General features: G+C 44.7%; 3 protein-coding genes across 8 annotated transcripts; 1 reads left to right on the top strand and 2 right to left on the bottom strand.

Moving 5' to 3' along the window:
• Nucleotides 1–34,809: 34,809 nt before the first annotated feature.
• cript (cysteine-rich PDZ-binding protein) lies at nt 34,810–49,885 on the bottom strand. 3 transcript variants are annotated; one of them, XM_085980568.1, is made up of 5 exons: nt 49,782–49,884; nt 48,151–48,216; nt 47,999–48,053; nt 42,595–42,698; nt 34,810–35,673 (listed from the first exon to the last, which is right to left on the bottom strand). In XM_085980568.1, the coding sequence occupies exons 1-5, from the start codon at nt 49,795–49,797 to the stop codon at nt 35,609–35,611; spliced, it is 306 nt and encodes a 101-aa protein (XP_085836694.1). In that variant the 5' UTR covers nt 49,798–49,884; the 3' UTR covers nt 34,810–35,608. The 3 variants fall into 3 exon arrangements, with proteins under 3 accessions (XP_085836694.1, XP_085836688.1, XP_085836695.1); XM_085980562.1 differs by lacking the exon at nt 34,810–35,673 and adding an exon at nt 35,680–39,075 and having other exon boundaries at nt 49,782–49,885; XM_085980569.1 differs by lacking the exons at nt 34,810–35,673; nt 49,782–49,884 and adding exons at nt 35,680–39,075; nt 49,647–49,775.
• A 1,735-nt stretch (nt 49,886–51,620) lies between these two features.
• pigf (phosphatidylinositol glycan anchor biosynthesis, class F) lies at nt 51,621–112,026 on the top strand. Of its 2 annotated transcripts, XM_085980533.1 has the most exons (5): nt 51,628–52,127; nt 52,218–52,309; nt 55,627–55,743; nt 79,989–80,097; nt 111,629–112,026. In XM_085980533.1, exons 1-5 carry the CDS (start codon nt 51,897–51,899, stop codon nt 111,740–111,742), a joined length of 663 nt encoding a protein of 220 aa, XP_085836659.1. In that variant the 5' UTR covers nt 51,628–51,896; the 3' UTR covers nt 111,743–112,026. The 2 variants fall into 2 exon arrangements, with proteins under 2 accessions (XP_085836665.1, XP_085836659.1); XM_085980539.1 differs by lacking the exon at nt 79,989–80,097 and having other exon boundaries at nt 51,621–52,127.
• rhoq (ras homolog family member Q) lies at nt 111,079–140,885 on the bottom strand. Of its 3 annotated transcripts, XM_085980551.1 has the most exons (6): nt 140,183–140,885; nt 139,847–139,905; nt 133,789–133,953; nt 114,099–114,194; nt 113,015–113,173; nt 112,274–112,361 (listed from the first exon to the last, which is right to left on the bottom strand). In XM_085980551.1, the coding sequence occupies exons 1-5, from the start codon at nt 140,325–140,327 to the stop codon at nt 113,030–113,032; spliced, it is 609 nt and encodes a 202-aa protein (XP_085836677.1). In that variant the 5' UTR covers nt 140,328–140,885; the 3' UTR covers nt 112,274–112,361; nt 113,015–113,029. The 3 variants fall into 3 exon arrangements, with proteins under 3 accessions (XP_085836671.1, XP_085836680.1, XP_085836677.1); XM_085980545.1 differs by lacking the exon at nt 113,015–113,173 and having other exon boundaries at nt 111,079–112,361; nt 140,183–140,810; XM_085980554.1 differs by lacking the exons at nt 113,015–113,173; nt 114,099–114,194 and having other exon boundaries at nt 111,079–112,361; nt 140,183–140,843.
• Nucleotides 140,886–144,179: the final 3,294 nt, after the last annotated feature.

The raw sequence follows: 144,179 nt of genomic DNA, 5'->3' as shown, positions 1-144,179 counted from the left end.
GCCCGAGCGAGAGCCGCGCGAATGGGAGAGACAGAGCCCGAGAGAGAGCGAGCGAGAGCCGCGCGAGCGGGAGAGACAGAGCCCGAGCGAGAGCCGCGCGAACGGGAGAGACAGAGCCCGAGAGAGAGCGAGCGAGAGCCGCGCGAGCGGGAGAGACAGAGCCCGAGAGGGAGACTGAGCGAGGTTCCGGCCAGCGGCTTGCAGCAGCTGCCGTGAAGGACCAGGAGCTGGATCTGTCCGACGCCAACTGGTTGTCCCCAGCGCCGGTTGCCCCTGCCGAAAAGAAGAAGGGGGGGGGAACTAGGAACGCGATTGGCTTTTCTAGCGCGCGCTTCAGAATAAACTGAAGCCGGCGCACAGGCTACAAACCCCGTAAACCAGCGGTCGTCGCCCGAGGGCAAAGCTTACCCCTCCCACCAGAGGAAGAAGTCAGGAGCGGGAAACCGCCATTTTGCCAGTAGGGGGGAAGGAGACAAGTGCGGGAAACCGCCATTTTGCCAGTAGGCGGGGAAGAAGACAAGCGCGGGAAACCGCCATTTTTGGAAAAAAAAAGAAAAAGTTAAAAAGTTAAAGAGAAATCCTGTTGTTTCGCAGAAAGATAGTGGGAGATAGTGAAGATGCCTAAGTATGGTAAGATCAACAACTTCGATGCCGAGGTGGAAGATTGGGCCACGTACGTAGAACGTATCGAGATATATTGTGAGGCCAATAAAATAGAAGATGATGATAAAGCTATAACCTTGCTAAACTCGATGGGCGCGAAGACATACGGGTTATTGAAGCATCTTCTATCACCAGCTAAACCGGCGGATCAGACTTTCGATAATATTGTTGCTGTTCTGAAGGATCACTTGAACCCCACACCGCTGATGTTGGCGGAACGATTCAAATTTTATGCGAGAACGCAACGGAAAGAGGAAAGCAACGCGGAATACTTGGTCGAACTGCGTAGATTAGCGAAATACTGCCAGTTTGGAGGAAATCTGACAGAGGCATTGCGAGACAAGTTCGTGTGCGGGTTGTCGAAGGAAGGAACGCAAAAGCGACTGCTCGAAGAGAACGACCTTACACTTGAGAGGGCTGTTCTTATTGCAGCATCACACGAAGCCGCAGCGAAAGGAACTGCGGAAATGCAGCTAAAGGCAGCGGTACTCAGTGTGGATCAAATTACTTCGGGTACAACGAAATGTTATCGTTGTGGGAAGACAACACATGATCAGAACCAATGCTGGTTTAAAAACCAGGAATGTAGAAAATGTGGCAAACTGGGTCACATAGCTAAAGTATGCCGGTCAGGGAAGAAGACCAACAACCAAAGAAAACCATCACAGGAAAAGTACAACAAAGTACACAAGGTGGCTGAGAAGAGTTCAGATGAACCGAATTCGGATTCAGACCCAAACGGCCAGGAACTGGGTAGTCTGAGAATTCATAATGTGAGTAAGGAAGCTGACCTACAAACTATCTGGGTCATGCTAAAAATAGCCGGAGTCCAAGTAAAAATGGAGTTGGACACTGGATCAGCCCTATCAGTCATAAATCGAAGGGATTACAACCGGCTATTCTCACATATACCCTTGAGTGATACCAAGTTCGTATTGCAGACATACATGGGGCATAAAGTATACCCCATGGGAAAGATAAGAGTCAAGGTGAGAGACAGGGGCAAAGAACACCCAGGAATGGACTTATATGTACTACCTGAGGGAGGACCACCACTTCTAGGACGGGAGTGGATCAAGAAAATAGACATGGAATGGCACTACCTAAAAGCAATAACAAGTGAGGACTCGGTGCGGACAATCAGCTCAGACTCTGAAACGGATGACGATAAGTCCAGCCCAAGTATGAAAGACAAGGCTAAAATGGACTTGCTGACTAAGGTTGGAAAAACGAAGGCGTGCATAAAGGCTTATGCTCCAGAGGAGAACAAAGTTTCAGAACAGAACTCCACTGAACAACAACAACATAGTTTGACAGAGAATTCTGAGTCTGTTCAGTTTACAGACATATACATTACTGAGGAACACCGAGCTCGAACTCAAACTTATTTCAAATTACGACAGCAATTAGAGCAATTGAGTTGCCGTCTCGAACAAGAGATGAAAGCAATGAAAAAGTTCTATGACACCGAATGGGAGAATCTGGAAAGACAACAGAAGCAGCTGAGGGAGAAAAGGGAGCAGGAGCACACAAACCGTCTGCGAGAGGAGGCCAAACGAATCAAAGCTGATTCGGTTTCTGAAGGTGCGTGCTCTAATCTGGTGGAACAAGATGTGCAGCAACTGAAGGCGCTTGTTAGCAGGTTGCAGGCAGAAAAGGCTGATTTGGTCGACATGACTTCCGAGCTCCTACTGAAGTTGGGTGCAGCATCACCGGACGATTCATTTGTGGAAATTCGAATGGTGGAGGCTGCGGATGATGGCAAAGTAGAAACAGCAAAGGAGCCCCAGGGCAAGTTTATAAACAGCCCTGCAGCTAATGGGAAATGGATGATGGCAGAAGAGTTAACAGTCAGCCAACTTCTTCATATGCTGAGGGACAAGACCCTGAAATGGGAAAAACTTGAACACGAGCCTCAATCTTCAAAGAAAAGGGGTTCGGAACTCTCAAAGGTTATTGAAATAGCTGAGGTGGCAACACAGACTGAGAAGACTGCAGCAGAGCCGCTCTTGGATGCCGAAAGTACGCTGCCTCACGTCAATGCAGAACAACAGAATGCTGAAACAGCTACTTCAGTAGAGGGATTGAATGGTCCGATCAATCAATCTCCGAATGAAGTTGAAGTATTGAAATCACAAATGAGGTCATTAGTAAAAGACTTGCAGGAAGCCCAGAAAAAGCGGGATGAAGCTGAACGCATGATGAAGTCTCTTCAGGACAGATGTCGGGATTTAGAACAAAAGTCGGCTAACGTTCAGCTGGGCAAGGAGGAAATAGAAGACCCTCCCGCTGGCTTAGCTCAGGACAACACCGAATATTACCATGACCTGTTGAGCGACACCGAATATTACGAGGACCTGTTCTGCCCAGCTTGTGATGAAAACTCCCAAAGTGCAGAAACCTTGATGAATCACAAAAAGTCTAAGGAACATCGGGAGATGGTGGCGCTACTACGGGAGGAACTGTGCAGGCAGCTGGCAGCTGACAATGGAGCCCCGAGAGTCTCCAAGAAGCAGAAAAGGAAAAGACGAAGCAGAAGATGATGATCATCTGGACCATCATCATCACTATTAGATCACGCACGGGGTCCCTGCGAACGGAGCCAAATCAGTTTGGAAGTAGAAAACTTCCCAAGGTACTCAAGTTTTACAAGCCAACAATGCTGGTTCAGAAGGACGGAAGTTCAAGCTGTTAAGTCCAGTGAAGGACTATTGGATGAGTCACTCCAGCAACGTGAACCGACTACACCACAGGGAACTGCTGCACCACTGAGGCGTTGTCAGGACCGAGTCAAGAAGCACGGAAGGCGCATCCACCGAGATTGAATCTGTGAACTGTTTCCCGCAGAGACTAAATCTATGAACTGTTTCCCGCAGAGACTGAATCTGTGAACTGTTTCCGCAGAGATTACATCTGTGGACTGTTTTAACATAAAGTTGGATATATGTTAGGAGGTTATGTTTAATGGGGAATAAGTATGTTGTAAGCTAAAAAGGGAGGATTGTAGTGTATGTAACTGTTCTACCTTTAAGAGAACTATTGTATGTAACCGTCCACCTTTAAGAGAACTATTTTAGGTGTGGCACTACTTTATCCTGGCTGCTGTATACTGTAATACCGACGGTGACCACACCGGTATATAAGTGCTGTGGCAGAATTTATTGGGCAGATTCGCCCTGACCTTCGAATAGTAAAGTCCTGTTAAAGTTACTCTTGTAGTCTGTGTATTAATTCGTTATAATACCTACAGACTTTACAACGGGGAGCGGGCAGGAATTTGGACATGAGTCTAGGTTCGGATCGGTCATGGCCCTGTGGGTAGTGGAGCAGGCCCAGGGGCCGTGTAGCCTGATCCTGCTCCTATTTTGTGTGTCTAATTCTGTTAGATTCAGGAGATGGTTCTGTGATGGTGGATTGGCGGTTAGGATCAGATCAGCCATGATCTTATTGAATGGCGGAGCAGGCTCGAGGGGCCGATTGGCCTACTCCTGCTCCTATTTCTTATGTTCTTATGTTCTTATGAACTGACCACGGAGAGAATCCCTCGTCTTGTGGATGGTCTTTCGTTCACCATTGTTCTGAAGTTGAACGTGTCTGACTCAATGCACCATTGTACACCAAGAGCTCTCTCAATAGGAAGGACATCGTGGCTCAGGTCCAGATCTTTGACTTCAGTGGCTCTTTCCTTTTCTGGGATAGAAGCTAGAACTGCTCTGCTGTTGCTTATCCACTTAGTCAGATGGAATCCTCCATTCGAACACAGAGTTCTAAGGCCTCTTGACAGTGCAATGGCATCGTCTTCTGTTGACACGGACTTCAGACAGTCATCGACGTAAAAGTTTCTGAAGAATATCTCCACAGCCTCTGATGGTGCCTTGCCTTTGCCATCTTCTGCAGTCTTTCTGAGAGCATAGCTTGCACAGCTGGGAGATGATGTGGCTCTGAACAAGTGTACAGCCATTCTACTTTCCACCATAGCTTGACTAACGTCACCATCTGGCCACCAAAGGAAACGCAGAAGATCAGCATCTTCATCAGGGACTCTGACTTGGTAGAACATTGATTCTATATCTGACATCATGGCAACGAGCTCTTGTCTAAACCTCATCAAGACACCAATGAGGGTGTTGGTAAGATCAGGACCTTGAAGCAGCTGGTCGTTCAGTGAAGTTCATCTGAATGAAGCGGTGCAGTCAAACACTACACGGATCTTTTTCTTCTTTGGGTGATACCGTGATGAGGAATGTACCAGACCCTTCCATCTTCTCTGTTCAATTGTTCCTCGGGCACTTTTACAGCATAGCCTTTCGCTATGATGTTTCTCATGAAGCCTTTGTAGTCTTCGTGAAAGTCAGGGTTCTTGTACAGCTTTCTCTTTAGACTGATGGCGCGCTGCTCTGCTATGCAGCGATTGTTCAGCATCTTCGTGGTCTGTCTTCTCAGTGGCAAACAAATGTGATAGTGGCCATCAATGAACTGTGTAGACCTTGTCATCAAATCCATGAACTGATGGTCTTCTTGTGACATCTCTGTCTTTTCCTCACAGCTGCGTTCTGAGAAGTCTGCGTTGAACTGCTGTATCAACAACTCTTCAATGCTTGCGATAGAGATACGATTAACTGTGACATTTTGTCGTTGCTCCTTGTTCGACTTGTTGCCACCATCTCTCCTTACCGGTCCATTGACTACCCATCCAAGGGCTGTCCTGACGGCGTAGGGTCCGTCATCCTTGCTGTTTATCACCTGCCATGGCTCCATAGTTTTGTAGGCATTGGTTCCAATTAGTAGGCCAATTTCTGCTTCAATGTATGGGAGATGCACCTTTCCCAGGTAAGGCCGTCTCTCCACATCCTTCTGCAGGGCTAAGTTCCCTATTTTAACAGGAATCTCCCTCTGTGTGAAAACATTAGGCAGGTCTATGAAGTCCTTCTCTTCAAGTCCACACACTTCTAAGTCTGACAGGATATAACTTTGCATTGACTTCTCATGACCCATGGTGCGTAATAGGATTTCTGTTCTTCTGCTTCTAACGTTCAGCTGTCACATGAGTGTTTCTGTGCAGAACGTTGCTGAACTACCTGGATCCATGAAAGCGTAAGTCTCCACAAACTTCTCACTCCTCTTAGACTTGATCTTTACAGGTATGATGGCAAGAATACAATCACTGTCACCGGCCCCAGTGTATCCACAAGTCTCTTGTTCTAGCGACACCAGAGCACTTGAAACAACCTTCTCGTCGGTATTGTTTTCTTCACTCTTCTTAGAGACTTGTTCTTCTTTATGGATATGCAGCAGACTGGGATGTTTCCGAGTGCACTCTCTGCATGTTGTTCTTTGCTTACAGTTTCTACTCAGGTGCCCCTGAGAAAGACATCCAAAACATAGGCCATTGTACTTCAGAAATTCAATTCTGTCTTTATGTGACTGTGCTTTGATGTCACTGCAGAAATCCAATGTGTGATTCTTCTGGCAGGATAAACATGGCTTCTGAAAGGCATTAGCAGGCGTCACTGTGCTGCTCTTTTTGGGAGATGAGTTCTGAGACTTTTCTTCTCCAGCTTGAGTGACGATAGTTGCAAAGCTGCTTCGCTTGGAACCACCTTTCCTGAGAGTCTTTGATTCAGCAGGCTTGGCTTTCATTCTCCCATCAGTAGTTGGGCTGACATCCTGGATGTTTCCGAACAATGGGTCCATAGCAACTTTAGCCTGTTTGTCTATGAAATTCACTAAGTCTGCAAACCTGGCTCTACCTTTCTGTCTCTCCATTATCTTAAAGGCTGTTCCTCTCCATTGTTCTCTCATCCTGTAAGGAAGCTTAGAGATGATGATTCTCATAGTCGTAGGATTGTCCATCTCTTCCATGAATTCAACATCCTCCATGGTGTTGCGACAGCCTATGAGAAAAAGAACATATGTGTTCAATGCCTCCCCATTCTCCGATCTGATCTGTGGCCACTTGATAGCCTTTTCAATATATGCAGTGGCTATCTTCAGCTCGTTACCATAGTGCTCCTGAAGCAACTTCCTGGCTTCTATGTATCCCCGGTCCGGTCTCATGTGTTCACAGCTTCTGACCAGGTCTTGTGGTTTACCACTGGTGTACTGTCCCAGGTAGTACAACTTATCACTGCTGCTCTCTGTTTTGGAGTCAATGGCTTGTTCGAAGGATCTGATGAAGGGCTTATACTTGAGTGGGTCACCTTGGAACACTGGTATGTCTCTTTGAGGGAGTCGAAACAGATTCTGTTGTTTTACAAGCATCTCTGTAATTTCGTTCTGACGTTGCATCACTCGGTATAGGCTTCTCTCTGTGTCTTCAGGCCTCTGGTGGTAATTAGCAGGGTCTAGTCTAGACCGTCTGACATCTGGGGTAGCAACACGCGCTCCTGTTAGTGGAGAGGCCTTTCTTCCACGCTGTAATGCCAGGAAATGGTCTTCAGACTCTCTTTTAACTCTTGAAGGTGCCCTGGATCCAACTCTGTGTGACACCATTGACTGGCAGTAGTCGTTCATGCCATCCTGTGAGCCTTCATAATCTTCAAACACTCTCAACTTGGCATTTGAGACCGCAATAGCTGTTTTTAGCTCCAGCTGTTCTTTCTTAGCCTTCAATTGGGCCTGCAGTTGAGCCTGCAGTTGGGCCTGTTGGGCCTGCAGTTGGGCCTCCAGTTGGGCCTGCAGTTGGGCCTCTTCCCGTTTAAGAGCTTGCTTCTCCACTAAAGATGCTGCGCGCGCCATCAACGCTGCCCGTTCAACCTCTTCTCTCATGTGCTGCGACGAGCATGTGGCAGAAGCGACTGACCTGTGTCCAGTAACAGAGCTACCTTCTTTTTGATTTTTGCTCAGTCTGGCTGAAGTCTCTGAAATGCTATCATCTGGTCCGACTTCATCATCATCTTTATCTTTCTCTGCTGTATCAGCATCTTGACGAATCTTCAACATCCACTGTTCTGTGGCCTTGACATAGTCCTTAATGTTAGATGATTTAAGATCAAACCAGTTGTGCTGATCAGCGTTTCCCTCATCTTCAGACAAAAGTGCTAATACATCTTCATTGAGTACAGTAAATTCTTCATAAAACTTGGAGAAATCATAATGCATTAGGTCTTCAACTTTCTCAATATTAGCATTATCTTCCATGAGACAATCAATTATCTTCATTTTTCCAGTTATCTGAGCTAATTTAGCCCTCCTTGCACTTATGCTTCTATGTAACTTCCCTTCCATTGCCTTTGGGGTGAGCTTTACTTCCCTCTTTTGGCCAACAATCCTTTGTACAGCCGGGGGAAGTCCCTCACGGCTCCATGAGACCTCGGCCATTTTACCCGCAGCTCTTATCTAGCTTCTGAATAGAATGAACAAGGCAAGTAACAGTCACTGTACCTTCGCTTTCTTATATTGCCATCTGGCTCCGTGACCATTCCTGTATATACGTTCGCCGACGATTCCGTCCTTTCCTTCTTAGGGAGCTAGTTTTTGACTAATGTAGTGGTGCTCCATAGTTTTCAATATGCAGCCACTGAGCTTTGAGGCCTTTAGCAATGAGTAGACGCATGTCGAAATAAAACGTTCCAAAACTAAACTTTGTCTTTTAACTGTTTACTGAAATACATTTCAAACAGAATTTCAAAGTAAAACACGTTTAAACATGGTCAAAAACTGTATTGCTCCACAGCCATCAAAGCTTCTACCTTTCCGAGCCTCGTGGTGCTTGAACTGTAAAAATGGCTGGATATCATGTGACAAGCTTAAGGACTATACCATTGGAGCAAGAATAAAGGGGGTCTCTCAGACTATACTATAGGAACAAGAAAAGAGGGGGTTTCTCAATACAATAAGTCAGTCAGGTAAATTAACTATATTATACTAGAATATGCATCTGTGGTGTATGTGCCTTTAAGAGCAATTATGGTGTATGTGCCTTTAAGAGCCCCAGGTGTGCGTAATGCCGGTAATTGCCACTTGGGCTATATAAGCCTGTGTATTGTGTATATCCTTTAGAAACCCCCCCCCCCAGACTTGCTTAGTAAATACCTATGAACCAACTCCTGTCTTCAGTGTCTTTATCTACACACGGACACTACAGTGGCGAAGAAGTGGAAACGGACTTACCTGCAATTCGGCAGCACCTCAAGGACATCGATTCCTCCAGCATCCAGAAGACTCAAGGAAGTAAGAGAAACTGTGGTTTCACCAGCTGGCCAAGCTGGTGACAGGTACTGCGCTAATCCTTCCTGGGCGTCAGGCTGGAGCTCCAGCGGCGGGCTCTACAGCTGAGACAGGCAGCAAAATCAGAGGCAAGCAATAACGGACTGGGAGGGTGCACTCGAGAGACGGCCGGCGCGGCAAGCAGGTCAGCGTTTAGACCTCCGTCGGGAACGAGTCTCCAACAGTGAATAAACGGAAACCACAGTAAAACAGCGTTGTTATCGGTAGCAGCGGCGGGAAAGCGCGGGAAGCGCCATATCGTTGCTACAGAGAGAGAGAAGAAGAAAAAAGCGCGGGAAGCGCCATATCTTTTCTGAAATGCCTAAATCTGGTAATATTGAGGCTTTTGATGGCGAAATAGAAGATTGGACCACATACGTGGAAAGAGTAGAGGTTTATTGCACTGCAAATGGAATAACAGATGAAAAAAAGCTTCAGTACTTCTGAACTTAATGGGCGCGAAGACATACGGGCTGTTACGAAATTTAATCACTCCAGCCAAACCAAAGGACAAGACTTTTAAAGAAATTGTTGATACCCTGCAGGAGCATTTAAACCCAACACCGCTGCTGATAGCGGAACGATTCAAGTTCTTCAAGAGAAATCAACACAAGAATGAAAGTAACGCTGATTACCTAACCGAATTAAGAAAGCTATCAAAGTACTGCCAATTCGGAGCAGGACTATCGGATTATCTTCAAGACAAATTTGTTTGCGGTCTCTTAAGTGAAGGAACACAAAAAAGACTGCTTTCTGAAAAAGATTTAACATTGGACAAAGCTTTCAGTATGGCTGTATCATACGAAGCAGCAGCAAAAGGAGCTGCAGAGATACAACAAGAGACACAAGACTTCGGCACCCATAAAATGACACAGGAGTTCGGAAGATGTTATCGCTGCGGCAGATCCACCCATAACCAGAGGGACTGCTGGTTCAAGGGCAAAGCATGCAGGCAATGTGGTAAGATTGGACACATTGCACGGGTATGCCAATCTGGACAAAATAAATCCACTGACAGAAAACAAAAAATCAATAAAGAAAAGTACAGGAAGGTACAAATGATGACGGACAATAGCTCCGAAGACCAGAATAGCGATAGCGACTCCGGAAACAAGAGACTAAGCTGTCTCAAATTACATAATGTACTTGCCAAAGAGGATTACCAAACCATTTGGGTTACCCTCACAATAGCAGGGTCCCCAGTTAAAATGGAGCTAGATACAGGATCAGCTCTAACCGTAATAAATCGACGAGATTACGAGAGGCTATTTTCGCATATACCTCTAAAAGACACATCCATTATCTTAAAAACATATACGGGGCAGAAAGTCTACCCCAAAGGAAAAATAAGGGTGCCTGTGGTATACAACGGCAAAGAAATACAAAAGTTGTATTTATACATTCTACAAGATGGTGGTCCACCGTTGTTGGGACGTGAATGGATAAGGAAGATACGTTTAGACTGGCACTCCATTCAGGCACTGACGGTGACCAGTAAGGAAAAAAACAATGATGACATCATACCTGAACGATTAAAAGACATCTTGGCCAACGCCAAAGAAGTGTTTCAAGAGAAACTAGGAACCTTGAAAGGCATCACCGCCTCAATAAAAGTGGAAAATACAGCAATTCCAAAAATTTTTAAGGCAAGACCGGTGCCATACGCAATACGTCCGGCAGTCGAGGCAGAGCTGAAGAATTTGGAAAAGGCAGGCGTATTATCCAAAATAGATTGGAGCGAATGGGCAACACCCATCGTTCCAGTCATGAAAAAAACATTGAAAAATAACTCTGAGGAACAGAAAAAAATTCGCATCTGTGGGGACTTTAAGGTGACTGTAAACCCGGTCCTTCACACGGTACAGTATCCTCTTCCGAGGATAGAAGATATTTTCGCCTCACTATCCGGAGGGAAACGTTTCACCAAAATTGACTTGGCACAGGCATATCTACAGATGGAGGTTGAGGAGACCTCTAAAAAGTATCTCACAATAAACACACACAAAGGCTTGTACCAGTACAATCGACTGGTTTTAGGAATAGCATCAGCTCCAGCTATCTGGCAAAGAGCTATGGAGCAAGTCCTGCAAGGGATTCCGGGGACTCAATGCTACCTAGACGACATCCTTATAACAGGAGAAAACGACAACGAGCACCTTGCCAATTTGGAGCAGGTGCTCACTAGGCTGAAAGAACGAGGCCTACGAGCAAATCGCCCCAAGTGCGAATTTTTCCAAAATCAGATATCATATTGTGGCCACATAATTAATAAGGAAGGGTTGCATAAGTCACCTGAAAAAATTGAAGCAGTTATAAAAGCCCCAGCACCTGAAAATGTTTCACAATTAAGGTCATTCCTGGGATTAATAAATTACTATCATAAATTTTTACCGAACTTATCAACTATTCTACACCCTCTTAATGATCTTCTACAGACAGGAGTGATTTGGAAATGGAACGAAGACTGTAAACGTGCCTTCCATAAATGTAAAGACTTAATCACATCCGAGAAAATTTTGGCTCATTACAACCCATCACTACCAATCAGACTGGCGTGCGATGCATCCCCTTACGGCATAGGAGCGGTATTGTCCCATAGATTCCCTGATGGCTCGGAACGGCCGATAGCTTTTGCGTCACGCTCATTGAACTCAGCTAAGCGTAACTATGCCCAGATAGACAGGGAAGCACTCAGCCTGGTATGGGGAGTGAAGAAATTCAACCATTACCTACACGGACAAAAATTTACCTTGCTGACTGACCATCAACCCCTCATCTCCATATTCAACCCTAAAAAAGGTGTCCCCATTATGACGGCACAAAGACTACAGAGGTGGTCCCTTTTTCTAGAAACACACCAATACAACATTGAATACAAAGGGTCAAAACAGCATGGGAATGCTGACGGTTTATCACGCCTACCGTTGCCAACGATAGAAGAGGCACCTACAGTAGACCCAGTAGAGATATTCCACTCTACCATAGTGGAATGTCTACCGGTGACAAATTCTGCCATTGAAAGGGAGACAAGAAATGACCCTACTCTCTCACGGGTCTACGATTTAACAGTGAAGGGATGGCCAGCACATGGCGAACCACTGTTGCCAGCATTCTTGCAAAGAAGAGAACAGCTGTCAGTGTGCCGAGGAACCTTGATGTGTGGATCCAGAGTGGTGATTCCACCCAAACTCCAGGATAAAGTGCTAAAGGAGCTTCACGAGGGGCATCTGGGTGGAGTGAAAATGAAGAACCTAGCTAGGGCATTTGTATGGTGGCCAGGTATCGATGGAGACATCGAAGACATGACCAAGAGCTGCCTAGGATGCCAGAAGGTCCAAAATGCTCCGCCACAGGCCCCTCTACATCCATGGGAGTGGCCCTCATCTCCCTGGCAAAGGGTGCACATCGACTTTGCTGGTCCATTTATGGACTCAATGTTCTTAATCGCAGTTGATGCACACTGCAAGTGGCCGGAGGTAATAAAGATGTCCTCCACCACCATGGAAAAAACCATCACAGTATTAAGGACCATATTTGCCAGGAATGGGCTGCCGGAGCAGATATGTTCTGATAATGGACCGCAATTTGTGTCCGAAGAATTCAGAAAGTTCTTAAAGAACAATGGGGTAAAGCACTACACGTCCGCCCCATACCATCCCGCCACCAATGGATTGGCTGAAAGGTTTGTCCAGACCTTCAAGAAGGCCATCAAGGCCATGGGTAATGAAGACATAAAACTTCAGCACAAGGTGGATAACTTCTTATTTGCATATAGGAATGCAACGCATATGGTTACTAACCAAACTCCCGCCATGATGTTCTACAATAGAAACCTAAGATGCCGGCTGGATTTGGTCAAGCCCAACATCCGAAGGGACGCGGAGAACCGGCAGTTTCAGGGCATGAATGAAAGGCCAACTAGGGCCTTCCAGATAGGCCAACCGGTTTTGACCCGGGACTACCGTACCGAGAAATGGCAGCCTGGAACTATCTGCACACGATTAGGACCACTGATGTATACCGTGGACATCAGAGACAGCATAATAAGGCGCCATGCTGACCAAATCATCAAGTCATCCGAAAAGGGACAACCTACACCACCACTCTATACATCTAACGATGAAGTAGAGATACCCATATCTACCTCCGATCCGGTGATACTGGAGCCCGATGAACCCGACACTGGCCTTCAAGCCGACTCAGCCTTGCCAGAAGAACCTACTACACCACCAGAAACTACTACACCCCCGAGGCGTTATCCGGACCGAGTCAGGAAGCCTCCCGAGAGACTAACTTATAATTAATTAATACAGCAATGTATATTATTTTGCATATAACATGTAATTAATAATTACTTAAAATATGATGTACTAGTTAGCTAGAAGGGGAGGAATTGTGGTGTATGTGCCTTTAAGAGCAATTATGGTGTATGTGCCTTTAAGAGCCCCAGGTGTGCGTAATGCTGGTAATTGCCACTTGGGCTCCATAAGCCTGTGTATTGTGTATATCCTTTAGAAACCGCCCCCCCCAGACTTGCTTAGTAAATACCTATGAACCAACTCCTGTCTTCAGTGTCTTTATCTACACACGGACACTACAGCATCAATAATAAACAAATGTACATACATACTGTACCATAATATTTAACCAATATTTTAAGGTATTTTCTTTCTTCTTTACACTTTCTTAAACTTTCATGACTCTTACAGAGGGTCTGATAAGAAGGTGCGAGGCAAAAGTGTTTGATTGTGCAGGCTAAGCAAATCTGGCCAAGATGAGTGCGTGCCTTGCATCCCGGGCAGCAATGTGCTTGCATGCTGCTGCCGCTGGTTGATGCGCCTTTGCAAGCTGTTCATTGTCGCTCTCCTCCTCCTCATCTGAGGAGGCTATGTGATGAGCCACTTGTTCCTCAGGCATCTGCAAGCCACAATGCTGTGCCATGTTGTGAAGTGCACAGCAAACCATGACCATTCTGGAGACCCTGGCTGCTGAGTACTGCAGGGCTCCACCTGATCTATCAAGGCATCTGAAGCGCATCTTCAGCAAGCTGATGGTTTGCTCGATTATGGATCTGGTGGACATGTGGCTGGAGTTGTAGCGCTCCAAAGCTTCATTGGATGGGATCCTCAACGGCGTCATTAGCCATGTCTTCAGGGGATAGCTCTTGTCTCCAAGTAGCCATCCACAAAGTTGGTCTGGCGGACTGAAGTGCGGAGGCACACTAGACTGGTGCAGGATGAAGGAGTCATGGCAACTGCCAGGGTACTTGGCACAAGCATGCAAAATTTCCTTCTTGTGGTCACACACCAGCTGTACGTTGAGGGAGTGGAAGCCCTTGCGGTTGACAAAAATACCTGGATTGCGATGGGGTGCCTTAAGGGCCACATGTGTGCAGTCAACGGCGCCCTGCACCCTTGGAAAGCCTGCCAGATTGTCAAACCCAACCGCACGCGCAGTTACACTGGCTTGATCCTTGGAGAAATTGATGTGATTGTGCGCGATGGCAAAAAGGACATCGGTTACCTGCGTGATGCAAGTGTGTGCGGCTGCCTGGGAGACGCCGCTGATGTCTGCTGCTGATCCCTGGAATTAGCCTGAAGCTAAAAAGTTGAGTGCGGTGGTGACTTTGACGGCCACTGGTAAGGGGTGTCCACCTGCTCCTCTGGGCTCCAGGTCTTGCTGCAGCATTGCGCAGATGTCACCACTACCTTTCACGAAAGTCGGAGCCTCCTTTGGCACTGCTGCTCACTCATGTTGAGGTAGCTGATCCTCTGTCTGTAGACCCTGTTTTGGGGGTATCTCTTGCGCCGACGTGCTTCCATGCGCTGGCGCCTTCTGGCCTGTGCAGCTTCAGGTGGGTGTGCAACAGCTTGCAGCTCCTGCTGTTGCTCCTGCAGTTGGTGCTACTGTTGGTCAGGGTTCTGCTGCTGCCGCGGCTGGTCTTCATCCGAATCTGATATCCAGGAGGAAAGGAAATAAATAGTTCCCATTCTTCTGGTAAATACCTCAGTTGAGGAAGCGCTCAGTCAAGGTGGGGAGAGGGGTTTCCCAGGAGGTCATACTTGTAGTGTATGTACCCGTCTACCCTTAAGGAAATTATTGTATGTAACCGTTCACCTTTAAGGGAACTACTTTAAGTGTGGCACTACTTGTTTGGCTTCTGTATACTGTAATACCGACAGTGACCACACCAGTATATAAGTGTTGTGACAGGATAACTGGGGCAGATTCGCCCGGACCTTCGAATAGTAAAGACCTGTTTGTTTGTTACTTCTGAAGTCTGTGTATTTATTAACTGCACAACCCACAGGCTTTACAGCGGCGACGAGTCCGATCGTACCCTGCGGCAAGATTACCAAAGCAAGAAGAGCGTCGAAGAGAGGCAACCGCCCTCCTCGTGCTGCTGGAAGAAAACACAAGGCTGCAGCAGGAGAAAGGTGGAAGACTTTAGCAACAAAAGCTTCCGTCTGCAACAGGCACTGATTACCCTTCTACCACGGTACAGAGTGAGCCGATCAGCAGGAAACAAGGCGGCCGAAGAGACTGTGAGTAGGGGAAGGTGTAGAGAATAAGGGCAGAGCACTCGACCTCGGTCGAGGGGGAGCTGAGCCGGTCAAAGGTCGGGTCCAACGGCGTCGGGTGACAGCCGGACCACGATCGGCGGGAAAAATCCGGGCAGCGACCGCAGCCACGAAGCGCTGAGCCTGTGAGTAGGCGCGGGAAGAGAAACCCAGCCGCAGCCGGGGAGGGAAACACCGGTCTGCAAGAGGGCTGGGGAGGCGAACGGGAACCGTGCGGGTGAGAGCCGGGTGCGGAGAGAGAGACTGCGAGGAGCCAGTCCAGCGGCTGAGCTGTTCTCCACCAACGGGGTACTCAGAGCCAGCAAAACCGAACGTACGGGAGTGGGAGAGAGATACAGCCGAAAACGGGGTGAGAGACTGCGCGAGAGCCAGTCCAGCGGCTGAACTGTCCTCCGTTAACGGAGTGTACCCAGCGCCGGTAGAGCCGTGCGGGCGGGAGGAGAAGACAGAGCCGAGTAGGGGGAGCTGTGCGAGAGCCAGCCCAGCGGCTGAACCTGTCCGCTGCGGGGAAAGCGTACCCCTTCCATCAGGAAGAAACGCGGGAAGCCGCCATTAGGCGGAGGAGCCGACAGAAGCGGGAAACCGCCATTGAAGTGGGCGGGGAGAGAAAGGAAGAGCGGGAAACCGCCAAATTCGCGGGAAAAGCCGCCATCTTAGCAAAAAAAAAAAAAAACATAAGAATTTAAAGAAATATCTGTGTTGTACCCAAAGAAAGGAAGATGCCTAAGCGTGGGGACAGCAACGATTTTAACTCCGAAATAGAAGACTGGACCACGTACGTGGAACGTATTGAGATACATTGTAAGGCTAACAAAATAGCTAAGGAGGAAAAAGCTGTAACCTTACTTAACATGATGGGTGCGAAAACATTCGGGTTGTTGAAACATCTCTCTCCAGCTAAACCGGCGGATCAGACTTTCGAGGATATAGTAGCGGTGCTGAAGGATCACTTGAACCCCACACCATTGAAGCTGGCTGAACGATTCAGATTCTATGCGAGAACGCAGAAGAAAGACGAAAGCAACGCGGAATACTTGGTCGAACTGCGGAGGCTAGCGAAACACTGCCAGTTCGGAGGGAATCTGACAGAGGCACTGCGAGACAAGTTCGTATGTGGATTGTCCAAAGAAGGGACGCAAAAGCGACTACTGGAAGAGAACAACCTCACACTTGACAGGGCTGTCCTTATAGCCGCATCATACGAAGCCGCAGCAAAAGGAACGACGGTAATGCAGCGGAAGGCGGTGGCACTAGGGGTGGACCACATCACCTCGAGGACTACGAAATGCTATCGTTGTGGGAAGACAACACACGACCAGAAGCGTTGCTGGGGTAAAAACCAAGAATGCCGGAAATGTGGCAAGATCGGGCACATAGCTAAAGTGTGCCGGTCAGGAACGACGTACAACAATAACGAGTCCTCACAAAAATGGTACAGAAAGGTACAAGAGGCGACTAGGAAGAGTCTGAAGGAACAGAAGTCGGACTCACACTCCAAATGCAAAGGACTGGACAGTCTGAGAATCCACAACGTGAGCAATGAAGCTGACCGACAAACTATCTGGATAACGCTACAGATTGCAAAGGTCCAAGTAAAAATGGAAGTGGACACCGGATCGGCGTTGACGGTCATGAATAAGCATGACTATAAGAAATTTTTCAAGCATATTCCACTACGGGATACGGAACTAGTACTACAGACATACACGGGGCACAAAGTATTCCCCATCGGAATGATAGAAGTCAAGGTGAGATACAAGGATAAAGATCATCACCGGTTGGACCTGTATGTATTGCCTGAGGGAGGACCACCACTCCTGGGACGGGAGTGGATCCGAAAAATAAAATTGGACTGGCAGTCCCTAAACACCATGACGGTGGATTCCGAAAAAGAGGATGTCAAACCTGAACGGTTGTCCAGAATGTTGGACGAAGCTAAGGAGGTATTCCAGCAAGGACTGGGAACGCTGCGAGGTATTAAAGCAAAGGTTAAGATTGCAGAAAATGCAAGCCCAAAGTTTTTTAAGGCCAGATCAGTTCCTTACGCAATACGACCAGCGGTGGAGGCAGAACTGGAAGAACTTGAACGATCAGGGGTTCTGTCAAAAGTGGACTGGAGTGAGTGGGCCATGCCCATTGTTCCCGTCATGAAGTCCTCACCGAGTAATAAGCCTGGGGGACCGGGGAAGGTCCGTATCTGCGGAGATTTCAAGATTACTGTGAATCCGGTGCTTCACACGGTACAATACCCGCTTCCGCGGATTGAAGATATCTTTGCTTCGTTGGCTGGAGGGAAACATTTCACGAAAATAGATCTGGCTCAAGCATATCTACAGATGGAGGTCGAGGACGAGTCACGCCAGTACCTCACCATCAACACTCACAGAGGCTTGTATCGCTACAATAGACTGGTCTTAGGGGTAGCTTCGGCGCCAGCAATTTGGCAGAGGGCCATGGAACAGGTGTTACAAGGAATTCCAAGCACGCAGTGCTACTTAGATGACATTTTAATCACGGGAAAAGATGAGGAAGAACACCTCACGAATTTGAAACTGGTACTCACCAGGTTGAAGGAGTATGGCCTTCGGGTTAATCGCAAGAAGTGTGAGTTCTTCCAAAAACGGATCTCATACTGCGGTCATGTCATTGACCGAGAGGGACTGCATAAGTCACCCGAAAAGATAGAAGCGGTTGTGAAGGCCCCCGCCCCAGGAAACGTATCACAGTTAAGATCATTCTTGGGGTTGATTAATTACTATCACAAGTTTCTGCCAAATTTATCCACGGTACTGCATCCGCTGAATGACCTGTTGCAGAAAGAAACACCATGGAAGTGGAGTGAGGAATGCAAAAAGGCTTTTCGCAGAAGCAAGGAGTTGATTACCTCTGAAGAAGTGTTGGCTCATTTCAACCCAGCATTACCCCTTCGTCTAGCTTGCGATGCTTCCCCGTACGGAATTGGGGCAGTACTCTCGCATAGGCTACCAAATGGCTCGGAAAGGCCAGTGGCTTTCGCGTCCCGATCATTGACACCCGCGGAGCGAAATTACGCCCAAATAGATAGGGAGGCCCTCAGTCTTGTGTGGGGCGTGAAGAAATTCAACCATTACCTACAATGTAAAAAGTTCACATTGCTGACAGACCACCAGCCGTTGGTGTCCATATTCAACCCAAATAAGGCCGTTTCCACCATGACAGCACAAAGGTTACAAAGGTGGTCCGTGTTACTTGGGGCACACCAACACGAAATTGAGTACAAAAGGTCTAAGCAGCATGGAAATGCTGATGGGTTGTCACGCTTGCCATTGCCGATGGTAGAAGAAGCGAGTATAGTGGACCCAGTAGAGTTGTTCCACTCATCCATAGTGGAGTGTCTACCGATAACAAACTCAATGATTGAGAATGAGACAAGGAATGACCCGACTCTTTCACGAGTCTATGATGTAACGGTGGAGGGATGGCCAGCACAGAGCGAACCAACACTGCAAGCATTTGCACAGAGGAAAGAACAACTGTCAGTGTGTCGAGGAACCCTGATGTGTGGATCTAGAGTGGTGATTCCACCCAAACTCCAAAAGAAGGTGCTAAAGGAGCTGCACGAAGGACACCTGGGGGGAGTAAAGATGAAAAATCTAGCAAGAGCGTTTGTGTGGTGGCCAGGCATTGATAGAGACACAGAGGAGATCACGAAGAACTGCCTAGGATGTCAGAGGGTTCAGAATGCGCCACCACAGGCTCCTCTGCACCCATGGGAGTGGCCCTCATCTCCCTGGCAAAGAGTACACATCGACTTTGCTGGTCCATTTATGGACTCGATGTTCCTAATAGCGGTAGATGCCCACTCCAAGTGGCCAGAAGTAATTAAGATGACCACCACCACGACGGAAAAAACCATCACGGTGTTAAGGACTATGTTTGCTCGGAATGGCCTGCCAGAACAGATCTGTTCTGACAATGGACCGCAATTTGTATCTGAGGAATTTAAGAAATTCTTAAAGAGCAATGGGGTTAAACATTACACGTCAGCCCCATACCATCCCGCCTCCAATGGATTGGCTGAAAGGTTTGTCCAGACCTTCAAGAAGGCCGTAAAGGCCATGAGTAATGAAGACATAAGTTTACAGCATAAGGTGGATAGTTTTTTGTTGGCATACCGAAATGCAACCCATGCGGTCACGAATCAAACTCCCGCGATGATGTTTTGTAATAGACGCCTACGATGTCGGCTGGATTTACTCAAACCAAACGTCAGAAGGGACGTAGAGAACCGGCAATTCCAGAGCATGAACGAAAGGGCCACTAGATCCTTCCAGACCGGTCGACGAGTTTTGGCCCGGGACTATCGTACTGAGAAATGGCAGCCTGGAACGATTGGAAAAAGGCTAGGCCCGTTGATGTACACTGTGGACATTGGAGACAATATAATAAGGTGCCATGTTGACCAGATCATAGGGTCCGCCACAAATGGGCCCCCGACTTCACCACCTTACCCGGATAAGGTTGAGACTGAGTTACCCAGAACACCTACGTCCGATCTGGTAGTTCTGGAGTCAGAGGAACCTGACACTGTGCTTTGAGCCGATTCAACTTTACCAGAAACACCTACTAGCCCGCTTGGAATGACGACACCACTGCGGCGTTACCCGGACAGAATCCGGAAACCTCCCGAAAGACTGAATCTATGAACTGTCTTAAATAAATCTGTATATATATATGTGATAATGTATGTCCACTATGGACTCAGTATGTTGAAAGCTAAAAAGGGAGGATTGTAGTGTATGTACCCGTTTACCCTTAAGGAAATTATTGTATGTAACCGTTCACCTTTAAGGGAACTACTTTAAGTGTGGCACTACTTTTAAGTGTGGCACTACTTGTTTGGCTTCTGTATACTGTAATACCGACAGTGACCACACCAGTATATAAGTGTTGTGACAGGATAACTGGGGCAGATTCGCCCGGACCTTCGAATAGTAAAGACCTGTTTGTTTGTTACTTCTGAAGTCTGTGTATTTATTAACTGCACAACCCACAGACTTTACAATACTGGAGATGGGTGTCAGGCTCCAAACTTCCAGAACAATGTGTAGGCCTGCTAAAAGTTCCCCCAGACATGAGACTACAAAGTTCTGCCACCTGCAAATGATGATTGGTGAAAACTCCTTTATAATGGTGGAGCTGTAGCTGTTAGTAAGCAGTCCACTTGTGAACCCGCCAGGATTCACTGGCGTGTTCCAGAGGAAGCGTGCAGAACGTGGGAAAAGGGTTAAAATCAGAAGGGCTTCTCAAATTGGGATTATAGGGGCAATTAAGTGGCTGTTAAGGGCCCTAAGGGCATATCCCGCCTCTTGGAGGCAGGATGGAAACGGAGTCAGAAAACTCGCATGTGGGAAATGTAGTGTATGTACCTTTAAGAGGAACTATGTTTTTGAAGCCCCTGTGTACTGTAGTACCAGTAGTGACCACTCTGGTATATAAGCCTGTATAGCATCTTGTGTAGTTAGTTCACCTCCAGACTTTGTTCAGTAAACACTTGTTAAATCAACTCCTGCATTCCATGTCTCCATTAACACACGGATCTAACAGTGGCGACGAGTTAGAAACGAACTTACCTGCAATTCGGCAGCACCTCAAGGAGATCGATTCCTCAGACGAAGGTCGAAGTTAAAAAAAAACAAAAAAAAACCTGTGGTTTCACCAGCTAAATGGGCTGGTGGCAGGTAGTGCACTGATCCTTCCTGGGCTGCGGCGGGCTGGGGCTCGATCGGGTGGCTCTGCAGCGGGGCCAGGCAGCGAGTCAGAAAGCAGAAGCAAAGAGAGACAGAGGGTGGAACACTCAGGAGGCGGCCGGTGCTGCAAAGCAGGTCGGCGTTCGGACCGAGCAGAGGGAGGGGAAAGTCCCAGAGGGTCCACTCCATGACGGGAACGGTTCTCCAAGTAACGGAGAAACTGTTTAAAAGATATATATAAAAAAAAGAAGAAAAATAGAAATACCGCGAAAAGCTGCAGGTCGCAACGGGAACCGTGGAGAACAGCGTTGGCAGCAGCGGCAGCGGCGGGAAAGCGCGGGAGGCGCCATCTTGACTCAGCGGGGAAGAAGGAAAAGCGCGGGAGGCGCCATTTTCGATTTTCAGGATGCCGAAGACTGGCAATATTACTGCTTTCGATAGTGATATAGAGGATGGGACCACATATGTGGAAAGAGTGGAGGTATATTGCAAGGCGAATGAAGTAGCGGATGATAAAAAGGCATCGGTACTTCTAAATCTGATGGGCGCAAAGACATACGGGCTGTTACGAAACTTGATCACTCCAGCCAAACCGATGGACAAGAATTTTAAGGAGATTGTTGATACCTTACAGGAGCACTTAAACCCAACACCGCTGCTGATAGCGGAACGATTCAAATTCTTCAGGAGGAATCAGCACAAGAATGAAAGTAATGCTGATTACCTCACCGAATTACGAAAACTGTCAAAGCACTGCCAATTCGGGGCAAGACTGGCAGATTCTCTATGAGACAAATTCGTCTGCGGTCTCCTAAGCGAAGGAACACAGAAAAGACTACTTTCTGAGAAAGATTTGACACTGGACAAGGCTTTCAGTGTGGCTGTATCATACGAAGCAGCAGCAAGCGGAGCTGCAGAGATACAGCAAAAGCCACAGGACTTCGGCACCCATGAAATGACATGGGGTTTCGAGAGATGTTATCGCTGCAGCAGATCCACCCGTGACCAGAAGGACTGCTGCTGGTTCAAGGACAAATCATGCAGGCAATGCGGAAAGATGGGACACATTGCACGTGTATGCAGATTTGGAAAAAATCTGCTGACAGTAAAAAGGTCAATAAGGAAAAGTACAGAAAGGTACAAATGATGACGGACAGTAGCTCCGAAGACCAGAAGAGTGATAGCGACTCCGGAAACAAGAGACTAAGCTGTCTCAAATTACATAATGTAATTGCCAAAGAAGATTACCAGACCATTTCGGTTACCCTCACGATAGCAGGGTCCCCAGTCAAAATGGAGCTAGATACAGGATCAGCTCTGACCGTCATGAGTTGACGGGATTACGAGCGGCTATTTCCGCATATACCTTTGAAAGACACATCCATTATCTTGAAGACATATACGGGGCAGAAAGTATACCCCAGAGGGAAAATAAGGGTGCCTGTTGTATACAACGGCAAGGAAATACAGAAGTTGTATTTATACGTTCTGCAAGATGGTGGTCCACCGTTGTTGGGACGTGAATGGATCAGAAAGATACGTTTAGACTGGCACTCCATTCAGGCACTGACGGTGACCAGTAAGAAAAAAAATGATGATGACGTCATACCTGGACGATTAAAAGAAATCTTGGCTAACGCCAAAGACGTGTTTCAACAGGAACTAGGAACCCTGAAAGGCGCCACCGCCTCAATAAAAGTGGAAGATGCGGCAATTCCCAAGTTCTTTATGGCAAGGCCGGTGCCATACGCAATTCGTCCAGCAGTCGAGGCAGAGCTGGAGAATTTGGAAAAAGCAGGCGTGTTATCCAAGGTAGATTGGAGCGAGTGGGCAACACCCATCGTCCCGGTCATGAAGAAAACGTTGAATAATGATAAATCTGAAGAACAGAGAAAAATTCGCATCTGTGGGGACTTCAAGGTGACTGTAAACCCGGTTCGTCACACGGTACAGTATCCTCTTCCGAGGATAGAAGATATTTTCGCCTCACTATCCGGAGGGAAACGTTTCACCAAAATTGACTTAGCACAGGCATATCTACAGATGGAGGTTGAGGAGGCCTCTAAAAAGTATCTCACGATAAACACACACAAAGGCCTGTACCAGTACAATCGACTGGTTTTCGGAGTGGCATCAGCTCCGGCTATCTGGCAAAGAGCTATGGAGCAAGTCCTGCAAGGGATTCCGGGGACTCAATGCTACCTAGACGACCTCCTTCTAACAGGAGAAAATGACAACGAGCACCTTGCCAACTTGGAGCAGGTGCTCACGAGGCTGAGCGAACGGGGCCTACGAGCAAATCGCCCCAAGTGCGAATTTTTCCAGAAACAAATATCATATTGTGGCCATGTCATTAATGAAGAAGGGTTGCATAAGTCACCTGAAAAAATTGAAGCGGTCGTAAAAGCCCCCGCGCCTGAAAATGTCTCACAATTAAGGTTGTTCCTGGGATTAATAAATTACTATCATAAATTTTTACCGAACTTGTCAACGGTTCACAGAATCACAGAAACCCCACAATGCAGATAGAGGCCATTTCGGCCCATCTAGCCTGCACCGACACATATCCCACCCGATCCCCGTAACCCCTACACCAACACATATCCCACCCTATCCCCATAACCCCACATATTTAATCCCCCTAACACTAAGGGTCAATTTATCATAGCCAATCAACCTAACCCGCACATCTTTGGACGTTCTGCACCCTCTTAACGCACTGCTACAAACGGGAGTAGTTTGGAAATGGAGCGAAGACTGTAAACGTGCCTTCCATAAATGCAAAGGCTTGATCACGTCCAGGGAAGTGTTGGCTCATTACAACCCATCACTGCCAATCAGACTGGCATGCGATGCATCCCCTTACGGCGTGGGAGCAGTATTATCGCATAGATTCCCTGATGGCTCGGAGCGGCCGATAGCTTTTGCGTCACGCTCATTGAACTCAGCTGAGCGTAACTATGCCCAGATCGACAGGGAGGCACTCAGCCTGGTGTGGGGGGTGAAGAAATTCAACCATTACCTACACGGACAAAAATTTACCTTGTTGACTGACCATCAACCCCTCGTCTCCATCTTCAACCCTAAAAAGGGTGTTCCCATTATGACAGCGCAAAGGCTACAGAGGTGGTCCCTTTTCCTAGGGGCACACCAATATGACATAGAATACAAAGGAACAAAACAGCATGGGAATGCTGACGGGTTATCGTGCCTACCGTTGCCAACAGTAGAAGAGGCGCCTACCGTGGACCCAGTGGAGATGTTCCACTCGACCATAGTGGAATGTCTACCGGTGACAAATTCTACCATTGAAAAGGAAACGAGAAATGACCCGACTCTCTCATGAGTCTACGATTTAACGGTGAAGGGATGGCCAGCACATAGCGAACCACTGTTGCCAGCATTCTCGCAAAGAAGAGAACAGCTGTCAGTGTGCCGAGGAACCTTGATGTGTGGATCCAGAGTGGTGATTCCACCCAAACTCAAGGATAAAGTGCTAAAGGAGCTTCACGAGGGGCATCTGGGTGGAGTGAAAATGAAGAACTTAGCCAGAGCATTTGTGTGGTGGCCAGGTATCGATGGAGACATCGAAGAAATGACCAAGAGCTGTCTAGGATGCCAGAAGGTCCAAAACGCCCCACCACAAGCCCCTCTACATCCATGGGAGTGGCCCTCATCTCCATGGCAAAGGGTACATATCGACTTTGCTGGTCCATTTATGGACTCAATGTTCTTAATCGCGGTGGATGCACACTCCAAGTGGCCGGAGGTAATAAAGATGTCCTCCACCACCATGGAAAAAACCATCACAGTATTAAGGACCATATTCGCCAGGAATGGGCTGCCTGAACAGATCTGTTCTGATAATGGACCGCAATTTGTATCCGAAGAATTCAGGAAGTTCTTAAAAAACAATGAGGTTAAGCACTACACGTCCGCCCCATTCCATCCCGCCACCAATGGATTAGCTGAAAGGTTTGTCCAGACATTCAAGAAGGCCATAAAGGCCATGGGTAATGAAGACATAAATCTACAACATAAGGTAGATAACTTCTTGTTTGCGTACAGGAATGCAACACATGTGGTTACAAACCAAACCCCCGCCATGATGTTTTTCAATAGAAGACTAAGATGCCGCCTGGATTTGGTCAAGCCAAACGTCAGAAGGGACGTAGAGAACCGGCAATTTCAAAGCATGAATGAAAGGCCAACTAGAACCTTCCAGATAGGTCAACCAGTTTTGGCCCGGGACTACCGTACCGAGAAATGGCAGCCTGGAACTATTTGCACACGACTAGGACCGCTGATGTATACTGTGGACATTGGAGAAAGCATAATAAGGCGCCATGCTGACCAGATCATAGAGTCATCCGAAAAAGGACAACCTACACCACAACTCTATACGCCTAGTGACGAAGCAGAGATACCCATAGTATCTACCTCCGATCCGGTGATACTGGAACCAGATGAACCCGACACTGGCATTGAAGCTGAATCGACCTTGCCAAAAGAACCTACTACACCACCGAAACCTACTACACCACCGAGGCATTATCCGGACCGAGTCAGGAAGCCTCCAGAGAGACTGAATTTGTAATTGATTAACTTCAGCAAATGTGTAGATTATTGTTCTTGTAAAAATGTTATTTAATGATTACTTAAAATGTTATGTACTATTTATCTAAAAAGGGAGGAATTGTAGTGTATGTACCTTTAAGAGGAACTATGTTTTTGAAGCCCCTGTGTACTGTAGTACCAGTAGTGACCACTCGGGTATATAAGCCTGTATAGCGTCTTATGTAGTTAGTTCACCTCCAGACTTTGTTCAGTAAACACTTGTTAAATCAACTCCTGCATTCCGTGTCTCCATTAACACACGGATCTAACAGGAAAATTGCTCGGAGGCGGGATCGGGCCCGCCCGCCATTATTTGCAATTGTAATAACTCACACGCCTCCAAACTCGCCTCCTTGGGCCTGGCAAAATCGAGCCTTATAAAGTTGAGAGGGGAAGTGAAGATGAAAATAAGATTGGCAAAGAGAGAATATGAGAGAAGAATGGCGGTTAACATAAAAGGGAACCCAAAAACCTTCTATTGGCATGTAAACAGTAAGCAGGTGGGGCCTGTTAGAGACAAAGGAGGTGATATATGCTTAGAGGCTAGAATACTCAATGAGTACTTTGCATTGGTGTTAACTAAGGAGGTGGATGCTGACAAAATATCGGTAGAAGTGGAAAAGGTAGAAGCAATGGAAGGGGTGAAAATTGATAGACAGGATGTACTAGAAAGGCTGGGTATGCTTAGAGTGGATAAATCGCCTGGTCCAGATGGCTTGCATCCCAGATTGCTAAGGGAATTGGGGGAGGAGACAGCAGAAGGGCTTGCCATAATTTTCCAATCTTCCCTAGATGCGGGGGAGGTGCCTGAGGATTGGAAAGTGGCAAATGTGACACCATTGTTCAAGAAAGGGTGTAAGGACAATCCTAGTGACTACAGGCCGGTCAGTTTAACTTCAGTGGTGGGTAAAGTTTTAGAAACAATAATCAAGAAAAAAATTAATGAGCACTTGGAGAGGTTTAAGTTAATTAAGGAGAGCCAACACGGATTTGTAAAAGGCAGATCATGTTTGACTAATCTAATTGAATTTTTTGATGAAGTAACTGGGAGGATCGATGAAGGGAACGCAGTGGATGTTGTCTACCTGGATTTTAGGAAGGCATTTGAGAACGTACCACATAGAAGGCTGGTTAACACAATTGAGACTCATGGAATAGGAGGGTCAGTGTCAGCTTGGATAAGGAATTGGCTTAAGGACAGAAAACAGCAAGTTGTGGTAAATGGCTGTTTTTCAAACTGGAGGATGGTAGACAGTGGTGTTCCCCAAGGGTCAGTGCTGGGGCCACTGCTTTTTTTGATTTATATAAATGACATGGATATTGGAATACAAAGTAGAATTTCTAAATTCGCCAATGACACCAAATTTGGGGGTGTGGCAAACAGTGTGGATGATACCAATCAACTGCAACAGGACATAGAAAGGCTAGCAGAATGGGCAGATAAGTGGCAGATGGAATTTAATACAGAGAAGTGTGAGGTGATACATTTTGGCAGAAGGAACAGGGAGAGGCAATATACACTTAATGGACAGTTTTAAAGTGTGTGCAGGGATCGAGGGACCTGGGAGTTAATGTGCATAGGTCCCTGAAGGTGGCAGGACATATTGAGAGTGGTTAGCAAAGCATATGGAATCTTGGGTTTCATAGAGGTATTGAGTACAAAAGTAGAGAAGTTATGCTAAATCTTTATAAAACACTGGTTAGGCCACAACTGGAATATTGCGTCCAGTTCTGGTCATCACACTTTAGGAAGGACGTGAAGGCCCTCGAGAGGGTGCAGAGGAGGCTGGTGAGCAGGCCCGGGCGTTGGGCTGAAGATTGTCGGACAGGAGGAATGGTGGAAATGGAATGGCGGCGCGCACAGACGCAGCAGCTTTGCTTCTCCCAGGACGGTGCTATTTACGTTTAATGTTAAATGTTATTTGTACTGGACTCATGGGAGCTTGCAAGATCACATTTCGTTGTTCATGTACTTGTGCATTGTACAATGACAATGAAGTTGAATTATTATTATTATTATTATTATTAGGAGATTTTCCAGAATGGTTCCGGGGATGAGGGATCTTAGCTACAAGGACAGGTTGGAGAAGCTGGATATTTTTTCATTAGCACAAAGGAGGTTGAGGGGTGATTTGATAGAGGTGTACAAGATTATGACGGGTTTGGATAGGCTAGACGGGGAAAGGCTGTTCCCAGTAGTTGATGGTACAAGGACTAGGGGACACAGATTTAAGGTTTTGGGAAAGAGATACAGGGGGGACGTGAGGGAAACATTTTTTACGCAGCGAGTGGCGAGGACCTGGAACTCGCTGCCGACGGAAGTGGTAGAAGTGGAGACACTCAATCTTTTCAAGGGGAGACTGGATAGGCACTTGGGGGAAATAAACTTGCAGGGCTACGGGGATGGAGCAGGGGAATGGGGCTGACTGGATTGCTCTGCAGAGAGCAGGCATGGACTCGATGTGCCGAATGGCCTCCTTCTGTGCCCTTATAACTCTATGGGCAGGATTTTCATTGGGCCATGGAGGCGGAATTGGAGGCGTGTGGGGGGTTAAAATCACAAAATCAGGGGGCACGAACCCATCCCGCCCCCAACCCGCCTCCATGCCAGTTTCAAAGGAGGCAGGTACCCACCCCGCACTGGGACCCGCCTCACCGAGGCGGGAAGGGGGTTAGTGCCAATTAACTGCCTGTTTAGGAAGTAGTTAACAGGCAGTTTTTAGCCTAATCCCTATTTTCATTGGTGAAATGTGGAATTCCCGACGGCTCCAAACCACGCCAAGTTAGCGAAGCGGGCCGTCGGGTTGAAGGGCTTGGAGGGGTCGAGATGTCCGGTGTTCAGGCGAGTGGTGGGTGCATGAGTGCAGAGGTAAGTGTGTTTGGTTTGTTAAAGTGTTTAAAGAAGTTTTACTTACCTTTACAGCCTTCCTTCCTTCAGGTCTTGGGAGTCCCTCATCTCACTGGCACAGAAAGCAGAATGGCCGCGATCTGTTAAAAATTGCAACATTCAGCTTTCTGTTCCAGAGAGATCTCTAAATCATCCTGAGAGGAAGGAATTAACTTGGAGTACAGATTGTCAGTGTTTGACAGCTTCAAACAGCTGTCGAACGCTGATATTTCATCTGTCAAAAGGTCTTCACAGATGAAATATCAATTTGTGACGTCACCTGTTGCCGGGTGGCCCTTAATTGGCCTGCTGAGCCTGCTGGGCAGGCTCAACAAGGTCAATCAAGTCAAAATCGCGTGGGTTGGCTACAACTCGATGGAGGCGGGACTACAACCCCAAAAGTTGTAGTCCCGCCTCCTCAATGAAAATCCAGCCCCAGGACTCCAAGGGCCAGTACCACTTGACCGTGCTTCCACTTCCACTGGGTCTATCCTACCAGTGGGACAAAGCATACCAAGGGGTGGTAATGGAGGTCTCTAGAAGTTAGTTGATAGATATGACTATATCAGACCATTGCTTAACTAGTCTGTGAAACAGCTCCCCCAACTTGGGTACCAGCCCCCAGCTGTCAGTGAAGAGGACCTTGCAGGGTCAACTGGGCGGAGGTTGCTTTAGCTCCGCAACGTTCCTGCCCCTTCTTATTCCCATCTGATTTTCCGGTGGCAATTTTCATTCTATCCACCCATATATGAGTGCACATTATCAGATTCAAATGACAGAAACACACTATCTGATGCAGTTCCAGTCATTTTCACCATAGCAATGCTGGACACAAGGAATGCCTGTTGGTCCCTGGTATCTTTTGTTGCTATGGGTGGTGCAGGGACCGTTTCAAATTTAAATGGCCTTATGCTGAGCAAGTCGACTGCATAGGCTTAGGTGCCAAAATCCCCCACCCCAAAAATGTTGACAATTTCCGGCACCAGAGACCCTATGTTACGACAGGTCTTCTGGGTCTCCCACAAGCAATCTCCACCTCACTCCAGTTGGACTCCCCCGTGGAGATCCCCAATATTGTGCAAATGACTCCGAGGACAAAAAAAATCAGCCAGGCCCAGGGTGAGAGGGGTATTTTTGAGGTGGGCAAAAATCTCACCATCCTAAAGATGCATCCCAATTCTGCTAAAGTGGAAAATCTACACTTGTGTCTGCAGCGAATACTTGCTGCTTCCTATCCTGATAGTACTGATTCTACAATACCATGCGGTAATAAAGCACAAACTGCATGTAGCATGAAGTGTGTGCCAAGATGAATACAGCTGAAAGAGGATTAATCATTCAAATGGACAGACTGCCATCTTGTGGTCATTTTGAACATTATTTTCCACAAATTAGGTAGCTCCAGGAAAAAAAATTTTGCCATGGAGTTTTCCTGGTGTCTAGTCAGTTGAGTTAGGTGATCTCAGCCAGAGTGTGCTAAAAGTGGGTGTGCTAAAAGTGGCTTCGGTACCCTATATAGGAAAGGGGGGGAAAAGGAGCCAGCATGCTTCCTTAGGATCACTATCCAGTAAATTTCATGTTGGAAAGAGTACATTACATGTGCAAATGGTGGTGAAGGACAAGTTCTGGCTTAGTTGCGATGCTCTTCACATTTGAATAGCCTGACATTACTCAGTAGCTAGGCTCACACATGAACAATTGGGTGAGGTACTGCAAGACAGTTCTATGGAAACATACTTGTGACTTCAGGAGAGGGAGCAGAAATAGGTTTTTAATGCTCCATAAATAGAATAGTGCAACAGCAATCTGTAATGAGCAAATAAATGTAAGCCTTAGTGATACTAAATGTAAAACCATTTAATTGTACAATCTTGAAAATTAAAATAGCAAACCTATACCTATTTCTGTTTTGCTACTTAGCCTGACAATCTAAAAACAAACGAACAGATAAGTATTATAGGCCAAACGTTTAGCATTTCACTTTGTAAGATTGCAACAATTTCCTAATTTCTGATCATAGTGTTACTGTAATTATTGATCTAAACAAATAAAATAAGCGTATAAACATCACATTGGTGAGCTCTTAAATGCGATTTAAGATTCTGATCATTTTCTCCAGTCCCATTATCTGTTTCAGGACATGTTAATGATTTCACCATTTTCAGTTTCACATGCCCATTGTTGTCAAGAGGCTTGTCATTTGAGAACATTTATTTGACAGTGCCCCATGATTTAACACTCGATACTTGATAAATTTTAACTTTTTAAACTGAGAAACAAAGGCAAATGGCCACAATGCAGAGCACCACCAAAATTGAAAAGAGAAAATGAAGTCAATCAGGATGTAGTAATTAAGTGACACCGAGCTTAGGATTTAAAACCCTGAAAATTGCTGCAGGAAGACTGAGCCTGAAAATTGTAGAGGAGAAAGACTGAGTGAGGTAAGGAGCTCCACGGGCTTGAGGTACTGGGATAGAATGAGTTAAAATAGGAAATTATGCAATGAAACATGATTGCAATTTTATTTACATGAGGGTTCCTGAAAGTACATGGCCCTATTTATGGACAGTGCATGCAGCGAGGTGCAAAAGGTTTTCTCCGGTTGGCATTCAAGGGTAACCTTCCCAGAAAAGTCATCTGAAACTCCTGGCAGGAACACCCAGCGGACCAGGCTGCAACTGTGGAAGAAGATAGCAGATTTGAGGAAAGACCCCAGTCTGTCAAATTAGGTAACCACACCTCCCCCCCCTGCCCTGACCCTGAACACGGGGGCCCCACAAGGATGTGTGCTGAGCCCCCTCCTCTACTCCCTCTTCACCCACGACTGTGTGGCTGTTCATGGTTCCAACACCATCATCAAGTTTGCGGATGATACCACGGTAGTAGGCCAGATCACCAACAACGATGAGTCAGCCTACAGGGAGGAGGTCCAGCATCTCGTGAAGTGGTGCGCCAATAACAACCTGGCCCTTAACATCAAGAAAACCAAAGAAATCATTGTGGACTTCAGGAAGTCTAAAGGCGGAAGTCACACCCCCATCCACATCCATGGGGCTGTGGTGGAAAGGGTGGACAGCTTTAAGTTCCTCGGAGTCCACATCACGGAAGACCTCTCCTGGTCCCTCAATACCTCCTCTCTGGTGAAGAAGGCCCAGCAGCGCCTATATTTCCTAAGGAGGCCGAAGGGATGTAACCTGTCACCCCTGATCCTCTCTAACTTTTACCGCTGCACAATAGAGAGCATCCTGACGAACTGTATCACAGTATGGTATGGCAGCTGTAGCTACTATGACCGGAAAGCCCTGCAGCGGGTAGTCAAAACTGCCCAACGCATTACCGGTAGCCGGCTACCGACCGTAGAGCACATATACCAGAAACGCTGTTTACGGAGGTCACGGACCATCATCAAAGACCCTACCCACCCCAGCCACAGTCTGTTCGCCCTCCTGCCATCTGGGAGACGCTACAGATGCATTCGCACCCGAACGACCAGATTTAGGAACAGCTTCTTTCCCAGGGCTGTCATCCTACTGAACTCCACAAATAAACTCTAAAGCCTGCACATCTGCCAATGCACTTTATTATGGTTATGTTTATGTTAATGTATTACAAGCCAAATGAATGTTGAATGTTTAAATGTCTTAATCTAAATGTACACTCTCGGGAGCCGCAAGCCTACATTTCGTTGTACTGCATTTGTGCACTAACAATGACAATAAAGTTGATTATGATTATGAGGTAATGCTCCCCAGCAGATCCCTAGAAAGTATCTGCCCCAAATATGCATACCACAAAATATGTTCTCAAAACCGCTTGTGTTTTTCCTCCCATCAAAGCCGTCAGGTAGTCTTACTGCCCTCTAAACGCTTAGGATGCATGACTGAACGGTGCACTCATAAATGTAGGATGCAAGTTACATTTGAAACTATTGTTGCACTGAAATCCTACCAGTGCTTCACACATTTCCTGTCCGCATACAGTAGCTGCATGATACATGTTCAGTTACTAACACCCATGGATGCACTTTAGAAAGTGCAATGATTTTGAACAGCCATGTTATGTTATTTAATGTGAATGGAAATGGAACAATGCATCAGTCTAGTTTGATAAATCTGTGAGCCAATAATTGGCTGATACTGTAGATGATTCCTCAGCCACCCTGAAAGGAGGTAGAGGCCTAACAGATAAAGGAGCCTTGATTGCCACTGGTAGTGTCATCCCTATGATGGAGGTCTGTTACAGATGTCCTTGCAGTAGATGGCATTGCTGTACAACTGCTTCCATGCGAACCCAAAGCCTGTGGAGGCAGTTGACAGGTACGTGCACCAGTGTCAACAGCTACAGTTGGTAGAATAATAGCAGGTACAGGCAGTTTGGTTCTGGTGCCAGCTGATCTCCCGAGCATGCTTTCTTTGATAACAGAAAATGCTGGAAAAACTCGACAGGCCAGGCAACATCCGTGGAGAGAAATTAGAGTCAACGTTTCGGGTCAAAACCCTTTAATCAAGACTAAAGAGGCACAGGGAATGAAATAGATTAAGAGGCCGGGTTGGGAGAGAACAAAAAAGAGACATTAAGAGGTATTCAAAACGAGACGAGATGGTGATAGGACTAGTGGAGACAAAAGACAGCTCTAGATTAGGTGTGAAATGCGCTGGCAGAATGGGAGACAGCTGCCATGTGGGAGAGAGAAAAAAAAGGAAAGGGGGGGGGGGGGAGGAACCAAAACAAAGGTGTGGATAAAAAATAAAGTAAAAATATTTTTACTTTATTTTTTATCCACACCTTTGTTTTGGTTCCCCCCCTTTCCTTTTTTTCCCTCTCTCCCACATGGCAGCTGTCTCCCATTCTGCCAGCGCATTTCACACCTAATCTAGAGCTGTCTTTTGTCTCCACTAGTCCTATCACCATCTCGTCTCGTTTTGAATACCTCTTAATGTCTCTTTTTTGTTCTCTCCCAACCCGGCCTCTTAATCTATTTCATTCCCTGTGCCTCTTTAGTCTTGATTAAAGGGTTTTGACCCGAAACGTTGACTCTAATTTCTCTCCATGGATGTTGCCTGGCCTGCTGAGTTTTTCCAGCATTTTCTGTTGTTATTTCGGATTTCCAGCATCTGCAGTATTTTGCTATCATGCTTTCTTTGATAATCTTCAAGCATGAAAATATGTGCTTGGGCCTTAGAAAGCAAATACAGTATTTTCAGTTTAAAAAGTGTCAGTTTAAAAAAAAGGCTGTGTACCTTTAAAGGCTCTTGTTGCCACAATAATATTGCTACTGTTTAACACCCACTTTCAATAAGTAGACTTAATATTGGGCAGGAATTCTACCTGAAACACATATGAAGTTCTGGATTGCAAAGCCCTCATTAATATGGATTATGCATCCTCAATTAAGCCCTCGTACATTCTGTGAGACAACAAAGCTGAAAACAGGATGGTGCATGTTACAAGAAGGGGCCCAACCAGATTAGTAAGTCACAATTCTCTGTCACTACGCGCCCATTTTTCTGCAGGACAGTTTCCACAAATTGGAAACTGAATAATTGAAAGACAAATTTCCTTTGCTCACTGAAAGCCATGAAGGAGATCCACAAGAGGGCTTGAGGCTGTGCACAATCAGAAGGAAGATGGTGAATTTTGAGTAGTATCAGCACAGGACTGGTTTGGGTTTGTTGATGAATGAAGCAATGCATTGACATGGAGGAAGAACAGGAAAGGACAAAAGGGAACCAGAGATCACAGGAAAAAAAGTTAATAGACTGAGACAAGATAAAGGAATGTGAGGAAAAATAGACAGCAATGAACATAACTTTGTCGGAAGCCATATGATGGTAACTTATTTAGAAGAGCATAGTGCCAGACACTATTGTCAAAGGTTTTGGAAATGTTCAAAACAATGGCAGATGATTAACCCAAGTTTTTCTGAGCAGAGATGAAAAGGTACAGAACACAGGCAACATGGCCATCAGTGCAACAGCAATGCTTTAAACTATCCTGGTGATCTTGGATCATGCCAGACGTTGAAGATGATAATTTGAGTTAACAGCAGTTGATAGAGGAGGACACCTTCAATGAAAGAAGAACATTAATGACAATCAAAGCAAGTCTGAGTGACAATCTCTCATTGGATCCAATAGTTATTTTATTTTTTCCCCCAAACAGGTTATAACCAAAAATCTGTTACATAACATTTTAAGAAAAATTAAACAGATTACAAAAGCACTCAGGAATTCTGTAATTGAACTCAAAATACTAATTTCAGAAATGAAAAAAGCTCAAATTGCAGAACCCTTGATGAATATTCTCACTTCCCAATCTAGAACAGTGAAGCCAAGGTAGCAAACCAGCAATCGAGTATTCTACTAAGAAGTTCCCAAAGTTTAGTTTGTCACTGCTATCACACGGTAGCTAGTTTTACAATAAAAGCTGTCCATCACTTGTGTCTTTATAATTCCCCAGTAATTTTCTGTAGCACCTCCAGTTTCAGAGTGCTTGCTGCCACAGGAATAGTTTCATTTACTGCACACAGGCAATGGATGGAACTCATGTGCCATCGTGCACTCTGGACTTCGCTGCTCTCACATCTTGCCAGTATACAGCTCAGGTGATTGTGTTTCCACAACTTCAATTTGACATGTTGCCACCTGTCAAAGTCATACATAGTGACAACGCATTTTTTTTAATTTTTTTTTTTAACATATATATATATTTTTAAATTAAAATATACACACTAATAGATGCTACTAAGCAAATAAATTTAGTTCAGAAGTTTTGTTTACTTGCTATTTTTTTGCTTTAGAAATATGCATGTACTTTATCTCATTCAGGTACACGAGAGTTAGTTATTAACGTGCTCACGGCACACATTGGTCAGATGTTTCAATGACAGCCAATATACCCATAAGCATATCTTTAAAATGAAGTTATACAGATGTCTGCTTGTAGTTTTTAGTATCCAGGATTTTTTTGCCACACATTGCACAGATGCCTGTAACAAAAAAAAATCTGTTTAAGGTTCAAACATTTGATAATTCAGTTGACCAAAATAATAAAATTGCTCAAAAAGCAAAATACTGCAGATGCTGGAAATATGAAAAAACCAGAAAATGTTGGATGCACTCATCAGATCAGGCAGCATCTGTGGATAAAACAGACAAGTTGACATTTTGGAATGGACCCTGTGGTAAACCACTGTTATACCTGCCTGTGTGGGTGTTTGTATTCCACTGTGTACATGTCTGTACATGCCTCGGCTGACTCCTCCCACGAGTCCAGGTATAAAGGTGACGCTCCACAGTCCCTCTGTATTCTGGACTGGTCTACCACTCGAGGCACACCTTCATTCTCTTGTTAATAAAAGCCTGTTAGTTACTCGCTTAACCTCAGTCTTTTGAGTAATTGATAGCGCATCAGACCCTTCATCAGAACTGGAAGATTGTACAGATAAACAGTATTTAAATGAACAAAGCAAGGGATAGGGATAAAAACAGCCACACACACAAGAAAAGAAACAGAATAGGAACATGGGAACAGGAGGAGGCCATTTAGCCCCTCGAGCCAATTCCACCATTCAATTAGATCATGGCGGATCTGTACCTCAATTCCATTTACCCGCCTTTGCTCCATAGCCCTCAATACCCTCACCTAACAAAAATCTAGCTATCTCAGTTTTGAATTTTTCAATTGACCTAGTCTCAACAGCTTTTTGAGAGAGTTCCAGATTTCCAGCATCCTGTGTGTGAAGATGTCCTTCCTGACATCACCCCTGAATGGCCTAACTCTAATTTTAAGGTTATGTCCCTTTGTTCTGGACTCCCCCACCAGAGGAAATAGTTTTGCTCTATCTACCCTATTAAATTCTTTAATCATCGTAAACACCTCAATTAGATCACCCCTTAATCTTCTATACTCAAGGGAATACAAGCCAATGGTTCTCAAACTGGGGTCCGCGGACCTCTAGGGGTGTGTAGACAAAGTTCCTGCTAATTTGTTTTGGCCTGCGCGACTCCTTTAATGGGTTGTGCGGGCCACTCAAAATTCCGTGCATGCGCAGTTTTTCTATTTAAAAGCTGGCACACCGGCTGCGCGGGACCTTCAGGGATCTGCACGGCCGCGCAGCTCAAATGGAACATTGCCTGTAGAGACTTTACAGGGGTCCACAAAATAATTAGCTGGGAAAAGTCACTTCTATTCTACTTACAATTTTGAACATCCTATTTAGGATCTGGTTGACAGAAAAGCCATTTGGAATCAATGGCATAGAATTGGCTTCTGGAGTGTTCATGGTTAAGTGTTCGCGGTTGCTAAGTGATGTCAACCCCAGGCTCTGGCGCGGGATGCCTGGCGGGGATTGGCTGCGGCAGTCGGATAGAGGCAGCCGGCCAACAGACAGCAGAGGGAGGGGCACAGTGCGTCAGGCCGCTGCTCAGCTTCTTTTGGGACCCAATGGAGCGGCAGAAGGCGGCTCGCAGTTGCTGCAGCTCGGCTCCCGATGCTGCAACGTGGCCAAGCGGAGAACAAGAGTCCGCAGACTCGAACTGTGGGCACCAGGTGTCAGCCTCACTGAAGAAACAAAAGGTGAATTGGAGCCTAGTACAGTCGGTACACTCCCCGGTACAGCCAGTTCACGATCCCCTGCCCCTACAGATACTCTGAAGCGATACAAATGAGTTTAAATATATTTAAAACTTCCTGGTGCGGCGATGCCGGTGTTGGACTGGGGTGGACAAATGTAAGAAATCACACAACACCAGGTTATAGTCCAACAGCTTTATTTGAAATCACAAGCTTCCACGACAGAAGCTGGGGGTTCCCTGTACGATGGGTTTCAGGATGCCCTCAACGTATCCAGAGAGGTTCTCACACAGGGTTCCGTTGCCTGATACTACAGACTTCTTACAGAAACTCAGCACCCACGGACCAGTCGAACCAGGAACACTCCTCGCCATGATGGACATCTCGGCACTCTACACCAGTATCCCCCACGATGACGGCATCGTTGCGACAGCCTCAGTACTCAACACCAACAACAGCCAATCTCCAGACGCCATCCTACAACTCATCCGCTTCATCCTTGACCACAATGTCTTCACCTTCGACAACCAGTTCTTCACCCAAACACATGGAACAGCCATGGGGACAAAATTCGCACCCCAATACGCCAACATCTTCATGCACAAGTTCGAGCAAGACTTCTTCGCTGCACAGGACCTCCAACCAACGCTATACACCAGATACATCGATGACATTTTCTTCCTATGGACTCACGGCGAAGAATCACTGAAAAGACTACACGATAACATCAACAAGTTCCATCCCACCATCAAACTCACCATGGACTACTCCGCAGAATCGGTTTCATTCTTGGACACACAAATCTCCATCAAAGACGGACACCTCAGCACTTCACTCTACCGCAAGCCCACGGACAACCTCACGATGCTCCACTTCTCCAGCTTCCACCCTAACCACGTTAACGAAGCCATCCCCTATGGACAAGCCCTGCGAATACACAGGATCTGCTCAGACGAGGAGGAACGCGATGGACACCTACAGACGCTGAAAGACGCCCTTGTAAGAACGGGATATGACGCTCGACTCGTCGAGCGACAGTTCCGACGGGCGACAGCGAAAAATCGCATAGACCTCCTCAGAAGACAAACACGGGACACAACCAACAGAGTACCCTTCGTCGTCCAGTACTTCCCCGGAGCGGAGAAACTACGCCATGTTCTTCACAGCCTTCAACATGTCATCGATGACGATGAACACCTCGCTAAGGCCATCCCCACGCCTCCACTACTCGCCTTCAAACAGCCGCCTAACCTCAAACAGACCATCGTTCGCAGCAAATTACCCAGCTTTCAGGAGAACAGCGACCACGACACCACACAACCCTGCCACATCAACCTCTGCAAGACATGCCAGATCATCAACACAGATACCATCATCACACGTGAGGACACCACCCACCAGGTACATGGTACATACTCACGTGACTCAGCCAACGTTGTCTACCTCATACGTTGCAGGAAAGGATGCCCCGGAGCATGGTACATCAGCGAGACCATACAGACACTGCGATAATGGATGAACGGACACCGCGTAACAATGACCAGGCAGGAGTGGTCCCTCCCAGTCGGGGAACACTTCAGCAGTCAAGGACATTCAGCCTCCGATCTTCGGGTAAGCATTCCCCAAGGCGGCCTTCGAGACACACAACGCAAAAATCATTGAGCAGAAACTGATAGCCAAGTTCCGCACCCATGAGGACGGCCTGAACCGGGATCTTGGGTTCATGTCACGCTAGATGTAACCCCACCTGATGTAGGGTCATCCAGACTCGAGTCGTCGTTGGCTTGTTCTCTCCACACAGATGCGGCCGGACCTGCTGTGATTTCCAGCAAAAAAAATGTTTTTTGTCTGTTTTTTTGTTTTTCATACAGACCCCAGCATCTGCAACATTTGACCCCTTGTGTCCCCACCTCATTGTTCTTTGATGTAATGTTTTCCTGACTAACCTGTTTGGACACCATTTACACCTTTGATTGCTGTGATTATCGCTCTGCCGAGGTGTGATAAATGGCAGTTAGAAAGATTACCTGTAAACATCTGACATTATTCTCTGACTATATAAGCTGTGTTTTTATGCATCTCTCCACTTCACCCAACGAAGGAGCAGCGCTCCAAAAGCTTGTGATTTCAAATAAAGCTGTTGGACTATAACCTGGTGTTGTGTGATTTCTTACATTAAAACTTCCTGGTTAAAAACCAATGTACAATTAAAGCAAATCCACAGTGGGAAAAATTCAATTAAACCCAAATTACAGGTGGGAAAGTATCAGTTCACAATGCATTTTCTTACAATGCACCTTTCATGACTGAAGGCATGACAAGTACCTCCATTATCATAGAATGATACAACACATAAGGTGGCCATTCGGCCCATCGTGTCTGTACCGGCTCTTTGGTAGAGCTATCCAACTATTCCCACTCCCCCGCTCCTTCCACATAGCCCTGCAAATAAGTTTTCCCTTCAAGTATTTATCCAAGTCCCTATTGAAAGTTACTATTGAATCTGCTTCTACCACCCTTTCAGGCAGTGTATTCCAGATCACAACTCGCTGTGTAAAAAAAAAAAAAATTGTTTCTTTATATCGCCACTGGTTCTTTTGCCAATCAGTACCCAGAATTGGTAAAAGAAGCAATGAAGGTGCCGCTACCTTTCCCAACAACATACATCTGTGAAACATCATTTCCTGCTATGGGAGCAATGAAGACAAAGTACAGGCCCTTAAAAGCATTATTAAAACACTCTTTACAACAATGCAGCACTTTCATATTGTATTATATACAGTATTATAATTTAGATGGGGGGTCCATGATTACCAATCCATTTGAAAAGGAATCCTTCAACCAAAAAGATTGAGAACCACTGGTCTATGCAACCAGTCTCATAATTTAAGCCTTTTAGCCACAATATAATTCTGGTGAATCTGCACAGCACCCCCTCCAAGGCCAACATGTCCTTCCTGAGTTGCAGTGCCCAGAACTGAATGCAGTGCTCCAGATGCAGTCTTACCAGAGCTTTAAACAACGGTGGCATAATTTTAACCCTTTGTTTTCCTGCCACCTTGCGATAAAGGTTAACTTTCAATTAGCTTTTTAAGTTATGTTTTGTACCTATCCACGAGCTTTTAGTTATTTCTGTATTTGGACACATAATTCTCTCTGCTCCTCCACAGTTCCTAGCTTACCATTTAGAAAATACTCTGATCTATCTTTTTTTTTTGTCTTAAAATACTCCTGTGCAACGCCTTGGGGCGTTTTACTACGTTAAAAGGTGCTATATAAATGCAAGTTGTTGTTGTTAGGTCCAAAGTGGATGACCTCACACTTCCCCACACTGAACTCCATCTGCCAGTTTTGCACTCCTGGTATCGATCAGTCTCTTTGCAACTTTCTGCTCCCATCTGCACTACTAACTGTGCCCACCTAACTTAGTGGCAGAATGATCGGTAAAGGAGATGGTTAAACATTATAAGTCATATTAGCAGGAGACAATAGGCATAATGAAAGAAATTAAAAGAAATAAAGGGCATGTATGAGACAGTATATGTGAATAGCTAAAAAAGAGTAGGGGATAAGCAGGTAGAAAGGGAAGCAAGACAAACTAGTAAACCTACCCAACTCTCATTACGCCTCCTATTGTCTTATGGTTATCTAATTTCTGCCATTTATACAGCTCCTGTTCTTCACTTAAGCACTTTACAGGTCATTCTATTTCGAATGAGTTTTTTTGCTTCTTCCCCTTGTTCCTTTTGAAATGCTGCTCATTTTCCAGTTCTGATGAATGGTTCATATCGGACACATCAATTTGTCTCTTTTCTGCAGAGATTATGTGCTTGCTGAGTGTTTCCAGCATTTCCTGTTTCTGTTTTAATAAAATTGATGGGTAGAAATGCTGCACAAAAGCTCTCCACAGAAATTTGGAATTATCGATGGCTCAAAAGAGTAACAAGACAGGAATTCAATTCTGAAGAAGGGCCTGGCCTAAAACATTGACCCGTCTGTTCTCTCCAAGAACACTGACTGACCTACTGTGGGTTTCCAGCATTTTCTTGTTGGGTTTCATACCTGCAACATTTGCAGGTTTTTTTTTTTGCTTTTCAACCGTAATTTAACTGACTGGTTTAGATGACAAAACATATGATTTTTGAAGTTTTCCTTTTTATGTAGGAATGAACAAAAATTAATTAGCTGGAAAATATTGCTGCAAGAGATAGAAATGCTTTACTTAAAACAGCAGCAGACTATAAAAATGTCTACTACATACATTTGGAAGCAAAGAATTCTGATTAAACAGAAACTATTCTAAAATTACTGCAAATATCATTTTCAGCTACACTGACAGCACTCCACAAACATTTTCAACACAATCTCCTGAATGATAAATACCAGTTTAAATTGATGAGTTTTTCCCCGTAGACGAGTACAGGTAGACTACCCTTTATCCAAACTTCCGAAAACCGAAACCCTCTAAAAACCGAAGGTTTTTTCGTTCAGCGTAAGTCGTGCGCACGACATGACCAGAGTGGCGCACGACTTACGCTGAGCAGGGCAGAGGGTCACTGAGTTCCCTCCTGGGTAGGAGATTGCAGGCCGAGCCGGGCAGTGTGAAGGAGGTATACCGGGAGAGTGAACCCAACAATACAGCGGCCTGTCCGATATTCTTTTATCCCCCCCCGAACCCCCCCCACCCTTTCGGATAAGGGATAGTGTATCCTTTTTCCGCACTTCCGAAAAGCGAAATCCTCTGAAAACCGAAAATGTTTTCGTTCAGCGTAAGTCGTGCGCACGACCCCGACCGACCCCCACCCCCGACCCCCCCGCCGACCCCCACCCCCGACCCCCCCCTTTTCGGATAAGGGATAGTGTACCAGCCTTTATCCGCACTTCCGAAAACAGAAAACCTCTGAAAACCGAAAGTGTTTTCATTCAGCGTAAGTCGTGCGCACGACCCCGACCCCCGCCAACCCCCACCCCCGCCGACCCCCACCCCCGACCCCCCGCCGACCCCCACCCCCAACAAATTTCCCAGTCTTATAAAATACCTTCCGAAATCCGAAATTTTCCGGAAACCGAAACACGGCTGGTCCTGAGGTTTTCAGATAAAGGATAGTCTACCTGTATATTACATAGAAACATAGAAGATAGGAGCCGGAGTAGGCCATTTGGCCCCTCGAGCCTGCTCCGCCATTCAATGAGATCATGGCTGATCATCCAAATTCAGTATCCTGTCCCTGCCTTCTCTCCATATCCCTTGATCCCTTTAGCCTTAAGAAATATATCTAACTTGATATTGTTATCTCAAAATGATTAAAACAAAATCAAAATGGCCAACACGTACCTTTTTTGTATGCACAGCCCTGACAATAATTAGATCCAGCCTGGTGAACTGCACTTTTACAGATACGACATACTGAAAATCTGCTCTTTCCATAAGGATCAAACCTAAAGGGAAAAAATTATTTTGCGCGTTAAGTTTTCATTTAACTATTTCGGAATGCAAGACTGTAGAAAGGCAGATTTTAAGGGAACAAGGAGTGAGCTCAGGAAACTGGACTGGACAGTACTGTTTGAGGGAAAAGGCGTGGAAGTGGCTTAGAAGTTTAGAAATATTTTACGTAGTACAGAACTGCCACATCCCACTAGGGGAGAAGAATATCGGAGGGAAAGGATTGATGTGGGCAACAGTGGAAGCAACATGGGGAATAAGAGCAAAAATGAGTTTGTTCCTAAAATAAACAAACTATAGTGGAGCAAAACAAATACAAGAGCAGGTAAAGAAAGTTAAAAAATTAGTCAGAAGAGCCTAAATCAAAAGTAAGGTTAGGAAAGCAGAGGACATTAAATATTAAAAGAAAAGAAATGTCAAACATTTCTTTATTCACAGCAAGTGGGTAATAAAAAGCAAATAGTGGGTGGGGCCTGTGAGAGATCCCAAAGGTTGCATATCAAGGCACAGCAAACACAGTAAACTAATCTTTGTGTCTTCACAGAAGTTACGTTTCCAGAAGGAATGGAGAAAATACTGATGGAAATAGAAATGTCAAATAAGTCAGTCACTGATAGGCTAGTAAGTTAAGGGAAGAGAAGGCACCCGGCTTGGATGAAGTTCAAGGATATTTAAAGAATTGCCCAGTGAAATTAGTCACATCGTTCCCATTATCTTTAGGGAATTATTACAAATGAGTCATGTCCAAGGAATAAAAATAGATAAAATAACACCAATCTTTAAAAAAGGGGCATAGGGACAAACTGGGAAAGTACAGGCCAGAGGGCCTAATTGTGTCTACAGTGTCTACAGCCTGAGGAAGAGTGCGTTTGAAGACCAGGACTTCAAACCCAGCACTAAGCTCATGGTCTACAGAGCAGCAGTGATACCCGCCCTGCTGTATGCCTCAGAGACATGGACCATGTACAGCAGGCACCTCAAAGCACTGGAGAGGTACCACCAACGCTGCCTCCGCAAGATCCTGCAAATCCATTGGCAGGATAGGCGCACCAACATCAGTGTTCTCGCTCAGGCCAACATCCCCAACATTGAAGCTTTGACCACGCTCGATCAGCTCCGATGGACGGGTCACATTGTCCGCATGCCCGATATGAGACTCCCAAAACAAGCGCTCTACTCGGAGCTCCGACACGGCAAGACAGCCCCAGGTGGGCAGAGGAAATGCTTCAAGGACACCCTCAAAGCCTCCTTGAAAAAGTGCAACATCCCCACTGACACCTGGAAATCCCTGGTCCCAAGACCGCACAAAGTGGAGGAGAAGCATCCGGGAAGGCGCCGAACACCTCGAGTCTCTTCGCTGGGAGCAAGCGGAAGCCAAGCGCAAACAGCACACGTCAACCCAAGCACCCCACTCACCCGCCGCTTCAACCACCGTCTGCCCCACCGGTGACAGAGACTGTAGGTCCCGCATTGGACTCATCAGTCACCTGAGAACTCACTTTTAATGCGGAAGCAAGCCATCCTCGGTTCCGAGGGACTGCCTAAGAGAGAGATTAGAAGGCATCCCGAAAGATGGGATAATAAAACAGAGATAGATGCTGCATGGTAAGAGGGAGTCAGCATTAATTTGTGGGAGGAAGGTCTGGTCGAATAACCTTTTAGATCTTTGAGATTATGATTTTGTGGAAGAGAATTTCTGCGGATGCAATATACTGCCTTGAGGATTAATTACTTGTGTAGCAGAGTATTAAAAGCTTTACTGCAGTCAAAATATATCACATCCACAGAAATTCTCATCAACAAAATCGTAATTTCCTCAGAACTAAAAGATTTTTCGGCAAGACACAATTTCTCCCACAATTTAATGCGGACTTCCTCTTATTAATGCGGACTTCCTGGGATGCTGAGAAACTCCAGGATGATTTGGACAGGTTGGGTGATTGGGCAGAAGCATGGCTGATGCAATATAACGTGGATAAATGTGAGGTTATCCACTTTGGTGGCAAAAACAGGAAGGCAGATTATTATCTGAATGGCAATAGATTGGGAGAAGGGGAAGTGCAACGAGACCTGGGTGTCCTTGTGCACCAGTCGCTGAAGGTAAGCATGCAGGTGCAGCAGGCAGTTAAGAAGGCAAATGGTATGTTGGCCTTCCTAGCGAGAGGGTTTGAGTACAGGAACAAGGATGTCTTGCTGCAGTTGTACAGGGCCTTGGTGAGACCACACCTTGAGTATTCTGTGCAGTTTTGGTCGCCTTATCCGAGGATGTTCTTGCCATGGAAGGAATTCAGCGAAGATTCACCAGGCTGATACCTGGGATGGCAGGAATGACGTATGAGGAGAGATTGGGTCGATTGGGCTTGTACTCGCTGGAGTTTAGAAGAATGAGAGGGGATCTCATTGAAACTTATAAAATTCTGACAGGACTGGACAGACTAGATGCAGGAAGGATGTTCCCGATGGTCAGGGTGTCCAGAACCAGGGGTCACAGTCTAAGGATAATGGGTAGGCCATTTAGTACAGAAATGAGGAGGAATTTCTTCAACCTAAGAGTGGTGAACCTGTGGAGTTCTCTACCACAGAAGGCAGTAGAGGCCAATTCATTAAATATATTCAAGAAGGAGTTGGATATATTTCTTAAGACTAAAGGGATCAAGGGGTATGGGGATTAAGCAGGGACCGGGTACTGAATTTGGATGATCAGCCATGATCTCATTGAATGGCGGAGCAGCCTCGAGGGGCCGAATGGCCTACTCCTATCTTCTATGTTTCTATGTTTCTAACCATGCAGCACCTATCTGTTTTATTATCCCATCTTTTGGGATGCCTTCTAATACAAAATAGCAAAATACTGCGGGTGCTGGAAATCCAAAATAACAACAGAAAATGCCGGAAAATCTCAGCAGGTCAGGCAACATCCGTGGAGAGAAATTTGAGTTGACGTTTCGTGCCAATCTGTCCCTGACAAAAGGACTGCAGAGTCTTTTCTGGTCCTGTACTTTCCTATGTAAGAAATGAGCAGAAATTACCTCCAAATAAATATTGCAAAGACCAAAGCCATTGTCTGCAGTCCCCACCACAATCTCTGCTCACTAGCCACCGACTCCATCCCTCTCTCTGGCCACTGTCTTAGGCTGAACCAGACCGTTCGCAATCTTGGCCTCCTACTTAACCAAGAGATGAGCTTCCAACCCCATATCCTCGCCATCACCAAGACCGCCTACTTCCACCTCCGTAACATCACTCATATCTGCCCCTGCCTCAGCTCATCTGCTGCTGAAGCCCTTATCCATGCTTTGTGAACTGCATACTTGACTATTCCAATGCTCTCCTGGTCGGCCTCCCATGTTCCACCGTCCATAAACTTGAGCTTATCCAAAACTCTACTGCCAGTATCCTAACTCACGCTAAATCCTGTTCACCCATCACCCCTGTACTTGCTGACCTACATTGACTCCCGGTCCAGCAACACCTCGATTTAAAAATTCCCATTCTTGTTTTCAAATCCCTCCATGGCCTTGCCCCTCCCCATCTCTGTAACCTCCTCCTGCCCTACAACACTCCGACATCTCTGCGCTCCTCCAAGTCTGGCCTCTTGTGCATACCCGATTTTCATCACAGCTGCCTCGGCCCCGAGAGCTCTGGAATTCCTTCCCTAAACCTCAATACCTCTCTCTACTCCTTTAAGATGCTCCTTAAAACCTATCTCTTTGCCCAAGCTTTCGGTCACCTGTCCCGATATCTCCTTATGTGGGTTGGTATAATGCTCCAGTGAAGCACCTTGGGACGTTTTACTACTTTAAAGACACTATATAAATGCAGGTTGTTGTTGATGTTTTAAGACATTTTGTTTTGGGAAAACTGACCTTTTTAAAAAAAGAAAAGTGGCATACGAGTTTAAAAATATAGCTGGCTTATATTTTGTGCTGAAGGTTGAAACAACAACTTGCATTTATATAGCACCTTTAACTAAGAAAGCGTCCTAAGGTGGTTGACCGAAACGCAATCAGATAATAATTGACATTGAAATTAGGAGGGAAGACCAAAAGCTTGGTCAAAAAGATTTTAAACAGGGTCTTAAAGGAGGTAGAGAGACGGAAACGTTTAGGAAGGGAATTCTATACATTAGGGCCAAGACGGCTGATGGGACCGCCGTTAATGGTGGGGGGTGATGGATGTGCGAGGCCAAAGTTGCAGGAACGCAGAGCTCTCGAAGGTTTGCAGGGCTGGAGGATTTCAGCAGCAGATGGCTGAGGCAGGGGCGGAGACGGAGAATGTTAGAGGTGGAAGTAGACGGTCTTTGTGATGGAGTGGATGTGGTTTCAGAAGCTCAGCTTGGAGTCAGATAGGACGCCATGGTTGCAAAGTCTGATTCAGTGACCTGGGAGAGGGATGGAATCGGCGGCGAGGGAACCAAATTTGTCGCAGGGCGGTACGAAGACAATAACTTTGGTCCTTCCAATGTTTAACTGAAGAAAATTGCAGCTTATCTAGGATGTCAAATAAGCAGCTTGACAACACGGAGGCCGTGGAGTGGGTTGACAGAGGTTGTGGTGGGGTAGAGATGGGTGTCATCAGCGTACATGTGGAACTTGACACCATGTCTTTGGATAATGTTGTCAAGGGACAGCATATAGATGAGGAATAAGAGATGCGAAACACTGAAAAGTTTAGATGACATTAAAAATCACAAGAGTGAAACTCAAACAATTTAGTAATGTGAATTCCTCAAGTCGGCTGCTTTTCTTAGAGAACTTATTATTCACTGCTACATATACAAACTATGTAAATATTGAAAATCAACACTAGGTTAAAATTTAAAACCTTTTAGCAGTGTCACAAGGCACACCCTTCTGTGAATTATAGAATTATGATAGTGCAAATATGTTTCTCAAAATCATTCAAAAAAAGCATACAAACAAATGAATCCTATTTAAACACAGTACCAAGCATACAGATCAAATGGTCCCAGGTTCAATTCCTAGTCCAGGCGGTTAGTTAACCTGAGTCAAATCAGCAGCTGGAACACTGCGGTCAATCCACAATTCAGCCAGGGTTCCCACTCCCGATCTTTACCCAGCAATCCAGCTGAAAAAAATATATCTACATAATGAGGACTGATTGGCTGTGTTGCTATCCACAACCAAGTTGCTAGAAACACACATTGCCCAAGCTCATACATTAAAAATGACCACGTGAGCCGGGTACTGGAGTGTTGCCAGTACCTGCAGAAACCTGTGTGCACCGTCAACATTCAGGGACAAGTTTATCTTTGAAAACGTAGCTTTATACCAACCTTGCTTTTTTAGAAGTCAAAGCCTTGTTTTCATTGATCTTGCGACCACCACTTTCTGTATAAATAAAATTGCAACTTAAGTTAAAAAGACATGCTCCCAAAGAGTATAAAAATAATTTAAATCCAATGCAGCAACTGAATTTGGTTTGTACCCATTGTGTTTCTTGATCCATCTTTCCAAGTATCTGGAGTAATAACTCTTCCCAGCTTCTTTTCACCTATATAGCAATACATAAACAATAAATTAAATGGACCCACCAATAAAGGGGAAACATTGGGAATCTTATCCATATTCATTGACTGGGAGACACCGAGATGTCTCGAGGACATGAAAAGTTTTTTTTAAATACAAGTTCTTTCTTTATGATTAAAAGATAAGAGATGCCACAGACATCAACATTTCTCGAGGAAAGGAAGGCTGGAGATGGGGCAGTGTTTGGAAGTACAGAGGGATCAAGGGTGGGTTTTCTAAGGAGAGGGTGATGACGGCAGATTTGACGGTGAGGAGGACAGTACCCGAGGAGAGGGAACTGTTAACAAGATCAGCTGAAGGGAAGTAAGGTGGTCAGCAGTTTGGTGGGAATAGGGTCAAAGAAGCAAGAGGTGGATCTCACTGACAAGTTGAGCTTGGAGATGGCATGAGGGGAGCTAGGGGAGAAACTAAAGATGCGAGTTCAGGGCTAGAGCAGGGGGGAGACTTGGCTTGGTGGAAGGGAGGGATGCGGCAGAGACAGTTGCCACCAAATTGACACCAGTGCTCTGTGGGCCAGTGTGAGGAGTGGCTACGGACCAGTAACACAGGAGAGAACTAGAGCCACTGGCCGATGTAGTTAAAATCAGCCCCAGGACGTCGCTGCAGGAGTTCCTCAGGGCAGTGTCCTAGGCCCAACCATCGTCAGCTGCTTCATCAATGACCTTTCCTCCAACATAAGGTCACATATGGGGATGTTCGCTGACAACTGCAGTGTTCAGTGCCATTCACAACTCCTCAGATAATGAAGCAGTCCATGCCCGCATGCAACAGGATCTGGACGATGCTCAGGCTTGGGCTTATAAGTGGCAGGTAACATTTGTGTCACACAAGTGCCAGGCAATGACAAGCGAGAGTCCAACCACCTTCCCTTGACATTCAACGGCATTACCATCGCCGAATACCCCACCATTAACATCCTGGGGTCACCTTTGACCAGAAACTTAACTGGACCAGCCACATAAATACTGTGGCAACAAGAGCTGGTCAGAGGCTAGGTATTCTGCGGTGTCTCTCCTCCTGACTCCCCAAAGCCTTTCCACCATCTACAAGGCACAAGTAAGGAGGGTGATGGAATACTCTCCACTTGCCTGGATGAGTACAACTCCAAGGACAATCAAGATCCTGGAACTCCCTCCCTAACAGCACTGTGGGATTACCTTCACCACACGGACTGCAGCGGTTCAAGGCGGCGGCTCACCACCACCTACTCAAGGGCAATTAGATTTGGGCAATAAATGCTGGCCTTGCCAGCGACGCCCACATCCCAGGAAGGAATAAAAAAAAGTTGTCACCAAATCGACACCAGTGGCTACGGACTAGTAACACAGGAGAAAACTGGAGCCGCCGGTCGATGTAGTTAAAAATCACAGGCCGCAGGTTTAACGGGGCAGTCACCGGCGGCGATCGCTGCTGTAGCGCCGGGCCGCGCAGAGGGCAGGTCCGTGAGAAACACACAACCACACCGGAGCCTCCCACCCTCAATCCCCGGAGTCTGGTCCTGCCCGGGCCGCGCTCCCCGGGATCACTCACATTTCTCACAGACCATTCTGTCCGCCTCTCCGATAGCTCACTTCCGGCAACAATCTCCCGTATTTCCGCTGCGGAAGCGGCCTCCTCATTGGCTCAAAAGACAACCACAAAGAAAGGTTGCCACCTGGGTCTTAGTGCGAGCCCGTCGCAATACTCCTGAGGTTATTAATGGTTTTAAGCAGCCTGTTACTCATATACATACGTTTTGCTGAAAATGTATATAAAACATTTATATAAAAATATAAAAATTGCAGATTTTTCTTACAGGCTTGTCAAGTGTCACTGCTAGGAGCATACATGCTAACTATCAGCTTTTCGACCCATGTGTCAGCTTGCCACAGAAAGAAGTTTTCATACTGGGCTTGGAAGTTGTCAATGTGAACCAAGCAGTCAGAAAGCACAACTGGAAGCTGTCAGAACCGATTGGTTGGAAGGAGAACTGATGGTTGACAGACTATTTTTTGCCCCAATGTAGGTTGCATATAAACAAGAGCCAAAGTCTTTAAGTCGAGATAATGGTTTGAGAACCACAGTTGCAGGTGTTTTAATTTAGTGTTTGTCTTCAAAGAAATTGGATATAACAAATAAGCTGCTGAAATTCAGCTTATAAAAACTTTTAATATTCTTGAAGGGATCTTTCTGGGGCATGCCTGGATTTTTTTTTATTCAAGGCTAGTTGCAGCTTTTTTTGAGATAAGGAAAATGTTCTTTGATGTGAATGTTAACTGGTGATGTTGAGCATTCTTGTCCCTGCATTGGGAGAAATTGCCATGGTTTGGAAGTGAAGACACGGGGGGAGGGGGTACAGACTACCCAATGCTTCCGGGAATGAGAGAAATTGTGGATTGGCTCAAGGGATGGGGATCCTCTATTGGTACACCGCCAGCACGTTGCAACCACTCTGACACTGGATAATGCTAATTTACATTACTTTCAATGGGTGACATCTCCTTGACAATACTCACATCCAAACATGTAGGTGCCATTTACAACAACAACAACTTGTATTTATATAGCACCATTAACGTAGTAAAACGTCCCAAGGCACTTCACATGAGTATTATAAGACAAATAAATTGACACCGAGCCACATAAGGGCAGACACAGAAGTAGGTTTTAAAGAGTGTCTTAAAGGAGGAAAGAGAGGTAGAGAGGCGGAGAGGTTTAAGGAGGAAATTCCAGAGCTTAGGCAACAGAAGGCACAGCCACCAATGGCTGAACGATTATAATCAGGGATGCTCAAGAGGGCAGAATTGGAGGAGGGCAGATATCTTGGGGGGTTGTGGGGCTGGAAGAGATTACAGAGATAGGGAGGGGCGAGGCCATGGAGGGATTTGAAAACAAGGATGAGAATTTTGAAATCGAGGCGCTGCTCAACCGGGAGCCCATGTAGGTCAGCGAGCACAGGGGTGATGGGTGAACGGGACTTGGTGCGAGTTAGGACACGGGCAGCCGAGTTTTGGATGATCTTAAGTTTATGTAGGGTGGAATGTGTGTTGGAATAATCAAGTCTAGAGGTAACAAAGTGCTTTTTTTTCCTGCACTAATTTCAATTTACACTTATTTGCCTTTTTCAATTTTAAATTACCCTAATAGAGCAGTTTAGCTTGTTCACCCTCACTGGCTTGAATGCTGACTCAGTGTTTAATTGCCAGTACTACAGTGCTGCCACCCACACTCCTTCCCTAAGTACACCTGCCCAGTGGCTGGAAGCGCACGTCTAGCGTATCGTTCCGGACGTAAAATCACATTCCAAACGTACGTCAGAAAGTCCCGCCCTCTCTCCAAACGATTGGTCCAGAATCGCCCAATAGACAGGCAGCAGGCAGCGGTTCCCTTGGCTCTGATTGGCCAGATGATGTTGCCAATCACCGAGTGCTGAGCCTGGCGCTTCCGCTGGATTGAGGCAGGTTCCTCTTGTGCGGGTTAAGTGAGGCTGGCCTGTTACCTGGGAAAGAGAAATGAAGAATCCAGATGAACCAAAACTACAAAATAACATTTGATTAAAAAGCTAGTGTCGGAAGCGGTTATTTTTATTGGTCGTTGGCAGTCATTTTTGTTGCTGTAACATTTTGCACAGACGGGTTGGTAACAGATCAATAATAAGGGGCAAATATGAAGGATGTCGAGTTAAGAGGCATGTTCTCGGCGCACATTATTCTCATCCTCTCTGTCGTGTTTGCTACCTATGTTCCTCCTTTATTTTTGGATGACTTCTCTGTAATTGGAACCCACCTACTGTGGCTGTGTGTTTGCTCTGCCATTGTTGCTGCTGTTACCATTGTTTTGTATTCATTGCTGGAAACGAACCCTACCTCTAGCAAGAAGAATTCCTTCAGTAACAAGGTAAGATTGTGATGTATGTTTCTCACATTTTTGGATGCTCTGCGTTTTGTTTTAAAATGTTAAATGATCTGTATTTACTGTTTTTTTCAGGTCGCTAAGAGCTTCAGGTCCTGTTTGTTATTCTTTACTTCCTGCTTAATGTTCCATGGAGTTATAGTTTTATATGGAGCACCACTGCTAGTGTAAGTATACAATGAACTGGAATTCTATCAAGACTCTCATTCCCAAGGGTACTTCTAGCTTGCAACTGTGTAGGACCCCAATTTGCATATATAATAATAATCAACTTTATTGTCATTGTTAGTGCACAAGTGCAGTACAACTAAATGTAGGCTTGTGGCTCTCGAGAGTGTACATTTAGATTAAGACATTTAAACATTCAACATTCATTTGGCTTGTAATACATTAACATAAACATAATAAAGTGCATTGGCAGATGTGCAGGCCTTAGAGTTTATTTGTGGAGTTCAGTAGGATGACAGCCCTGGGAAAGAAGCTGTTCCTAAATCTGGTCATTCGGGTGCGAATGCATCTGTAGCGTGTAACACTTGTTGCAGGCAGGCGCCCTGGACGACTCAAAGTCACCTGAGTCAATATCATTTAAAAAATAGCAATGCTGGTTAACAAGACCAGAACAAATGGAAAATAAGCACTGGGTTCATTTCTAGAGGAATAGAATTTAAAATCAGAGAGGTTATGTTAAACTCATACAGAACCTTAGTTAGACTGTACTTTGAGTACTGTGTACAGTTCTGGTCTCCATATTACAAAAAGAATATCAAGGCACTGGAGAAGGTGCAAAAAAGATTTACAGTTCTAGATGATACCAGAACTCTGAGGTTATAGCTATCAGGAAAAATTGAACAGGCTGGGGCTCTTTTTCTCTAGAAAAGAGAAGGCTGAGGAGTGACCTAATAGAGGTCCTTAAAATTATGAAGGGGTTTGATAGGGCAGATGTAGAGAAGATGTTTTCACTTGTGAAGGAGTCTAAAACTAGGGGTCATAAATATAAGATAAGTCACTAATAAATCCAATAAGGAATTCAGGAGCAATCTCTTTACCCAAAGAGTGGTAAGAATGTGGAATTCGCTACCACAGGGAGTAGTTGAGGCGACTGGCATAGATGCATTTAAGGGGAAGCTAGAGACGAACATGAGGGAGAAAGGGATAGAAGGATATGCTGATAGGATTAGATGAAAAGAGGTGGGAGGAGTCTCGTGGACCAGTTGGGCCAAAATGGCCTGTTTCTGTGCTGTAGACTCTGCTACATTTAGTGTATGAGTTATAGTTGACAGTCGTATGTTCTATTATTTGGTTAAATAGATCTAGCTTCCAGGCTCCTTTAGACTTTCTGTGGGTTTGGTCAGATAAGGACAAGTACAGTGTACAGGGCAGATATTTCTATGTGTATCTTGGGGATTAAGAATGAGTCACTTCAAAGGGTTTGACTCTTGCAGAAGTTTGAGAAGTGTTACTCCTGGAGGAAGTGCTGATTTGGAGGTACCTGAACATATCCTGCTGTGTAAGGTGAAAATAATTGCTGAAAGGACTAGATTTCTCCATTATGAAGAAGCTGGCCATGTCTGGTGATGCCCTTTTCATGAGAGACTCCAAATCTACACCACTGGGGAGTTCTTTGATGTGCTAGTTTGAGGACTGACGGGTCCAGCAGAATTTTCAATTGTGCGCTTGCCTCTTTCTAGATCGATAATGTTGGTAGAATTATAGGGTTTTTTTGCTCCTCGTTTTCTACAGTTCAACAAAGTGTATGAAGGAAAGATTAGATTGTAGGGGGGATAGGCTGGCAGGTTTCAGCCTCTTCCCCAGCCATGGGTTCGATAGTGAGGCTGTACTCCCAAGCTATAATTCCATCTGCGCACTTAATGTTGGACTCAACAGGTGAGCTGGAAGAGGGAGTTCTATGATGAGAATGTTAGGTGTAGCAGAGAAGGAGTTAGACAGAGGTTTGTTAATGGAGAGATTGTAAGTCGTGGGAGAATTAGTCAAGGAATGAGTGGAATAGAAGTGTCGTACAGGTTTTTGATGCTGGATACAACTGCTGGTACTTCAGAGGAGCTGGAGGTGTTTGAGAAAGAATCAGTTCAACTTAGAAGGGTGGAAGATGTGTGTGAATGGAATAGGAAATCAACAGTAGTAGGAGATTCTGTAGTGTTATTTGTTAATCAGTTTCCCCATAAAGACTGAATTAATAGATTGTTGATTTATTTACCTGGGCCAAAATTTGTAGATACTGTGGTGTCATTCCGGGCTACCGGCTTAAGATGAGAAAGTGATCGAGAAAATGATTCTACAGACTAGAATGCCTGTAAGTTGGTCATTGAGAGGGGGAGGGACTTCAATTATCTAATTATTTGCTGACATATTAAAACTAAGGAATGCTGCATGTTCCTAGAGTTTAAATAGTCACGGTCATAGGTTATCTGGATCCAATGAAGTGAAACAAGCTGGGTATTTTAAATTAAGTTGTGGAGTATTTATAATCCAATGGTACGGTAGCATATTGGTTATGATATTGGACTAGTAATCCAGAGACCTGGACTAATGATCCGGAGACAGGAGTTCAAATCCCACCGGGGAATTTAAATTCAAATAATTAAATAAATCTGGAATTGAAAAGCTAGTATCATTAATGGTGACCATGAAACTACCAGATTGTCGTAAAAACCCATCTGGCCTACCTGTGACTCCAGACCCACAGCAGTGTGGTTGACTTAACTGCCCTCTGAAATGGCCTAGCAAACCACTCGGTTGTATTCAAGAAGGCAGCTCACCATCACCTTCTCAAGGCCAATTAGGGATGGGCAATAAATGCTGGCCTTGCCAGCGACATCCAGATCCCGTGAATTAATTTTTTTTTTAAAAAAGGTCAAATCAGATTTGAAGTGCTAATGAGGGTATGTGGGAAGGGCAATACCAATAAGATTGAAGCTTAAAGAGGAAATTCAGGAAATGTGTTAAAAGTTGACTGGAGTCCCAAAAAATGTGAAATCAGCAGTAGAAAGTGTCCAATACTTAAAAAAAAAAAAAAAAAAACCTGTCGGAGGCTACAGCCAACATTTTCTCAGTAAAGTTAAGAGGACTGGGGGGCTGATGATTCAGCAGGAACATAATAAGTGCAATAAGAAACAAAGTGTTCCAAATGCCTCGATGAAGAGGAAGCTCGGAGAGTTTTTTAAAAAAAAGCAGGTTTGAGAAATGAGCAAAAAGTGACAATTTGCAGAAAACTTTCCAAGTGTGGCGTTCCGCAAAGTATCTGATAATGTAGCTTGCCTGGGACACTCCACATTCCTGCATGACCGTTACAATGGCTCTTCCCAGTTTCAGTGAGTGGATTCAGGGAACGTACAGCCATGAATCTCAAAACTCAGGTGGTCTTCGGAATACTTTGCTGACCCCTGTTTTGTGTATGCAGTGAATGACGTATAGTCAGCACTTCACTATCAAGGTACCAATTGTAAACTAGCTTTGTATTTTACAGGTCCTTCAGGGAGACCTTTTTGTTTGCAGTTCTATTATCTACCTTTACAACACTTCGTTGTCTATGTATGCTGGGACCCAATGTACAGGCATGGATACGTGTCTTCAGTAAAAACGGGTAAGTAATGGAGAGTGTGTAGACTTTGTGTCGGTTCAGTCTTGCACTTATGCGGGAAAACCAAACCAAGCCGTGAAAGTTTGAATTCCATTGGTAACCCAATATATCCAATAGTCTGATTTATTATACAGGAAACTTTGGTTTATCCGGAGGTTAAAAGTCCGGAAAGCTCTATCTACCGGCAAAATTCAGGAGCCGTTTCCTATAAGTATTTTTACTTCTCGTTGCTTATTTTTCCCAGTCAGGCTCTGCAAGGTCTGTAGCTAAGCAACAGCTTCAGCTAGAGACGCTTTTAAGCTGCAGCCGACTGTTTTGAAGCTGTTGCTAAGCAACAGGGTTTGTTGATTCACACGGAGCTGAAAATCTCCGTATGTTTCAACATGTCCGGCAGTTTTGATCTAACGGCAACAGCTCGGTCCCATCGGTGCCGGATATCACAAAGTTTCCTGTATATAACAGAAAACGCTGGAAAAACTCAGTAGGCCAGGCAGCATCTGTGGAGAGAGAAACAGAGTTAACGTTTCAGCTCTGGGACCCCAGACCTGAAACGTTAACTCTATTTCTCTCTCCACGGATGCTGCCTGGCTTACTGAGTTTTTCCAGTGTTTTCTGTTGTTGTTTCAGCTTTCCAGCATCCGCAGTATTTTGCTATTGTATTGGAGTCTGATTTATTCTTTGCTTTGTAATCCTATGCAATCTAATCAGATTAATGTAAAATCATTGTGTTGCAGTCGCACATTTTGTATAAGTTTTTGCAAGCTGGGGTGCGATTTACGCAGTAATAAGTTTTACCAATCGGTCTAGTATTATAATTACAGCATCTGTATAATTTATCCTCCTTAATTGGAGGCGCATATTATTTATGTATCAGTCAGTGAGCATTAACAAACTATTTGGCTATTGGAACTGATCTAAATCTTGTCCACAACTGATGTCCATTTCCAGCGTACACTCAACAGTGGTTGCAGATAGGGACCTTAAGAGGAGGCCTCGAGTGATTTACCCCCCTCCCCGCCCCTTTCCTTAAATCAGGGGGGAGCCAAGGTCATTTTTTGTGCCCCTATTGCTGTCCCGGCTGAGGTCAGCTAAACACAGGCTAAAAATCATATGTGGAGTCTTGCTGGTCTGTATGGCTCGGCTACTTGATGGATAACTTGTTTCAGCATCCAGCAAATTAGATTTTTTTTTTACATTGGTGTCACTTTCTCTTTGTAGATGAACTTAATGTATCAATTCAATATAACCACAGAAATGTACAGCCTATAACAGAAGGATATGTTTAATTTCTGTATAATAGTGAATGTGCAGTTCTTTCAGCCAATTAAATCTATTAACTAAAAAATAACTTTCCAGAGAAATGTAGTATGCTCCCCAAGAAATTTGTAGAGTTTCTCCCTTTTGCCATCGGGCAGGTAACATAGAAACATAGAAAATAGGAGCAGGAGTAGGCCATTCGGCCCCTCGAGCCTGCTCCGCCATTCAATGCGATCATGGCTGATCATCCAAATTCAGTACCCGGTCCCTGCTTTCTCCCCATATCCCTTGATCCCTTTAGCCTTGAGAAATATATCCAACTGCTTCTTGAATATATTTAATGAATTGACCTCTACTGCCTTCTGTGGTAGAGAATTCCACAGGTTCACCACTCTCTGGGTGAAGAAATTCCTCCTCCATTCTGTCCTAAATGGTCTACCCCTTATCCTTAGACTGTGACCCCTGGTTCTGGACTCCGACCATCGGGAACATCCTTCCTGCATCTAGTCTGCCCAGTCCTGTCAGAATTTTATAAGTTTCAATGAGATCCCCTCTCATTCTTCTAAACTCCAGCGAGTACAAGCCCAATCGACCGAATCTCTCCTCATATGTCATTCCTGCCATCCCAGGTATCAGCCTGGTGAATCTTCACTGAACTCCTTCCATTGCAAGAACATCCTTCCTCAGATAAGGCGACCAAAACAGCACACAATACTCAAGGTGTGGTCTCGCCAAGGCCCTGTACAACTGCAGCAAGACATCCTTGTTCCTGTACTCAAACCCTCGCTACGAAGGCCAACATATCCATTTGCCTTCTTAACCGCCTGCTGCACCTGCATGCTTACCTTCAGCGACTGGTGCACAAGGACACCCAGGTCTCATTGCACTTCCCCTTCTCCCAATCTATTGCCATTCAGATAATCTGCCTTCCTGTTTTTGCTACCAAAGTGGATAACCTCACATTTATCCACGTTCTATTGCATCGGCCATGCTTCTGCCCAATCACCCAACCTGTCCAAATCAACCTGGAGTTTCTCGGCATCCTCCTCACAGCACACACGCCCACCCAGCTTTGTGTCGTCTGCAAATTTGGAGATAGTACATCTAGTTCCCTTGTCTAGATCATTAATATATATTGTGAATAGTTAGGGTCCAAGGACCGATCCCTGTGGTACCCCACTAGTCACTGCCTGCCACTCGGAAAAAGACCCGTTTATTCCAACTCTTTGTTTTCTGTCTGCCAACCAGTTCTCTATCCAAGTCAGTACCTTGCCCCCAATCCCATGTGCCTTAACTTTACACGCTAATCTCTTATGCGGGACCTTATTGAAAGCCTTCTGAAAGTCCAAATACACCACATCCACTGGTTCTCCCTTATCTGTTTTACCAGTTACATCCTCAAAAAATTCCAGTAGATTAGTCAAGCACGATTTACCTTTTGTAAATCCATGTTGACTTTGTCCGATCCTGTCACTGTTTTCCAAGTGTGATTTCCAAGTAACCTGAGTACTACTTGACCATACAGTTGTCCCTAGGAACATTTGAAAAACTTTACTGTTTAAAATCTTCAATTACAGGGCTCTTTCATGTTAATTGCCCAAGTCAAAATACAGAAATATCTCTTTCTGTTTCAAATATAGAATACTGGCTGGTTGTGAGACACATGGCTGTAATGGACTCTCTGGGTTCTGATGGCATCATAAGCTACAACAGCAAAGGCCAAATGGGTTTCAATGTCAAAATCCAGGGACTAAATTGTCCTTTGTTTCTCCTAGCATTATATCAAGTAGTAGACCACACTTGGAGTACTGGGTACAGTCCTGGTCTCCATATTATAAACAGGAAATAGAGGCACGGGAAAAGGAGCAAAAAAGATTTACAAGGATGATGCCAGAACTGAGGAGGATATACTCATCTGGAAAGGCTGAACAGGCTGGGGCTCTTTTTTTCAAGAAAAAAGACTGAGGGGTGACCTGATTGAGGTCTTTAAGATTATGAAAGGGTTTGATCAGGTAGACGTAGAGATAATATTTCTACTTGTGGGTGTGTCCAAAACTAGAGGTCACAAAAAGCAGGACAAATCCAAACGGCCAATTACCACCCCATCAGTCTACTCTCAACCAATGTTCCCCCTAATTTATTTTTGGGGTATGTGGTCCATTTAACGGACTGCATGGCCCATTCAAAAATTTGCACACGTGTAAAATTCCCCATTGAACAGCCGGTGATGTGGTTGTTGGAGGCCAATCATCTCAGCCCCAGGACATCGCTGCAGGAGTTCCTCAGGGCAGTGTCCTAGGCCCAATCATCTTCAGCTGTTCTATCAGTTCAACTCCTCATAAAATGAAGCTGTCCTTGCCCGCATGCAACAAGACCTGGACGACGTTCAGGCTTGGGCTGATAAGTGGCAAGTAACATTTGCGCCACAAGTGCCAGGCAATGACTATCTCTAACAGACGAGAGTCTAACCACCACTCCTTGACATTCAATGGCATTACCATCGCCGAATCCCCCAACATCAACATCGTGGGGGGTCACCATTGACCAGAAACTTAACTGGACCAGCCACATAAGTACTGTGGCTATAAGAGCATGTCAGAGGCTGGGAATTCTGCGGCAGGTGTCTCACCACCTGACTCCCCAAAGCCTTTCCACCATCTACAAGGCGCAAGTTCACGGTGGCATAGTGGTTAGCACTGTTGCCTCACAGCGCCAGAGACCCGGGTTCGAATCCGGCCTCGGGTGACTGTGTGGAGTTTGCACATTCTCCCCGTGTTTGCGTGGGTTTTCTCCGGGTGCTCCGGTTTCCTCCCACAGTCCAAAGATGTGCGGGTTAGGTTGATTGGCTATGATAAATTGACCCTTAGTGTTAGGGGAATTAAATACGTGGGGTTACGGTGATAGGGTGGGATATGTGTTGGTGTAGGTGTTACGGGGATCGGGTGGGATATGAGTCGGTGCAGGCTCGATGGGCCGAAATGGCCTCTATCTGCACTGTGGGGTTTCTGTGTTCTGTGCCTGGATGAGTGCAGCTCCAGTAACACTCAAGAAGCTCAACACCATCCAGGACAAAGCAGCCCGCTTGATTGGCACCCATCCACCACCTTAAACATTCACTCCCTCCACCACCGGCACACCGTGGCTGCAGTGTGTACCATCTACAAGATGCACTGCAGCAACTCACCAAGGCTTCTTTGACGGCACCACCCAAACTCGCGACCTCTACCACCTAGAAGGACAAGGACAGCAGGCGCATGGGAACACCATCACCTCTAAGTTCCCCTCCAAGTCGCACACCATTCTGACTTGGAAATATATCGCCGTTCCTTCATTGTCGCTGGGTCAAAATCCTGGAACTCCTTCCCTAACAGCGCTGTGGGAGTACCTTCACCACGCGGACTGCAGAGGTTCAAGAAGGCGGCTCACCACCACCTTCTCAAAGGCAATTGGGGATGGGCAATAAATGCTGGCCTTGCCAGTGACGTCCACATCCCAGGAACAGATTTTTTTTTTTTTTTTTAAGTAATTAATGTGAATATACTACCAAGGTAGGATGCAAAGTACTTTGGGATATCCTGGTAAGGTGCACTTTATAGCAGACTCTTTCTGGATAAAAGAATACAAATCCACTTTGTGGGGGACTGAAATTTTGGAAAAGGAAATACAGGAAACTTTGTGCTATCCGGAGGTGAGCTATCCGGCAAACTGGAGCCACCGGCAGAAATCAGGTGCCGTTTTTTATTATTATTGTTTGTTTTCTTTGCTTTTTTTTCCACAGTCAAGCAGTGCAACGTCTGTAGCTATAGCAACAGCTTTAGCTACAGACCCTTGCAGCCACACACGAGTGTTTAGAAGCTGTTGCTAAGCAACAGTGATTGTTGTCAGATACGGAGATAAGAATCTCTGTATCTTTCAACATTAACTCTGGAGTGTACGGCACTTTTTAGGCAACGGCAGTAGCTCGGTGCCGGATAGTACAAAGTTTCCTGTAATAGAGTTGTTAAACAATTACTTCCGCACTTGTAGTGAAAGCAGCCAAAAAGGAAATTATAGATCAGCTAGTTTAAATGGGGCTGTTGTTGAGAATGTTGTATTTATTTGTTTACACATCGTACAGTTTCTAATACTTTTTGTGTAAACAGCTTGAAGACAGTTTTCATAAGCAGAGTAAGTCCCCTGAGCACTAAGACCCAAATCTTCATTTGTAGCTATATTTGGAATAGCATCGCTCAGACCTACCAATCAACCCTGATCCCAGTAAATTGCTTACTGAAAAATGAGTAAGATGCTAATTACATCTCCTATCATATTAAACAGCTAGAATGTTTTGTTTAATCTACACTACAGTTCTAGATTTATAGACAAATAAAATGATATGCAGAAGAAAAAAAGACGTGGGCAATACTCTACACAGGCATAATATCTGATTAGAATTGGAAACCGTCCATAAGGGCTTACCCCTTTTTAGGAAGTTGCCTCAGTCTGTTGGCATGTAACAGACCCTTTGGATAAAATGGTCTTGCTTTTCTTTCCTTGTTCGTAGTCATTTGATCAGATGTTACAAATAGATTAGATGAGTCATGGAGCCTGGGTGTCTTCACTGGGACTAAAGATCCCTGAAAACCTCCCCTCTTTATAATGCCTTTGAAGATATTGTTGTTAACTGCTCGTAATCAAAGGTACAATACATTAAAATGGTCTGACGGAATGCTAATGGGGAATTAAACACACGGGGCAATTTTAACAGGTGGTTTGGGGGCGGGTGGGTAGTTAAAATGACTGAATTTGATACCGCGACCACAACCCAGCTCCAATGTGCCCACTTCCGGGTTTAACGGAGGTGGGTTTGGAAGTCGGGGCTATAACTGGTGCAGGCGGGTGGGTACTTATTGCTGCAGTTAACGTCCTTGGGAGACATTAATGGGTTCTTTTTACACTGTATTATACTTGGGTTTAAAGTTAACCTGTCAAGTACAGGTTTTCCGAGGCTTGGGAATCTGACCAGTGAAACGGAGGCGAGATTGAGTTGCAGTTCAGGTGGCTATTTTATTCAGATTGCCCCATCTAAATAAAAGCTCACCTATGTGTGTATGTCCCTGAAGGTGGCGGGACATATTGAGCGAGTGGTTAGCAAAGCATATGGGATCTTAGAAACATAGAAGATAGGAGCAGGAGTAGGCCATTCGGCCCCTCGAGCCTGCTCCGCCATTTAATGAGATCATGGCTGATCATCCAAATTCAGTACCCTGTCCCTGCCTTCTCCCCATATCCCTTGATCCCTTTAGCCTTAAGAAATATATCCAACTCCTTCTTGAATATATTTAATGAATTGGCCTCAACTGCCTTCTGTGGTAGAAAATTCCACAGGTTCACCACTCTCTGGGTGAAGAAAGTCCTCTTCATCTCTGTCCTAAATGGCTTACCCATTATCCTTAGACTGTGACCCCTGGTTCTGGACTCCCCGACCATCGGGAACATACTTCCTGCATCTAGTCTGTCCAGTCCTGTTAGAATTTTATAAGTTTCAATGAAATCCCCTCTCATTCTTCTAAACTCCAGTGAATATAAGCCCAATCGACGTGATCTCTCCTCCTACGTCATTCCTGCCATCCCAGGTATCAGTCTGGTGAATCTTCGCTGCACTCCCTCCATCTTCGCTGCACTCCCTCCATGGCAAGAACATCCTTCCTCAGATAAGGCGACCAAAACTGCACACAATTCTCAAGGTGTGGTCTCACCAAGGCCCTGTACAACTGCAGCAAGACACCCTTGCTCCTGTACTCGAATCCTCTTGCTATGAAGGCCAACATACCATTTGCCTTCTTACCTGCCTGCTGCACCGGCATGCTTACCTTCAGTGACTGGTGCACAACGTCACCCAGGCCTCGTTGCACTTCCCCTTCTCCTAATCTATTGCCGTTCAGATAATAATCTGCCTTCCTGTTTTTGCCACCTAAGTGGATAACCTCGCATTTATCCACATTGGGCAGATGCATGGCAGATGCAGTATAATCACCCAACCTGTCCAAATCATACTGGAGTTTCTCTGCATCCTCCTCACAGCACACACGCCCACCCAGCTTTGTGTCGTCTGCAAACTTGGAGATACTACATCTACTTCCCTTGTCTAGATCATTAATATATATTGTGAATAGCTGGGGTGCTAGCACCGATCCCTGCGGTACCCCACTAGTCACTGCCTGCCACTCGGAAAAAGACCCATTTATTCCAACTCTTTGCTTCCTGTCTGCCAACCAGTTCTCTATCCAAGTACCTTACCCCCAATCCCATGTGCTTTAACTTTGCACGCTAATCTCTTATGCGGGACCTTATCGAAAGCCTTCTGAAAGTCCAAATACAGGAAACTTTGTTATATCTGGCACCGACGGGACCGAGCTGTTGCCGATCTATCAAAACTGCCGGACATACAAAGTTAATGTTAGAGTCATAGAGTTATACAGCACGGATAGAGGCCCATCGTGTCCGCGCCGGCCATCAAGCCCTGTCTAATCTAATCCCATATTCCAGCATTTGGTCCGTAGCCTTGTATGCTATGACATTTCAAGTGCTCATCCAAATGCTTCTTGAATGTTGTGAGGGTTCTAGCCTCCACAACCCTTTCAGGCAGTGAGTTCCAGACTCCAACCACCCTCTGGGTGAAAAAGTTCTTTCTCAAATCCCCTCTAAACCTCCCGCCCTTTACCTTGAATCTATGCCCCCTAGTTATTGACCCTTCTACTAAGGGAAAAAGCTCCTTAGTATCCATCCTATCTATGCCCCTCATAATTTTGTACACCTCAATCATGTCCCCCCTCAGCCTCCTCTGCTCCAAGGAAAACAAACCCAATCTGCCCAGTCTCTCTTCATAGCTGAAGCGCTCCAGCCCTGGTAACATCCTGGTGAATCTCCTCTGCACCCTCTCCAAAGCGTTCACATCCTTCCTGTAGTGTGGCGACCAGAACTGCACACAGTATTCCAGCTGTGGCCTAACCAGTGTTTTATACAGCTCCATCATAACCTCCTTGCTCTTATATTCTATGCCTCGGCTAATGAAGGCAAGTATCCCATATGCCTTTTTTACCACCTTATCCACCTGTTCCGCCGCCTTCAGGGATCTGTGTACTTGCACACCCAGATCCCTCTGACCCTCCGTCTTGCCTAGGGTCTTACCATTCATTGTGTATTCCCTTGCCTTGTTAGTCCCCCCAAAGTGCATCACCTCGCACCTTTCCGGGTTAAATTCCATTTGCCACTGCTCCGCCCATCTGACCAACCCATCTATATCGTCCTGCAGACTGAGATTACCCTCCTCGCTATTTACCACCCTACCAATTTTTGTATCATCCGCGAACTTACTGATCATACCTTTTACATTCATATCCAAGTCATTAATGTAGACCACAAACAGCAAGGGACCCAGCACCGATCCCTGTGGTACCCCACTGGCCACAGGCTTCCAGTCACAAAAACAACCTTCGACCATCACCCTCTGCCTTCTGCCACTAAGCCAGTTTTGTATCCAATGTGCCAAGGCACCCTGGATTCCATGGGCTCTTACCTTCTTGACCAGTCTCCTGTGCGGGACTTTATCGAAGGCCTTACTGAAATCCATGTATACCACATCCACTGCATTACCCTCATCCACACACCTAGTCACCCCCTCAAAAAATTCAATCAAATTAGTCAGACATGATCTTCCCTTGACAAAGCCATGTTGACTATCCCTGATTAATCCTTGCCTCTCCAAGTGGAGACTAATTTTGTCCCTCAGATTTTTTTCCAATAATTTTCCTACCACTGATGTTAGGCTCACTGGCCTGTAGTTCCCCGGTTTTTCCCTACTCCCCTTCTTGAATAATGGTACTACATTAGCGGTTCTCCAGTCCTCTGGCACATCCCCTGTGGCCAGAGAGGTTCTGAATATATGTGTTAGAGCCCCTGCAATCTCTTCCTTTGCCTCACACAGCAGCCTGGGATACATTTCGTCCGGGCCTGAGGATTTATCCATTTTTAGGCCTGCTAAAACCGCCAATACCTCCTCCCTCTCGATGTTAATATGTTCGAGCATATCACAGTCCCCCCGCCCTATTTCTATGTCTACATCGTCCCTCTCCATAGTGAAAACAGATGCAAAAAATTCATTTAGAACCCCTCCTACATCTTCCGGCTCCACACACAGATTGCCACTTTTGTCCCTAATGGGCCCTATTTTTTCCCTAGTTATCCTCTTACCCTTAATATACTTATAAAACATCTTAGGATTTTCCTTTATTTTGCTCGCCAGTGTTATTTCATGGCCCCTCCTTGATCTCCTAATTTCTTTTTTAAGTATCCCCCTGCACTTTTTGTACTCCTCTAGGGCTTCCTCCGTCTTTAGCCTTTTGTATCTGCCAAAAGCCCTCTTTTTTCTAATCCATTCTCGTATATCCCCTGACATCCAAGGTTCCCTGTGGTTTTTGGAACCACCCTTGACCTTTACGGGAACATGTTGCCATTGTATGATCTCAATCTCCCTTCTGAAAGCCTCCCATTGCTCCGATGCGGATTTTCCTACAAGTAGCTGATCCCAGTCCATTTTGGCCAGATCCTGCCTTATCCTATTAAAATCGGCCTTCCCCCAATTTAGAACCTTTATTTCCGGCCCATCCCTGTCCTTTTCCATGACCACCTTAAATCTCACCATATTATGGTCACTGTCACCAAAGTGCTCACCTACTAGCACTTCTTCCACTTGGCCGGCCACATTCCCTAGAATTGGTCCAGTACCGCCCCCTCTCTTGCAGGACCTTCTACATGCTGGCTCAAAAAGCTCTCCTGGATGCACTTTAAGAATTCTACACCCTCTGTGCCTTTCACACTCTGACTATCCCAGTTAATATTGGGGAAGTTGAAATCCCCCATTATTATTACCCTATTATTTGCACATTTCTCTGAGATTTGCCTACATATCTGTTCCTCTATCGCCCCCTGACTGTTTGGAGGCCTATAGTACACTCCCAGCAAAGTGCTTGCCCCCTTTTTGTTTTTAAGCTCCACCCATATGGCCTCATTAGAGGAACCTGCTAATATGTCATCCCTCCTTACTGCAGTAATTGACTCCTTAATTAATATTGCGACACCCCCTCCTCTTATACCTCCCCCTCTGTCTCGCCTGAAGATTCTGTACCCCGGAATATTGAGCTGCCAGTCTTGCCCCTCCCTCAACCATGTCTCCGTGATAGCAACAATATCATACTCCCATGTGTTTATCAATACCTTCAGTTCATCCACCTTATTTGCAAGACTCCTTGCATTAAAATAGATGCCAGCCAGCCTTGCCCTTGTATATTTGCCCTGTCTACCAAGCTGACTTTTTTTCTCTCTAATTGGCAGCACATCACCCCCTATTTCAGCTCCCCTCTGTATCCCATCCCCCTGCCAAGTTAGTTTAAACCCCCCCCAAACAGTGCTAGCAAACCTCCCCGCAAGGATATTTGTCCCGCTCTGGTTCAGGTGCAACCCGTCCGACTTGTACAAGTCCCACCTTTCCCAGAAGCAGGCCCAGTGATCCAGGAAACTAAAACCCTCCCTCCTGCACCAACTCTTTAGCCACGCATTCATCTGTTCTATCCTCCTATTCCTATACTCACGAGCACGTGGCACTGGGAGTAATCCAGAGATTACAACCTTTGAGGTCCTGTTTTTTAATCTGCTACCTAGCTCCCTAAATTCTTGATGCAGGACCTCATCCCCCTTCCTACCTATGTCGTTGGTCCCAATGTGGACCACGACCTCTGCCTGCTCACCCTCCCCCTTAAGAATGCCCTGTAGCCGCTCAGTGACATCCATGACCCTGGCCCCAGGGAGGCAACAAACCATCCTGGAGTCACGTTTGCGGCCACAGAAACGCCTATCTGTTCCCCTTACGATAGAATCCCCTACCACTATTGCTCTCCCACTCTTTTTCCTCCCTTTCTGAGCAGCAGAAGCGTCCCTGGTGCCAGGAAGCTGGCTGCTGCTGCCTTCCCCTGGTGAGTCATCCCCCTCAACAGTATCCAACTTGGTATACCTGTTTGAAAGGGGGATGTCCGCAGGGGGCCCCTGCACTTCCTGCCTGCCTCTGTTGCTCAGCCTGATGGTCACCCAAGTTCTTTCTGCCTGTGCAGCCCTACCCCGCGGCGTGAACAACTCGCTAAACGTGCTATCCACGACCCTCTCAGCATCGCGCATGCTCCAAAACTCATCCACCCGCAGCTCGAGCGCCGCAATGCGGTCTACAAGTAGCTGCAGCTGGATGCATTTCCCGCACACATGGTCGCCAGGGACACTGGCAGCGTCCCTGACTTCCCACATGGAGCAAGAGGAGCAGAACACGGGGCTGAGCTCTCCTGCCATGACTTACTCCTTTAATTAATTAAAAAATTTATTCAATACCCCAGTTACAGGTATACTCTAGGGTGCTTTATTTACCAACTGTCCCCACTACAACACAGAGACCCTAGAAATTTAACACCACAGAATTCAAGCTTGTATTGAAAAGAGAGAAATACTCACCAACCAATCACTTACCTGCTCCCTGGTGACATCACACCCCGAATACTTTTTACCTCTCTGCTACCCTCTGAGCTCGCAGACTGGAGTTTGGTATGCCTCTCCTGGCCCCGCTGCCGCTTTTATTACCTCGCCGCCGCCGCCGAGTCTCCCACAGGTCCGCCGCTCTCGCTACCTGCCGCCGCTGCTCTGAGGCCTCTCCTGGCCCCGCTGCCGCTTTTATTAGCTCGCCGCCGCCGCCGCCGAGTCTCCCACACGTCCGCCGCTCTCGCTACCTGCGATCTGACAACAAACACTGTTGCTTAGCAACAGCTTGTAAACAGTCGGCCCGTACCTTGGAAGCGTCTCTGTAGCTTAGCAACAGCTTCAGAGAGACTTTCCAGAGCCCGACTGTTGAAAACAAAGCCACGAGAAGAAAAAAAAACCTAATAAAACGGCTCCTGATTTCTGCCGGTAGATCGAGGTTTCCGGACATACAACCTCCGGATAAACCAAAGTTTCCTGTATACCACATCCACTAGTTCTCCCTTATCTATTCTACCAGTTACATCCTCAAAAAATTCCAGTAGATTAGTCAAGCACGATTTACCTTTTGTAAATCCATGTTGACTTTGTCCGATCCTGTCGCCTGTTTTCCAAGTGCTCTGCTATTACATCTTTTATAATGGACTCTAGCATTTTCCCCACTACCGATGTCGGGCATACCGGTCTGTAATTCCCCGTTTTCTCTCTACCACCTTTTTTAAATAGTGGGGTTACATTAGCTACCCTCCAATCGATGGAAACTGTGCCAGAATCTATAGAATTTTGGAAGATGACCAGCAATGCATCTACTATTTCTAGGGCCACTTCCTTAAGTACCCTAGGATGTAGATCATCAGGCCCTGGGGATCTATCGGCCTTCAATCCGGTCAATTTCCCTAACACGATTTCCCTACAAATACTGATTTCATTCAGTTCCCCCCTCTCATTAGACCCTATGTTCTCCGACATCTCTGGGAGGTTATTTGTGTCCTCCTTTGTGAAGGCAGAACCAAAGTATGTATTTAATTGGTCAGCCATTTCTTTGTTCCCCGTTATAAATTCCCCTGATTCTGACTGCAAAGGACCTACGCTTGACTTCACCAATCTTTTTCTCTTCACATCACATATCTATAGAAGCTTTTACAATCTGTTTTTATGTTCCCTGCAAGCTTACTCTCATACTCTTTTCGGCCTCTTAATTAATCCCTTTGTCCTCCTTTGCTGAATCCTAAACTGCTTCCAACCCTCAGGTTTGCTGGTTTTTCTGGCCAATTTATATGTCCTCTCCTTGGATCTTATGCTATCCCTAATTTCCCTTGTTAGCCACGGTTGCGCCACCTTTTTTTTTATTTTTATGCCAAACCGGGGTGAACAAATTCTGTAGTTCATCCATGCGATCTTTAAATGTTTGCCATTGCCGATCCACCATCAACCCTTTGAGTAACATTCCCAATCCATCCTAGCCAACTCGCACCTCATACCATTGTAGTTTCCTTTATTTAAATTCAGGGCCCTAGTCTCTAAGTCAACTACTTCACTCTCCATCTTAATGAAGAATTCAGTGAAGAATTCTATCATATTATGATCGCTCATCCCCAAGGGGCCTTGCACAACAAGATTGCTTATCAGTCCTTTCTCATTACATAATACCCAGTCTAAGATGGCCTGATCTCTAGTTGGTTCCTCGACATATTGGTCCAGGAAACCATCCCGTATACACTCTAGGAATTCCTCCTCCACAGTATAGTTACTAATTTGGTTAGCTCAATCAATCTATATGACTGCTGTGCCCTTATTGAACGCGTCTCTAATTTCCCATTTAATGCCATCCCCAACCTCCGCATTACTGTTTGGGGGTCTGTATACAACTCCCACTAACATTTTCTGCCCCTTGGTATTTCTCAGCTCTACCCATACAGATTCCACATCATCAGAGCTAATATCCTTCCTTACTATTGTGCTAATCCCCTCTTTAACCAGCAATGCTACCCCACCTACTTTACCTTTTTGCCTGTCCTTCCTGAATATTGAATACCCCTGGATGTTGAATTCCCAGCCTTGGTCACTCTGGAGCCAGGTCTCCGTAATCCCAATTATATCATATCCGTTTACATCTATTTGCGCAGCTAATTCATTCACCTTATTATGAATGCTCCTCGCATTAAGACACAAAGCCTTCAGGCTTGTTTTTTTAACACTCTTAGTCCTTTTAGAATTATTATTTGCTGTGGCCTTGTTTGATTTACACCCTTGATTTCTCTGCCTTCCGCTTTTGCTTTTCTCCTTGCTGCCTTTTGCTTCTATCCTTGCTTCCCTATCCTCTGTCTCCCTGCACAGGTTCCCAAACCCCCTGCCATTTTAGTTTAAACCCTCCCCAACAGCACTAGCAAACACTCCCCCTAGGTAATCGATCCTGGTCCTGCCCAGGTGCAAACCGTCCAGTTTGTACTAGTCCCACCTCCCCCAGAACCGGTTCCAATGTCCCAGGAATTTGAATCCCTCCCCCTTGCATCATTCCTCTAGCCACTTATTCATCTGAAATATCCTTCTATTTCTACTCTGACTAGCACGTGGCACTTGGGTTTCATAAATAGAGGTATTGAGTACAAAAGCAGAGAAGTTATGCTGAACCTTTATAAAGCATTGGTTAGGCCACAACTGGAGTATTGCGTCTAATTCTAGTCACCACACTTTAAGAAGGTTGTGAAGGCCCTTGAGAGCGTGCAGAGGAGATTTACCAGAATGGTTCCGGGGAGGGGGGAATCTTAGCTACAAGGACAGGTTGGAGAAGCTGGATTTGTTTTCATTAGAGCAAAGGAGGTTGAGGGATGATTTGATAGAGGTGTATAAGATTCTGACGGGTTTGGATAGGCTAGACGGGGAAAGGCTGTTCCCACTAGTTGATGGTACAAGGACTAGGGGACACAGATTTAAGGTTTGGGCAAGAGATACAAGGGGGATGTGAGGAAAAGCTTTTTTTATGCAGTGAGTGGTGAGGACCTGGAATTCGCTGCCGATGGAAGCGGAGATACTCAATGTTTCCAAGGGGAGACTGATTAGACACTTGTGGGAAATAAACTTGCAGGGCTACGGGGATAGAGCGGGGAAATGGGACTGACTGGATTGCTCTACAGAGAGCTGGCACGGACTCGATGGGCCGAATGGCCACCTTCTGTGCCATTATGACTATCTGCCAAATTCTTGCCAAAGGGAACTGAGACACCGGGTGCAATAGAGTCAGAGTTCTTGTGTGGATACAGCTCTTTCTAAAATTTGGAGGCTTTCAAACTGACAATTTCGGAATGGGAGGCACGTTGGATGTGTTTGAAAATACATCAGAAGCGGAAGACCGTCACTACCCATGGCAGCAATGACGTGCTGTGGTGGGATCAGTACGTGCACAGGGGAGAGGTGCACAGACGAGGGGGCCGAGGTTGAAGGAGGCACTACCCGCGTCGCTGGGTTTACAGACAGAGGTTCAACTTCCTTGACGTCTCAGAAGAGCAGTGCTTCCGCAGGCTGCGGTTGTCACGTCAGGAGGTGGCAGACATCTGCAGCCTCCTAGAAGAAGACCTGCTCCCTGCTGGACCTGGTGGACACACATTCAGTCACCACCGCCCTCAATTTTTTTTGCCTCTGGTTTCTTCCAGGGCGCTACCAGAGTCCTCTCGAGGGTCTCGCAGCCCATAAATGCATAAGGCAGGTGACGGTTAGATTGTTTGCTGGGGCTGGGAGTTATGTAAACTTCCCCTGTGATGACGATAGCCAAAATGAGCGGGCACTCCGATTCACCTCTGTCTGGATTCCCACAGGTACTGGGTGTCATCGGTTGCACACTTGTGGCAATTTGAGCACCATCACAGCAACTAGGAGTTTTAATAAACAGCAAGGGATATTCATCCATCAATGTGCAGCTGGTGTGCAACCACAAGAAGAGGTTTATGCAGCCAGAGGTATGTACCAGGTTCCCTGGGATCTGTCATGATGCATTCGGACTGTGGCAGTCCAACGTTCCAGACCTTATTGTTCCAGGAAGCAGACTTAAGGGCTGGCAGACTTAAGGGCTGACTCTTAGGAGACAAGGGAATACTCCCTTCAAACTTAGCTCATGACTTCCGTGAGGAACTCCACCAATGAGGCGTAGGAGCACTACAAGAGTCACATGACCACCAGATGCGTCATAGAGCAAGACATTGGAATGTTGAAGATGCGTTCCAGCTGCTAAGATAGATCTGGAGGCATGCTTCGGTACTCGCCAGCCAGGATGCCCAGATCATAGTGGTGTGCTGCGTCCTGCACAACATTGCGCAGCAGAGAGGATTGCAGATGGAGGAGGACGAAGGGGCTCATCCCTCATTTTCGGATGAGGAGAACATGGAGAAGGATGAAGATGGGGTACCCATCACCAGAGCAGTCACTCCCATTGTAGCCAGGGATGCCTGAATATCGTGATGGTTCACCTAGTGTTGACTCGCACAGCAAAACACAAGAAATGAAATCCCGCTCCCACCACCAGGACCACACCCCACCCACTCCCCCCTTTTGTACTAAACTGTCCTTCAACCACTATCCACCCATTGCACATCTGCCCATTGGTTCCCAGCATGTATTTTTTTTTTTTTTAATTCATTGATGGGATGTGGGCGTCGCTGGCTAGGCCTGCATTTAGTGCCCATCCCTAATTGCCCTTGAGAAGATGGTGGTGAGCCGCCGCCTTGAACCGCTGCAGTCATATGGTGTAGGTACACCCACAATGCTGTTAGGAAGAGAGTTCCAGGATTTTGGCCCAGCAACAGTGAAGGAACAGCACGGTGGCATAGTGGTTAGCACTGTTGCCTCACAGCGCCAGGGACCCAGGCAACTGTCTGTGTGGAGTTTGCACATTCTCCCCGTGTTTGCGTGGGTTTTCTCCGGGTGCTCCAGTTTCCTCCCACAGTCCAAAGATGTGCGGGTTAGGTTGATTGGCTATGATAAATTGACCCTTAGTGTTAGGGGGATTAAATACGTGGGGTTACGGGGATAGGGGGATTAAATACGTGGGGTTACGGGGATAGGGTGGGATATGTGTTGGTGTAGGGGTTACAGGGATCGGGTGGGATATGTGTCGGTGCAGGCTCGATGGGCCGAAATGGCCTCTATCTGCACTGTGGGGTTTCTGTGATTCTGTGAACGGCGATACAGGTCCAAGTCAGGATGGTGTGTGGCTTGGAGGGGAACTTGTAGGTGGTGCTGTTCCCATGCGTCTGCTGCCCTTGTACTTGACATTCATCATGAAATAAGTGAAAGGACGAGTTAGTGCTCAGGACACAATAATGGGCGTGGGTGTGGACGTGGAAGTGCTGCTAATCAATAAATTTTACGTGACATTATAAAGAAAGGAAACTTAACATTTTGTCAAAACACCCATGTGCATACCTTTTGGTGAATTACAGTTGCTTTAACTTGTCTTCCTACTGCTTCTGTGTGGTGCATACTGTGTAGTTTCAGCAGAGGTAGAGACAGGCTGCTCAGATCACTGCCCTGACTGCCAAGATGCTTTTGGCTTATGCCCCCTGGTTTCTGGAGCCCCTGAGGGTCCCGCCAAGGACTGCTCCACCTGCACCTGTGCAGGGGCAGACTTGGCCTTTGGGAGACGAAGCAACATTTTGAGCACAGGCGGGTGGGGGAGTGGGGCTGGATGCAATGGGTGAGAAGTGGGAGCGCTTTGAGTGGAGTTCCCACTTCCATGTCCCCTTTCGCCATCATCCCTTGGGCCAGCGCCATTTCACTCATAACACTCCGCTGCAGACCAGCTTGGTGGAGATCAGTGACTTGTTGCAAGGCAACGGATAAAGTATCTGTCATCCTTTTTAAGGGAGCAGACAAGTTGGCATCCAAAGTCTGCACGGCCGTGATCATGTCCTGCAGCTTTCAGCTCCATGGATGCAGCCGCTCTCCATGGCAGACATTTTTGCAATTCCCTGCATCACCAATCAACGAGCGATCGAGTTGGACTCTTCCATCCTCTCTGCTATTGTGTACAGTGTGTGTGGTACATCATATAAATTATGTTTAAGATAATTGTTTTAAGATCATTGGCAAAAGAAACTGAGGGGAGATGATTATTTTTATGCAGTGAGTTGATATGATCTGTGAGGAGGATGCCGAGAAACTCCAGTATGATTTGGACAGGTTGGGTGATTGGGCAGATGCAGGATAATGTGGATAAATGCGAGGTTATCCACTTTGGTGGCAAAAACAGGAAGGCAGATTATTATCTGAATGGCAATAGATTGGGAGAAGGGGAAGTGCAACGAGACCTGGGTGTCCTTGTGCACTAGTCGCTGAAGGTAAGCATGAAGGTGCAGCAGGTGGTTAAGAAGGCAAATGGTATGTTGGCCTTCGTAGCGAGAGGATTTGAGTACAGGAACAAGGATGTCTTGCTGCAGTTGTACAGGGCCTTGGTGAGACCACACCTTGAGTATTGTGTGCAGTTTTGGTCGCCTTATCTGAGGAAGGATGTTCTTGCCATGGAGGGAGTGCAGCGAAGGTTCACCAGACTGATACCTGGGATGGCAGGAATGACGTATGAGGAGAGATTGGGTCGATTGGGCTTATACTCGCTGGAGTTTAGAAGAATGAAAGGGGATCTCATTGAAACTTATAAAATTCCAGCAGGACTAGACAGACTAGATGCAGGAAGGATGTTACCGATGGCGGGGGAGTCCAGAACCAGGGGTCACAGTCTAAAGATAATGGGTAAGCCATTTAGGATAGAGATGAGGAGGAATTTCTTCACCCAGAGAGTGGTGAACTTGTGGAATTCTCTACCACAGAAGGCAGTTGAGGCCAATTCATTAAATATATTCAAGAAGGAGTTAGATATATTTCTTAAGGCTAAAGGGATCAAGGGATATGGGGAGAAGGCAGGGACAGGGTACTGAGTTTGGATGATCAGCCATGATCTCATTGAATGGCGGAGCAGGCTTGAGGGGCCGAATGGCCTACTCCTGCTCCTATCTTCTATGTTTCTATGAATGGACTGCCTGAAAGGGTGGTGGAAGCAGATTAAATAGTAACTTTCAAAAGGGAATTGGACATATATTTGAAAAGGGAAAAATTTGTAGGGCTATGGGGAAAGAGCAGCAGAGTGGGACTGATTGAATAGCTCTTCCAAAGAGCCGGCACAGGCTTAATGGGCCAAATAGCAGCCTCCTGTGCAGTGTGATTCTATGATTTGTATAAGGGTAACAAAAGCAAGGTTTCCAAGTTTGTTATGGAAATGGAGAGGAATAATTGTATCGGATTCAGGACAGTTTGGATCTTTTAGGAAACTTGGGGAAGGAATAGCAGCTCAATGTATACAAATGTAAAATAAGAGAGCAAGGAACCAAATTGGAGGAAGCTCAGCGTAAACTTGAAGAACAGCACCTCATCTTCCGATTAGGCACTTTACAGCCTTCCGGAATCAATATCGAGTTCAACAATTTCAGATCATAACCTCGGCCCCCATTACATTTTTACTTATTTTTTTATCCACACCTTTGTTTTGGCCCTTTTTCCCTCCACCCCCGCCCCCCCCTTTTTTTTTTCTCTCGTCCCATGGCAGCTGTCTCCCATTCTGCCAGCACATTTCACACCTAATCTAGAGCCATCTTTTGTCTCCACTAGTCCTATCACCATCTCGTCTCGTTTTGAATACCTCTTAATGTCTCTTCACTTCTCTTTTGTTCTCTCCCAGCTTGGCCTCTTAATCTATTTCATTTCCTGTGCTTTTCCAGTCTTGACAAAGGGTTTGCCCCAAAACGTTGACTCTATTTTCTCTCCACGGATGTTGCCTGGCCTGCTGAGTTTTTCCAGCATTTTCTGTTGTTATAACCAAATTGGAGAATGTCTATAGCATACTGATCAGAAAAGGGATCGGGGGCTTATTGTGGAAAATGGTTGAAATCAGCCAAATGTATAGCTACAGTGAAGTCGAACAAGATACTGTATTGGCATAGGAATTGGGGGGGTGGGGGGGGGGAAGGTGATACTGTGAAAAGGGCTGGGTAGCACCTGTTTGGTGTACTCCATGGCACTGCCACCATTGTATTGTCCTTAAGGTGCAATATTGGGGAGCCATGGTTAAAACAGATGTCAAAAATTTGAGTTATGAGGAAAAAATAAAGACGTTAGTCTGTTTTCTTTGGAAAAGAGACTTCAAGTGACCTTTTGGAAACTTACAAAATTATGAAAGGCTTTGATAAGTTCACTGACAAGTGGCTCAAAAACGAGGGAATTGAATAAATAGGTAGAATTATTTCATGGAAAGAGCAATAGATTATGGAATTACTTACCAGGAAATTAATTGAAACAAATGGTGTAAGTAGGTTCGAGAGCTGACTGAGCATATTTTAGAGGATTATGTGGTGGGAGAAGGTTTGCGATGGATCTAGGGGTGAGCTTGTTGGGCCGAATAACCTGTTTGCTTTTACTATCTAAGGATGAGAATTTACAGCACCTTTGGAGTTGTAGCAAACTTCATTATAGATGGTTGTGATTTAACTTTCTATTTGAAATAATTTTACTGACACTATCTTCATAAGAATTAACAGGATCCAGCTTCCCGATGTGTCCGCTTACTGTTGTTCCAGAGTTTCTTGCAGTATTTCAACCACTAGGGGGTGTGTAGCCACGTGTGCATCACTGAATATTTAGTTTCTGAGGAACTATAATGTTTGGATTGGGGTTTCTGTAGATTACACACAAAAGTGGTCTTGGACAATTTAATAATTCAAAGCAAGTGCTATTAAACATCTGGTTAAAAATTGTTGCTGGTATGCAAAAGGATCTACTTTTAATTTGTCTTTGAACAATAATGGATTGCTGATGCTCAGTGGAAGCAAATACCTGTATATTGGAAACACTTGCTGCTTAGATTACGATTACTATGCACTTAAGTATTTATGTTTGGCTAGCTCATGGGCTCTATAGAATAGGAGTGATTGGAAAGGGACTTGATGTGTTGGAGTTCTTTATCTGAACACCACCCCACTCTGGGATCAGCAATCGGCCACTTTTTGAATATTAAAGCTGGCCTTTCAATCTCTTGTAGTTGCACCTCTTGCCCTTCGTTTTATTGAATAAATTCCTGCACGAATCAAGTGAGTTAAAACTTTCCTTGCATTTCAGAATCTACTAAGCAAACAAAGTGCTTGGCTGGACTATAAAGAAATTGGAATTCTGACTGCATGTGTGATCCTTCATCCCAGTTTTTTCTTGCTTCCTTTGCTCAAGGCAACAACTGTCTAGTACTCCAAAGTAAGTGAAGCTTTACTTGGGAGTAGAGCCAAGATGAGCAATTGAGCTGCCCCATTTACACTGCAGCCGCACTGTAGGACAGCTGCTCATTGTTAATAATGGCATGCATATGTACAGAGAAAACCTCAAACTTCCTAACTGATTGGCAGGAACTAGCAGTGCAAAGGGGAGGTCAGTACCATTTGTTAACAAAATATAGATCTTTGCTACAAAAAAATTATGTAACCTGGTTGCATTTGAAATGTGAAATTTGATGAGATATACTGAAGTGAAATTTGAATTTACTAAATTTGGCTCCGGCACTTTAAAATCTTTTTTAAATTATGTACAAGTTTATATCTTTGTACTTTCACAGATTTTTATCTAGAAGAGGGGAGAAAAGTTAACTCTGAGCAGGTTTTTCAGTGCTGACCTCCATGTTTAATGAGATGCAAGACTAGCGTTAAGAATATTGTTGCTGTCACATAAGTTCAAAATTAGTGTTTTTATATACTGATAACACAAGAAGAAATGGGTAGACGAGGTGAAGCATCACTTTTTTAAAATTGAGACATCAAGGTGGAAAGTTGAGGCCCATAGTTCGAAAGGGCAAGCGAAGGTGAGGTAAACGGGCAGTAATGGTTAGATGGTGCCAAGCTTGGTTTTAAGAAAACTGAAGATTGTAGAAGGAAAGAAAGACTGATTGAAGTAAGGCTTTCCATAATTTGGAGGTCCTGGGAGAAAATGAATTAGAACTGGGGAAAATGCAAAGAATGTTGATATTTTTTTTTTTTTTTCCTACATGTCTTTTTCATGTATGTGAAAGGTGTTAAAGACCTTTCCCAGATGTGGCACCATATTCTAGCCTTGGATGGATTTGGGCTTTGCTAGGTACCAGTTATTGAGAGGAACTTTTCTTGCCAGTTTTCTCCCCATCTCTCCCAAAGACTAAACACCTCATTCAAGTTGTTTGATTAACCTCTGGAACTATTATGGATATCTATTATTTATTGATTGAGATGCTTAGATAAGGGGCCAGGGAACATAGGAACATAAAAATTAAGAGCAGGAGTAGGCCATACAGCCCCTTGAACCTGCTCTGCCATTCAAACAGATCATGGCTGATCTCCTACCTCAACTCCACTTTTCTGCCTGATCTTCATATCCCTTGATTCCCCTAGAGTGCAAAAATCTATCTGTCTCAGCCTTGAATATACTCAATGACTCAGCATCCACAGCCCTCTGGGGCAGAGAATTCCAAAGATTCACAACCCTCTGAGTGAAGAAATTCTTCCTCATCTCAGTCTTAAATGGCCGACCCCTTATCCTGAGACTATGCCCCCTGGTTCTAGACACTCCAGCCAGAGGAAACAATCTCAGTATCCAGTATCTGTCAAATTCATTTGATTTTTGTGTCCATATTAAATTAAGTGTCATTAAGGAATGTTTTAACACTGAAGTAGTCATTGGCCATTTCACAAAGATTGCAGACAGACTTTCTTTGTTGGTTTATTGATGTATAATGTTGACCAAATAGCGACGACAACAACAACTTGCATTTATATAGTGCCTTTAACGTAGTAAAACGTCCCAAGGTGCTTCACAGGAGCGTTAGCAAACAAAATTTGACACTGAGCCGCATAAGGGGAAATTAGGACAGAGGACCAAAAGCTTGGCAAAGAGAGAGGTTTTAAGGAATGTATTGAAGGAGGATAGAGAGGTGGAGAGTTTTAGGGAGGGAATTCCAGAGTTTAGGGCCTTGGCAGCTGAAGGCACGGCCGCCAATGGTGGAGCGATTAAAATAGGGGATGCACAAGAGGCCAGAATTAGCGGGGCGCAGGGATCTCCGAGGTTTTGTAGGGCTGGAGGAGGTTACAGAGATGGGGAGGGGGGTGAGGCCTTGGAGGGATTTGAAATTAGAATTTTAAAATTGAGGCATTGCTGGACCGGGAGCCAATGTAGGTCAGTGAGCACAGGGGCCATGTGTGAAATTCAGGTTGAATAGTATGAAGACCCATGTACAGTGCTGGATAATAGGTTGTCAAGCTCTTTCAAACTCCAGCCACAGTATTCTAATGGGTGCAGTATTATTGTGGTTTTGTTACTAGACTAACAACCCAGTGGTCATGAGTTCAAATTCCCCATGGCAAGTTGTGAAATAGAATTCAATAAAGGGAACTGACCACCACAACCCATCCAATGCGTGATTCCAGTCCTTCATTACGTAGTTGACTCTAATGCTGTTGACTCTGAAGTGGCGTAGCAAGTCACTGTTGAAAGAAGGCCCACCACCAGGGCAACTAGTCGTCGTCGTACGTGTCTTCACACTTCCCTTTGGGGAACTGTATGAAGTGGTGGAAGGATTTCTGGCCGCGTTAACGCTCCTTCCGTGACCGTAACCGTCTTCGTACCAGCCATTAGGGTGGTTAGTCCTATGGCGGGAGGGCTTTACGGGCTCCCACAACCCCTACGAGGGGGGGGGGGGGGCCACCCACACCCACGGACGCAAGTATCCCGCTGGATGTCAACCCAGAATTTAGAGCCGGAGCTCCGACTCGACTGTCTGGAGCGGGGTTCGAAACCCTACGCCTTCTGGCCCAGCGGCGGGGATGCTACCGCTACGCCAAAGGCCCACTCCGGGCAACTAGTGATGGACAATAAATGCTGACTTGCCACATCTCAAGAGTAAATATTAACTACCTGAGCCGGCCTTGCAGGCACACAAAAGTCTGTCATAGATTTGAGATACCAGATGTGGGGACATTCAGTATGTCTGGCATGAATGTCCAGCAAAGAACAGTCATGTTATGGCTGCATTGTACCTAACGTCATAATCCATGCCTGGCCACATTGCAGTACAATTGCTCAGGAACAATTTTTCCCCCCAGGACGACGAACTAAAGATAGCTAGGGAAGCTACTGACTGGATAAAGGTCAATGGCTATCTTTTTAAAGAGTTTTCCCTAGAGAGGGAGCTAACACAAAACTGTCACAAACAGGGATGGATCAACTACACAACACTCTCCCGCGCTCACCCTCTCGCTTTCATTTTTCCCTCTTCCTCTGCAAACTCGTTTTGCCTTGCATACTCGCCTCCACCTTCCTACAGCCCAGCCTTTGAAGATTATTAGAGCAGGAAGTGACCTTGTAACTAATGTATCCTTTTCACTATACAGGGCTATGTCTATCTGGGATACCAGTCTTCAGATCACCACAATTTGCAGTTTGTTTGGAGCTTGGCTTGGAGCAATTCCTATTCCGCTGGACTGGGACAGGCCTTGGCAGGTACGCAGTGGTTCATATGAATCCTGAAAAATATGTTATGCCTGAAAGATCTACTGTTTCATGTGATAAATGTATTGCTCTTTTAGCAATCTGTCATTGTGAAAAAGGGAACCAAGTTTGTTTGAAAAGAAACTGAAATTGACAAGTAGCTGTGTCTGAAATGGGAGAAAAAAGCCATTAACTGTAGTTATGTTTCAAATTCTAAAGTAAAGGAAGCAACAGTAGCTAATTGTTAAAATTTCATATGCTTAGAGCAAAAGTGTAGAGTTATGGTGTAAGGGCCTTTTGAGAATCATATCTGAAAGTACAAGTATTTATCTACAAGGCTGAAGAATGTTCCAACATATTTAATACATGGATAAATTACACTGAACTAACTGCAAAGCTTTCTGCATCTCTAATATATGGGTTTTTAACTTGGGGGTTCCCTGACCCTCAGAATTCCATAGTCATCAGATTTCTGTATGTGTTGAACCACATCCACGAGTGGCTGACAATCTGTTACTTAACTGAAAGTATTTTATCCAAACTTTTATCATTTAATTTTGTACAATTCTATGGACCATCCATAATGATAACTTGTATTTATATAGCGCCTTTAACGTAGTAAAACGTCCCAAGGCACTTCACCGCAGCGTTATCAAACAAAATTTGACACCGAGCCACACAGCAATATCAGAACAGGGATCAAAAGCTTTGTCAAAGAGGTAGGGTTTAAGGAGCATCTTAAAGGAGGAGAGTGAGGTAGAGGTGTTTAGGGAGGGACTTCCAGAGCTTAGGTCTTCGGCAGTAGAGAGATGAAAATCGGGGAGGCACAAGAGGCCAGAATTGGTGATGCACAGCGATCTCTTGAGGGTTGTAGGGCTGGTTACAGAGATAGGGAGGGGCGAGGCAATGGAGGGATTTGAAAACCAGGATGATAATTTTAAAATCGAGGCATTGCCAGACCTGGAGCCAATGTAGGTCAGCAAGCACCGGGGTGATGGGTGAATGGGACTTGCTGTGAGTTAGGATACGGGCAGTAGAGTTTTGGACAAGCTCAAGTTTACGGAGGGAGCAAGATGGGAGGCCAGCCAGAAGAGCGTTTGAATAGTTGAGTCCAGAGGTAACAAAGGCAGGGATGAAGGTTTCAGCAGCAGATGAGCTGAGGCAGGGGCGGAGATGGGTGATGTTACTGAGGTGGAAATAAGCAGTCTTGGTGATGGAGTGAATATGGAGTTGGCAGGTCAGCTCAGAATCACATAGGACGCCAAGGTTGTGAACAGTCTGGCTCACCCTCGGACAGTGGCCAGGGAGAGGGATGGAGCTGATGGCTAGGGAACAGAAGACAATGACTTTGGTCATCACTATGGTGGGGACCGAAGACAATGGCTTTGGTCTTCCCAATATTTAATTTGAAGGAAATTTCTGCTCAGCCAATACTGGATGCCAGACAAGCAGCGTGACAAATGGGCAGTGGAGTGGTGGTGAGGTAGAGCTGGGTGTCGTCGGCGTGCATGTGGAACCTGACATTGTGTTTTCGGATGATGTTGCTGAGTGGCTGCATGTAGATGAGAAATGGGGGGGGGGGGGGGCGGCGGCAAGGATAGATCCTTGGGAGATTCCAGAGGTAACCGTGCAGGACCGGGAAGAAAAATCATTGCAGGAGATTCTCTGGCTATTGACTAGATAGATGGGAATGGAACCAGCCGAGGGCCGTCTGTCTAGCTGGACAACGGAGGAGAGGCGTTGGAGGAGGATGATGTGGTCAACCGCGTCAAAAGCTACAGACGGGTCAAGAAGGATGAGGATAGTTTACTGTTGTGTCTCAAGGGGTTTTATACCCTTACCTATATAACAATTAAGAAGGACTACGGGGTGGAGAGTTTAGTTAACAGCCATTTTATTTACAATGTGCTTCTTCACTCAATGCACTACATTTCCCATAGTGCATTGCAAATCACCACTATGGTATCCCATGTGGGACAATTCTAATACACATTCAAAATACACAACATATTCCCTCCCCCTTAAAATAGAATGTCCACTAAACAGAATAACTGAAAATGACTATAACTTTGGAAGAGAGGGTAGACTGCCTCTACATTCTGCTAACCCTGGGGATTATTCTGCCCCATGCACACAGGTTAGCACTAACTGTAACTAAGGCGCTCTGGAGGCTGCCTTTCTCTTTGGGGGTAACGCCTAGTCTCGGGAGCAGGCTCTGGCTGGCTCTCCCGTGACCCTGCAGGCGTGGCTTCCTCCCTCGATGGCACAAGAGTGGATGGTGCCACCGTCTCGGTCGGACGACCAGTCCCTGCTGGAGCCCCCAGCAGGTCCTTGATCCTCTGTTTCTTGGGTTTCCTGTGGCGACTGTCTTGGCAGTAACTGGTCTACATGCCGTCTCCATGTTCGGTCGTCTCCGGTGCGGACTCGGTATGAAACAGGGCCCGTCTTTTGAATGACCGTAGCCGGGACTCACTGCTCCGGGGTGGTGTAGTTACGCGCGAGGACTTTGCCCCCCACCACAAAGTGTCGTTCTTTGGACCTCTGAGCTCGTCTGCTGACTTGATCCTGCTGATTGGCGTGCACCACTGCTTCTGTGGACGTTGGCCTCAGTAGGTCAAGGCATGTCCGTAGCTGCCTTCCCATGAGTAGGTAAGCAGGAGATGCTCCAGTCGTAGCATGAGGCGTGTTTCGGTATTTCAGCAAGAAAGCATTCAGGCGCTGCTTTAGAGGAGCATCACTTCTTGCCGCTTTCAACGCGCGTTTCAGCGTTCTGACAAATCTCTCCGCCAATCCATTCGTGGATGGATGATAAGGCGCGGAGAATGTGTGCTGGATTCCATTGCTCTTGAGGAACTCCTCCATCTCCTGGGATGTGAACTGTGTTCCATTGTCGGTTACGATCTGCTCCGGCAGACCAAATCGCCCGAACATCTCTGAGTCTCGATGGTTTTCTCCGTAGTGGTAGTGGACATTACTGCAACCTCCGGCCATTTGGAATGGGAGTCCACCGCAACCAGGAACATCGCTCCTTCCACTGGTCCCGCAAAGTCCAGATGGATCCGTTGCCACGGTGTCGCCGGCCATTCCCATGGATGCAGTGGTGCTGCTCTTGGCTTATCCCTGGTTGTCTCGCATGATTTTGCTTCAACTTCAATTTCATGATCCAGACCGGGCCACCAGAAGTAGCTTCGTGCCAGCTCCTTCATCCGGACAATACCACAATGTCCTGAGTGCAGCTCGTTGAGGACATGTTTCCGCAGCTTTGGTGGTATGATCACTCGCATGCCCCAAAGGAGGCATCCTGACGTGACAGACAACTCCTTCCCTCTTGACAGGTAAGGTAGGAGCTCAGGTGGTGCATCTGACACCCGTGATCCGTCTCCTCTCATCACCCGATCCAGCACCTTGGATAGCGTAGGGTCCACTCTGGTCTCTTTCTTGACCTGCCGGGCCGTGACGGGGGCATTGCTCACCATGTCAAAGTAGAAAATCTTCTGCTCACAGCCTTCAGAGGGCACAGGCAGCGGATGTCTTGACAATCCGTCCGCATTGCCATGTGCTGCTGGCCTCCGGTATTTGATGTTGTAATTGTGAGCGCTTAACATCAGCGCCCAGCGCTGCATCCTGCACGCTGCCAGGGAGGGTATTCCTGTGTGTGGACCAAAGATCGATGTCGGAGGACGATGATCCGTCAGCAAGGTGAATTTCCTTCCGAACAAGTAGTGATGGAACTTTTTGATTCCAAAGATGATGCCCAAAGCCTCTTTTTCAATCTGCGGGTATTTCACCTCCGCCTTGCTCAGGGACGTTGACGCGAATGCAATTGGCTTCTCTTCGCCTGAGGGAAAGATGTGGGACACGACCACGCCGACGCCATAAGGCGACGCGTCACAGGCCAGCTGAATCTGCAACGATGGGTCAAAGTGCGTCAAAACACTGGGGTCAGTCAAAGCTGCTTTGGCTTTCTTGAATGCAGCTTCACACTCCTTCGTCCACGCCCAGGCCTTGCCGTGACACAGCAACTCATGTAATGGCTTCAACAGTGATGCCAGCTGTGGAATAAACTTTCCGTAATAGTTCAGGAGACCTAAGAATGACCGCAGCTGGCCGACATTTGTCGGTGCAGGAGCGTCGGCAATGGCTTTCACTTTTTGACGGTGCTGTGTGTAGGCCGTCCGCGTCGATGACATGGCCTAGGTACTCCACTGATGGCTTGCAAACGCGTAAGCCATATTCTTCAAGTCTTCCCAGTGTCTTCGTCAGGTTCTGCAGATGCTCGTTGTCGTCCTTTCCTGTGACAAGGATATCGTCGAGATAACATTGTACCCCTGGAATGCCGCTTAAGATCTGGTCCATAGCCCGCTGAAACAATGCTGGTGCTGACGTTATACCAAAGGGTAGGCGGCAGTACCTGTAGAGGCCCTTGTGGATGGTGATGGTGAGGTACTTCTGTGAGTCCTCTTCTACATGCATCTGCAAGTAGGCTTGGCATAGATCAATCTTGCTAAACTTCTGACCGCCTGCTAGACCAGCGAAAAGATCTTCAATGATGGGGAGGGGGTACTGTTCAGCTGAGAGCACAGGATTCACTGTTACTTTGAAATCTCCACATAAGCGAACCACGTCGTCACTCTTCATCACTGGTACCACGGGCGTGGCCCACTCACTGTGCGAAACCGGCACCAGGACCCCTATCTTGACCAGATGCTCCAGGTCAGCCTCCACCTTTTGGTCTGAGGGCGTAGGGAACGTTCCTAGCCTTCAGGAATCGTGGCTGGCTGTCAGGCTTCACCTTGAGTTTGACCGTAATCCCCTTCGTACTCCCCAATTCTCCGTCAAAGACAGCCGCATGCTTTGTCAACACTGCCGCTAGCCCTGCCTCTTCGACTGACACCGCATTCACTTTTTTCCAATCCAGATGAATTTTCTCCAACCATGGCCTGCCCATCAGGGATGGATAGTCACCCTTGACCACGTAAACTGGCAGCATCACGGTTTGTCCATTAAGCTCCACCTTGACCTCCATCTTACCCAGCATTGGGACTGTTTCCCCAGTGTAGGTCTTTAAGATGAGCTTGGCCGGCGTCAGTGATAGGTGGTTCAGTTTTTCTTTGAATAGCTTCTCTGAAATCAAGGAGACAGCGGCCCCTGTATCCAGCTCCATTTTGACCGGTATTCCCTCTAGTAGTGGAGTGACTCCATAGCCTGATGAACCTCCATTCACCGTTAACACATGGAGATTCAGCTCCCCATCAGAGTCTGTGTCACTGTCTTCCTGTTCTTGTTTCACCATGTGTAGGTTTTTCTTTTTAGAACGCCAGTTGGATGTGTTTCCTTGTTTGTTTTTGTGTGTCTCTGTGTAGGATTGTTTGCTTTGCCCTTTACACATACGTTCAATGTGTCCTTTCTTTTCACATTTCCGACAGGTCAGGTCTTTACACCAGCAGTCAGATGGCTGATGACCTGACCTTCCACATCTGTAACACTCTCTGGCGCCCCTTGCATGCTTATCCGATGTAGCTGCTACCCTGTGCACTCTTCTTGCAGCCCCCAACAGCTGTGCATCTTTAGCTGCTAACTCCATAGACACAGCGAGCTCCACTGCTGATTTAAGCGTCAGTTTGTCAGTCGTGAGCAAGCGCTTCTGTGTTGCTTCACATCTTAATCCACACACAAACCTATCATGGACAGTGTCATTTAGAGTTTCACCAAACTCACAATGCTCAGTTAGCTTCGTTAGCACTGCAACATATTCGGCTATGGACTCACCCTCCCCTTGGTTTTGTTTGTGAAACCTGAACCTCTCGGCAATCAGCAGCGGCTTGGGTGCGAAATGTGTTTCCAAAACTTCCACAATCTGATCATATGTCTTAGCGCCGGGCTTATCCGGATGCATCAAACTCCGTAACAAGCCAAATGTTTTTGCTCCGATCACACTGAGGAACGTCGCCACTTTCACGTCATCTTTAATGCCATTTGCAGTCACGAAAAATCCGAAACGCTCTGTATAAGCACTCCATTGCTCTGCCGTTTCATCAAATGGTCCAAACGCTCCGGTTAGCATAGCCATTTTGTTTTCTTTTTTTTCTTTACAGTCCTTTTCCTCCACTTTTTAAAAAAAAAAAAAAAAAAAAAAAAAAAAATTTACAGTCCTTTTCCTCCACTTCGTTTCACTGTATCGTTACTCTCCCCCTTCTTATTTGTGTAACACACAAACCGCCACCTTTACGAGGTGATTGCATCAGCACTAAACTGCGGGCGCGCCATTAAGAAAAGACAGGAACTTCTTACTTTAAACATCGCCGATTCCAGTGCAAAGTGATGCGCAAGTCCATCGGGGGTTTTATACCCTTACCTATATAACAATTATAAGAAGGACCCCGGGGTGGAGAGTTTAGTTAACGGCCATTTTATTTACAATGTGCTTCTTCACTCAATGCACTACATTTCCCATAGTGCATTGCAAATCACCACTACAGTATCCCATGTACACAACATTTACCATGGCCAGAGTCACAGGATGTCATTTGTGACTTTGATAAGAGCCATTTCAGTTCTGTGGCAGGGGTGGAAACGTGATTGAAGGGGTTCAAACATGGAGTTGCAGGAAAGATGGACACGGATTTGAGCTACATCAAGCTCTGATTTGATTTTGCGTTAGTTTGGTCAAAAAGTGAGCATTTTGCTTAAGGTGGGAAATGTCAGTATTAGAAACACTTTCGCACTTGCACCCACTATTGGTGTTCATCACTGTTCAAGTACAGCATGGGTTCGATACAGAGTAAAGCTCCTTTTACTGCTCCACAATGTACCTTAACTTCATGTATGCCCAAGCTCATTTTGCTTAAAGTGTATAGATCCAATAGAGGAAAAAAACTTCAGTCTGATTGAATTCAGATTCTGGTGCTAGATCTTTTTAAGCAAGTTGTCTACTTTAGTTCTTTTCCTTCCACCGGTGCTACATTCACATAGTCAATTCCAGACCATGTAACAAGGTCTGGGTACAGACTTTGCCAGAATATCTGTTAATGGCGCTGACACAATTGAGTGAAGACTTCAGCTAGTGATTGGGTTCTTCCGATTGTCAATAAATCAATTCAAATCAACTTTTATTGTCATTGTTAGTGCACAAGTGCAGTACAACGAAATGTAGGCTTGCGGCTCCCGAGAGTGTACATTTGGATTAAGACATTTAAACATTCAACATACATTTGGCTTGTAGTATATTAACACAAATATGACCATAATAAAGTGCATTGGCAGATGTGCAGGCTTTAGAGTTTATTTGTGGAGTTCAGTAGGATGACAGCCCTGGGAAAGAAGCTGTTCCTAAATCTGGTCGTACGGGTGCGAATGCATCTGTAGCGTCTCCCAGATGGTAGGAGGGCGAACAGACTGTGGCTGGGGTGGGTAGGGTCTTTGATGATGGACCGTGACCTCCGTAGACAGCGTTTCTGGTATATGTGCTCTATGGTCGGTAGCCGGGTGCCGGTAATGCGTTGGGCAGTTTTGACTACCCGCTGCAGGGCTTTCCGGTCATAGTAGCTACAGCTGCCATACAATACTGTGATACAGTGTGTCAGGATGCTCTCTATAGTGCAGCGGTAAAAGTTAGAGGGGATCAGGGGTGACAGGTTACATCCCTTCAGCCTCCTTAAGAAATATAGGCGCTGCTGGGCCTTCACCCAGAGAGGAGGTGTTGAGGGACCAGGAGAGGTCTTCCGTGATGTGGACTCCGAGGAACTTAAAGCTGTCCAACCTTTCCACCACAGCCCCATTGATGTGGATGGGGGTGTGACTTCCGCCTTTGGACTTCCTGAAGTCCACAATGATTTCTTTTGTTTTCTTGGTGTTAAGGGCCAGGTTGTTATCGGCGCACCACTTCACGAGATGCTGGACCTCCTCCCTGTAGGCTGACTCATCGTTGTTGGTGATCTGGCCTACTACCGTGGTGTCATCCGCAAACTTGATGATGGTGTTGGAACCATTAACAGCCACACAGTCGTGGGTGAAGAGGGAGTAGAGGAGGGGGCTCAGCACACATCCTTGTGCTTCTTTCTCCTCCTCGCAGAGATGAAATGCCAACATACCATGTAGCACTTTATTGAAGAGTTGACAAAGGAAAGCAACTTTTTGTAGCAGTGGTCCTGAGACTTTTGGCTCTAGGGATACATTGAGTCTGATCATTACTTTAGCAGCCACCAAGACTTTCACCAAATCTAAAAAGTGATTTGCTCTAATTTGGAGCGCTGGAGATTTTTCATTTGGTGTAGAAGTCTCAGTGTCCGAAAGAGTTTTGATGCAGTGGGTCAGAACGCTCCATTCACCTGAGGACTCTAGATTTGATCCCAAACTGATGGGATGCAAGTCTTTCCTTCCTTCTGCATGTAAGAGGTCTAAATGTGATTTTGTTTATGTATCCAATTCTGGGTGCACAGCAATAAGCTGAGTGAGCTGCCTGAGGTCACAAGGATGGCTAGTGTAGGAAATGGAAAATTCACACTGGTTTTATGACAGGAACTGCTTTGTGGTTGTGCTGGCACATTGTGGGACTATGCAGAGGAGAAATTGGAAAAGTGAAGCATTTGTAGCCTTGCCACCTTGATGAACACAAGAAGAAAATCTTCTGATGCACTCATTTGTTGCTTTCAAAAATCAGCATGCTAGAATTTGTTTTAATTGTGTCAGTTTGCTTAGTGTGTAGATATCTTTGGCATATCTATCTCTGCAGTTTTAAACAACTTGAATAAACTCCAAAACCAGTTCTACCAACATAGAATTCTTCACAGATGAGAGTCCTTGGCCAATTTTCCTTTGGAAAATGAGTACTCCAGAAACTTTCACTTTAATTTTTTTTAACTTGTGGAGCACTGCCATACTGTCACTGATACTGTTACAATCAACGTATGTAAGAGTTGGCACTGTCGCTTGTGGTTTTACTTTTAGTGATTCATAGACTTTAAAATTAAATATTTTTTTCTTTTTTTAATTTCATCTGTTTTTCCCTTTGTGCCAGTTTCTAAATTATAAGCCTTTTAGATTCCCAAATAGATTTTCATCTTTGTATTTCTGAAACCTGTTTAATTTTTTAATTTATATTTGGCTCCCTCCAATTCTTTTCCCCTAATTTGTCCCTCTTGGCTTAAGCACAACTGCTGTTATCTAGCCATCAGGAATGAACAAACATAGCTCCTTTCTCAACCTCGGGATGCCCCAAAGTGCTTCACCGCCAATGAATTACTTTTAAAGTGTAGTCATTGTTTTAATGTAGGGAAATGCAGCAAGGTCTTGCAAACAGCATTGAGAGAAATGACCAGATAATCCGTTTTATTGATGTTGTTTAAGGAATAAATGTTAGCCAGGACACCAAGGATAACTTCCTGCTCTTCGAATAGTGCCAAGGGATCTTTTACGTCCACCTGAGAGGCCAGGCAGAGCCTTGGTTTAATGTCTCATCTGAAAGATGGCACCTCCCGGCAGTGCAGCACCCCTTCAGTACTGCACTGAAGGATTAGCCCAGATTATGTGCTCATGTCCTGGAGGGAGCATGAGAGATGAGCCTTTGGGTGGCTATCTTTCCCTCCTCATTGACACGCTGCTTGGCACTGCATCACATCAACACAACTGAGATCATGAATTCAGTGGGTGATATATACCTGCATCCTATCACCCTGTGCCACTGTGTCCTCCCAACATACTGGACAACTGCACTCTCATTGTCCAGTTTTGAAGTTACAGTAAACTGCTGTGATTACAAAATGGTTATATAATTTGATTGGACAGCGCTGCTTTCTAATTTTGTCATCTCGGATCCTACCGCTTGCAGGTTTTAAAGTTGCTTGTGTATCTATTGAATAATTTTCATGCCAATAGTGACCATTTGTCCGAAGTGTTGCAGGCAAAATTTCCACTTTGGTTCAGTCCTCCTATTTCTTTCCATTTGGTTAAATATCGTTTTCCATCAATCTGAATATTCTCTAAGGCTGCCAAGATAGTTACCCCCTATCCCCTTATATATCCCTTTAAATAAAATGTTATCACAATTTCTAAAGCTAAACACACTGCCTAGTTCCCACACCACCAGCAGTGCCTTGCTTGCAGCGGGCAGCTTGCTGAGCAAGTGCAGGTGGACATCCCATGATACTCGGTCCATTAGAAAGAAATTTGTTCAAATTTCACAATGAGTAAGAAACCAATTTTAAAAAAAATACTTGCACTATTTTTCAAAAAATTACTAATCACATTCCTCCCCAAAAAACTCAGTCCCTCAGCAGCCAAATTTGGTTTCACATGCATCTCACTGTATTCCCCTAAAGTTAATTTTATAACATGAAAAATTGAATTACTGTTTTTAAAACCACTATAAAACATGCCCATTCCATCTTCTAGTACCTCCAACAACTTTATCTGGCACAAGCTTCTCCTCTCAGGCCTTTTCTGCCTCATCTCTGGAGCTCCAGTCCTTCGACTGAACTGCTTCCTAAAAAATAATCATATTATTACCGAGATATTTTCACTGCTTTCCTCCCTCAGCCTCTGCACCGAACAACTTCTCATCCTCGGTGATTTCAAACTCCATCTCAATTCATCATGCTCTCCCTCCTCTGAGCTCACTAGCCTCCTCTCTATCCTTAATCTCTCCCACTGAAGGGATAATTACTAGTCCTAGCCCTTTTCGGGCTACCCCAGATCAGGCTTATTCCCCAGACGTTCACCTTCAACTAAAGTTAAAGATAGCCGAATTCTATAAGATGCTTAATTGGGTCGAAAGGTTCAGACTGTCTCTCCCTAAAAGAAAGGAACGACATGAAGATGTTACCGTCCTCCGGATAGCACTTTTAATAAGCTTAACTAGACTGTAACCTTCCGGATATTATGAGGGTCCGGAATACCCCCCAGAATTCTGCAACTCCTTACAAAAGAGTGTACAGAAATTGAGTTCACGAGATTGATACAGAAATACTAATTGAGACAATTCTAAAAATATATACATTTATTAAAAAACCAACATTCAGTTAACAGCTGATAAGTCAATCACGACTTTAACAGTTCAAAATACAAATAGCTTACATTTTCTTATTCTCAGAGATCCTTATTCTCAAATCTTAACTTCGTACATTTTTACATTTCTTGTTCTTAATCCAGAATATTCACCAAAATCAAATACCTTGATGACCTGAGACTCAAAGTTTAAAAACTTAGAGCATGCCTGTGAAGTTGAGAAACGCTTGCCCTTCCAGCGACTTCTGACTTTCCATTTGAAAATCCTATCTTTTATACTCTTTTTTTAGTGGCATATTCTTTGAAGTTTTCTGCTGATGTAAGCTAATTATCTCTAAGTCATCCTCTGTTGACTTTTTCTATTCTTACTGTCAATTTAGCCGTTAACTTTTAGAATCCTGTCTGTGTTTAGGTGTTTCAAAACTTATCATAACATTGTTATTACAGATTTATCTCTTTGATGCCATTCTAATCGAAGATTTTCCATTCAATTCTAAAACGACCTAGCTGTTTGAAAACAGACGTCGTGTCTACTAACTATTCCATTTTCAATACAAAAACCATGTGATTGCTTGGTGTCATCTATTGAAGCCATATTTTCAAAGCCTTCTGTAGGTACCTTTTACAATATGTAGATCAAAACCACTTCAACTAGGGTGTTTGCTTGTTTTCTAGCTATCTCAATTGGTTGCATACTTAATCGTGTTTCCTGTCTTATTTGATATTTTTACAAAGGCACATGGTTTTTTAATATTCTGTTTCTGTTTCCACAGTGTTAGTGTTAGTTTTTAACACTTTAGTTGGGTCATTCCATTGTGTTTCTCCCAAACTCCAGACCTTCTGGAAGCGTCAAACTGCTATTTCAATAGGACCATTGTTTTAGCATTAACAATCAATTCCCATTTCAAAAGCCTGTGTGGTTTTTACAGCTTGTGTTATCAAACCATCCCATCTCAGAAGCCTGTTTTGACACAGCTTGTGTCGCCGAGGCTTTAGATTTTTAAACCCAGTATATCATGTATTAATATCAGAAATCTGTTCATAGGATAGTGTATCTCTTGGAATATGGCTTATTCCGTCACACCTCCATGTAAACTCCCCAACCCGTGTTCACGGCCACCCACTCAACCTTGCTATCTCTCGTGGCCTCGCTACTCCAGTCGTGTCAGTTGCAGATAAGGCCATCTCTGACCACTTCCTCGTATCGCTCTCCACCTACATCTTTGCCCCCCCCCCCCCCCCCCCCCCCCCCACTTCCTTCTGTGTCCACTCCTGGAAAGAACTCTCTCCCAACTCTCTTACAACTGCACTTATGAAATCCCAACTGTCTTACCTTTGGCCCTCCATTCACCATGACATTTCCGCAGCTACCAATCTGCTCAACCACACCCTCACCACCATCTTTGATGCCCTAGTCCCTAATAAAACAATTACTCTCTTTCACCCTGGCCGTTTCCCCGGTACGGCTCTCATCTTCGCTCCCTTAAGTCCAAGGGACGCAGATTTGAACGGATATGGCGGACAACTGGTTTAGCCATTCACCCGCCAGATCTGGCTGGACCACATAAAGCATTATCAGGTCCTGCTCTCGTCTGCCACAATTGCTCACTATTCCAAAATCATTCTGGAATGCAAAGATATACCCCAGCTTCTATTCTCCACTGCGAACTGTCTTTTTAAACCCTTCTCCCCCGTCTCCTCCACCCTCACCTCCGCCAACAAGTGTGAGGAGCTCATGGACTTCTTTGTCTCTAAGATTGAGACCATCCGTTCAGCTGCCTCTGCCACCTCCCTTCCTTCCCCTAGCCCACCAGGACAAACTTCCTCTAAGGTTCCCCCCTACCCTAGCCCTGAACTCAGATCTTTCTCCACTTTCTCACTGATCTCCCCTCATGACTTCTCTGTGCTTATCTTGTCCATGAGACCCACTTCCTGCTCCCTCGACCCTATTCCCGCCAAACTGCTGACCACCCAACTTCCTTTTCTGGCTCACATGTTGGCTGACATTGTTAACGGTTCTCCCTCCTCAGGTACTGACCCCCTCTCCCTCAAATCTACCGTCGTCACCCCTCTCCTCAAAAAAAACCAACCCTTGACCCCTCCGTCCTTGCAAACTACCACCCTATCTACAACCTCCTTTTCCTCTCGAGTCCTTGAACGTGTTGTCGCCTCCCAAATCCGTGCCCATCTTTCCTGCAACTACATGTTTGAATCCCTCCAATCAGGTTTCCGCCCCTACCACAGTACTGAAACGGCACTCATCAAAGTCACAAATGACATCCTTTGTGACTGTGACAAAGGTAAGCTAACCCTCCTCGTCCTTCTTGACTTGTCTGCAGCCTTTGACACATTTGACCACTCCATCCTTCTCCAATGCCTCCACCGTCATCCAGCTGGGTGGGACTGCACTCACCTGGTTCCATTCTTATCTATCTAATCGTAGTCAGGGAATCACCTGCAATGGCTTCTCTTCCCACTCCCACATCGTTACCTCTGGTGTCCCCTAGGGATCTATCCTTGGCCCTCTCCTATTTCTCATCTACATGTTGCTCCTTGACGACATCATAAAACACAGCGTCAGTTTCCACATGTACGCTGATGACACCCAGCTCTACCTCACCACCACTTCTCTCGACCCCTCCATGGTCTCTAAATTGTCCGGCATCCTGTTCTGGATGAGCAGATATTTTCTCCAATTAAATATTGGGAAAACTGAAGCCATTGTTTTTGGTCCCACAAACTCCGTTCCCTAGCCACTGACTCCATCTCTCTCTAACATTTGTCTGAGGCTGAACCACACTGTTCGCAACCTTGGTGTTATATTTGACCCTGAAATGAGCTTCCGATCACATCGGTGGCATAACTAAGACCGCCTATTTCCACCTCTGTAACATCGCCCATCTCCGCCCTTGCCTCAGCTCATCCGCTGCTGAAACCCCCATCCATGCCTTGTTACCTCTAGACTTGACTATTCCAATGCACTCCTGGCTGGCCTCCCACATTCTACCCTATGTAAACTTGAGGTCTGCCCGTGTCCTAACTCTCTCCAAGTCCCATTCACCCATCACCCCTGTGCTTGCTGACCTACATTGTCTCCCAGTTAAGCAACGCCTCGATTTCAAAATTCTCATCCTTGTTTTCAAATCCCTCCATGGCCTCGCCCCTCCCTATCTCTGTAATCTCCTCCAGCCCCCAACCCCCCCACTCTAATTATGCAAATGAAACTGTAACGCAAATAATACTGCTACTCTAAATCTGCCTTCTTGAACATCCCTGAATATAATCGCTCAACCATTGGTGGCCGTGCCTTCTGTTGCCTAGGCCCTAAGCTCTGGAATACCCTGCCTAAATCTCTCTGCCTCTCTACCTCTCTTTCCTCCTTTAAGACGCTCCTTAAAACCTACCTCTTTCACCAAGCTTTTGGTCACCTGCCCTAATTTCTCCTTATGTGGCTCGGTGTCAAATTATTTGTCTTCTAATACTCCTGTGAAGTGCCTTGGGCCGCTTTACTATGTTAAAGATGCTATATAAATACATGTTGTTGTTATCTGGCACAAGCTTCCCCTCTCGGGCCTCTTCTGCCTCCTGTCTCATTTCTGGAGCTCCAGTCCTTCAACTGAACTTCCTTTCTGAACCTCCTGATATTTGTGCACCCGCCTGCATGTACAACTTTTCCTCATTTGTTCCATGTGTGCATGACTCTGTGCTACCTCAGTGTCAGCACTTTACCTCTGATCCTAGCTCGGCAGCAACAGCTGCATCTGATCCCATGACAGTTGTGATGTTTCATATAATGTGTGTGTGTCTTTCTTTCTCTTGCTCGCCCTCTCTCACTCACTTTTGCAGCCTTCATGTGTATTTAAAGAAACTTGGGTAGGTTTCAGCAGTTCTTTGTCAGGCTGCTAGATGGAGCTCTGCCCAGTAGTACAGTATAGTGATGAGAAGGACAGTACCAATCCCATTCAGCAAAAGTATGCTTCCTGTCTGCCAACAATTGACTGATGATGCCTGCAAGGGGCAAGCGAGGCTGTCTCAATATCCAAGCCAAACGAAAAATGTAATGATGTTTCTATGAGCGAGATTTGTGACATTAATTCTACTTCATAGAAATTCTATTGGCATTTTATTTAGTACAGTTGGGTCCAAAGGTGACTACTATTCAGGCTTCCATTGTCATTTAATGACTTCATTATAGCAAACCTCTTGCATTAACTGCCATAAAGCTAGCCTGGAGCAGTAAATCATTGAAGATTTAATTGGTCAGACAGGATCTGTGTGACTCTTCCAAATGGTAGAAAAAGCCAACAGTCTATCACATTTCATAGAAAATGTTTAAGCAAATTTAAATGTTCCTTTTATGTATATGAGTTTGTGTGATAGAAGGATTAATTCAAAAGTGTTTCAGTACTTCATTGTATGTTGTTTAACCACTTGAGGACATGCTTGGTTCCAATCAACTATCTGATCCTAGCCAAAGCATCTCTAGCAATGTTTACTCTTCTCATTTCCACATCACCTCTGGAGTCTCCCAAGGATCCATCTTTGGCCCCCTCCTCTTCCTCATCTAGATGCTGCCCGTTAGCGCCGTCGCCTGCAGACATGGGATCCATTTCCACGTGTGTGCCAATTGCACCCAGCTCTACTTCTGCGCTACCTCTTTTGAACCTTCCACTGCTTCTGTGCTGTCAGACTGCTTGACCAACATCCAGTTTTGGATGAGCTATAACTACCTCCAGCCAAATGTAGAGATTTGTGTATCTCTCTAGTCTTTCAAATAATCAGGATCGCTTGCAAACCAATATGGTGGGTATATTGTATTTAATCGGAGTTTAGGACAGAATATAACACGCTAGTAATACAGCAAAAACATACGACCGTGACAAGTAGCTGGTACCGGACCCGATCGGACAGACAGCTGTCTCCTCCTTGTCTTGGGTGTCTCTCTCTCACTCTCTGTGAATTACCCAAGAGTGTTAGACTAGGGTCTGCATGGGTCCACTCTCTGAAGAGTTTTAGACTCTTGGGAGCCCCTCGCTCCACGGTCTGAGCTAAGAGTTCTTTAGCTCTTCCTTTTATTCTCTTTTTAGGGGTGGGCCTGAGGTAGAATGGACAGGACCATTTAACCTATAGAGGTTCCCCTTAAAACAAGCTGCCCAATGGCATGTCGAGTTCTTTGTCTAAACTTACTGATGAAGACCATTCCTCAAGGGGTCTTCACAACCATTACACATGCTTTCTGTACTTGACCAATCATAGCCTTACAGCATGTTGAGAAACTGTCTTTCCTTATCTCATCCGGCCCTTTCCTTCCAAAGCAATAGTCTCTCATCTCATCCTGTCTTGTCCCCCCTGGTGCAACCAGTGCATGTACCAGGCACAGCTTTGGGCCATTAAATCAGAGGCCCAAGCCAGAGCTGTCTTACTCAACCAGCCGCCATCCAAGCTATCTCCCCTTCATCTAACTGACTATTCCATCCTGAGATGGTACCTTAACTCCCATAAATTCCTTCTATTCTCTGTTCTTTATAATAATTAACTTTTAATTACCTTCGCAAGCAGTTCTGTTAAAGAAACTCCAAATTCTACCTTAGCATTATAATATGGTTATTAGTAATAATGGAAGAAACATAGTTGGGCCTTCATTGGCCAAATTAAAGATACATTAACAAAGTCAAAATCCTAAACTTACAAACAGACAGCTAGCCTGGCAGGGCAAGGCCATGCTATGGGCCCCTGTGTGGAATGTTATGCCTCATCTAATCTAACTAACTGACGACATTTTGTCTCAAAGTCTAATACATGTCTCCAGGAAAATGAAACTTGCACAGTTCCAGTCAGACACAACTTATACATTAACCCCTTACTTGTCTCGAGCAGAAACCCCTTACTTGTCTCGAGCAGAAACCCCTTACTTGTCTCGAGCAGAAACATACAATAATTTAAACACAGTATTATTTGCGTTAGTTTCATTTGCATAACCATATATATTTTTAGGCGCCCCTAATTTCTAACACAAACAAAGTCAGGAGGTGAGCCAGTCGCCACAGAATATCCAGCCTCTGATAGTAGCCAGCCACGGCCAGTTGAGTTTCTAGTCAATGGTGACTCCCAGGATGTTGATGGTGAGGGACTCGGTGATGGTAATGCCAATGAATGTCAAGGGAAGGTGGTTAGGTTCTCTTGCTGGAGATGGACATTGCCCGGCACTTAACTTAATGTGGCGAGAATGTTCAACATATTGGCCGGAATTTCAATCTGGATAGCGGGGGGTCCAGAGAGAACGGGTTTCCCGCAGGCCCTGTGGAATGGCCGGGGGGGGGGGGTGATTCGGGGCCAGGGGATGATTTTGGGGGGGGGGGGCTCGGGGGTGATTTGGGGGGGGGGGGCTCGGGGGTGATTTGGGGGGGGGGGGCTCGGGGGTGATTTGGGGGGGGGGGCTCGGGGGTGATTTGGGGGGGGGTGCTCGGGGGTGATTTGGGGCGGGGGGGGGGTGATTCAGGGCTGGAGGATGATCCGGGGGGGGGGGGGTGATTCCGGCTGGAGGATGAGCGGGGGGGGGGGTGATTCCGGGCCAGAGGATGAGCAGTGGTGGTGGGGGGGGCGTAATTCGGGGCCGGAGGATGCGCGGTTGGGGGGGGCGGTGGTGATTCGGGGCCAGAGGATGAGCAGTGGCGGTGGGGGGGGGGGGTTGATTCGGGGCCGGAGGGTGAGTGGTTGGGTGGGGGGGGGGCGGTGGTTCAGGGCCAGAGGATGAGTGGTTGGGGGGGGGTGATTCCAGGCCAGAGGATGAGCATGGAGGGGGGGGGGTGATTCAGAGCCGGAGGATGAGTTGGGGGGGGTGATTCGGGGCCGGAGGATGAGCAGTGGTGGGGGGGGGGGCGGCGTGATTCAGGGCCAGAGGGTGAGTGGTTGGGGGGGGTGGGGGTGGTTCGGGGCCAGAGGATGAGTAGTGGGGGGGGTGATTCGGGGCTGGAGGATGAGTTGGGGGGGGGGGGGGGGTGATTCGGGGCCGGAGGACGATTGGGGGGGGGTCAGGGGCCGAATAAGCATCAGGGGAGTGGGGTGGTTGGGGGCCAGGAAGACAATCTGGGGCCTTGGGCGAGAGATTGGAGGGCTCGTGGGGGTGCATCAGAAGCCTCTGGGAGGTCGGGGGGAGATCAGAGGCCTGGGGTGGGGGGAAAATATTGGGGATGGGTGGTCGGGAGTGATCGGGGTGGGGGGTGGATGTCGGAGGCAGGGACGCTGGATCCAGCATGCAAGTGCTAAGGCACTTAGCTCCTGGATCAAGTGATTGTCTTTAGCTGACGGGTTTCCCAAGGCCCAGGAAACCTGACCAGCCAGCTTTAAATTTGTAATGGTGGATCACCATGGGCACGCCCGTCTCATTATAATAGTTAAACGGGCAACCCGCTACGCTACACCCCCTCCCCCCATCCTGCCTCTGTTAAAAGTCGAAGTGGGCAGGCTGGGGTCGGGATTTGTTTTTTTAACTCTAACTATCTCTTTCTCTCTTTCCCCCCCCCCTGCCCCAACCTGTTTTTTAGGGTTCAAATTCCCCCTATCAGTTGGACTAGCTCACCAAAAAGGCTGTATTGCAGATCTTATACCACAGTATTCCCTTTGGTAGTGCTTATTAAATGTTAATGCATTTGTTTTCTCTCAAGTACAATGAGTTACGAAGCAATTAAATTTGAGTAAGAATTGCTCTGTTTGCAGCTGAGCAATAAAGGTGATTTACAGTATATACAGTGGAGGCAGATGAAATTTAGTCTTCCACCTTTTACAGCTTTACAGGATTCTTGGCTCCAATATTATCCCCTTCCTGAAGGCAATGACTAGTGTTTGGGTACACAAGTACTGGCAGCCATCTGGCGCCTTACTCAAGTAGTTAGTCTTCATGTGTGCGCCTCAAGGCTACTTGATCATGGGCTTATCACAACTGCGTCCATTCCTGCCTTTTGAAGGTCACACATACGCTTTACGGCAACGATCACTGGATAGGGATCAGGAGGAGGCATCCTGTGAGTCGCTTTAAAATCTTGACTGGAAATCAAACAACCTCACTGAGAAGCAGAAGTGGGAAAATGTGAGCACAAAAAGCTCAGCAGATGGTAAATGGACTTTGAGATGGACCAGGAGTTGAATAGTGTAAAACCACGAGAAATACCACAATGTCCCGAACTAGCAACAGTATTTGGGCAATCTACCCGGAGAGAAACTGCGGTAACACCTTCACGCAGAAATGGACCAGCCTCTAAGAACGCATCAGTAATAAATAATTTAGCAACGCCCCCCTCACCGAACAGAATTATGGAGAGGAACATTAAAGACTTCAAACTGCTGCTCATTTAAAGCAAAAGTCGTTTAGATAGCAAATAGTACGCAATCTGCACTTGCACCCACCTCTCCCCTGCTGATCAGATATTGCAGAAGACAACCAAGAACCCAGATGCAATCTCCCCCTCCAGGTGAGCAGAAACTCCACCAAAGAAAAGGTAAACTCAATCCCCCCACCCCCACTGAGCCTACAAATCTCAATAGGGTCCAAGTGCTGTTGGATTCTCCACCTATGGAGAGACATAGAAACAAAAGCATAGAAGATAGGAGCAGGAGTAGGCCATTCGGCCCCTCGAGCCTGCTCCACCATTCAATGCGATCATGGCTGATCATCCAAATTCAGTACCCCGTTCCTGCCTTCTCTCCATATCCCTTGATCCCTTTAGCCTTAAGAAATATATCCAACTCCTTCTTGAATATATTTAATGAATTGGCCTCTACTGCCTTCTTTGGTAGAGAATTCCACAGGTTCACCACTCTCTGGGTGAAGAAATTCCTCCTCATCCCTGTCCTAAATGGCTTACCCCTTATCCTTAGACTGTGACCCCTGGTTCTGGACTCCCTGACCATCGGGAACATCCTTCTAGCATCTAGTCTGTCTAGTCCTGTTAGAATTTTATGTTTCGATGAGATCCCCTCTCATTCTTCTAAACTCCAGCGAATACAAGCCCAATCGACTCAATCTCTCCTCATACGTCATTCCTGCCATCCCAGGTATCAGCCTGGTGAATCTTCGCTGCACTCCTTCCATGGCAAGAACATCCTTCCTCATAAGGCGACCAAAACTGCACACAATACTCCAGATGTGGTCTCATCAAGGCCCTGTACAACTGCAGCAAGACATCCTTGTTCCTGTACTCAAACCCTCTCGCTATAAAGGCCAACAAACCATTTGCCTTCTTAACCGCCTGCTGCACCTGCATGCTTACTTTCAGTGACTAGTGCACAAGGACGCGCAGGTCTCATTGCACTTCCCCTTCTCCCAATCTATTGCCATTCAGATAATAATCTGAATAACAATCTATCTCGCACAGCACTACAGCTTCCCACACAGAGCAAAAATATCACAAACATACTCTAACCCGAGAGTGGACTCTCTCTCACTCTCCCCTTGCCTCTGGTTCAACAACAGTGGAAGATGAAATCAGTACATGTCCGCATGCAACAAGACCTGGACAACATCCAGACTTGGGCTGATAAGTGGCAAGTAGCATCTATGCCTCAAGGGCCAAGCAAGAACCATCTTCAACAATAAAGAGCTTAACCACCTCCCCATGACATTCAGTTGTGTTGTGTCGGTACCTTTCTACCTAGACACAATTTAGGACTCAGAACTCAGAGATTCAAACATGAAGTGCTTTATTGGAAGGAAAGGAAGTTCTGGCAAGTTCCGAACAAAGAGAGCTAAACTTAACAGAGAACACCCAACCATTTATCTCCTGTGACAGCGCCACCACAGGTGGGAGGAGAACACACAATACATAACAAGTTGCATTACCATTACCAAATCCCCCACCATCAATTGCTTTGGGGTCACCACTGACCACAAACTGAACTGGAACAACCACATAAATGCCATGGATACTTGGAGCAAGTCAGAGGCTGCGTATTCTCCTGACTCCCGTAAGTCCCTCCACCATCTGCAAGGCCCCATCCACCAGCTTAAACACCCACTCCCTCCACTACTAACTAGCGTACTAATTTTTACCTGATTACAATCCTTCATAACTTTAAACATCTGTATCAAATCGCAATCTCTGTTCTAATGCAGTGAGTCTGTTAGTCCGGTCTCTCCTCTTGCAGAAATCACTAAAACCTGGTGGACAAATACAAAATATAATTAGAAAGGCTAATGGGAATATTGGCCTTTAGCTCAAGGGGGGGCTGGAATACAAAGGGGTGGAAGTTATGTTACAATTATATAAAGCTCTGATTAGACCTCATTTAGAGCACTGCATTCAGTTCTGGGCACTGTAGCCCACGAAGGATATATTGGCCTCTGAGGGGGTACATCATAGACTCACCAGAATTATATCTGTGCTAAATGGGTTAAATTATGAGGACAGGTTGCATAGACTGCGCTTGTATTCCCTTGAGTATCAAAGATTAAGTGGCGATCTAAGTAAGGTGATTAAAGGAGTTGATAGGGTAGATGGAAAGAAACTGATTCCTCTGGTGGGAGGTCCAGAACAAGGGGATATAACCTTAAAATTAGAGCTAGGCCATTCAGAGGTGAAGTCAGGAGACACTTCTTCACACAAAGGGTAGTGGAAATCTGGAAGTCTCTCCCCCAAAAAGCCGTTGAGGCTAGTTCAATTGAAAATTTCAAAACCGAGATTGATAGAATTTTGTTGGGCAAGAGTATTAAGGGTTACGGAACCAAGGCGAGTAGATGGAGTTATCATCCCTGATCTAATTGAATGGCAGAACAGGCATGAGGCAACGAATGGACAACTTGGAGTCTGCAAGATTTTGAGCACCTTTTGTTTAAATTGCTGAGCGAGTAGTCGGAAGTAGAATTTCTTCAGTTATTGGCAGGTTGAGGCACGGAGTTGCTGGGGACTGCAGGTTGTCTGCGGGCATGATCCTTACTGACAGCAATGATAAATCACCAGTGGGGCCAATACTCCCTTCTGTCTAGAGGAACTGGGTAGGGTGCTGGCACAGGTGATTGTTGGATGCAGAGGCTGAGTGCCTATCCTAGCAATGGGGGAAGGGTCCCTTTTTTTAATTTTAGAGGTGAGGAAGTACTCGCCTGGTCAGCAGGATGAGTTTAAGCTATGCCTTGCATCATGTTCACTCTCCTGGCACGGCCAAAAATAATCTGGTCCCAGAGCTGCCACTTCAGGCTGCTAGCTGGGCCCCCATGTCACATGATCTTTTAATTGGAAAACCTTAACTGTCTTGATTGCTCTGAATTCAGCTCTTCCTTATAAATGGAATAAATTCTGTACCAGTTTTTAGGAATAACTTCTTGATTTTCCTGGCCATATTGATTTCACTGACTTTTAAAAAAAAAAAGTTATTTTAAATTAGATGTTTAGAATTTTAGTAATGCAAATGAGGATTTGATAATAGTACTATTTTGTCCTTTTTAGATCACTAAATATTTCTGTATATGTGCAGTTTTGATTCCATGCTGTTTGGCCACTTACGGTTATGGCTGCCCATTGCTTCTGGCCACTGCAAAAGTTGATTGCTAAAACTAGAGACTAAAATAGATTTTCATTTGTGGCACCAGCTTCTTTGTCTGAGTTCGTACATGTTGGCTTTTAGCTAAAGTACAGTTGAATGGTTCTGTTAACTGCATTTTCTTGGGATGCAACCCTTGTCACAAGACCGGTTAGGTCAGATCCTAAATGAAGCATCTTTCGATTTGCATTTTTAAAGGAAAGAACTTGCATTTATATAGTGCCTTTCATGCTCTCAGGACATCCAAAAGCGCTTCACAGGCAATGAAGTAGTTTTGAAATGCAGTCACTGTTGTAATGAAGGCAGCAGCAAGCTCCCACAAATAGCAAGGCGATAAATGACCAGATACGTTTTTTAAATAATGTTGGTTGAGGGATAAATGCTGGGCAGGACACTGGGGGAAAAACTTCCCCGCTCCTCCTCAAATAGGACCATGGAATCTTTTAGATCCACCCAAGAGGGCAGATGGGACTTCAATTTAATGTCTCAGCTGAAAGACGTCACCCTTGATAATGTAGCACTCACTCATTACTGCATTGAAGTGTCAGCCTAGAATATATGCTCAAGTCTCTGGTGCTTGAACCCACATCTTCCTAACCCTAACTTTCTGACTCCGAGCCGAGACTGCTACCACAAGCCAAGGCTGACTCTACAAGGCTATTTAAATGACAAAAGTTGCTTCATAACTTTTTGCACAATGTGTTTTTGGAATACTGTAGCTTACTGATCATTTTGTATTGTTCTATCTCAACCATTGACACTGATCTACCACCATTCTTCTACTGAACAGTGCGCCCCAGCGTTATTATGTACTGTACTGTGAACTTGAGTAGCCTGCTATAATAGGGATTTCTGAAATCAAAACGCTACCCTAAACTTTTTCCATACGCTAACTCAAAGGATCAGGCAACCAATCCCTGTCTTTTTGCATCAGCATTTCCTCTGCCAGTGCTTGATCAGCTATTTTCTTCTTCCTAGGCTTGGTAAACATTGCTGTTCTCGCATTTAATGACGACATCGTCTTTATAAGGAAGCTAGAAGCAATTTATAAACCATAATTGAACCACTGTGCATATGACAGATCATGCTCCTTGACTCAGTACTGCATTTGTCTGCCAAACCAAAACCACTCTTTTTCCATCTGGTCTTGCAAACAAACTAAAAGCATGTTATGCTACAATACCTTTTCCATTTTCTGTACATGCAGCACCTGACTTGAGACGTTCTGTACCTTGCTATTTAACAGGGAATTTTTGGGTTAAGTAATTCCACTGTAGACATCTGCAATTTTAGTTTAATATTTTTATTGAATGCTTTCAGTGGTTTCCCCCCCCTCCCTAAAGTGTGACTTAGCTGTGGCATATTTTCAAAGCTGGTATGAAAAATGAGAGGAACTGAGGAAAGCTGTGCATCGGTCTGCAGTTGAATGATGTAGCAGATGGATGGTTTCAGAGGTGTGGAAACCTATATCGTGGCTTTATGGGAGGGGAGGGAAATGAAAAAAAAATTCTAAGATTCTAATTTATGCATTGGTAAGAGTTTTTTTCATAAAGTATTTTGCAAAAAATGCAGAAGTCTAACTTCTGGGGCTGAGAGCCACTAACAAAGTAGCAGGAAGTTTAAATCTGACCAATTTGAGTATTAAGTATTGCTTAAATATGCACATTACACCAGAGAGGAAGTGAGCAGCTATCCAGCTTCATGTAGATTTGAGACAATTAGGTAGCAGTCTTTAAGTACTCTAGAGCAGAATTGTACAATTGCCCATGAGACACTGGGTATGGGTGAAAAGTTTCCCCAAGCTGATTGAAGTTAAAACCACTTTGTTCACTTTCTGCTTGTGTTGCCTTGTCTTGCATTAACAATGCATCAGATTGATTTAAAAAAATATATAAACAGACCAATACCATTGCTGATTTTTTTGCTAGCAAAAGGAGTAAATTTCCTACCAAGAACCTGGCTTATTCTGTGTTTTGGTTGCAATTCTATTAAATTTTCATCCAGTATCAGTCTCATGCCAAACTGATCTTCTTTGCACTGTTGGCAAGGTGCTCATAGAATATTGAAACTATACATCAAAGTGGGTCATGGTGTCTGCACCTGACTTTCAGGTAAACTTGGGGATGTTGGGAGAGTTACCAGGCGAAGCAGAGCCATAAGGTTATAAATGCAGTAAATCAGGACATGAGTAAGCTGCAGCCTCTACTAGGCCCATAAGATGATGAAACTGCTCCAGTAAAGGATGGCTTTATGCTTCTCTACATTGGGGAGCCCAAACGCAGATTGGGTGACCACTTTGCGGAACACCTCCGTTCAGTCCCTAAGCATGACCCCGAGCTTCCGGTCGCCTGTCACTTTAATTCTCCGCTCCACTCCCACTCTGATCTCTCCGTCCTCGGCCTCTTGCACTGTTCCAAAGAAGCTCAATGTAAGCTCGAGGAACAGCATCTCCTCTTTCAGTTAGGCACTTTACAGCCTTCTGGACTCAACATCGAGTTCAACAATTTCAGACTATAACCTCGGCCCCTATAGAGTCATAGAGTTATACAGCACGGATAGAGGCCCTTCGGCCCATCGTGTCCGCGCCGGCCATCAAGCCCTGTCTAATCTAATCCCATATTCCAGCATTTGGTCCGTAGCCTTGTATGCTATGGCATTTCAAGTGCTCATCCAAATGCTTCTTAAATGTTGTGAGGGTTCCTGCCTCCACAACCCTTTCAGGCAGTGAGTTCCAGACTCCAACCACCCTCTGGGTGAAAAAGTTCTTTCTCAAATCCCCTCTAAACCTCCCGCCCTTTACCTTGAATCTATGCCCCCTAGTTATTGACCCTTCTATTAAGGGAAAAAGCTCCTCAGTATCCATCCTATCTATGCCCCTCATAATTTTGTACACCTCAATCATGTCCCCCCTCAGCCTCCTCTGCTCCAAGGAAAACAAACCCAATCTGCCCAGTCTCTCTTCATAGCTGAAGCACTCCAGCCCTGGTAACATCCTGGTGAATCTCCTCTGCACCCTCTCCAAAGCGTTCACATCCTTCCTGTAGTGTGGCGACCAGAACTGCACACAGTATTCCAGCTGTGGCCTAACCAGTGTTTTATACAGCTCCATCATAACCTCCTTGCTCTTATATTCTATGCCTCGGCTAATGAAGGCAAGTATCCCATATGCCTTTTTTACCACCTTATCCACCTGTTCCGCCGCCTTCAGGGATCTGTGTACTTGCACACCCAGATCCCTCTGACCCTCCATCTTGCCTAGGGTCTTACCATTCATTGTGTATTCCCTTGCCTTGTTAGTCCCCCCAAAGTGCATCACCTCGCACTTTTCCGGGTTAAATTCCATTTGCCACTGTTCCGCCCATCTGACCAACCCATCTATATCGTCCTGCAGACTGAGGCTACCCTCCTCGCTATTTACCACCCTACCAATTTTTGTATCATCCGCGAACTTACTGATCATACCTTTTACATTCATATCCAAGTCATTAATGTAGACCACAAACAGCAAGGGACCCAGCACCGATCCCTGTGGTACCCCACTGGCCACAGGCTTCCAGTCACAAAAACAACCTTCGACCATCACCCTCTGCCTTCTGCCACTAAGCCAGTTTTGTATCCAATGTGCCAAGGCACCCTGGATTCCATGGGCTCTTACCTTCTTGACCAGTCTCCTGTGCGGGACTTTATCGAAGGCCTTACTGAAATCCATGTATACCACATCCACTGCGTTACCCTCATCCACACACCTAGTCACCCCCTCAAAAAAATTCAATCAAATTAGTCAGACATGATCTTCCCTTGACCAGCCATGTTGACTATCCCTGTTTTCTTTTTTCTCTCACATGGCAGCTGTCGATCATTCTGCCATTACCATTTCCACCTCATCTTAACTTGTCCCATTACCAACTCCTTTTGCCTTGCACCATCATCCCTTTTGTCTTTTAATCTCTCCTGCCTTCCATCCTATCACAGACCTTCCCTTTTGTTCTTTCCTCCCCTCCCCCCTTTCCCTGCCCCACACTTCTCCAACTTTTTCCAGTTCTGACGAAGGGTCATCGACCTGAAACGTTAACTCTCTTTCTCTCCACAATGCTGCCTGACCTGCTGAGTGTTTCCAGCATTTTCTGTTGTATGGCTTAATACTTGTAAGGTTGTGTCGGAATTAAGCAGATGCTAATTTTATCTTGGCACTAGTTTCAGTTAAACTGATTACATAACACTTTTCATACTTCCCCATAGCATATAAGTGAATCAAACATTAATTCTTAATACATAAACTACCTTTATTTTTGGTAAAACTGCTTTAAAAATTGCTGTGATAAATACTTGCAACTTTAATTCTTTTCAGATGAATATAGGTTTTCTTGATTGGTGTGTAATAAATATCTTTCTGTCCTATTTCCTACTGAGTATATTTAGAGACTGGAGACTTAAAAACATAACAGGCCCCAAGAGGGTGGGTGTGTGTGTGTGTGTGTGTCTAATTACTGTAAATTCACTTGTGTTCTGTACACTACAGTGAGAAATACCATAGTTATTGTCAAATTGAATCCAAATTATCTACCTGTATTTCCCTTTCATGCTAACTTTGTGACCATGATTGTGTGGAACAAGTCTTCCTGATTGATGAGGGTGTGTGATGGCCAGTCACTTGTATTCCATAGTGTTCTGACTTGGTCCCGATTGCCATACTAGTCATAAGTATTGTGGGGGGAGGGGAGCATTTCCAGTAATAAATTTCACCGCTGCCGAGCTATGTGGCCAAGAAAAATATAGGAGATTGATATGCGCGAGACAAGCACGAATTAGATAGCTAGCTAATTAGCAGTTGGACCATTATGTAAATTAATGTAAGAATGCTTATTTATGTAAATACATAGTAGGTGGGCAGTGAAAGAAGGGAGATTAGGGTGTGATTAACCTTTTTCACAAAGCATCCAGTCAACATAAGGCTGTTATCAACAAGGTTAAATCAAGTAGTTGTATGTGCCTCAGGGCAATTTAAGACAACGTTAAATTGTTCTAGCCATGTTTTTCATCGGTAAGACCTCATTTGAATATTATATGCAGTGTTGGATATTGTATTATCAAAAATACATTAATGTATTGGAGAAAATTCAATGATTTTTATTTTGGACTTTAGAATTCTATGCACCTCACCTCGCAATTTAGCTTTTGGCAGAGAAAAGTTAGAAAGGAATGTGATCCAGATCTTTAAAATGATGCATGAATTATTATGTAGATATATAAGCAATCTTGACAACAGCCTGGGTGGTGTACACAAAGCTCCCAAACTTACAGCAAAACAAATAATGTAACTTCTTCCCTCCCCCCCCCCAAAAAAACAAGTGGCTAGGTAGACAGACACTTGTCAAAAATTAAATAGATTAAAAGAAAAATAAGTTCAGGGGTTTAAGCAGGGTTCAAAATTCTTGTTACTTGCCAAAAGCCCACACAGATCTGGAGTGCATGCAAGGTATGTATATTCCTGAGGGGAGAGACTATTTCCATTGAGTTCTGTGTTGAATCAAGAGGGCAGATTTAGTAAGTATTACAGATTTTTCTTAAGATTTTTTTTGGTAAGATGGGACTGAGCAAGTGACCCCAGAAATGAACAGGGTGTTTTATTTTCTTAAAGTTATATTTCTTTGTTCTTAAGAGCAGGAACAATATAGATGCAGAGTACAGCTCCCCATAATGTGCCTCAAGCTCCCATAACACCTCTCATAAACCAGTATGGATTTTTCTATTTCCTAAACTAGCCATCCTTATGGCCTTTAAGTACCAATTTGTAAGGAGCCTTTCAGCAGTAGTTATGCACCTTCCAAGAACTGGGTTGAGACTGCACAAATTAATTTCACATGGGACCCTGCTATTTCAGTGGCAGCTAGATTCAAACCATCCAGTGTTTTTTTCCCACACGCTGACTTTTCTCCTCCCTCTGCAGGTGCTGACTTTTGTTGGGTTATGGGTCCATGAAAAGCAGCCTTCCTTAACTTTGCCCAAATGGCCATTCTTGTATGAGTTGACCTAAAGCTATTCGAGCATGGATTGTATCGTAGCCTAGCCTTGCCTAATCTTGTTGGCACTTGATGTCCCCACTTTCCAACAGGGTCACGAGATAGTGATCAGGAATGGGAACTATTTCTCTTTCTCCTTCTGAACTTGAGACTGAGACACCAATTATAGCACCTCTGGCTTAAGGCTAGGTCAGCAAGGAAGCTGAATATAGAAATTGGGCATAAATGTCACAAAGCAGGTGATTTTGAAAACTCAAAATCATCCTATTCACAGCGAGTGCCTGAACAGTATGCAAATGTAACCCTTCGAACACAGCTGCTAACCTATCTTGATTGTTTTGGGTTATTGAATGCCAGGAAATAGTTTGGCCGAGTAGCTTAATGACAACCACATCAATCTGATTAACCTTCTGATCCATTCCTTCAAACTGATTTTCAACCAGTCTAAATTTTATTTGTGTAGGGCCTTGGTTAAAGGGCCAAAGGGAAAGCAGAGGTGAGAAACCCAGTTAAGACTCTAAATTAAATGGTGTTAGAAAATTAAATTAGTAACTCTTAAAAGGGTGAAATGAAAATGAGCAGGAATGTTTTCTAAAGCTTTTTTAATTTTGGAATTTATGGTGTCTATTTTAGTGTATCATTTGCAGTAAAACTTTTGCTATGTAAGTAGTAATATTGCAACAAGGGGTTTTGCAGGGTTGCTGTGAATTGTTTTTTTAAACCAGCCAGGAACCACATGATTCCCTGCAGCTGTAACTAGTCTAATGCTTAGGCTCAATTTAAAAAAAAAATGATCTGGCAAATGGACTGCGCCTTCTTTCTCTGATAATGAAACAGTCCAGGGCAGGTTACAGCAATACCTGCATAACAGCCCGGCTTCAGCTGACGAGTGGTGGGTAATATGCCTCACTTAAGTGCTGGATAATGACCATCTTGAACAAGAGAAACCTCAGCCATCTCCACAAGAGCAGTAATGTCTTGGAAACACCATCATCGCCAACCTCCTCTTTACATGCAAAATAAAAGTTGCATCTTCCAATCGTATGCTGCTGTATAATAAAATAAAACAAAGATGGAGCAATTGTATTCCTTCTGTAAATTAATTTTCACTGGGTCAAGATGCTGGAATTTTCTACCCAATACTATTGTAGGCGCACCCTTACCACAATGACCTAAGGAGAAGGCCCAGCATCACCACCTTGGCCAACTAGGGTGGGGCAATAAATATGCCCTTGTCACTTGCCCACGTCCCAAGAACAAATTCAAAAACTTTCCATTAGGTGCATTCAAATTTTAGTGAGGTATATGGCTGGTCAGTATAAAAAATAAAAACAAATACTTAAAATTGAGGAAGTGTTCATCTGGGACGTGTAAACTTTCCACTTTTTTGGTGTGGGGTGGGGTGAAGGAGTGAAGAGCTACTCAGTTGAAGTTTAAGATTGGATAGGAATTGATAAAATGGAACCAAATCGTTCAAATACCGGGAAGCTCACACATTTTGAAAATAAGGAAGTTGGGAGCAAGGACCGTTTAATTAAAAAAAAAGTTGTGGAATAAGTTAACGGCCATTAAGGTTGGGATCATTAGTCCATTAGATGCATTTCTGGAGAAGGGATTGAGAGAGCCAGTGAAGTTGAGTAAGTGGCGTTGATCTATGTTAAAGGACAGCTTGTTTAGTCCTAATGGCCTTTTCATTAACCTCCAAATTATATTTGGAGTTGGAGCTTTTTTGCATATGCTCACATATGAATTTCAATTAGAATCTTCTAAGCTGCAAGTTTGATTCCTCCTCTCCCCTTTTCTAATTTAACAGGATCACTGCAACACATAATAAGCCATACCTTTGCTTCAAACTGTTAATACACCAAGTTTTTTTTTTTTTTAAGTGTTTATTTGTACATTTTTGACTTTCCCTCATGCAGTTGGATAGGGATGTGCAACAGTCTTATTTCCTGTTCTGGTCACTTACAGATGTACATTGCATACAGTATTATTGAAACACAAATCCCTTTTTCTTAACTGCTGTAAAAAAATAAATACTAAGATCAGAACTTCCATGATAAATGTAAAGTTGGAGCAGGAATCTGGTATCATCAAGGTAACTGCTGAAATACTGAGCCAAAACAAATTTCAGCAACTCAAACTCAAAATCAGTCTTGCAAAATAAGCACCTGCTTCACCCCTAAATGCATGGCCCTGAAACCAAACAATGTCGTCTTCAGTGATTTAATGAAGAGCAGTCAGTTGGAACAGTAAGCAAACTTTAGCTTGTTGCTTTTACGCAGGCTTGCTAATGTTTGACACCTGTTTTACTCCATTTGCTAATGTTGTCCAATTCTGCTACTTTTCTTCCTCTAACTCCAGCAAAATACCATGAGCATTCTATCATTGGCAAGAACAAGTTTTCCGACTGCAGCGTAAATGACTTTACACCACTATACACTGAGATAATAAAATTTATTTTGGTATCAAACATTACAAAGATTGCATCCTCAGCATCCAGCTTATGGACACTCAAAGGAGGGGGTGGGGGGAAGGGAGTCAAACTTTATTTTAGATGTAGCTTGCAACTCTTAAGAGTTTAGCTGTGTTTCACATTTTTATACAAGAGGATGTTTCCTATATATTTGTTTTAAATTCAAGAAAAACCTTGATTAATACAGGTATGGTATATAAGTTAGTGTTTAACATTCTTTAAATAACACTTCCCAAAGTAGGTGAAACCTACAGAAAACTGCCATGATCTTTAAGAAACGTTCTGTGCATGTATAAATGGCTGCAATGGTGAAAATGAAACTACAAAAATTTGTTTAACTCTTCCTCATTTGCATAAAAGTACAGTAATATGGAACAAATCTGATACTGTGCTGTACAGATTTAAAGTTTTTAATTAGAGCCAGGTTATGCAAAAAAATACTAATTTTGGTTGCTTTAAAATCTGTGCTTCTGTCTCTCCGTGTCCAACCCAACATTGTGTACGTTACTCTTCACAGGTGTGGCCAATTTCCTGCACACTTGGAGCAACACTTGGATTCACGATCAGTCTCGTCATCGCACCATTATGGATACACTGGCACAAGAAACACCTGACATACAAATGCCGATGATTTCAGCAGTTGCTGAGAATGCTGTAATATGTTTGGTTAAACCAACTCCATTCCGAACTGTGCAGAACCGCATTTGGCATCTCTCCAAGGCTATGTTTTGTAGAATAAAAATGTTTTCTTGAACACTTATGTTCCAGAACAGAATAGTTTTTTTTGTGGCATGCCTTGGATGACTTGCTTCCTAATTTTAAAAAAAAGGGGGAAAAATTGTAGCTTTTGCAAGTGCAACGACCCCTGAGAATCTCAACATTGTACCTTCCAGGGAAATAAATTCCTCCATATGACATCAATTTGCTGGGTTTTTTTTCCAGACAGTACAAATCTTGTGCGGTTGATGATGAATCTAGATTACTTTCATCTTTAGCTGTAATGCACACTCATTATATGTAATACAAGCACTATTTTATTGTTGCTGGAGGGTTCTTCACAATGGGCTGGAGCAGCCTTTTCTGTATCCTCACTCTCATGTGATCATACAGCAGTTTATGCATCTTGATCCAAGTCTTTTTTTCAAAACATTTTTCTTTGGAGTTAGAATAGCTATTATGGCTTCATCAAAGACAGTCTTCAGTCCTTTTTGTGTCAAAGCCGAACACTCCACATAGCAATATGCTCCAATCTGTCAGATGGATACAAGGAATTGAGTTACATTTTGCAAAATCTGTTGCAATTGCAAAAAGAAAAACTTGTGTACAAATATATAAAAAGTCTAGTTATTTCATTTGTTTCTGGTCTTTGTAAAAACAAAAGACAAACCTAAGATTTTTTTTAATGGTACTGACATTCTCCAGTGGCTTTTCCAAGTGGCTATTCTTTATGAACTTAAGAGCAGTAGCTCTCAAACTGTGGGGTATAAGATTTAGCCAGATGGGGCACAGCAAGCAGCCAAACAAAAGTTACTGTCCTTAAACCAGTAGTGAATGTGCAAGCCTGTTCCAGGGCTAGGCTTTTGCAGCAAATGTCCCATAGGCTGTACAACTGAGCCTGGCTATCAGCACATGCCTCTTGTTGCTTGGGTTGAATTGTACCAGCCAATAAGCCACCAGCAAAAGGCTAACTCAGCTAGCTGTCATGTCTATCTCCAGCTGAATCAGAGCCCATGCTGGTACCAAAGGCCAAGGAGAGCAAGCTGAACATAGGGAAGTGGGAGAAGATGAGGAAAAAGTAAGTGTCGGGAATTCCACAATCATTTAAGATCATTGGCCCTGAATTTGCAGTTGGAGACGTACCGCAGGAGTACGCCTCCGACCCGCGAAAGATCTACAAACTTACCTCCTGGCTCCAAAGCTACGGAGAATTCGGGTCCCGGGCCTCCAGGCGTGCACCTGCGTAAAGGCCCACGGATCCCAGGGACGCAGGCGGTTTGGAAGTGGACGAGAAAGAAAGGAGGATTCCATTTACGAACAGAATCCCCATAAACCCTACTGGAATCTCCAAATAATTAAACAATTTAGACAACTAAAAAAATGTTCTGATTTTCAAATTTAATTAAAAGTCCCTTCATTACAGCAAATACAATAAAAATGTAATTTTTTGAATAATTTTAAACATTTTAATCCAGGCCAAAATTTGCATAAACTAATTAAGTGTTTATGCATTTTTTAAATATAAATTTTAATAAGATTTACAATAACCCTTGTGCTGGTGAAAGCAGGGCCTTTCCAGAAGGCTTAAGACAGCGTATGCTGAGCGCACGCCGTCACGGGGACTGTAAATTCCAGGCCAACATTTACAGCTATCAGGTCAAACAAGTACAAAATTAAGATTAAAAATACAAATGACTCTTTTCATCACGCTGTAGCCAAGGACAAACTTTGAATGTCCCTAGAAACTCAGTACATTTGGCTCTGCTGCAATTGTACTTCCTCCTTCAGTTACTCACGCACCTATCACCACGTGGTCTGCAGTCTGACTACGGATTTCATGGAGTTAAATGACCTGTTTGTGTTAATAAGTGCCAGTTTTAGATTCATGGTGCAGATGTGGTAGTATAAATAGCCATTGTACTGAGGAGAGCGCTCTTCTCTGCCCCTCCCCCCACCCCATTGCTAAACCATCAGCCAGGCTTTTGAACCTTAGTGTGGTTTTGATGAAAATGAGAGTTTTTAAAAAGAAAAAAAAATCATTTAAAATCCTATTTTCTGACATTCCTTGTAAAGGAATGGTAAAGGATCATCTAACACATGAGAAATAAAACTGCTCTACATGGAAGGAAAAACCATGGCTCTAGATCATGTAAAGTTTTGATCTTTCAAAAGTTGAGGAAGTTTAGATATACTCCAATGGTAAGCTTTTCCAGTCTAGAAAGTAACATGCAGTTTAATACCAGATACTAATTTTAAGTGAGACACTGTACCCCCTTTGCCAACTTCTCCCCTTGCTCTGTAGTCACAGGCTTTTCCTTCAAGGTATTTAGTCTAGTTAAAGTTCTTGGGTCATCACGAAGGTCAATCTGAAAAACAATCCATACAGAATGTGAATTTCAGACAAATTTAAAAGTTGGTTTTTTTTGCAGATATTCTCTCTATGTCAAACTGAGCTTTTGCTGAAAAACAATATTCTGAGGCTCCCTTTTGAAGTGGGTTTGGTGCAATGGGTTCTAATGCAGTCCTCCGTTCATGGTACCTGGATGTGAATCCAGCACTGGCTGAATGAAATTCAAATCAGTTTGGGTCATCAGAGCCCACATCTTTACAAGTGCAGCATAATGTTGCACTGATTCTCATTGAGATCTAACCCAATTAGAAGGGGCTGGCAGTTGGTTTATCAAAGATGTGAATTACTGGAGCTCAGAGTACCCGCCTTTCTGAATTCTCTTTTCCCCCCACCCCACTATTATGACAAGAGTTTGAAAAAAAGAAAATGGAAAAATTATTTTTCATTCTGCAGTATTGCAATTATTGGTATGCAGGGTGATGGAAGTTATTTTATTCTGTCAAATCAAAATATTCAGTTCTTGAACACAACTATCGCCCTTGATGTTAGAGTGCCACAAAACGAATGGAACCAGGCAGTGCATGTGTTCAAATATGCTATAATCCAATATAGTGCAATACAGTACATTGATGTCCCAAAATGCATTTCTCTACAGCATGTTCCGACACATTTCTATGAACAGAGTCCCTGGTCATAGCAGTGCTGCTATATGGTCTCTGCTTGAGAGTTGCTGTTATAAGTATCATAACATTATCTGGACATTTTTTTAAAATAAAGTAGTCTACTCAATTAAATTTTCAAGCATCAAATTTGCAGTGTTAGACTGAATTATCTATTAATTAAGAAGTATTTTTCACAATTTAATTCAGTAGTGTAAGTAACATGTCAATCATAATTTATGATTAAGTTCTAATTACATTAACCGGACAAAAACTTCTGATAAGTCAATTGCGTCATGTTGGTTTCACTTGCACACATGAAAGATGGTCACATTACAGGGATTCTGCAGACTAGACCTGCAAGGGAGTTTATTGAGAAAGAATGGCTCATTTCAGCAAAGAAACTTTGGTTTACATCCAAAATGGTTTTGAAAAAGCAAAACAATTTAAGTGCAAAATTGAGAAAGAATATGCAATGGAAGAGCTTTCCAAAATGACGCAAACATTTTCCCTATTTAGAATACAAATAGTCTGATTTTCTTTTAATCATCTGATCCTCAGGGTGGTTGTGATGTGGCTCCAGAGACCAGAGTATGAAATCCGGTTCCCCACTTTTAAATGAACGTGCTGTATGCTCAATCATTTGACTCCCAACCAAACAGACCTCCACTTAGAACTGATGAAGCTACTCTGAGTTATACCAAAGAGGAAACAAATGAAATGCCACATGTAATCTATTAATGCAGTATTTGGCAAATCAGCATTAAAACATTAAAATTTACAAAATATGAACTAGACAAAAAATGCTTGATATTTCTCTGTAAAACTGCAGTAATAATGTCACAGTTGTTGATCCTCTTGTATAAAGATGGTCAAGGATGTGGGGCATACAGACATCTGGTTTCCAATACAAAGACAGACTTTAAAAAAATACCCACGTCAGACTGAAGATAAAAGCATGAAGTGATATACATTCTGAAGATGCTAACAAATGATTTCAAGGTTATAATCTAATCTCAAGGTTCAGAGGCGTTCTAAACCAAGCATGCAAATATGAACCCTTCGGTCAGATATCTGCCTTGTAATCATTTCCAACAATATTATTCTACATTTTAATAGAGATTTAGAGATAATTTTAAGCAGCTCAAGTGAGTCATTCAACACAAACTGAAAAATCAAGTGAATAGTTCTAAAATTCCCAAGTATTTTTAAAGTTCTCATTTTATTTTTGGAAACCAGACACATGACCAGTTCCCAGAATGTCTATTTCCAAACGGAGCCCAGTGTCTGGTGAAAGGAAGGCCTTTCTGAAACCAGGTTACAATTTTAAGAGCTTTTCTAAAGTTATGGACCGGTGGTCTCTTTACAGATATAAGCAAAGCACACATGGTTCCAGAATGCCCGATGTGAAAAGTTCGTGTTCATTATTTGACAATGACTTAACAAATCTCCTTGTTCCCATTTGGTTTGGAAAGAAACATTAAAAAATAAAGTCAATCGGCAATGCCCAAACATGGGGTATTAGGTGCTGTCCAATTCACCATATGGTAATTTCTCAGTTGAGTTTACAGAGGTGATACTCAGTGACTCAAATCAGAATACTTTGATTAGCAAAGCAGCTCACAGTACAGTGAGCTCTACTGAAGCGTGTAATCAATTTGCATCATTAAAGAAAAATTAGGGCTCATTTGAATTTAAAAAATTGTATACTAGCAACAGAAAATTAGTCTTTACATACATCTGCACATACAATATTCAATTACAATCCAATCCAAAAAAAAGCCTGGAGAACATTCAGGCTTGGGCTGATATGTGGCAAGTAACATTTGCGCCACACAAGTGCCAGGCAATGACTATCTCCAACAAGCGAGAGTCCAACCATCGCCCCATGACATTCAACGGCATTACGATGACTCCCCCAACATCACCATCCTGGGGTCACCATTGACCAGAACCTTAGCTGCACCAGTCACATAAATACTGTGGCTACAACAGCAGGTCAGAGGCTGGGTATTCTGCAGTGAGTGTCTCACCTCCTGACTCCCCAAAGCCATTCCACTAAGCCAGGAGTGTGATGGAATCCTCTCCACTTGCCTGGTTGAGTGCAGCTCCAACAACACTCAAGAAGCTCAACGCCATCCAGGACAAAGGAGCCCACTTGATTGGCACCCCATTCACCAGCTTAAATATTCACTCCCTCCACCACCGGCGCACCATGGCTGCAGTGTGTACCATCTACAAGATGCACTGCAGCAACTCGCCAAGGCTTCGACGGCATCTCTCAAATGCACGACCTCTACCATCTAGAAGGACAAGGGCAGCAGGCACATGGGAACACCACCACCTCCAAGATCCCCTCCAAGCCACACACCATCCTGACTTGGAAATATCTCACCGTTCCTTCATCGTCGTTGGGTCAAAATCCTGCAACTCCCTCCCTAACAACACTGTGGGAGTACCTTCACCACGCAGACTGCAGCGGTTCAAGGCGGCGGCGACTCAAGGGCCATTAGGGATGGGCAACAAATGCTGGCCTTGCCAGTGACACCCACATCCCAGGAACAAAAAAAAAGGCTGGGGTGGCCAGGGGGTGATGTTGAGGCCTTGGCTGAGGATTGATTCTTTGGGGTCAGAGGGGAGAAGGTCAAAGGGTGCAGTGGAAACACCCCAAAGGGTGAGATTGGAAGGAGAGATGGGGTCAGGACAAAGTGAAGGGGAAGAAGGATCATCCAGGGCCTGATATCTAAGGCTGATTTTCTCCCTGGAGGCAGGTTTGCATCGGGAACAGTAGTGGGCGGGTTTCCATCCCGCTCCTGGCTCCTGCCAGCCTGCTGACACAATTTTAGGTTAGTTGGGCGAGTTAAGCCCACCATGTGGGTTACCCGCCCCGATCACAAGGTGCGGGTCTGTTGAGCTGATATGCTGACGCGTTTGCAGCCGGTGCATTTAAGGGGGCCATTTCCCCATTAGAGCTCAGGTCGTTTCTGGTGCTTCTGATGGCTGCTTCTCACCATGATGTCTGCAGAGAAACAAAAGGCAGCTCCCCGCTTCAACAAAGACTCCCTCCATGTTGTGGAGGGAGTCAGAGGACGTCGGGAGGTCCTATACCCAGCTGATTGTCTGCTGAGGAGGTTTCCTTCTTCAAAGGCAGCCTGGCTACGAATAGCTGAGGAGGTCAATGAGAGGTCTATGTACAGACGCATCTGGGTCCAATACAGGAAAAAGTTCAATGATCTCCTGTGTTCTGGAAAAGTGAGTATAAAAGCACACTTACCTTAATTCTGCTGTGTCTGTCATCACATCTCCATCACTCTGCATTGCTAACCCTACTCCTGCACATCCTGACTCAACCCAACATCTCTTGCACCATCCCCCATCCCTCTCTCCCTAGGCACAGCATCACTTCCCCATCTTACTATGCACCCCTCACACCCACCCTCTAGGTTATGCACTGACAACAACTAACAACTCAAAAGGAGGGAACTTCGTAATGGGAACCCACTCCTTCACTGTCTCCCTCAAAACATCTATCCTAGCCATTCTTTACACGCATTCCATCACTCTCACTGAAACTCCACTTCTTTCCCTCATTGCAGGAAAAGAAAGACCACAATAAGAGGGAGAGAACAGGAGGACCACCATCCTTATCACAGTTGACCAACACTGAGGAGGCCGCTCTGGAAATTGTGGGATCGGTGAAACAGCTCGAAGTGGGGGACGGAGAGATGGGCTCAGTTGAACAACCTGGTGACAGAATGCTTCTTCATCCATCTTATTAGGCTTTCATGAGTGACACATATGGCATCTGATGTCATTAGAAATTGAATACTCATCATGTGCACAATGGGATGTGTCGGCAATCTACATATCACATGTCTAACTCATGACTTTACTCTCCCACAGGACCATCAAGAGCCCCCCTCCCTACTGTCCAGGAGGAAGAGCAGGAGGACTCCTCAGAGGATGCTGCATCCTCTGAGGGAGCAGCATCAGCAGAAATGAGCGACCCAGCACCAGCGCAGAGACGCACACGTCGGTGGGTTCGCGAGATAGATTAGTGTTGTCACCTGGTGTATCACAACGCACGAGTGAGCAAGAGCAGATGGTGAAGACAGTGACAGCAGTGGAGCGTCCTCATCAGAGGGCGCAGGACGCTCCTAGCTCTGCTCAGCTGCATGTAGATGCTGAGCCTCGGGGGCCATCCAGAAAGCGCGGTGCTGGAGTTTCAGGACCAAGTGCAGGAGGCTCTGACTGGGTTTGCAACCACTGTGACTGCAACTGTGCAGGGAATGGAGGAGTCCATCTCCAACATGAGCAATGCTGTGGTGCACGCAATGGCGAATGTAGGTCCCGCCGTAGAAAAGATGGAAACCTCCATGGAGGACATAAATCGCCAGACTCAAATGAACATGGTGACTCTCCTAAATAGATGGTCAGCTGTGGAGAATAGATGGGCATCTATCGTGGAGAGGAACCAGAGGTCCATAGACGTCCCCGTTATGAAGACTGTCAGTACAGAGACAGTCCTCATGGCCCCACTGATGTGCAGCATGGTGCTCTCCAGCTACTTGCTAGCAGTGAAGTGCGGGTGGCCAATGAGAGGAATGATGGTGGGAGGCGACATACAAGTGGGAGCTCCTCTCAAAATGCTCCAACTTCCAAAATCGCAGCCTAAGAGTTGTTCTGGACCTGGATAGCTCTTTTTCGACTGGTGCAGATACGATGGGCCGAATGGCTTCCTTCTGTGCCGTAAATTTCTATGATTCTATGTTGAGATTTAATTACATCCTTAAACATATTCCCAGTCTTTTAAATACTAGGATTTTTTTCTATTTTGCTGATATTTGAATTTTGCCATATGGATTAACAGCTTCCAGTCAGGCTACACCAGTTGGACAATTTTCTTCCATTACCATGACCAAAGTTCACTAGAATTCCCATCTTGCTCTCCTGTCACCATGGTTTATGTTTTGTCACCATGGTTTATGTTTTGTCACCTAGTTGTTCTGGTCATTTTACTGGTGCCCAGATATTTCTTGCAGGTTCAAGCCACATGGCAAGACAGAGGAGTTGGTATTATTTTCATGCTGATGAAAGTACTCTGTTGCAAGATTAACAGCAAGGAAATAGAATTTAATATTAACTATTACCAGAATGTTTAGATTTTATAAAGATATAATAGGTTTATATAGACACATTTCCTTTAACTCACCATCTAACCATGTAAAATTCACTGTGTGTCTTTGCATATTAAAATGAAGTGAACGAGTATTTTTTCAGTGCATAGATTTTAAAAGAACACCCATCTGTGTTGGACCTTATGAAGCCACAAAATTGACATGGCTGCTAGTAGACATCAGCTGAGCAGCACTATAGCAGGTTTGGAGACCTAACGTGACATTTATCTTTAGAACTGAGAAAATTACAAGTCACTCAAAAGGTAGAAAGAGTTTTAAAGATATATGCGGGGGTACTTCACATTGAAAATTTTCCTCCTAAACTTGCCTTCTGCTTTGACTCTAAAGCACCCTTTGGAATTGAACCCTTTGCCAGTTTGCCCATTAAGAACGTGCATCTTGAAATTCTTTTGGATAGTGATAAAAACAAGCATTAAACGAAAAACCTTTTGTACTAGCATCATTTTGTGCTTGAGAGCACAGTAAGGTTGAGTGCTCTTTGAAGAGTGGATTCCTGTGGGTGTATAGGCAAAATGCTTTGCCTTTGATTGTCAAATGTCCTCTAGGTCAAAATCTCCTCAAATATCTCAAATGTCTGTGCACAAACTGTATTAGAAGATAGTTAATTAAAATGCAGAGATCCAATTGGCTAGGCAACAGTTCCCAGAGCATTGTACTCTTAGAATCAGTTTAAACATCAAAACATTACTTTATGGAAAGTTTAATTAGTTCAATTATTAAACTCTTCCAAGCTCCCCCCCCCACACACAATTTAGAAGTTATTTTCTCGGACCTCATTCCCAAAGCAAGGGGTAACTCCCAAAAGTAAATGAGTCAGACGATGGAGAAGTGGAGTAAGAGAGTTGGAATAATATAACTGGCAACAACAAATGAGCCAGGATTGCCTTCCCACCCAAAAAAGTGATAATATCCTAGGCCCTTCTATAATGCGTGGTGGATTCCTTTTTGCCCTTCTTTATTTGTGATGGATTCATTTTTAATTGTCCTTAGTAATTTATCACAGAAATTACCCAAACACAATTGTATTGATGAAACTCCCACAGGCCTTGATTACTAAAATGTGTTAATGTTTATATTTTTGCTTTGTGTAAATTAGAGACAATATTTTGATATGAATATATTCACTAGCACCATTTATAACTGAAAAAGATTCCTGTCACCATGATAAATAGGCTTCTGTGTTTCTAAACTTGTGACTGAATCTGGTATTCTGTGAAACTGATGCAACGCAAAGCTCTTCACATTCCTGCAAATACTTATCACTATTTCTTAAGTACAGCTGGTAGAAATATAATTTCCAAATAAAAAAAATGCACTCCAACTTTGCCACCCAGCAAAGATTGTTTATTTTAGCAGATCTCAAATTAGAGAAATGGTGGTTGTAAAGCTGTAAACTGAAATACAATTAAAGCTCATTAACAAACGCACATTCCAAAACCAAGTATTTACAGCACAGAAACAGGCCATTCGGCCCAATAGATCCAGGCCTTGTGGCAAAACATTTTCACTGATCCTAAATGATCCTTTATTACAGTAGCCCAACTCACAAGCTAAATATATTCTCCTTCTTCCCATCCCAATCCAAAAGCAACTGTTTTTGCTGTCACAGGAATTTGAATGAACAATGTCTATGTCTAACACAGGAACAACTGTTTACAAATAGCTTCAATTTACTCCTTTTGAATACAAAAATAGTTTTTAAGCAGAAGTCAAAAACTTGATACACAACAGGGTGGAAATTCCTTTAGGACTGTTTCTGGGTCTGAAACAGGCGCTGTGCAGATAGCGCGCGCCCCAACTAGGAGGCCTGGGACCAGCCCAAAATTGGGCCTCTGGCTTCACTAAAATTATTACAGGTAGCTCACTCATTTTATGAAGGTGAATGTTGAGCCGACTGCCTCACCAGCAGCAGCCTGAAGTTAAGTCCCGGAGCCTGGGGAGAAGAAGGGAAGGGGGGCCGATTGCAGGCGAGTAATGGCCCTCGAGTGTACCGTGGAGCACTCCTGCTCCTCCTGGATCCACATCAAATGGTAAAAAAAAAAAATTACCTTTTTGGTGGTGGTTGCTTGCTCAAGACAGCTCCGCTCAAGACAGCACAATTTCTATGAGGGTCCTAAAACAGGTGTTAAGCGCCTTGCATATTTGAGGTGACACCCTCAGATTTCTGAAAAATGGCTTGACCCAATATCGGGTTGGACATCTTTCAGGCCTTCTTGGGATGCAGGACATTGGTGCCTGAAATTGGCCCTCGTTGTACCTGTTTTATGCCTGTAAAATGAGTGAAATGAGGTCCAATTTCGACGCCAACATTTTTTATTCAAAAAGTTTACAAGCCCTTTAACAAACCTCAGATTCTCCAATTCTTCAGGTAATGAAGCAGTCCATGCCTACAGGCAGCAAGACCTAGACAACATCCAGGTTTGGGCTCATAAGTGGCAAGGAACATTTATGCTGCACAAGTGTCAGGCAATGTCCATCTCCGACAAGAGAGAGTCTAACCACCTCCCTTTGACATGCATTGGCATTACCATCGTCAAAACCACCACCATCAACATCCTGGAGGTCACCATTAACCAGAAGCTTAACTGGACCAGCCACATAAATACTGTGGCTACAACAGCAGATCAGAGGCTGGGTATTCTGCGGCGAGTGTCTCACCTCCTGACTCCCCAAAGCCTTTCCACCATCTACAAGGCACAAGTCAGGAGTGTGATGGAATACTCTCCACTTGCCTGGATGAGTGCAGCTCCAACAACACTCGAGAAGCTCCACACCATCCAGGACAAAGCAGCCTGCTTGATCGGCACCCCATCCACCACCCTAAACATTCACTCCCTCCATCACTGGCGCAACGTGGCTGCAGTGTGTACCATCTACAAGATGCAGTTCAGCAACTCGCCAAGTCTTCTTCAACTCCCAAACCTGCAAACTCTACCACCCAGAAGGACAAGGGGAGCAGGTGCATGGGAACACCACCACCTCCAAGTTCCCCTCCAAGTCACAGACCGTCCTAACCTGGAAATATATCGCTGTTCCTTCATCGTCGCTGGGTCAAAATCCTGGAACTCCCTCCCGAACAGCACTGTGGGAGTACCTTCACCACACGGACTGCAGTGGATCAAGAAGGTGGATCACCACCACCTTCTCAAGGGCAATTACGAATGGGCAATAACTGCTGGCCTTGCCAGCAATGCCCATATTCCATGAATAAAAACATTTTAAAAAACACAGAAATGCAGAAGTGGTCTCTTTCATGGAATCTTTTACACAAAATTAACAGGACTCAGTTTGAAAAACAGTTTTCAGCTTCCACTGAGTGATGCACTAATGTTGTATTTTTTTGGACATGGGAGTTATTTTATTCAATTTGTTTCATGCCATTTTCACAATGGAGCAGACCCTTGAACAAAGCAAATGCAGTGTGACAATAAATAAAAATGGAATTGATGCACGCTTCATTCTTCCAAATGTTGCATAAAACAAAATAGGATTTGGATCTAGAAAATGAAATCCCATTGAAGGTTAGATTAGAGCAAATACAAGCTTCACCATTAAATGAGTTAAAATGTCAAGTAATTGTGATCTTCTTCTGTAGTCCCTTTCAGTTAAAGTTATGGTTCATTCCACTTCAAGAGGGAAATATGTTTTGCAGTTTAAAGATAAATACCCAAAGTGCCCAGTAGCTTTAAAGCTTGAATATTTAACTTTCTTCATATTCATCCCTCCCAGACACTAAGGGAACATGTAGGTAACCTCTTCCCAGCCCTCTGCCATTACCACTCTAGATAGCCAAAAGGAGATGTGCATCAGTGGCTTAGGGCCATATGTACTCCAATTTCCCCTCACTGTGGACAGACATGTAGCTAATACTAAGAACTCAACGTACTGCAAGTGTATCCTTCCACTCCATCAAGGAACAGCTTGTTAAAGCACCAACACACTCTGGATGGGTGACTATTGACTACATTCTAAGCAGTCCATAGATCTTGTGTACAAATCATGGATAGTTTCAATCAGAATATTGGACAATTTAATGGTTCCTTCAAACTTAACAGAATGTACTAAGCCAATTTCACACCGTATAGGCTATATTCTATCCGTTCGTTGTGTTCTTCCCTAGGGCGGGTCTGAACTCAAGTCTCACTTGATTCACACCCAGTATTCAGAACTATCTCTGCTTAGCAGGGCTGTCTGGAGTGGGGCCCGAACCCAACCTTTCTGACTCAAAAGGTGGGAATACTATCACTAAGCCCGTGGTCACTCCGTTCAGACATGGGTACTATAATGTATGTACCTTTAAGGGGGAGAACTACTTTTTACAGCTCCTGTATCCTGTAGTACCGGCAGTGACCACACCTGTATATAAACCCTGAGTAGTGATCTGTACAGTCAGTTGCAGTTTGAACCACGTTGAGTAAACACCTGTTGATCGTTCCCTGCAGTCTGTTGTGGAAATAGAGGTTAATAATTATGATCTAATTGGGATTACGGAAACATGGTTGCAGGGTGAGCAGGGCTGGGAGCTTAACATACAGGGGTATTCAGTATTTAGGAAGGATCGACAAAAAAGAAAGGGAGGAGGGGTAGCATTGCTAGTAAAAGAGGGGATAAATGCAATTGAAAGGAAGGATATTAACTCAGTTAATACAGAATCTATATGGGTGGAGCTAAGAAATAGCGAGGGGCGAAAAACATTAATAGGAGTGGTATATAGGCCTCCAAATAGTAAAATAGAGGTTAGGGAGGGCATCACGAGGGAAATTAGAGAAGCGTGCAATAAGAGCACAGCTGTCATCATAGGTGACTTTAACTTACATATAGATTGGACTAGCCTAATCAGTAAAAATAATGAGGAGGAGGAATTCCTTGAGTGTTTGAGGGATGGTTATCTGGATCAATATGTCGAGGAACCAACTCGGGAACAGGCTATATTGGACTGGGTACTGTGCAATGAGAAGGGACTAATCAGTAATCTTGTTGTACGGGGACCCTTGGGTCAGAGCGATCATAACATGATCGATTTCTCACTCGAAATGGAGAGCGAAGAAATTGACTCAGAGACTAAGGTCCTGAATTTAAACAAGGGGAATTATGATGCCATGAGACGGGAACTGAGTAGGTCTGATTGGACAACGTTCCTGGGAGGACTGGAGGTAGATAAACAATGGCAAACATTTAAAGATAGAATGACAAAATTGCAAAAATTGTTTATACCAATCTGGCATAAAAGGAAATCTAAAAAGGTGACTCAACCGTGGATAACAGGGGAAATTAGAGACAGCATAAAATCCAAAGATAGGGCGTATAAAATAGCCAAAAAAAGCGCCAGAGCGGAAGATTGGGAACAGTTTAAGATAGAGCAAAGGAGGGCAAAGGGCATAATCAAGAGGGGCAAAATAGCTTACGAAAACAAGCTGGCGGAAAATATAAAAACTAACTCCAAAAGCTTTTATAAGTATATCAAAAGGAAAAGACTGGTGAAAACCAAAGTTGGTCCATTGCAGTCAGATACGGGGGAATATAATATGGGAAATAAGGAAATGGCAGATCAACTAAATGCATACTTTGGGTCAGTCTTTACGAAGGAAGACACAAAAAACCTCCCTGGGATATCGGGAAAAATAGGGACATTGGCAAAGGAGGAACTGACGCAAATCAATATCTCTAAGGATATGGTGTTAAGGAAGCTAAAGGGATTGAAGGTGGACAAATCCCCAGGGCCTGATAACATGCATCCTAGGGTACTGAAGGAGGTGGCCCTAGAGATAGCGGATGCACTAAGGATGATTTTTCAGAATTCATTAGACTCGGGAACAGTGCCGATGGATTGGAGGGTAGCTAACGTTACCCCACTATTCAAAAAGGGGGGTAGGGAAAAAGCAGGTAATTACAGACCTGTAAGCCTTACATCAGTTGTGGGCAAAATGCTGGAGTCCATCATTAAGGATGAAATAGCGGAGCACTTAGCAAATGGGGACAGGATAGGACAGAGTCAACATGGATTTACAAAGGGTAAATCGTGCTTGACTAATCTATTGGAATTTTTTGAGGGAGTAACTGGTAGAATAGATGGGGGAGAGCCAGTAGATGTGGTGTACCTGGACTTCCAAAAGGCCTTCGATAAGGTCCCACATAAAAGATTAGCATGGAAAATTGAGGCTCATGGGATAAAGGGGAAAGTTTTGGCGTGGATAGGGAACTGGCTGTCAGATAGAAAACAGAGAGTTGGAATAAACGGCTCATTTTCTGAATGGCAGGCAGTAACAAGTGGGGTACCACAGGGATCTGTCCTGGGCCCCCAGCTGTTCACAATTTACATTAATGACCTGGATCAGGGAGTCGGATGCAGCATTTCCAAATTTGCAGACGACACTAAACTAGGAGGGGGGGTGGGCTCAGAGGAAGAGACCAGGAAGCTCCAGAGCGATTTGGACAGACTGGGCGATTGGGCGGATAAATGGCAGATGCACTATAATGTGGACAAGTGCGAAGTTATCCACCTTGGGTGCAGGAACGGGAGGGCAAATTATTATTTAAATGGCAATAGATTGGGAGAGGGGGAAGTACAGAGAGACCTGGGTGTTCTTGTACACCAGTCACTGAAGGCGAGCATGCAGGTGCAACAGGCGGTCAAGAAGGCAAACGGTATGCTGGCCTTCATAGCAAAAGGGTTAGAATACAGGAACAGGGATACCTTGCTGCAGCTGTACAGGGCACTGGTGAGACCACACCTCGAGTACTGTGTACAGTTTTGGTCGCCTCATCTGAGGAAGGATGTTCTTGCCATGGAGGGGGTGCAGCGGCGATTCACCAGGCTGATACCAGGAATGGCGGGAATGACCTATGAGGAGAGACTATGTAGTTTAGGGATGTACACACTGGAGTTTAGAAGATTGAGAGGGGACCTCATAGAAGTGTATAAAATTCTGACAGGTCTAGACAGACTGGATGCAGAAGGAATGTTTCCCTTGGCGGGTGAGAACAGAACTAGAGGACATAATTTAAGGATAAGGGCTAAACCATTTAGGACAGAGATGAGGGGGAATTTCTTCACTCAGAGAGTGGTGAACCTGTGGAACTCATTGCCACAGAGGGCAGTGTATGCCAGCTCATTAAATATATTTAAGAGGGAATTAGATATATTTCTACGGGCAAAAGGGGTTAAGGGTTACGGAGAGAAGGCGGGGACGGGATACTGAATTAAAGGATCAGCCATGATCTCATTAAATGGCGGAGCAGGCACGAAGGGCCGAATGGCCTACTCCTGCTCCTATCTTCTATGTATCTATGTATCTATGTTGTCTGATTATTGAAGGAAACAACATTAAGATACACGGATCTAACATTGGCGACGACGCAGATTCGAACCTACCTGCAACTCTGCATCACCTCCCAGGGATTCGCTCCTGGAGAACAGTGGAAGGAGGTCGAGTCCAGAAGCACTGGCGTCGACCACGGGCAACTGCCCAGTCATCCAGCGGAGATTTGAGCATCACAGGAGAGGCTGTCGAGAGCCAGGCTTGGCTTTCCAGTCATGGTGGTCCAGCGAAACGGGCTGGCAACAGGTACTGCGCAGACCCTTCCCGGACAGCGGCAGCTAGAGCCGACCGAGCGGCACAGAAAAAGGCCAAACAGCGTCGACGGGGGAGAGAGAGAGAGAGAGAGAGAGAGAGGGCAGAGCGCACAGGGCGCAGCCGGTGTTCAGGACCGAGCGGCGTCAACGGGGGGGAGAGAGGCAAAAGAGAGCAGAGCGCAGCCGGTGTTCAAGGGCCGAGCAGCGTCAACGGGGGAGAGAGAGAGGGCAGAGCGCACAGGGCGCAGCTGGTGTTCAGCACCGAGCGGCATCAACGGGGAGAGAGACGAGAGAGAGCAGAGCGCAGCCGGTGTTCAAGGGCCGAGCAGCGTCAACGGGGGAGAGGGGCGCGCAGGAAAACGCGAGGCGCTGCCATTGCCATGAGGACCGCAGAGAGCGGCATTGGCAGCAGCGCAGGAGCAGCAGCGCAGCAGCAGCGCACAAAACCCACAGGGCGTCGCCATTTGCCACGAGGACCGCCGAGAGCGGCGTTGGCAACAGCACGGGAGACGCCATTTTAAGCCGCAGCGGGGAAGAAAGGAAAGCGTGGGAGACGCCATTTTAAGCCAGTCTAACCACACCCAAAAATGCCGAAGAGTGGCAGTATCACAGCGTTCGACAATGAAGTCGAAGATTGGACGACATATGTCGAACGCATAGAAGTATACTGCAAGGCGAATGAAGTGCCAGGTGACAAGAAAGCACGGGTACTGTTGAATTCAATGGGTGCAAAAACGTATGGCTTACTATGAAACCTAGTAACTCCAGAGAAGCCAGTAGAAAAGGGTTTTGAAAACAGTGTCAATCCTACAGGACCACTTAAACCCCACACCGCTGCTGATAGCAGAAAGATTTAAGTTTCACAAAAGGAACCAGCATAAAGATGAAAGTAATGCTGAGTATTTAACGGAACTGCCCAAGCTATCGAAACACTGCCAGTTTGGAACGGGACTAGCAGATACTTTAAGGGACAAGTTTGTGTGTGGGCTTCAAAGTGAAGGAACCCAGAAACGGCTTCTATCAGAAAAGGATCTTACGCTGGACAAGGCTTTCAGCATTGCAGTATCACACGAAGCAGCAACACGGGGCGCTGCAGAGATACAACGGAGACCGCAAGAATATGGCACAAATGAAATGTCATACGGAACAGTGAAATGCTATCGCTGCGGCACAACAACACATGACCATAATGATTGCTGGTTCAAGGACAAAGTGTGCAGACAGTGTGGAAAAGTAGGACACATAGCAAGAGTCTGCAGGTCGGGAAAGAAAACCAGCAGCAAGAAATCTCCACAGGAGAAGTACAAGGTACATAAGGTGACGGAGAGTAGTTCAGACGAACAGAAAAGTGATACAGACTCCGGAAGCAAGGAGCTGGGTTGTCTGAAACTACATAATGTGATCAAAACAGAGGATCACCAAACTATCTGGGTCACACTCAAGATAGCAGGAGTCCAAGTGAAAATAGAATTGGACACAGGATCAGCCCTAACAGTCATAAACCGAAGGGACTACAAGCAGCTCTTCTCAAATATACCCTTGAGAGATACAAAGATTGTCTTGAAGACGTACACGGGGCAAAAAGTCTACCCCAAAGGAAAAATAAGGGTGAACGTTATATATAACGGCAAGGAAACACCAAAAATGGACCTATATGTATTGCCAGATGGAGGACCACCACTACTAGGACGTGAATGGATCCGGAAGATACAGCTAGATTGGCATTCCATACAAGCACTGACTGTAGATGCCAAAAAGGATGACGACGTCACACCTGGACGACTGTCAAAAATGCTAACTGACGCACAAGAAGTGTTCCAGCAGGGACTCGGAACACTAAAAGGCATAACAGCGACGATCAAAATAGAGGAAAATGCAAGCCCAAAGTTTTTTTTTTTTTTTTTAAGGCCAGACCGGTACCTTATGCGATCCGCCCAGCCGTCGAAGCAGAGCTGGAAGGTTTGGAACGTTCAGGAGTACTGTCCAAAGTGGACTGGAGCAAGTCGGCTACACCAATCGTTCCTGTAATGAAGAGGTCGTTGAGTAATACGCCTGGGGAACCAAAGAAGGTTCGCATCTGTGGGGACTTTAAGGTGACAGTGAACCCAGTCCTTCACACTGTACAATATCCGCTTCCGCGGATTGAAGATATTTTCGCCTCGCTATCTGGAGGGAAACGCTTCACTAAGATTGATCTGGCCCAGGCGTACCTGCAAATGGAGGTAGAAGAAACCTCGAAACAGTACCTCACGATCAACACTCATAAGGGTCTCTACCAATACAACCGGCTGGTGTTCGGGGTAGCATCAGCTCCGGCTATTTGGCAAAGGGCAATGGAACAAGTCCTGCAAGGGATTCCAGGGACCCAGTGTTATTTGGACGACATCCTGGTCACAGGCGAAAATGACAGTGATCACATCGCCAACCTGGAGCAGGTGCTCACTAGATTGAAGGAATATGGGCTCCGAGCTAATCGCCACAAATGCGAGTTTTTCCAGAAGCAGATCTCGTATTGTGGCCACGTTATTGATAAAGAGGGGTTACATAAGTCCCCTGAAAAGATTGAGGCAGTAGTCAAGGCTCCAGCACCGGAAAATGTGTCACAACTGAGGTCGTTCCTCAGGTTGGTGAACTACTACCATAAGTTCTTGCCGAATTTGTCTACCGTACTACACCCACTGAACACCCTACTGCAAACGGGGGTACCATGGAAGTGGAGTGACGAATGTAAACGAGCTTTCCAGAAGAGCAAAGCATTGATCACATCAAGAGGTGTTGGCTCATTTCAACCCAGCACTACCAATTCGGTTGGCGTGTGATGCATCACCCTATGGCATTGGAGCGGTGCTGTCGCACAAATTCCCGGATGGCTCGGAGAGGCCAGTAGTCTTTGCGTCTCGGTCACAAACTCAGCCGAGCATAACTACGCCCAGATTGACAGGGAGGCCCTCAGCCTAGTGTGGGGAGTGAAAAAGTTCAATCACTATCTGCACAGGCAGAAGTTCACCTTGTTGACTGACCACCAACCACTTGTCTCCATCTTTAATCTAAAGAAGGGCGTTCCGGTGATGACTGCGCAACGGCTACAAAGATGGTCCCTTTTTCTAGGGGTGCACCAATATGAAATCGAGTATAAGGGCACGAAACAGCATGGAAACGCTGATGGGCTATCACGCCTGCCACTGCCTACTGCGGAGGAAGCACCAGCAGTGGATCCTGTCGAAATATTTCATTTGACTATAATTGAATGCTTGCCAGTAACTAACGCTGGCATAGAGAAGGAGACCCAAAATGACCCGACGCTGTCTCGGGTATATGATTTGGCGGTGAAGGGATGGCCAGCACATGGCGACTCACTGTTGCCAGCATTCTCATCCAGAAGAGAACAGCTGTCAGTATGCCAGGGGATCTTGATGTGTGGATCCCGAGTGGTAATTCCACCCAAGTTAAGGGAGAGAGTGCTCAATGAGCTTCACGAAGGTCATCTGGGAGGGGTGAAAATGAAAAGCCTTGCTAGGGCTTATGTGTGGTGGCCGGGGATCGATCAGCAAATCGAGGACCTGACAAAGAGCTGCTCAGGATGCGAGTAGGTCCAAAATGCACCACATGCCCCTCTACACCCATGGGAGTGGCCCTCATCTCCATGGCAACGGGTGCATATTGATTTTGCTGGTCCATTCATGGACTCAATGTTTTTAATAGCCGTGGATGCGCACTCGAAATGGCCTGAGGTGATCAAAATGTCCTCCACCACCACGGAGAAAACTATTGCAGTCCTACGGACCATTTTTGCCAGGAACGGCTTGCCAGAGCAGATTTGCTCTGATAACGGACCACAGTTTGTGTCCAAAGAGTTTCGAAGATTTATGAAAAGGAATGGGGTAAGGCATTACACATCTGCCCCGTATCATCCAGCCACAAATGGATTGGCTGAGAGGTTCGTACAAACCTTTAAAAAAGCAGTAAAGGCCATGTGCGATGACGACATTCCACTGCAGCATAAGGTGGACAATTTCCTGTTAGCCTACAGAAATGCGACACATGCAGTCACCAACCAGGCCCCGGCCATGATGTTCTTTAACCGAAGGTTGAGATCTCGTCTGGATTTGCTCAGACCAAATGTACGAAGAGATGTTGAGAGTAAGCAATTCCAGCACATCAATGAGAAGCCGACAAGGAGCTTCAATGTAGGGCAACCAGTCTTGGCCCGTGACTACCGAACAGAGAAATGGCAACCAGGAACGATATGCACACGGCAGGGGCCACTAATGTACACAGTGGATGTTGGGGAGAACATTGTGAGACGCCATGCTGACCAGATCCTAGAGTCACAGGAACGAGTCAACCCCATGTCTCGGCTATACGTACCTGGTGAGGAACCCGACGTACAGGTCGCATCTACCTCAGAAACAATAGCATTGGAAGCTGATGAATCAACTGACGACAGGGTGCTAGAATCGCCTCCGCACCAAGAGCGAGACACTCGGGAAAGGCGTTATCCAGAAAGAATCAGGAAGCCTCCCCAAAGACTGAATTTATAAATAGACTATTTTCAGTTAATGTTGCATGTTAAAAGTGTTAATTGTAATTAGTTTGATATTTAATTGTTAAATGAGTGTTATGGTACTGTTAATCTAAAAGGGGAGGAATTGTAATGTATGTACCTTTAAGGGGGAGAACTACTTTTTACAGCTCCTGTATCCTGTAGTACCGGCAGTGACCACACCTGTATATAAACCCTGAGTAGTGATCTGTACAGTCAGTTGCAGTTTGAACCACATTGAGTAAACACCTGTTGATCGTTCCCTGCAGTCTGTTGTCTGATTATTGAAGGACACAACATTAAGATACACGGATATAACAGGTACCCCACTGGATCAGTATTTAGAGACCATATTCTAGTCTCCATTCACCAGGGCTGTCTGGAGGAAGGCTCAAACCCTCCAGCTTCCGACTCAGGGCAGGAATGCTATCACTAAATCAAAGGCTTCCTCCGTAGGCTATGTTACCAATCTTTAAATTGTGCTTGGTCTCCTGAACAATCAAATTGCTATCCAATATCCTGATGTCTAATGAAGCATTAAAATATAGATCACCATTAATCTACGGTAACCCAAATATAAAATTAAAAAACAGTAATTTGATTTGTGTATTACTTACACACCAATGTATATACAAATATTATACATCTTGCCCTATGTGTTTGTTCAACTAGGCTTGGAACATTTCCAAAATAAACTATTTTTTTTGTCAAGTGACCAGTTCAATACATCCTATAATTTTAAACCTTTTTTTCCTGTCACCAGCATACCATTAGCTGAAAGCTAAAGATTAAAATACTTTAACCAAAAATTTGCCTCCATTGTAATTTAGCATTTTGTTCCCTTTTGTCCATATAACAGACATGCTAAAGTCACCCAAGAATAAAACCTAATGAGTTAACTCTAGCAAAAAACATTTCTACTGCTAAGGTTGTGTCACTGTTGAAGATTTATTGTCCACTCATTAGTTTTCAGATTTGCTGCATTAATCAGCACTAAGTGTCTGATTCACATGATTTAAAGATACTCTGGAGCATTTATTGAGTGAACTAACAGTATTTTGCGGCACTCAATTCTGCACCAAATTCTCATTATCGGAAAAATTAAGATGATATGAAGACTTTTTTCTTTTACATTCAGTAATAATGCTCAAGAGTTCCACTGTAAGAGTACAAGCTGAGCGTCACCCGTTTCTAATCTTCCATTCCCTCCCCAAAATCTCTTTGATCTAACAAAGTTGAACAGTCCAGGCTGTAGGCCAACTGTCACAAATGCTGCTTCATGTTTAACTAATACATACTTGTAGCAGGGCAACTCAGCAAGGTAAGAAACGTGGGAAACACGGACTAAAGTAACTGCCCTGCCCACTACATCTAACAAACCTTATCCCTTTTGTGCCAAGTGAATTCAAGGTTACCCCAGTCAATAAACCAAAAACATCTGGTTGGGAAGTCAAGAGCTGTTAAGAAAAGGCATTACAACATTTAACTAACAAACTGAGGGGAAGGGAACCCAAGGTCTAAATTGTAGACAGGAAATAACCATTAATCTGTGCATAACAAAGCTTGCTATTACTTACTATAGACACACTGGACAAATTTTGGCCGGACAAGTTATTTAAGTTGCAAAATTGATGTACCTGTGTTCCAATTAATAGGAATGGAACATTTGGTGCATATTCTTTAAGTTCAGGCACCCACTCTTCCCTTACGTTCTGAAATGAAGCTGGATTCACGACCGAGAAGCAGATCAGGAAGACATCAGTCATAGGATAAGACAAAGGTCTCAGACGGTCATAATCTTCCTAAGAAAGCAAAGTAATTGTAAATGTTAAGAAAAAACTGCAAATGCTGCAAATCTGAAATAAAAACAGGAAATGCTGGAAATACAGAGCATCTCCATCTGTATCTTTAAAATAAAAAGATAGGTTAATATTTCAGGTACTGCTCCTTCCTCAGAATACTCAATACCCTTTCTTTCTCTTTACGATACTGACTGACCTGCTGTGTGCTTCTAACACTTCTTGCTTTCATTAAAGTTAAATATTTTTGCCTCAAAATAAGGGAAGTGGAACATTTTACAGGAAAAATAAAAAAGTTACAAACATATTGCATTCATTCTTCTAGTCATACCTTTCAGTCAGATCCATTTTCCATAATGAGAAATGCAGAAACACACTCATATACCAGTGTGAAACAAGAGAGTAAAGTACTAATTAAATAAATGAAATAATGGAAATTACTGTAGTACAGACTCACTTCTGATCTGAAATGCAAACCATTTGACCTTATAGTATGTTAGCTGTTTCTCAGACAGGTGAGCAGGTAATGACTACATATAGTGACTAAACAAAGTTTTATTAGTTCTGTCCAGTGAGCTATTTCATGCCAGTAGGATTGAGGCTCTGACAGAGACTGGCACAATAACCCTCTCCTGTAAAGCAGTTTTTCACTGGACCTTTGGGTTGAGCTTCAAAAAAGCCAAAGGCAAAACTCCTATTAAAGTCATTCCATGCAGTGGCACTATTCTTAGAATCCAACCTGCTCAGCTGAAATGAGATGCATAACTTCAAGTAGAGAAGAGAAACAAGAACAGAAACAGAAAGACAATTCAAGAGGCACAACTTGTACCATTTGGGGCAGCCGCTACAACCATCTTTTTCTAGTTTCATAGTCCTAGAGCCAAGAATAGAACTATTTGGAGTTTAGAACACCTCCCCCCCTCTTAAAAGAAAATATTTGTATGTGATGAGAGCAAAACCCAAAAGGAACATTTTTAGCATTATTATATTTATGAAAACAGACCTTTTTTGTAAGGGATTGAGGCTGCTATAATTTAAATTCATTTAACCACTTTTCACAAGTTGGTTACTGGATTATAACAAAAAACAACAAACTGATGTTATGCTGCATAATATAAATCATTGATGATAATGAAAATATTATGCAATTAGTTATTGAATGGATTTAGCTAGACAAAACCAAAGGCCATAGTAATGCTATTCTCCAACCCTAAAGTATATCCTTGAATGTTTATTCTTACCCTGCCCAAAAACATTTTGGATATAAAATTAAGTGATATTAAAAACATATGTAATAAATACACTTTAAAATACTTTCAATTATGTTTAACTGTGAATACAATACACTTTGTTCTTTTTTATTTAAACTTTGTACAGTCCATTCATTTTATCAGACGTCAGTTATAAAACTGCAGTTACTCACTTGTATATTTTTCAATTTTTATTCCATGAATACTCAAGTTCTTCCACTTAAAACCAAAACCTGATATTGTTAAAAATGTACCAATTAATCAAGCTTGGTCCTAGCCAATAAAGACTTAACATCAATTATTTGTACTGGAGAAATGACTGAGTAGAGGAAGGGTTTATGTCAAGGAATAACCATGGGTGTGATGTGACATTTTCTGTTTTTGTATCTGACTAGTGTTGAAGGGGGAAGGGAAAAGGAGGAGAGGGAGAAGGACAAATCAATATGAATTTTCCTTAAAGGGCATCTGTTCAATTCATTTACACTATACACAATGGTATCCATCAGCGGAAGCTGCTGAGCAAAGTGAATCTCAACTCATAACTTCAACAGTTTTGAGAAGCAATTGAAAACATTGCAACTGGAATGTACTAAAGCGTATTTAAATATGTAATTTAGACATTGCATAATTCAAAACATCCAGAACGGCAATAAGCGTTCTGTATTTGCAAGGAATTGCTATAAAAGTTTCATGTGAAAGTAGGAAAAATAAAAAAGGTACATTTAATTAGTTTGCAGGCTAAGCTCAAGATTAAAAACTTGCTGAGCACAAGCTGTACAATTCAAAGAAATAAATTTAAAACCCCTCTCAGAGGCTTAACTTGGGAAAGTGGTGAAAAAAAAAACCTTATCTTTATAGGGATAAGACTGCTCTGAAACATAATTAAACAAATGTTAAACATATATAAACACAGTCTAATATAGAAATTACCAGTTTAATAATTTTTTAGCTTTAGGAAAAAACTGTCCCAGAATATATAAATTTAAAATTGTTAGGTTACCAATTGTAAAGTAATTGACCATCTGTTGCTTTCATGCTCGTACTCTTAATCACGGCAGTGTGAGTCAATCAAAACCATCTGCCTGACACAAAAATAGATGGGGAGCATGTGGTTGCATTCCTACAAATATCAAAATGTCAATTCATAGATGGCGAGGAAAAGAAAAACTCAAGTGAAGCGGGGTTTAAAAAGTATTTTACAAAAAACGCAAGTGCGAATGGGAAGGTTTTTTTTGTCCTCAAACCCAAGAGAAGTATAATTTTCAAGCTAAATCACTTTTGAAGTTAATAGGTATATAAAGATTCTACTCTCGATAGTACTTTAAATGCAGCTTCTTTGAGACAAAACACAGGAAAGTTCCCAAGAGTTTCATTTTTTCAGGTAGTAACTCTAGAGTATGGATACTACTATTTAAAAATAAAAAAAGAAAGCACTGTGACCCCCCTTCTACAACTTTATTACCCAGACCCATACTAGCTGAGACCATGCTTTCTGCAGATGTTAATGGATCAGAATCCAGTTTCAGCAGGAAACGTTCTCTTGCAATGAATGCTTGTTGCAACACTTCCAATTTTCTCTGCTACAACTTAAAACAATTTTTAAACATTAGGGGGTACAGTTTCGACTTGTTTACGCGAGTGATATCAGCGCGATCCAGACAGAATCAACCGAACCAGCCCAAGAGAGATCGGGGAATTTTAAATGCATGTGAGTTATGCCCAAAACCACTTGTGTTCATATTTTCCGCAATCTTTTATGCTTATTCAAGATTCAATTTGCCCGGATCAGGCCCCGCCCATAAAAGTAGCTACACCCCCAGGTCACAATTGTGAGATTCTGCCAGTTTCGCTGGTTAGGGAAAGCACTTCAAATTGCGCTCATTTAGACGCACAGGCACGTTTTACAAGTTTTTTCAAAACAAAAATATTTAATTTACTAACAAAGGGTACACCAATGAAATTATTTTAAAAAAAGCTATGCTGAACCATTTAAGTAATTTTCAGTGATTTTAAAATCAGGTTACTCACAGGTGGAGGACTGGACATCCTTATTAAAAATGCTTATTTTTAATGATAACCAAGATGACAGCTGAAAATGAGTTTATCACGATCACAATTTGAGTTGGCTGATCAGACTCCAATTTTATTAGATTGCTCTGGTATTCCCTTTCCTGCCTCTTAAAAATATATTATTTTTAAATGCAGGTCGTTCCCAAACAATTTAAACTTCAGCATGCAAGCAAAGCAATTACATTATCAGTGGGCCCAGTCTTGCTTCAGTAATGATGGCAAGGGATAAGAAAGTAACAAACGGGACTCTCATACACAACCTTTAGTTTCTGAGTATGTACACAGACCATAGTTACTATTACAACCAACATAAATCCATGCATCACAAATGAAGACCAAAACATGATGGGTCTAGCGTAGCATAACCAAGATCTCAAGCTCACAAATTTAAGTATTATACCCTCAAATTTAATTTGTAATATTTTTTTAAAACATTTCTTTATAACAACATTAATCAGGTACTTCTGGTCACTCAAGGAAGTACTTAACTGAGCATAACAGAAAGTGCCTACAATGATGCAAAATAGACAGCCTTTTCAGCTGTAAAATAAAGTGCTTTAATTTGAAAAAGCCTTGCATTTATTAGAATTATCTAGAGTTGTGCCTATTGAAATTGACTGTAATCAAAAGTTTAACTAAAATAATAAAAATATATAGCTGGTTTCTTGAGCAGTTTAACAACCTAACTTAGCATCACCCTCTGAGACATTTGATTCCATATCTATTTGATTGGAATGTTACGATGGCTGGTGACCAGATAGCTGCGATTTTGCAAGCCTCCTACAAGGTTAAGTCGTTGCAGAGTATAGCACTACAGTCTATTCTTCTCAGTTCAAAGTGGCTTAATTTGAATTATTTGAATACATTTTTAAAGCACAAAATTCCCACTTTGTGTTATTTACATTAGTTATTGGATTATTTAAACATAGTGCAAAAAATGACTGAATTATCTGTATACACAAAACCTAAAATTGGGAAAAATATCCAGCTAATATTAAATGAAAACTACAGCTCAAAGTTAACACAATACCAGGGAAAATATCACACGCTTGATAAAAAAAATGTTGTATGGTTTGATTATATAAAAAAGTGTTCACATAGTCAAATGATTTGACTAAATATTTACATCACCAGCAATCTGTCAGCACAGTTCTACTCACTTTTAATTTTGCAGCTTTCGAAGTTAACAGTTTAAATTTTCCCACATAAACTATACTTTTCTACCCAAAACATTAATTAATATAACTTCAATAGTGGGAAAATGTTAACAATCCATATCCACAACACAGTGTGGCTCACTAACAGTAAAATAAATCAAAGTTTCTTTGTGTGTATCAACAAGTAAAAACACACACAAAAGAAAATCCCAATTTCTTCCCGACTTAGGACATACTGGTATCCCCATTATCCACACATATCCAAGCTTCTTGGCCCATCTCTGGCAAACCTCCACATAATACACCATTTGAAAAAAATAGCTACCCTGATTGTCAAAATTCAATTCAATTCAATTTTATTTGTCATATATGCAGCAGACGTGTGTACTGTACAAAAGTTGAACTGCATAAAATCTCTCAAATATAATGGGTCAGAATTTGCTGGAGCGGGGTGTGCCAATTTATTTGGGTTTTTTTCCTTGCCCTTCAGCTCAAAACATTTTTGCACCACAAATTGCTGGAAAGGCAAGCTAATAACGGGGCATCTGGGGCCTTGGTGAACGACGGGACCAATAGTCTATCTCCTTAACCAATGAAATTTAAGGATAGAGAAAGAAACAGAGCAAAGGACATAGATGAGGTCACTTTATTGTCACATGATATCTGCGGCAGTGAATTAAAGTCAAATTAGATACAGAAAGAGAAATAATGATAGAGAAAGGAAGATTGGATTAGGAGTGAGAGAGAGACAAAGGAAAAGAAAAAAAATGAAAACATTAAAAAAAATGTAAAACCCAGCAACAATTTAATACCTGCAGGAGTGAGAACTACAGTTTCAATTGTTCCCTTTCTGGGTCTCTGAGATTGAGTGGCATTGCAGGAACACAAATCTCATCATTAAAAAGAGTCCTTACGTCGTGAAATACCAGCCATAACTTTCTGCGGTGAGTTTAATTCATATTTATGGCACAAATCCAGCAATTTCTTGAAATGCACGGGGAGGTTAACGGCCAGCTCCAGTTTTTGCAGCAGCTAACAGTGATTCGCAACTCACAGCGTGTCTCTTCCTCGCCACAAATTGCTGGGGGAGGTTTTATGCACTAGTAACAGCGAGCGCCGTAAACTTGCCGTTATTTTTCCAGCAATTTTGGGGCCATTGACTGTTTATATCATCGATATGATTACAACTTACATAAACCCTCTCCCCAGGGAATTCAGTCCAAAGAAAATAGAGAGACATTTTCACTCAGGACTAAGGAAACAAATCATGTGTCAAATTCAGTCATGAGACAGTTATTACAGAGACTGCTAAACTTCCCCACACTAAAATACATAATACATCCCACAGCATGCACAAGAAAAATTCAAACAAGTTCCCTTTTCTTGAAAGATGTAAAAAAAATTAAAAACTCAACTCACCTGTCCTGCAGTATCATAAAGTCCAAGGAGATATTGTTTACCTCCCACCGTGACAGTGACTGTCCAAACAGGAAAAAGAATGTACATTTTACTAGTTACTACAGTAACTTACAGAATAATGTAGCAAATGTTTTTAATTAATAGCGTATGGAACATGCATCAAAAAGGCTGGTTGAAAAAAGACTAGAATCAGACAGTGAAACTTTACTGAAACTTTCCCAAAAGTTCGCGTTCAGCTTTATGAGCTGGAATGAATTTGAAGATAAAATTAAAACTTCTCCAAACAAACAAACAAAAATCAAACGACAATATACTTATTTCTGTATAAAATATTACCCGCATAATGGTCGAACACAGTTGGCACATATTCCTCTGGAAAAGCGTCGTTGGCGTAGCTCATCAGCAAACAAGTTTTGCCCACCGCTCCGTCCCCGATCACCACGCACTTTAACATACTCCTCGCACCCGTTCCATTGGCCATGGTGCGGGCAGCTTCATTGCTTCAGGATCACCTTTCCACCGGGACATGCCAAAGGTGCCATTTTCCACATGTTCAACCCGTCCTGTGGTTCTCAAACAACTGCATTCCCTCCCCAGTTACAAAAAGACCTTAAAATGTTTGATAAAAGGAAAACTAGCAGCGACTTTCCCCTTCCCCTCGCCTTAATCTGACTGTGACAAGAGGACAAGCGGTCTTGACAACAAATAGGGAGCTTTGCTGCCCGCGCTCTAAAACAGGAGAGTTTGACACATCTGGATTTCCTTCCAGCAGCAGCAACAGCAACGATCTGAATGTCAATATTTAAAACTCCATGCTCCAGTACTTTTTATGTATTTGTCCCTCTTTCTTCTCCTCTCTCTCTCTCTCTTTCTCTTTCTCTTCCCACCGTCCACTGACTACACTCAGGCTGCATTGTACAAGCAGCCGAACTTAGCCTGGACAAGGAGGAGGAGGAGGAGGTGTTGGTGGAGGGGGGGACGCCGGCCGATTGACAGCCCGCTCCACCAGTCACTAGTGCCGGCCAGCCGCCGTTTCGCCAGTGAGCAGAGCGCCAAGGCGTGTGCTTCCCATAGCACAAATCCAGAGAGTCATTGTATCACCGCCGCAGATATCATGTGACAATAAAGTGACCTCATCTATTCAGAGCAGCGCTGAGATTTAAAACGGAGTCACAGCCACTCTGTTAAAAAAAAGCCAGAATACAATTTGCAAGATCCCCTTCCTAAAACAAAAATGCTCTTTCAGCGATATAATTGTATTTAGCATAATTGCCTATTCTATTGTTGCTAACTGATCATATTACTGTTAACGTAACGTCGCAGCAGTGATAGATTCTTTTTCAGAGGGAGATACCACCTTTTTTAAGCCGTTTAGTACAGTCCTGCATTATTCGTCATTCAAGTGGGAATCCTCTTCCTTTGCCGTCCTATGACTCTGTGATTCTAAAGTCACCCTAAAATTGGAAGGCATGAAGGCGTGGGAGCAGTCTGGGGAATGCATCTTCTTCCAATTTTCCCATCACTTTGTCGGCCTCCACTTTGTGATCATTCCTTCAGGTTGGAACCAAATTGGAGCCCTAGTAAAACAAGTCAATGGGAACCAGGAAGAAAACTCCACTGGCTGGAGTCATACTTAGCACAAAGGAAGATGGTTGTGGTGGTTGGAGTTCAATCATCTCAGCCCCAGGATATTGCTGCAGGAGTTCCTCAGGGCAGTGTCCTAGGCCTAACCATCTTCACCTGCTTCATCAATTACCTTCCCTCCATCATAAGGTCAGATGTTGGGATGTTCGCTGATGGTTATAAGAACATAAGAAGTAGGAGCAGGAGTAGGCCATACGGCCCCTCGGGCCTGCTCCGCCATTCAATAGGATCATGGCTGATCCGAATCTAGACTCACGTCCACTTCCCTGCCCTCTCCCCGTAACCCCTAATTCCCTTATCTGCTAGGAAACTGTCTATCTCCATTTTAAATTTATTTAATGTTGCAGCTTCCACAGCTCTCTGAAGTAGCAAATTCCATAGATTTACTACCCTCTGAGTGAAGAAGTTTCTCCTCATCTCAGTTTTGAAAGGGCAGCCCCTTATTCTTAGATTATGCCCCCTAGTTCTAGTCTCACCCATCAGTGGAAACATCCTCCCCGCATCCACCTAATCAAGCCCCCTCACAATCTTATATGTTTCGATAAGATCGCCTCTCATTCTTCTGAACTCCAATGAGTAGAGTCCCAACCTACTCAACCTTTCCTCATACGTCAACCCCCTCATCTCCAGAATCAACTGAGTGAACCTTCTCTGAACCGCCTCGAGAGCAAGTATATCTTTTCTTAAATATGGAAACCAAAACTGCACGCAGTATTCCAGGTGTGGCCTCACTAATACCCTGTATAACTGCAGCAAGACTTCCCTGTTTTTATACACAGTGCACAGAGTTCAGTTCCATTACTAAGGAAGTGGTACTCGGTAAAATAATGGGACTCAAGGCGGATAAATCACCTGGACCTGATGGCTTACATCCTAGGGTCTTGAGGGAAGTGGCGGTAGGGATTGTGGATGCATTGGTAATAATTTTCCAAAACTCCCTGGACTCAGCAAAGGTCCCGGCAGACTGGAAAACTGCTAATGTAACACCCTTATTTAAAAAGGGCAGTAGACAGAAGGCTGGAAACTATAGGCCGGTTAGCCCAACATCTGTGGTAGGTAAAATTTTGGAGTCCATTATTAAGGAGACAGTAACAGGACATTTGGATAATCATAATTTAATAGGACAAAGTCAGCATGGTTTTATGAAGGGGAAGTCATGTTTGACAAATTTGCTGGAGTTCTTTGAGGAAGTAACATATAGGGTGGATAAAGGGGAACCAGTGGACGTAGTGTATTTAGACTTCCAAAAGGCATTTGACAAGGTGCCACACAAAAGATTATTGCTTAAGATAAAAAATCACGGGATTGGGGGTAATATTCTGGCATGGATAGAGGATTGGCTATCTAACAGAAGGCAGAGAGTTGGGATAAATGGTTCATTCTCAGACTGGCAATCAGTAACTAGTGGTGTTCTGCAGGGGTCAGTGCTGGGTCCCCAACTCTTTACAATCTATATTAATGATTTGGAGGAGGGGACCGAGTGTAACATATCAAAGTTTGCAGATGATACTAAGATGGGAGGGAAAGTAGTGAGTGAGGAGGACATAAAAAACCTGCAAGGGACATAGACAGGCTAAGTAAGTGGGCAGAGATTTGGCAGATGGAATACAATACTGGAAAGTGTGAGGTTATGCACTTTGGCAGGAAAAATCATAGAGCAAGTTATTATCTTAATGGCAAGAAACTGGAAAGTACTGAAGTACAAAGGGATCTGGGGGTCCTGGTGCACGAAACTCAAAAGGTTAGTATGCAGGTGCAGCAAGTGATTAAGAAGGCCAATGGAATGTTGGCTTTCATTGCTAGGGGGATAGAATATAAAAATAGGGAGGTATTGCTTCAGTTGTACAAGGTATTGGTGAGACCGCACCTGGAATACTGCATATAGTTTTGTGTCCATACTTAAGAAAAGACATACTTGCTCTCGAGTCAGTACAAAGAAGGTTCACTCGGTTAATCCCAGGGATGAGGGGATGGACATATGAGGAGAGGTTGAGTAGATTGGGACTCTACTCATTGGAGTTCAGAAGAATGAGAGGCGATCTTATTGAAACATATAAGATTGTGAAGGGGTTGGATCGGGTGGATGCGGGGAGGATGTTCCCGATGATGGGTGAAACTAGAACTAGGGGGCATAGTCTTAGAATAAGGGGCTGCTCTTTCAAAACTGAGATGAGGAGGAACTACTTCACTCAGAGGGTGGTAGGTCCATGGAATATGCTGCCCCAAAAAGCTGTAGAAGCTACATCATTACATAAATTTAAAACAGAAATAGACAGTTTCCTAGAAGTAAAGGGAATTAAGGGTTACGGGGAGCGGGCAGGAATTTGGACATGAGTCTAGGTTCTGATCGGACATGGCCCTGTGGGTAGCGGAGCGGGCCCAGGGGCCGTGTAGCCTGATCCTGCTCCTATTTCGTGTGTCTAATTCTGTTAGATTCAGGAGATGGTTCTGTGATAGTAGATTGGCGGTTAGGATCAGATCAGCCATGATCTTATTGAATGGCGGAGCAGGCTCGAGGGGCCGATTGGCCTACTCCTGCTCCTATTTCTTATGTTCTTATGTTCTTATTTGCAACTCCTCATAAAATGAAGCAGTCCATGCCCACATGCAGCAAGACCTGGACGACATTCAGGCTTGGGCTGATAAGTGGCATGTAACATTTGCGCCGCACAAGTGCCAGGTAATGACT

This window comes from Somniosus microcephalus, chromosome 3, assembly GCF_052327205.1.
Source record: "Somniosus microcephalus isolate GS21.2 chromosome 3, FLI_Smic_1.0, whole genome shotgun sequence".
In the NCBI taxonomy this organism is placed as follows: domain Eukaryota; kingdom Metazoa; phylum Chordata; class Chondrichthyes; order Squaliformes; family Somniosidae; genus Somniosus; species Somniosus microcephalus.
The sequence above is the reverse complement of the archived record's forward strand: the minus strand, read 5'-3'. Positions and strand labels throughout refer to the sequence as shown.

Excerpts from the sequence above, each read along its gene's own strand:
- pigf (XM_085980533.1), top strand. The coding sequence starts at position 51,897 with ATGAAGGATGTCGAGTTAAGAGGCATGTTCTCGGCGCACATTATTCTC. Across the intron at positions 55,744-79,988 it reads CGTGTCTTCAGTAAAAACGG|GGCTATGTCTATCTGGGATA; the intron begins GTAAGTAATGGA and ends TTCACTATACAG. Across the intron at positions 80,098-111,628 it reads ACTGGGACAGGCCTTGGCAG|GTGTGGCCAATTTCCTGCAC; the intron begins GTACGCAGTGGT and ends TACTCTTCACAG.
- rhoq (XM_085980545.1), bottom strand. The coding sequence starts at position 140,327 with ATGGCCAATGGAACGGGTGCGAGGAGTATGTTAAAGTGCGTGGTGATC. Across the intron at positions 114,195-133,788 it reads TCCTATTAATTGGAACACAG|ATTGACCTTCGTGATGACCC; the intron begins GTACATCAATTT and ends ATTGTTTTTCAG. Across the intron at positions 112,362-114,098 it reads GGGAGAAGTTGGCAAAGGGG|ATTGGAGCATATTGCTATGT; the intron begins GTACAGTGTCTC and ends TCCATCTGACAG.
- cript (XM_085980562.1), bottom strand. Across the intron at positions 48,054-48,150 it reads TGGATCAAGAAACACAATGG|AAAGTGGTGGTCGCAAGATC; the intron begins GTACAAACCAAA and ends TTATTTATACAG. Across the intron at positions 42,699-47,998 it reads TTGACTTCTAAAAAAGCAAG|GTTTGATCCTTATGGAAAGA; the intron begins GTTGGTATAAAG and ends TTTTCCCTTTAG.